This window comes from Cryptomeria japonica, chromosome 9 (assembly GCF_030272615.1).
Source record: "Cryptomeria japonica chromosome 9, Sugi_1.0, whole genome shotgun sequence".
Lineage (NCBI taxonomy): Eukaryota > Viridiplantae > Streptophyta > Pinopsida > Cupressales > Cupressaceae > Cryptomeria > Cryptomeria japonica.
This window is the reverse complement of record NC_081413.1, coordinates 281,392,495-281,536,673: the sequence shown is the minus strand read 5'-3', so window position 1 is coordinate 281,536,673 and position 144,179 is coordinate 281,392,495. Positions and strand designations below refer to the sequence as shown.

The window sequence follows — 144,179 nt, the reverse complement described above, 5'->3', positions numbered from 1 at the left end:
GAGGCACTCTTAGCACAACAAATTGCTGAGGGCAAAGAAAAAATAGTATACTATATCAGTCGCACATTGGTAGGATATGAGCTAAACTACACACCAATTGAGTGTGCATGTCTCGCCGTGGTCTTTGCTTCGTAGATTTTATGACATTACATGCTCACTCATAAGACTAAGTTGGTTGCAAAGATAGACCCATTGAAATACCTTCTCAATAAAGCAACACTTACTGGACGACTAGCCAAATGGGTAATGATCCTGAGTGAATTCGACACCGAATATGTGGACAGAAAAGCAATAAAAGGACAAGCCATCGCAGATCAATTAGCAGATGCCCCCATGATAGATGATGTTCCTCTAAGTTCAAAATTTTCAGATGAATCCATTTTAACAATGTCACATGCAAAGCCATGGCAACTGTACTTTGACGGCTCATACACACAGCATGGGGCAGGAGCTGGCATCCTCTTTATAACTCCTCAAGGGGATTCTATACCAAAATCATACCGCTTATCATTTCTTTGCACTAACAATATAGTGGAATATGAGGCATTAACAACAGGATTACAAATTGCAGTTCAGTGGAAGATCCAGGAACTTTGTGTTTTTGGGGACTCTCAACTTGTCATCCGTCAAACAACTAATGATTACTAAACAAAAGATGAAAAATTAATGCCTTATAAACAAATGGTGGATGACCTGAAAATACACTTCACAAACATAGACTTTGAGCAGATACCAAGAGAGCAGAATCGCGCCGCAGATGCCATGGCTACAATTGCTTCCCTGATCGATCTACCTCCAAACGAGGCCTGCTATGAGTTCTTGGTGGATAATCTTTTGGTTCCTTCATATGAGATCATGCCTATTGAGATGATATGTGTTGTCGGCCCCGAGTCCCAGTTATATGGTTCCATCTTCACATACCTTCGTGACAATACCCTTCCTCCTGATCTATCAAATAACCAATGTCGCACTTTCATTCGCCAATCCTCTCGATATGTCATTTTAGCTAATATCCTATACCAGCGAGGTCTAGATGACACTCTTCTTCGATGTTTAGAAAGCGACAAAGCTCAAATTGCGTTACGTGAAGTACATGAAGGGATATGTGGTCCACATGCTAGTGGTCCTACCTTAGCCAAGAAACTCATCAGGACTAGATATTATTGGCCCAATATGGAAAAAGACTCATATCAGTTTGTCAAAAAATGTAAGTAATGTCAAATTCATGGAGACCTCATACATGAGCCAGCACAAGAACTTCAACCAATTGCATCTCCTTGGCCCTTTTGTCAGTGGGGACTCGATCTCATAGGCAAGATTCACCCTCCTTCTTCCAATGGTCATAAATTCATTATTACTGCCACAGAGTATTTCACAAAATGGATTGAAGTTGTGCCTCTCACACAAGTCACAGAAAAACAGATTGCTACATTCATCCTCAACTATATCATTTGTCGGTACGGTATTCCTATTTCCATTATCACTGATAACAGGCGTCCCTTCAAAAATCAAGATGTTCATGAACTCTGTGACCGCTTCCATATTTCCCATCATTTCTTCACACCATATTACCCCTAAGGTAACGGTCAAGCTGAGGCGTTTAATAAAACAATCCTTAAAATCTTAAAGAAGACAGTTGACGATGCTGGCCGTAATTGGCATATACAACTTAATCCTGCACTTTGGGCCTACCGCACAAGTGTCCACACACCTACAGGAGCTACACCCTATTCACTTGTCTATGGTGCTGAAGCCATCTTGCCTATTGAGGTCGAGCTACCCTCTTTACAAGTCTCTTTACAAAACATCATCAGTGATGAAGATTATAGGGTCTCTCGCTTACAAGAACTGGAACTACTAGATGAACGAAGACAAACTACTTTTAATCATCTCAAATTTTACCAACAACGAATGAGTCGCAGCTACAATCACAAGGTCAAACCTCGCACATTTGAGGTAGGTGATTTGGTTCTCAGAGAAAACCCCAAAAATCAGCAAAACAAAGAGAAGAAGGGCAAGTTTGAACCAAATTGGCTTGGTCCTTACATCATTACAGCAGCATATGGATCTGGGGCATATCAACTCTCAACTACAGAAAGTGAACCTTTGGAGGATCCTATCAACAACATGCACCTTCGCAGGTTTTACACATAGCTCTTTAGAGTATCCTAATTCAAAAAATACAAAAAAATCGTTACTTAGTGAAAACCTAGCAAATAGGCACCTTGTGACACAAAAAAAATATATTTGAAAAATCGAAAAAGTAAAGAGAAATAATTTCGTCCAACAGTGAAAACCACTTCGGTGGCACCCTGGGCAAGTACCATGGTGAAAACTGGGTCACCAGCGCCATGTGTAGAGACGTTGCTCCTCCTTCCTTCAGGATTCTCTTTTCATCACTTCACTTTGCACACACTCACGACCAATTCATCCATAATAAACTTACCCATTCCCATCATGGCTTGTTATTGATCTACCCAAGATTGTTTAGCCATTCATAACCCCCTTTTCCTCCCTTTCCATCCATAATAAATCAGATCCTATCTGTGGCTAAGACAAATCCTACGTCTAGTGATGGGTGTGGAACCGAGAGCATCACACGTTCTAAGGAGTACAGTTTCTTCCAGCTTCCTTCAGTCTATCCGTGCACAATCCGCAATAAAGCAACATTTGCATCACGGATCCGCAATAAAGTTTCATCTTCTCCGCAATAAAGTATCAGTTTCATGAATTCAGTCAGTTTCAGATGAGACACAGTAGCAACAATGGGCTTCAAAAAATCAAATCTTTCAACAGACTCAGACGACATATGGTTCAGTGCTATCTATCATTTTTGTGAAAGTAAACATTGTGACCACAATCAAATAAGACTTATACAAGTGACAAGAGACACTAAACTTGAGGACTACAGTGGATGTTGGTGTCGAGTCTTAGTTTTCTTTTGATTTTATCTTTTGGTGACATATCTTTTAGCGTTTCCAGGATGTCTCTGACTAGAGATTTTATCTCTAGGATGTCTTTGACTAGAAGGGCGAGGATGGGGTATCGTCACCTATTTGTATTCATTGTCTGTGGATTGTCTCTTAGTAATGCTATGACCTGTCCAAGTATATGAGGACACTGTGAGTCTAGTATGAACTGGGGCATTCTTTGTTTGTGACTGTCTTATCTCCATGCAAATGGGTACAATGACTTTCTGGGTTGAACATATGCCTCGATTGTCATAACCTACATGCCATAATAAAGCTCAATGATGATAATGCACAAGAAGCTCTTTCACTTTCATATCTTCTGTCTTCCATCCCCCTTTCTTGATTGACTTCCATCATCCTTCTCAAGTCCACGTAGCCTGCTATCACATGACTGAGTATAATGACACACCAAAAATATTTGCATTTCATATAGTTGCACCTGCATTATCACATATAAGCATTTCATACATACATATAGATATCACAATTGCATCACATCTTGCACACAACATATGTTAGAACATTTTTCTCATCATGTAAATAGTTATTTGCATTGTCATATTCATCTGCACTTCATACATTCACATTTGCATCATGCATACACATAGAAAACATAAAAGAGCAAAAATATTACACTGCATCATATACATATTTGCATCCATATCATAAGCATCACATAAAAACATACATCACATAGGTGCACATGCATATAGCTATCGCAAAGATGAATCATCTCATATATATATATATATATAAAGTGTTATGATACAATGATGTCAAAATCATATGGTTACAATCACCCGCATGTGTCTACATCATCATACAAAAATGGTACAATACTAATACATAGGGAGCCCTCTACGGCTATGATGAACTCCCTCCCTCGGAGCCGCCTGGCCTCGATGGAATCTGAGCCCCTGAAGGACCCGCCCCAAGATCATCCCTCCTGTCCTCTCTATCTGGTGGTGGTGGAGGACCCATAACCCCACCACTCGATGTCTGTCTCCTCTGGCTCCCTCCCATAGCTGTCGCTATCCGCAATGGTCTATGGAAGCTCTTCGCCCGCTGATCCACTGGCACTACACCATAATAGAGATCCTGCCAATAGGAAATCTCCTCCCCTGCCCGCAGAACATAAGCATATCCGGCCCCTATGTCCTCTGCTGCCTGTCTCCCAACCCTCAGTGTTGTCTCAGCCTCTATGTAGTGCTGAATGGCCTAGTCTCGCTCAAGCTTAGTATCTCAGAGTTGCCTCTTGAGCCTATCCCTCTCCCTCTCCAACTCCTGGATCTCATATGCCTGTCCCTGACAGATCCCCCTCAGCTCCATCAGCTCATCCTCCTCTGCATCAGCCCCTTATGGCTCCCCCTGTATGGGTGCCTGCCCCTGTGCTTGTGCCTGTACTGGTGCCTATACTGGTACTTGTCCCTATATTTGTCCCTGTCCCTATACCTGCACCTGTCTCGGACCCTGTGTTGCTGGCACCTGTAGCGGCAATCCACCGCGACCCCTCACCACCCGAGTCTGCCTCTCCTCTCCACCCTCCCTCCGCGGTGCAACCCTCCTCTCTCCAACTGCTCCCCTCCTCCTTTGTCGGCCTCTGCCCCCATCACCTCCACCATCATCATCATCCCCACCACCATCTCCATCTAATGGCTCTCCCGGATTCGTCAAGCGTGGAATTGGATGCTCTGCCCAGTATGTTGTGTACTCAACATCCATGCCGAATTTTCAATCTCTGGCCACATGTCTCAGGGTAGGGACATCATCTCTACCAGCTGCATAATAGCCTGATCATATGATAACAAGGGTCCAAACTGAGCCTGATCTCTCACAGTCCGTGCATACATACCTGAACCCCGTGGCATCCGCTAAATCCTACCGAACTGCCTGCCAACCCTATCCACTAGCTGCCTCTCTAGCACATAGGGTGTCCGCCCAATCAGGTACCTACTCCGGAAGGTGTAGGGAAGCTTTACCACATCATCCTCCCACTGTTCGCATCCCAGGTATGGCCTCCATATGACCATATCGATGTCATCAATCACCCGCTGTTAGTGCTCTAGCCTGCCAATCCGTGGCTACGATGTGATCATGTCGTACAAATGCACAAAACTACGTCCATGACCTCTGCCCCTAAAGTGTATCAGCCTCGTCACTAGCAGATGCTCATAAGCTCACACCTGCAACAATGTCACCCCGCAGCCCGATCCCACTGATTCGTGGTATACAAACTGATGCAGCTCATAGTACAGGTGTGCCAGCACACACGGTCCCCAAGCATATCTGGTGTGCTGTGTCACCAATGTCTCCAATGCACCTCCCCAGCCCACAGCCAACCCTCGTGTCACCCTATCCAGACATAGGAACCCACTGATCGCTCCTCCTATCACTACTGACAGCGCTAGCCCTGTAGCTGTCATAGTATCCCAAGCCACATGTCCAGCCCTCATCTCCAGTCCTGGGTCCTGGAACACTCATCTCAAGGCCTCCCTGTCTCCATCTCGATCGTATGGGATCAACTCCCCATCAATCGGTATCCTCAAGATCCTATATACATCCTCGAGGGTGACTGTCATCTCCCCCATCGACAAATGAAATGTACAAGTCTCGGAGTGCCATCTCTCCGCCAACGCAATCAACAGTCTCATATTCGCCCGAAACTCAGGCACATACAACACATGTCTCAATCCCATAGCCTCGATCGCAGCTCGCTCCTCGGTTGTCAGCTCAGGTCGCAACCTCTGAGTCGAGGGGAATCTCTCCTGTGACTCCAACATAGGCAAATACTCCTGCAGTCAAGCAAATCAATCATGTCAGTCATAGTGGCATTCCCTGTTTATTACAAAATGCTACTTTTTATCTAAATGCATATGACATTCTATTCTAGTGACACTCACTGTTCATCACAAAGTGTTGCTTCTATCCTAATGGTACTCCCTGTTCATCACAAAGTACTACGTGTGTGGCACTCCCTGTTCATCACAAAGTGTTGCTCATATTTGCACTCACTGTTCATCACAAAGTGTTGCTCATATTTTATTACTCCCTGTTCATCACAAAGTACTATATCTTGGTACTCACTGTTCATCACAAAGTGCCTTGATCTATCATATCCTAGGGCCTCTGCTTGAGTGAATCCTCTTGAGAAGTTTCCTAATTGGCAACGTATGTTCTATCACAGAATTGTTAATCCTAGCCCTATTTGCTATTCTAGTCTTCCCTAGAGGACCTGTTTGAGTGTATCCTCTCAGCAGCTTATCCAATCGACAGCGTATGTTCATCACAGAACTGCCGATTTGACCTAAAAGATGCAAATTCACATTTTTTGGACACAAACGCGCTTACCTGACATAAACGCGCTTAAAGGCTGCACAGACGCCCCTGAAAAACATAGACGCACCTGATAAACACAGACATGCCTATGCTCTGCATAGACGCGCCTGGGCGACATAGACGTGCCTTCTTGGCACAGACGTGCCTAAACATCACAAACGCGGCCGCATTTGGCACAGACGCAGTTTCCATCACAGACGCGCCTAGCACAAACACAGAAGCACCTCGCGAGCATGGACGCGCCTGGCACCAACGTAGACGCTCCTGGATGTTTTTGGACATTTTTTGGACCCTATTCTAAGCGCATTTATTGCCCTATCTACCATGCATTAATGACAATAATAAATGCATCGAAGTACGAGGAGGTTTGGTGGTACTTACCGGCTCTCCAGCCTCTACTGGCCTCTGAAATCGGTGAACGCGGTCGAATCTGTGAATGAAGGCCATCGCTGCTGACTATTGTTGCTCTATTTTCGCTCTGCACTCTGCTCTCGTGGATGTGTAGATGACAATGAAGATGTATTTTCCCTCGTGGTCTATCTTATAGACTACCTTAGCCCGAGCCCTCGCTTCCCGTGTCAGTCTTCATTATCCCGTGACTCTGTCACTTTATCCGATTAGTCCATTCTAGCCTTTCTTTCTTATCGAGAGATTGTCTACGATCTTTCCAGACATTTTCATCCAATCTCTCGAGGGGACATATTATTCCCATTTTGGGGCAACTTTGTATCAATTCATATTATCTTCTTTGAAACAACGCGACAAGCCGCATTGTCTCAAAGAGGGGCAAAATGTAGATACCTGAAATTGACGTGTTTAATTAAATAAATATTTTATTTATTTAATTATTTAAGCTTAATTCTTCTATTAATTAAATAAATCTTTATTTATTTAAATAATTCATTTATCCTCTTCTAGCCTTATTTCTCATTTAAATAAATACATTTATTTATTTAAATTACCCTTTTCCTAAATTAAATAAATATCTTATTTATTTAATTGATCCCACTTCTTCTATTAATTATATAAATCTTTATTTATTTAATTAATTCATTAACCTTTTCTACCCATGACACATGTCATTCATCTCTTAATTCATACACTACCTACCCCTTTCATTATTTTATTATTTCTTTTACCTACTCTCTAATTATAACCGACCTCCTTTTACACCTCTCAATCTTATCCCTCCATTTCATATAGTGTCTTCTATATAAGGAGATGTTTTCTTCATTATCAAACCCTAATCATCTTTTATGCACTTCACTACATTACGATCCTACTTGCAACCACATTTTGTTCTTTGTTGAGCTCTTGTGCACATAAAATCTGAGAGCAAATATATCAAGTAAGATCAATGGAGATAGGAAGAATGGAGATCAAAACCCTATTGGACATGTGATGGTATAATCTTTGTGATTTCATTTAATTTGCATTGTCTTAGGTAATCTTCATATGTTATGGTGGATCTTTGTTGTTGTTAGGCTAGGGTTTTTGTGGTTGAATCTATTTAGTCTCTCAATATTATTGTATCCATTTTCACCATATACATCTGTCATTGGTACTCATTCCCCAGAAATCAATCATGATATTAACTTGATCCATTAAGGCGATCAAAGTATAATTGTTCTTTAATCTCCCACTTGATGTGATTTTCCCCTATATATTTGATGCCCTTCTCCAATTTAACCCCTTCATTGGCAAGGATATCTGCTACCTTGTTGTCCTCTCTAAATGTGTGGGTTATAATAATGTTAACATAGTTATTTAAGATAGGTTTAGCATTTTTAATAATATTGGCAATATTCCAGGAAACTGAACTGATACCTTTGAGGGCTTGTATAATATTTAAAGAGTCCCCTTCGAGCCATATTTTTTTAAATTTTAATTCCTAGGTTAACTGGAGGCTCTTTAGCATGACCATAGCTTCAGCCACATGGTTATTTTGGGTTCCAAAAGGGGAAGCAAAAGCAGCAATACAAATTCCTTGAGCATTTTTTATGACTCCACCTTCACCAGCCTTTTCAAGGTTCCCTTTAGCAACCCCATCAAAATTAACCTTTATTCAGTCATAATCAAGAAACCTCCAAACAATGTTATCTCTCTTCTTGTTGTCCGATCTGTAGACCTTATGAATTAGGTTCCGTTCAGTAAGAATGTCTTTTTCCATATCATTCATATCAATAATAGCCCATTGCTGATTATTCTTGTGAGGGATATTGATGTTCTCCTTTATAGCCCTGCATATTTTTTCAAAGACTACTTGAGTATTACACTTATCTTCCCTAAATATCTTGTTATTCCTTTCTTTCCAAATGCCCCAACATATCATGGGGAGGGTCAAAGACCACAGGTTCTTAATGATTTGACATTTGGTAGGATAATTCCATTGCCATATGATATCCTTAATGCTTTTATTCATGACCCAGTTAGTTTTCCATTTTTCCCACATTTTACACCAGATTTCCCTTGAAAAGGAACAATGAAAAAATAGGTGATCAACTGATTCCCCCTCCTTCTGACAGAGCTCACATCTATTAGGGAATTTGAAGCCCCTTCGGATTAAATTATCAATAGTAAGGGTACAATTATGAGAAGCAAGCCAAAAGAAAATGTTGACTTTAGGGATCAAGATGTTGTTCCAGACTTTACTCTAGATGGGATTGCTAATTTGAGAGAAAGTATTTTTATAGGCAGAAGCAACTGTGAATTCACCTTTAAGATCACTTATCCAGAGGAAAACATCATCATAGTTTTTATTAGGGGAAAAGGACATCAACTCTTTCTAGAGAGAGGAAAAACCAGGATGGATGTCCTCAAGTTTAACCCACTTATTCTCCTTCCAATAGTCACAAACCATCAGCCCAAACCTCCTTTTACATTCTTCAATAATTTGACTGTTGTTTTGATCAAATAAGGCTTCATTCTTCATCCAGGGGTCTTCCCAAAACCTTATTTTGTCACCTTTTCCAAAGACCCATCCAGCTCCAGCTTTTACAACTTTTATGGATTTGGTTACACTATTCCAGATGAAGGATCCAGCCGGGATATCTTCAGAATTAAGGATTCCTTTGATAGTCTGATTCTTAATGTATTTGTCAAACCAAATTTGGTTCCAGTCTTTCTTAGTGTCATAGGCTCTCCATAACTGCTTGGCAAGAAGAGCTTTGTTAAAAGTTTTTATAATTTTAATCCCCAACCCTCCTTTATTCTTTGGTCTACACACCTTGTCCCAGGCAATCAGAGGTATTCTCTTCTTTTCTTCCACTCCTGACCATAAGAATCTCTTCTGAATTCTTTCCATAGTTTTAACAATTTTAGCCGGAATCCCAAATAGACTAAGGGCATAAACAGGGAGATTTTGAAGGGTAACTTGGAGGAGCTGCATTTTCCCAGCCTGAGATAACATTGAGCCTTTCCATCCTGCAAGTCTCTTATTAATTTTATCAATGATCTATTTCCAGAAGGAATTTGGGGGTGCCAACCCTAAAGGAAGACCCGGGTAGGTGGAAGGCAGCGATTCCACTTTGCATCCAATAATATTGGCAATTTTCTATTGTCTTATGACTGGAGTATTGAGAAAGTACATAGCTGATTTGTCCCAATTAACTTACTGACCCGTTGCCAAAGCATAGGAGTTGAGAGTTGTTTTGAAGCATCAGCCTCCTTGACTGAAGAATATCCCATGATGATAGTGTCATCAACAAACTGTTGATGAGTGCAAAAAACATTGGCAGAGGAAGGTTGAAGACCTTTGATAGTTTTGCTTTGTTTCAACTTATGAATCATTCTACTCATACTTTCAGCTAGAATGGTAAAAAGGATAGGAGATATGGGGTCTCCTTGTCTTAGCCCTCTAGAAGTTTAAAAAAAATCTGTTGGAGATCCATTAACCAAAATAGAGAACATAGGAGTCGTAATTAGTTCTCTGATTATTTTGATAATCTTATCATCAAAACCAAAAGCCCCCATGATTTTAAATAGAACATCCCATTCAACTCTATCATAAGCCTTTGCCAAATCCAGCTTTATCAAGAAACCTTCTTTCTTTGCAGCACTGAGGGAATGAATGTTCTCATGAACAAGAATGATTGAGTCCAGAATCTGTCTACCAGGAACAAAGCCTTTTTGCTCTTCAAATATGATGAAGGGAAGCACCACCAAAATTCTAGTAGTCAAGACTTTGGATATTATTTTATAGGAGTTACATAAGCTAATTGGCCTAAATTTACCCATAGAATCCGCCCCAGCAACTTTGGGGATTAAGGCAATAAAAGTGGAATTCAATTCCTTAAGGATTCTTCTGGATCCAAAAAATTCTTTAACCGCATTAACCGTATCCTTCCCCACAATATTCCAGAATTCTTGAAAGAAGAACATAGGGAAGCCATCAGGGCCCGGAGCTTTATCCCCTTGAAAAGAGAAGACAACTTTTTTGATTTCTTTAGTAGACGGGATGGCAGCCAGGGTCTTATTCTGAATAGGGTTTATGATTTTAGGAATATTATTAACCAAATTGAGTTGATGGGTCTGATCAAGGTCCTCATTACTAGATAGAAGTTGCTTGAAGAATCTAACAGCTTCATCCTTGATGTCATCCTTATTAAGCAGAGTGTTGTTCTCAACAGTTAGTTTTGTGATTCTATTTGTTGCCTTATGTTTTAGGGAAGTCATGTGGAAAAACTTAGTGTTTCTGTCCCCTACCTTCAGCCATATAGCCATGGATCTCTGTCTCCAATATATTTCTTCCCTAGAAATGATGTTGTCGATGTTGTCAAGGACCTTATCTTCCATGGCTTTGGAATACTTTTTGTAGCCTTCTTTCTGGATGGAAATTTGTATCTGATCCAGTTCCTCCTTTAATTTTTTCTTTGAATCAAAAATATCACCAAAGACCTTCTTGTTCCAAGTCTTAATATTGGTTTTGACATATTTAAGTTTTTTGGCAACTTTATACATGGTTGTTCCATTAACATCAAGATTCCACCATTCAGCAATGGAATTTTCAAGATTAGGGTGGGATATCCACATCTTTTCAAAATGAAAAGGGAATCTCTGATTATTCTTAGAGTTCTCAGCAACAAAGGAATTGGGATAATGATCTGACCCAAATCTATTAATAACAGAAAGGGAACAACTATGAGAAAGAATCCAATCATTAGAGAGAAGGGCTCTATCAAGTCTTACCTGGATAAGATCATCACCATCTCTTCGGTTGGACCAAGTATAGGAGGCCCCGTTGAGATCCAAGTCAATGAGAGCATTGTCATTAATAAAGTCCATCAGGTCAAATCTGCTATCTGGTTGAGCTTGACTACCTCCAAATTTTTCTCTGTCTTGTAGAGGAGTATTGAAATCTCCCATAACAACCCAGCTATGCATAGAGAATTTTTTCCTTTTATGCTGAACTTTTTCTAGAATTTACTTCTAGCAGATTTGGAATCAGGGGCATAGATATTAGTGATAACAAATTCCTTTTCATCAAAAATATTTCTAGCTTTTAGGGATAAAATATTGCCATCCACATCTATCATATCTCCAGAGGTTGTGCTTTTATTCCAGAATATTGCAACCCCTCCAGAGGCTCCATTCGAGCTATTGCCACACACCCCTCCATTTTTAAAAAACTTTAGTTTCTCCACTTTCTCTTTACTCGTTTTAGTTTCCTAAACCAGGATAATATCCAGATTTTTGATCTCGAATAAGATTCCTTAATATATCTGTGTGGGGGAAAAAGCGAGACTAGGTTATCATGCCCTAATCCTACCTTTTGACACACATTATGGAATACGAAAGAGCCTAGAGGTATCACACAATTGGCTACTTCTTTTTGTGAAAGAGAGAGCCACAGGCTACCTATTAGGATTTCTATTCCTTTGTTGTAATTGAAAGGTAAGATTATGCAAGTTCAATTCCTAACCCTAAAATGCAAGTATGAACTAATAACAAGATTGCAGAATTGAACTTAAACAATAGAAAGCTGTAAACACAAGGATAAAACAAGAATGTAGATGCGAACCTGGAGTCAAAATTTGACTGAAAATGTTCGGGACGGGGGCACGGGCGCCACTGTCCTGATTCTGTCCTGGAACTGCACCTGAAACTACTGTTTTGCACTCTGGAAAACTGTCTGAAATGTTGTCTCTCAGGAGGAGCAGGGTGCCCAGCGCCTCTATCCCAGGGACCAGGGCACCCAACGCCCCTTTCCTGGCAAGACCAGGGCGCCCCACGCCCCTGTCCTGGTCTTTTGCTCTGCAATTTGGTGTGGGGTGTCGTCTCGACTTGCTTTTCTCGGATCTGCAACCTGTGGCGTCATCCGAGTCCCGAAACCTGCACTTGTATCTGAAAAAGGTGTTTGGGCGGCTATATAGGGATTTGCCTTAGTCAAACCCCCGCTTCGGTGATTTCCACCTCCACGAATAGCCAAGTTGTATTGTAAAAGTAATGTGTGTGCAGACCTTGTGTGTGTGCAAGATCTAAAATGCAAGTAAGCAAACTAGAGCAACCTAGAAAGTAAACCCTAATTGCTTGTAAATGATAATGTAAATGCTTTAAATCAAGATGCAAAGTGATCTAAAGCATGAATAAATGATATATTGAAGCTTATGCAAAGACATGAAAACAACATGAAATCATACCCAACCCCCAAGGGAGGTACAAGCCAATCTTCAGTCGGTAATCTCCTATTGTTCTTCAATGTCTTCCAAGCCCTAAATGGATGAATAGAATTGATAAATGCTTGATAGAGGGATGTTGAATGTTGTTGAAGTCTTCAAAGATCTGCTCTTTCGCTGCATATGAGGTTCCTGAAAACAAAATTCGGATCCTTTCAAATGAAGAAAGAGAGCTCTTATGTATGAACCCTAGGTCGTAATTTCGTCTTTTGGCCGACCTAGAGATTGAATCTCCTGCCAATTTCTTGGGGTTAAGCTTTATTTTATGATTGGATCGTGCTCCTAAAATTTCGGGAAAAATGTCTGGGACCGTGTGCACTCCGGGCGCCATGGTCCCGGCAACTTTTCACCAAATTTTTAGGGCCGTCAGATATGATGATTTTGGAGAGAATCCCGAAGTTACAGGTGATTTCGAGATGTTTTGACCCCCGAAATCAAGTCCCCAAGTTCAAAATAGGACTTAATTAGGGTTTTTGATTAGATGATGTATTGGAGGAATAACATGAAAAAGGGCACACTTTAATGAAAGGGCCCGACTTTATGATGTGAAGGATGATGAAATAGGACCTTAGACCTAATTAATTTGATTAATTAAGTGCTAAAGGAGAAATGCAATGCAAAATGTAAAATGCACCAAGGCGGGTGCTAAACTAGGTGTGAAATTGTACCACCCTAGCAAGTGTGTACAATTTACGACACTACATTTAGCCCCCACTTTAGCGGTCATATGAGTACTACGTGCATATGCAAGCTAAAGTACAGAAAGTAAACATCATTTGAAAAAGGATATATCCATAAGTTGTCAGACGAAGCCCCCAGCGGTATCTGCAGTACACAGTTAGGAACTGCACCCTACAAAACACACGTTAGATCACAAAATCACCTAATGCTCACTAAGGAAAGTGATGAAATTTGTGAGTAGCTATATGCCCCCCTGTTTCGACTTGCTTATTAGGGAGATGAAACAGGGTAGCATGTTTACTTACGACAAATTATGTAAGAGAGTATTGATGAGGGATGTTCACTGAAAAGACTTCATCAAAGCACTTTTTGGAACATCCCGAGAGTAGGGGAATGAAAATACGATTCCTATGCAACAAACGGTTCGAAAATCGCATCTCCCAAACTCAAGTTATGATGAAATGAGTGATAGAGGAAAATTAGGGTTTTGAAAGTAAAAGTAAAGGAATGAAAGTATATACCTTGAAAGTGACATTTGCATTTGTCACTTTGTTGATTTTTGAATATTGTCTATTGTAGCGGAGCCCACATAGCCATCATCATGCCTTCATGACGACCAGAGCATCCCACGAGGATTGAGATCCTGCGACAGGCCGTGATCGATGACGAGCCACTGGACAAGGTGAGTTGACTGAACGTTGACTTTTGATTTTCTGCATTTGACTTTTTGTGATCGTTTGTGGGCCCTGGAAACTGACCGTGGGTCCCTGTGGGGCGCCATGGTCCCTGACAGGGCGCCATGGTCCCAATCAGGACTTGGCGAGAGATACCAAGGTTAGCATACGATGTTCGACAGTTTGCATGAATGATTTTGATGATTGAGTATTGATTATAGTTATGTTTTTGTGTTGCAGGGTCTCCCATACATGAGAGAGCATACAACGGGGAAGATTCTTCGCAGTTTGCGAGATCAGATTCCCCGGCTGACTCAAGTAGAGAGAGACACATTGTCGATCGTGGGTTTATGGTCTATGATTCTTATGTCGACCATTCGATTTCATCCCGCGATGCTGATGGCACTCATGGAGCAATGGGATCCTGACACATGCACGTTCCAGCTTCCAGTAGGGGAGATGACGGTGACACTTGAGGATGTGTACCGCATTCTTCGCCTACCGATCAGAGGAGCTACCATGACATATGCGACCGATCAATTAGTAGAGGATCATTAGAGGGAGCAGGTATATTGCATAGGGAGAGTCATGCCGAGTGAGACGAGAGGTCGTATCATGGTCAGCTAGCTCTTACATCCTACAGGAGAGGTGCCCCTCATGAGACGTCTTATGATAGCCATTATTGCACTAGTTGTCTGCCCTAATGGGCGAGGTACACACATGCATGGGGGTCTCACATGGTGCATCAGGGCCATGGAGAGACATAAGAGAGTATACGCCTGGGGTCGGAGTATGCTTGCACATCTCTATCACGACCTCGAGGAGTATGTTTTCGGACAGGGTTGCAGCTTGATGACATGAACACTTCTGCAGGTGTGGATATTTGAGCACTTTACATGCACCAGGCCTATTGGTTATCCGATGAGTGCGGCTAGCGAGCGACCTAGGGTATTTGCTTATCCACTTACCAGTGAGTGGAGATTTGGAGATCTACTGTATTGGAGAGTGACATTTGACAGATTGACAGCTGAGGTGACTGTGTGGAGACCATATCTGTGGATGCACAGATGGGATGGGATGGAGAGATAGTTAGCATGTTTACAGAGGAACCGCCTACTGAGAGGGCGATATCCACACATCATAGTCCCATTCTACTTTGACCAAGTACGAAGGCAGTTTGGGCTAGAGCAGTGTGTTCCAGTCGATGTGCCCATCTACACTCGACACTCACGAGTCATTCCCAGAACCAGAGCAGTAGCGAGACCTATGATAGATGATATCGAGATCACAGATATAGAGGGGTCCGACCAGGATGTGGTCACTGATTATGCTGCAGATCCCGGGGCACAACGCAGGTATCTCTCATGGTTTATGAGATCATACTCAGGGCCTATCTTTCCACCAGATCACCCGACAGGCCATCTAGGCCCATGGAGATATGGAGACCGAGATGAGGATCAGGGATCCAGGTCGGAGGAGCCAGAGGAGGGAGAGGGTCATGAGGAAGCAGGAGATCCTGATCCACCCACAAGGGATCAGCCTAGTGCCAAGGAGGAGGAGGATGATGACACAGATAGAGATGAGGAGAACGAGGATGCAGGTGAGGATGCAGACGAGGATGAGGATAGAGATGAGGATAGAGATGATGAGGATGGGTCAGATGTCGCTCCCCACCATTCAGGAGATGATACCATAGCCCTGGATCCTCCTCTTATTCCCCAAAAGGGGGAACATAAGGCGATACGGAAACCTGTTTCTAGTACGGGCCAGCCTACACCCATTGTGCACAGATTATTTGAGCGTGGGGAGCCTAGTAGTTCCCAGTCACAGATGCTACCATATCACGATCCCTACTGGCGTGAGGGAGATCTAGGTATAGTAGGTTTAAATTGATTGATTGATGTTTTGATGATATAAAATGGTACTAATACATGATCTGTTCTACTGCTACAACTAATGTGCAGGAGTGGCGTTCTCTGATCCAGCAAGCAGTGACAGATATCTCCACAACGGCGCAGATCCCTAGTTCCTCATAGGTTGCTTATAGACCTCAAGGGAACGCGGGTCGGCACGATGATTTATTTTCTCCATTTTGAGTACAGGTAGAGATATGGAGGGAGAGAGAGCGAGCTCTATTAGAGGACCTTCAGCGGGCACAACGTGATCTAGCAGCAGCTCAGGCCGAGGCTACCTCGTATCGCGCGATCCTTATGGATAGGGATCGTAGGAGTTCCTCTCGGAGCCATTCACGATCTATATCACGATATACCCCTATGGGTCCACCTGCACGGCCAGATCAGGAGGGAGCTTCTAGTCGTCACTCTCCAGCCACCAGCCCTAGGGATAGGAGATGATCTTATGATGTAGGGTAGGTCACATTTTGGATGTGTAGTGACCTACCTTTGTATATTGATTCACACACACGCACACACACACACACACACACACACACACACACACACACACATATATATACATGCTTCTTTGTCTCAAACGTGTTATCTTTAATGTCTAAAAACAATGTGTATTTTGATTAAAGTTAATACATTTGGTAGATGTACATGTATGTTCTGAATTTAATTTCCATGTGATTGATTTCTCAATACTCCATGATTAAATTGATACATTTGTGACTTAATTAAAATATTTAATCAAGTACTACATTGATGATAGGGAAGAAAAATATGCGTTAAGCCTAAGAATCATATAACTAATGTCATTTAATTTGAATTTAAACACAACATGACACGATTCAACTTAACACATAAAGATATTGTATAATATGTCAACATAATGAAAAATGTAAATCTTTTGCAATTTACATAAAATGAATTCAAGACAAATCATAAAGTAAAGAAACACACTTGTCAGGAACGAAACGATATAGTTGAAACAAAACATCATTTAATTCCATTTGCTCTAACAAAGATATGCTAACATATCATCCAATTTTGAAGAAATGAGAAAGGAAATAGATGAATGATAAGGAATGAGGAATTAAGCATAGTATCTACGCAAGTGCATAGCGTTTATAGGGTCTTTAAGAGACGTACCGTCTACACCCGCTATTTTGTAAGCACCTGATCCATAATCTTCAATAACAATGTACGGTCCAAGCCAATTAGGACTAAATTTTCCCTTTTCTTCAGGTAAGGCATTCACATTGCGTTGATTCTCATAGAGCACTAAGTCACCCACTGAGAAGGAACGTTGAATAACTTTATCATTATAGCTTCGTTATAGAGTTTTGTGATACGCTTGAATATGCTCAAGAACATTTATACGCTGTTCATCAAGCATCTCAAGCTGTTGAAGTCTTTGTTCTCTATAAGCATCATCATCTACTATACATTTGAGAGAAACTCTAAGTGACAAAATCTCTAATTCTAAAGGCATAATAGCATTAGCACCATAAACAAGATTATAAGGTGTAGTTCCGGTAGCAATTCATACGCTCGTTCGGTAGGCCCAAAGAGCATAGATTAGTTGAGTACTCCAATCCTTACCATGCTTATTCACAGTTTTACGAAGAATTTGTTCAATTATCTTATTGGATGATTCGGCTTGACCATTTGATTGAGGATAGTATGGTGTAGAAAATCGATGTTTGATATGATACTTCTCGAGGAATTTCTTCACGTCCTTATTCTTAAATGATGTCCCATTATCAGAGATTATAGTGGAAGGTATCCCAAATCGAGAAATAATGTTTTCTAGAAGAAATCGACAAATCACTTCAGCAGTAGTAGAGCGAAGGGGAACGGCTTCTACCCACTTTGTAAAGTAATCTGTTGCGGTTATAATGAAAGTATGTCCTTGAGATGAAGGAGGGGAGATTTTACCAATAAGATCCAGCCCCCATGCAGAGAAAATCCAGGAAGCTACATGAGAACGAAGTTCTTGGGCAGGAGCATGAATCAAATTTTTGTGTTGTTGACATTGATGACATTTCTTAACAAATGAAAAAGAATCCTGCTGCATAGTTCGCCAATAATATCCCATGCGAAGCAATCTTTGAACCAAGGATTTGCCTCCAAAATGCCCCCCACAAGCACCTGAATGGGCCTCTTCAAGGGCAATAGGGATTTCCGATTTGTTAAGACAACGAAGGAGAAGACCGTTATAATCCCTTCGGTAAAGAACATTAGAAAGAATGATATATCTAGCGGACAGCTTGCGAACTCTAGCCCTAGTGTTCCTATTAGCGGAATCAGGAAAGGTACCATCAGTCAAGTATCTTACGATATGTGAATACCATTCATCCAAGTCTATAAAATCACAACATGTCACCAAGTTAGAATCATCTACAATAGCTGGAGAAATAAGGTTGTGAATAACAAATTTAAGATCAACCATAGGGTCCTCTAAAGATACCAAAGAAGCCACACATGCCATTGCGTCCGCATGTCGATTATCTTTTCGAGGAACAGGTTCCATGGTGTAAGAATCAAATTTTTGTAACAAAGAGATAGCAAGGTCTTTATATTGTGATAATTTGTCTTGTTTCACTTGATATAGTCCTGTTACTTTTCTTATAATCAATTGAGAATCTCCAAAAATATGTATGTGTTTTATATTCAAAGCTAAGGCTGCCTTTATTCTTGCTATAAGAGCCTCATACTCAGCGATGTTATTGGTACATAGGAAATTGAGACGATAAGATAAGGGAATGGACTTCTTTGTAGGAGAAATCAAAACAACCCCTACCCCTGATCCTGTACGACACTTAGAGCCATCAAAGTATAACTCCCAAGTTTCCTCTTTCTCTGTACAAAGAATGAAGTCATCAGGAAAAGACTCAGGGTTAGGGAAGGAGAAAGGTGAAGGGGCCTCAACTAGGTGATCGGTCAACGCTTTCCCTTTAATTGCTCTTTGTGAAACAAATTTAAGGTCAAATTCAGTTAACATCATAACCCACTCAGCTAGGCGTCCTGATAAATCAGTTTTAGAGAAAAGATGCTTCAAAGGATCAAACTTTACCATGACGTGGACTTCTGAATTTAAGAGATAATGTCTCAATTTTTGAGTCGCAAACACCAAGGCCAAGCATTGTCTTTCTATCGCAGAATATCGGGTCTCATAATCGAGTAAGGTACGACTTATATAATAAACCGGACACTCCTTACCGTCTTTATCATGTTGTGCCAATAGTGCTACAAGAGCATGAGAGGAAGCAACTGTATAAAGAAGGAAGGGTTGAGAAGGTTCGGCTGGTCGAAGGATAGGAGGATTAGCCAGATGCACTTTTAAATCTTCAAATGCTTGCTGACAATCTTCATTCCATTGAAAAGTGATATTCTTTTTGAGAAGCTGAGTAAAAGGAAAAGTGCGATCCGCAAGTTGAGATACAAACCTACGAATAGCTTGAATCTTTCCTTGTAAGCTTTTGAGTTGAGACACATTTCTAGGAGGCGGCATGTTGACAATAGCATCTATTTTCTTATTATCCACCTCAATCCCACGATGCGAAACTATGAATCCTAATAGTTTTCCACTATCCACACCAAAAACACATTTTCGGGGATTCAAGCGCATGTGATATTTACAAATTCTTTCAAAGATTTGACGAAGGATTTTAATATGATCTATGCGGAGAATGGATTTGGCCAAAATATCATCAACATAATCCTCTAAAATCTTATGCATATAATCATGAAAGATAAGGGTCATCGCTCGTTGATAAGTTGCACCGGCATTTTAAAGTCCAAAAGGCATCATTATCCAACAAAACGTACCCCAAGGAGTGGTGAAAGCAGTTTTGAATTGATCTTGAGGGTTAATGTAAATTTGATTGTATCCTGAAAAACCATCCACGAAGGATAACAAGGCATGTCCTGCCGTAGAATCAACTATCATGTCAATGTTTGGAAGAGGGAAATCATCTTTTAAAGAAGCCTTATTTAAATCTCGGAAATTGGTACACATTCTTATTTTATTATCTGGTTTAGCCACAACGACAATATTTGAAATCCACGAGGAATAATCAATAGGGCGGATAAATCCAGCCTCCAATAACTTTTCAATCTCAGCCTTAACAAGCAGAGCAACCTTAGGATTCATTTTTTGAATCTTTTGTTTCACGGGCTTAGCATCAGGAACTAAGACAATATTATGGGTAACAATCTTAGGATCTATACCAGGCATGTCAAAGTATGTCCAAGCAAAGATCTCGGGGAATTCATGCAATAAATCTTCATATTGTTTTTGTTCCTCTTCATCCAAACATTTTCCAATTTTAATAACTTTTTCTTCATTGCAAGGATCCATCTTAACATTAGTGGTGTCACTTATGAGAAGATTACTTTGTTGAGGAGTATCCTTTAACTGAGGGAATTCTTTCACAATCTCATCATTATCAATCTCTTTTCCAAAATAGGCTTCAGTGTTCAAACAATAAGGGAGTCCCCTATTGTGATGATAACGAGGAAGAGTATCATATGCTCCTAAAAACTCAGCTAAAGCATCATCGATAGGAAAAACATCCAAAGCACAGGCACACGAAGGATCCTCATCAATGTACTCAGGGTGTTCCATTGATAGAGTGTAATGTCCCCACTCTAGCAGATTGACCAAGTATATGTGCGTTAGCCTAGCTCTACATGGTTCCGAGGGCTAACGAAGGGTTTAAAGGGATCCTGGAGTGTTTTGGCCTAGTCATTTCTAGTTTGAGCCAAAACGAAATTGATTTACTTAGTTTCAAGCATACTTACTATTTTTAGTAAGTCAGCAGGACACAACGGGGGCCAGTTTTGGTGAGTGGATTTGATACTCCTTGGCGAGAGTTTTCCGACGAGCTATCACTCACGCTATTCGAAGTCCGATTGCTAATATATTTTAATGCCTAAAGTTTTATTAAAGTAACATTTAATTTAACTGTAAAATATTAAAGTGTTACTTTAATATTTATTTTATGGAGATATGTGTAAATCAAAGGGGCAACAAAGGGAGACATAAGTGAATATTTTAATATGTTTTATATTGAACATGTTTTATCCCACATTGCTTGAGTGAGTTGGGTCGCCCTTTGGAGAAAGAATAAAAGGGAGCTTTTGAGGCTTCATTGGGAAGGTGGAATATGAGAAGAATTTGGTGTGTGAGTTGCAGATCCGTTCTTGGCATTAGAGGACGTCTATCCTCTCTTGTGACATTCTAGACGTCGTTCCCTTGGGGTTTGGCCTTTGGAATCCTTTGCTATCAGCTTCATTTACAAGCAGATTGGGTGCTTTTCCAGCTACAAGCAGCAGCATTATTTGGTTGCATTTCCAGCTACAGGCCGCGACACTATTCACGCGGGTACTATTCACGCGACACTATTCACGTGGGTACTATTCACGCGGCACTATTCCCGTGGGTACTATTCACCTGGCACTATTCACCTGGCACTATTCATGCAACACTATTCATGTTACTGTAGCAGCAGAATTAGAAACTTTGGTTGGAACATTATGTCAAAATGCTGGAGTATTTAGTGAGTTGAAAATAACCTGCTATGTATTTGATTTTTGTTAATTCTGGAAATAATATTATAACAGCAGTAGTTCAATTTCCAACTTGCCTATTATTGTAAATTCTTTTTAGTTCATGTTATGTGGTTTCATACCTGTGCAAAGACTTAAAAACAAAAAAAAACTTTGAAACATTAAACGGAGGAATAAGGAGTTGGCTGCAAACTGTTTGATTAAATTCCTATCAGCAGTGGGGTTAGTTTTTGGGCATTCTAGGGTGCCCACTACAGTGGTATCAGAGCAGAAGATTCTGCCATCTTGTGGGAAACTTTCACCAAAACATATTGCAGAAATAAAACAGGTCCAGAATGTATGATTGAGCATGCGACAGGGGCATTATAATTTTCGCAATACCAGGGCCAGACAAAATAGAAATTCGGATAGTCAGAGTGAGCAGTCTAGTTCATCCGTGCAGGTGGACATAGAATCCAGTCATACAGATATAGAGGAAATATTCTTCGATCAGGACAGCAGTATGGGTGACCGAGATGAGAGGAATATCATTCCAAATTAGGGGGAGGTAATGTTCAAACAGTTGCTGGGTACGTTAGAGCAAGGGCAGCGTATGCAGTAGGAGCAGAATAGGCGAATGGACATGATGTTGCAGCTTATGGCTAAACAGATGGGCATTAATATTAATCCAGGTGAGGCCAACAATGGAAACAATAACAATGGGGGAAACGATAACAATAGGGGCAATGATAATAATGGAGGCTGAGGCAACAACAATGGCCCTGAAAATAACATTAATGGTAATAATGGACATGGCAACAATGGAATTGAAGTGGATAACTTTAGACACATTGCACACCCAGCTCGAACAACGAGCTCGAGACCTCTTCTACCCACCTTTCCACCTAGGGATCCGGTTCAACCAGTGAACGAACCGCAGATTACTGAGTTACAGGGTCAGTTCAGGAGGGACTGGGAGGCCAGTGGACCCGAGTTTCAGGCAGATATTTCCCTCAGAAATTATATGGACTTGAGGATGAGACATATGCCTAGAGCAGGAGGGAGGAATCAGAATTTTGAGTTGAGGAAGAAAGTTGGAAAACTTTCCTTGCCTTATTATGATGCTTCAGGGAAGATGACTGCACGAGCTTGGGTGTAGAAGGTAGATACATACTTGCAGCTAAATCCTATGCCTGAGGATGAGGCTATCAAGTATGCGGCTATGCATTTGGACGGCGTTGCGCATGAATGGTGGCATCATGGCATGGTGACTCTGGGGCATAATCAGATTACATCCTATGAGGAATTCACAGAAAGATTGATTGAGAGATTTGACACTAGGGATCCCGAGTTACATTTCAAGGAGCTAGCACAGTTAAAATAGTCAGGGTCAGTGGATGCTTACATCGTCGAGTTTCAGCGTTTGTCTGTACTTGTTACTGATATCTCTCCTAGGAAATTGGTGGTGTTATTTTGTGATGGGCTTGCTGATCCATTACGTGGTTGGGTGAAGGGACATGATCCACTCACCTTAGCAGAAGCAACTAAAAAGGCATGAGATTTAGCCCCTTCGGTATACAAAGGAAAATACCATTCAACAGATTCTTCCTACCGCAAAGACAAAGACAAAAAACCATTTCAGAAAGAGTATAACAAACCCAAAGAAGGATCAAAAGGACTAGACAGTGAAACCTTGAATGAACTTCGAAAGAAGAAACTGTGCTTCCAGTGTAGAGAGCCTTGGGACTTATCTCATAAATGCCCTCTCAGGGCTAAGGCAAATCAAATGGAGTATTTTTCAGCAGAGGAGTCAGAGTCAGAGGGGGAGGATCAGCACTCTGATTCAGATGAGGGTAACATGATAGAGGAGAGCAGCATTCCTAAGGATGATAGATCGTTGGCACGCTTGACAGGGGCCCAAAAGACAATCACATTTAAGGTCAGGGGTACTATCCAAGGGCAGAAAGTGATATCTCTCATTGACACTGGGGCTACACATAACTTTATAGATACATAGTTGGTAGTCAGGAGAGGTTTACAGATAGAGGAGCATGATGGTTTTAGGGTCATGGTGGCTAATGGCCAAAAGCTATTATGTACTCAGAAGGTTTCAAATCTTCACATTAGACTTGGAGATGGCTATGAGTTGGAGGATGATTTCTACGTTGTGGACATGGGAGATTATGACGTCATCCTCGGTATGACATGGATGGCATCGCTGGTTGAGTTCACTTTCAACCTAGCGAAGTTGGAAATGAGGTTTCAGCATGAGGGTAGGACTGTTGTTCTCAGGGGACTTTCAGATGGGAGTTTTAGGGTAGTCTCTTTGAAGAGAATGGAGAGATTTTTTCGACATAATGACATAGAGTGGGCAACAGAGTGCTTAGTTATGCCAACTTCACCTGAGCCTCGGGTGAAGAGTCATCCATCAGATATACAGAAGATTCTTGACAGGCATGCCAAGGTATTCAGTGATATTCCTCATGGGGTTCCTCCTGACAGGGGTGCAGAGCATGTTATTGAGCTCGAGGAGGGAGTCAAACCAGTGATGATCACTCCCTATCGTCATCCTAAGAAACATAAAGATGAGATAGAGAAGGCAATTAAGGAGTTGTTGGAAATGGGGCACATCAGGCCTAGCAAAAGCCCCTTTGCTTCAGCTGTAGTTTTGGTAAAGAAGAAGGATGGGACAATGCGCATGTGCATCGATTACAAGGCACTGAATAAGAAAACAATTAAAAACAGGTATCTCATTCCTAGGATTAATGAGTTGATTGATGAGTTGCATGGGGCATGCTTCTTCACCAAAATTGATTTGCGATCCGGATACCATCAGATCAGGATGAGAGCAGAGGACATTGAGAAAACAGCCTTCCGATGTCATTATGGCCACTTTGAGTTTATGGTTATGCCATTTGGGCTAACCAATGCACCCGCTACATTTCAGAGTTGTATGAACCAGGTATTCAGGGAGCAGTTGAGGAGATTTGTCTTGATCTTCTTTGATGACATCTTGGTCTTCAGTAAGACCTGGGAGGAACATTCACAACATTTGGAGGAGGTATTATCTATCCTAGAGAGAGAGTCTTTATATGCCAAGGAGTCTAAGTGTGAGTTTGGTATGACAGAATTACTATACCTTGGGCATATTATTAGTGCAGATGGAGTTCGAGTAGACCCTGAAAAGATTAGAGCTATAGTAGATTGGCCTACTCCCACGAACCTCACACAACTTAAGGGGTTCTTTGGTTTATGCGGGTTTTACAAGAGGTTTGTTAAGGGGTTTTCACAGACTGCAGCACCTTTGACAGACCTCACTAAAAAGGGAGCCTTCGTATGGACAGAAGCAGCGCAACGATGTTTTGACCACTTCAAAAAAGTGATGTCATCTTGTCCGGTTTTAGCTCTACCAGATTTCACGAAGCCATTTGAACTTTAGTGTGATGCTTCAGGTGATGGGATAGGGGCAGTATTGATGCAGGAGAAACATCCCATCCCATTCGAGAGTAGGAAGCTCCGAGGTGTTGAGAGGAGCTATTCTATCTATGACAGGGAGATGTTGGCCATAATGCATGCATTGGCCAAATTCCGATCAAACTCAGTAGGCAGACGATTTGTGATCAAAACTGATCACAATAGCATAAAATATTTCATGAGCCAACGTGATCTTAATGACCGGCAACAGAAATGGGTTACTAAATTGCAGGCTTATGACTTTGGCATAGAGTTTGTCAAAGGTAAGAAAAACGTGGTGGCTGATGCCTTATCTCGGAGACCTCACTTATGTGCTCTGGCAGAGATTTCAGGAGATTGGAGAGATCAGATTATAGCAGAGTATGTCAGAGATGCTTGGGCTTCTGGATTGATTTTAGGTACTATACAGGATGATCGCTATGAGGTGATAGATGGATTAATCAGAGTTCAGGACAGGGTTTATTTGATTCTGTCATCACATTTGAGAGAGGTGATACTAAAGGCATTTCATGATGCACCCACAGCTGGGCATCCGGGGATCTTCAAGACCTACAGGCAGATCCGAGAGTGGTTCTCATGGAGAGGGCTCAAGGATGATGTTCAGAGGTATGTCAGGGAGTGTGCGGTTTGTCAACAGAATAAGGGAGAGCACACATTTCCTGCAGGTTTATTACAGCCCTTGCCCATTCCTAATAGGAAATGGGAAAGTATTTCGATGGACTTCATCACTGGGTTACCACGAGTGCAGGGAAGGGATTGCATCTATGTGGTGGTGGACCGCTTGACGAAGTTCGCTCACTTCTTTGCTATTCCGTCCATTTACACAGCAGCACAGGTGGCAGATCTTTTCTTTAGAGAGATATTCAGGTTACATGGGTTGCCCAGATTCATTGTCAGTGATCGGGATAGTAAGTTTATGAGTGTTTTTTGGCGGGAGCTGTTTAGGTTGTGTGGTACAGATCTTACACCTAGCACTAGTTATCATCCGCAGACAGATGGACAAACAGAGATTGTGAATAAATGGGTGGAGGGATATTTGAGGAACTATGTAACTGCACAGCAAAAAGCTTGGGTCAAATGGTTGCATATGGGAGAGTATTGTTATAACACCACTTATCATATGTCCATCAGGATGACTCCTTTCATGGCACTCTATGGTTATGATGCACCTAGCTTCATGGATTTAGTTTTGGGGGACAACAGAGTGCCCAAAGCCAAAAACTTATTGCAGGATAGTCAGGGCATCCTGAAAGTGCTCAAGGAGAATATACAGCAGGCTTAGAATCAACAGAAATTGTACGCTAATCAGCACCAAATAGAGCGCAGTTTCGAGGTAGGGGATATGGTTTACTTGAGGCTACAACCATATAGATAGTCATCACTCAAGAAGAGCAGAGCTGAAAAGTTGAAGCCCAGATTTTATGGTCCCTACAGGGTGATTCGCAGAGTGGGCGAAGTCGCCTATGAGCTTGAGCTTCCAGAGGGCAGTCGGGTGCACAATGTATTTCATGTGTCTAGGCTTAAGAAAGCTATTGGTCAGAGTGTAGTACCTTCTGCAGATTTACCTCCTTTGGATGAGGAGGGGAAGCTCGTGTTAGTACCTGAGGCTATTCTGGACACCAGAGAGAGGAAACTCAGAAACAGGATAGTGAAGGAGTATTTGGTCAGATGGAGAGACCTGCCGGAGGAAGATGCTACATGGGAGAATGAGCAGGTGATACAGCAGGCTGGACTGAGATTGCTTGAGGACAAGCAATTTCAAAGGGAGGTGGACTGTAATGTCCCCACTCTAGCAGATTGACCAAGTATATGTGCGTTAGCCTAGCTCTACATGGTCCCGAGGGCTAACGAAGGGTTTAAAGGGATCCTGGAGTGTTTTGGCCTAGTCATTTCCAGTTTGGGCCAAAACGAAGTTGATTTACTTAGTTTCAGGCATACTTACTATTTTTAGTAAGTCAGCAGGACACAACGGGGGCCAGTTTTGGTGAGTGGATTTGATACTCCTTGGCGAGAGCTTTCCGACGAGCTATCACTCACGCTATTCGGAGTCCGATTGCTAATATATTTTAATGCCTGAAATTTATTAAAGTAACATTTAATTTAATTGTAAAATATTAAAGTGTTACTTTAATATTTATTTTATGGAGATATGTGTAAATCAAAGGGGCAACCAAGGGAGACATAAGTGAATATTTTAATATGTTTTATATTGAAACATGTTTTATCTCACATTGCTTGAGTGAGTTGGGTCGCCCCTTGGAGAAAGAATAAAAGGGAGCTTTTGTGGCTTCATTGGGAAGGTGGAATATGAGAAGAATTTGGTGTGTGAGTTGCAGATCCGTTCTTGGCATTAGAGGACGTCTATCCTCTCTTGTGACATTCTAGACGTCATTCCCTTGGGGTTTGGCCTTTGGAATCCTTTGCTATCAGCTTCATTTACAAGCAGATTGGGTGTTTTTCCAGCTACAAGCAGCAACATTATTTGGTTGCATTTCCAGCTACAGGCCGCGACACTATTCACGTGGGTACTATTCACGTGACACTATTCACGTGGGTACTATTCACGCGGCACTATTCCCGTGGGTACTATTCACCTGGCACTATTCACGTGGCACTATTCACCTGGCACTATTCATGCAGCACTATTCATGTTAGTGTAGCAGCAAAATTAGAAACTTTGGTTGGAACATTATGTCAAAATGCTGGAGTATTTAGTGAGTTGAAAATAACCTGCTATGTATTTGATTTTTGTTAATTCTGGAAATAATATTATAACAGCAGTAGTTCAATTTCCAACTTGCCTATTATTGTAAATTCTTTTTAGTTCATGTTATGTGGTTTCATACCTGTGCAAAGACTTAAAAACAAAAAAAAAACATTGAAACATTAAACGGAGGAATAAGGAGTTGGCTGCAAACTGTTTGACTAAATTCCTATCAGCAGTGGGGTTAGTTTTTGGGCATTCTAGGGTGCCCACTACATAGAGATGTAGAAATAGCATTAACACTAATACACGGTCTCTTAGAAGCTTTAGTGCACTTGCAGGGATTATAGCCAAGTCCAAAGGCATAATTGTGAAGATTATTCTCTAGAGGAACTTTTATCCCTTGTTCGTGAGTGCCACGACCATTTCCATGATACCCATGCTTAGCAAAAATGCGAAAACCACGACCATAACGATAAGCCATTTCAGAAAGAGAAGGCGGTTTTTCATAAGACAAAGAGTCAAACTCTTCAGAATTAGAAGTGTGAGGAGAAGAAGTTTGAGAAGCGACCACAAAATTATTGCTCATAGGCTCAGGTAATGTTGATTGATTTTTAGCTTCTTCCTTCTTTTCAACTTTGAGCTCTTTAGAAGGAACCTTATATTCACCTGCAAAGGTGGGATTAAAATCAAGGGATCCCCAATCGTCATCTGCGAGAACCTTCTCAGGATCAAAATCCTTCTTATGTGTAGTTTCAAGTCGAGAAGAGTCTTCTTCAGGAGCTCCAGACTCATCCAAAGAATTTTGATCATCAGAGAGCGAGGATTCATCGATAGGTATCTTGTTTAAAGAGTCATCACTAGACGAGGACGGCTTAGAAGAACCCCCTTTAGAAGTAGATGTTTGCAAACAAGCTTGAAAATTAGTATCACCTATCAAGGTATATGTCTTATTGTTATAGATAAATTTAACTTGTCTGTGCAATGTAGAGGGGACAGCTTGCATACTGTGAATCCAAGGTCTCCCTAATAACAAGTTGTATGTTAGATTTCCCGACATAACATGGATAGGAGTAGGCAAAGTAACAGGCCCCACTGTGATGGGTAAGGTGATAGTACCTAATGAAGTTTTAGCCACATTATCAAAGCCTCGAATAGGACGAGAGTCCGGCTCAATTAGGGATGTATCCACATTCATCTTATGCAAAAGATTAATGCTACACACATTAAGACCAGAGCCATTATCTACTAGTGTTCGTCTTATACCAGTGTCTTTCATGATAACCACAATCATCAAGGGATCATATTGATGTTGAATTTCACTAGTAGGCAACTCATCTTGGGTAAACACAATTTGAGCTTTAGGATTCATCACAGAGTTAACCAAAGATGCTATATTACTAGATGTATTCGGTGGAGGAACATTCAAATCTTTCAAGGCATCTTGTAACATTCCATGATGAGCAGAAGAAGTTTGAATCAAATCCCAAAGGGATATCTTAGCAGGAGTAACTTTAAGTTGTTCTATGAGATCATATTCCTTACTAAGAACTTGTGAAATACGTGGAGCTTGCGGAAGAATTGGTTGAGGATTCGGAAGAGAAATTGGAATAACAGGAGGAGGACTAGGCTGCCTATTATTTCTGGTATGATAAGTATGGGCAACCGCATGATAACTCTCTCTAGTTATTTGCTTGGCATAACTATAAGGACTTATAGGTTTTCTTCCTTGCACAGTGATGATTGGTTTATTCGGAGTACGAAAGGAATCATGATCATACCCTCCTTGGACAGTAAGGAGAGGTGATTTAGGAACTTGAAAGGTGGGAGAAGGATAAGCACCTTGGACTTCAAAGAGAGGCTTTTTATGCTCATTCAAGTTTATCATGCTAACCAATTTAGAAGTCTTGTTCTTGTTTAAAGATTTTGATAAAGCCACAAAGTCATCAAGAGCATCATCCAACAAAGTATGATCATAGCTATCAAAAGGTTTATCTTTTGGTTCAAAAGGAGATATCTCTTCATAGAGGGGATTGTTGAAAACAACCATGTTACTAGATTTAGTGGAAGAGTTGATAGGAATGTACCCTTGAGAGGAATCATTCAACTTATCTTTCTCATCACAACGAAATGGCATAGTAACAAGGTTTATGAGTTTTTGGTAAAATGAAGGTTTGGCATCTTTAGGGTTCAAAAACTCATCTAAAGCTTCATCTAATTCATCTTGGCTATACTCATAATAATCATCATAAGCATGAACATTTTGCAAATAAAAGTCTGACATTTTGAAATAAAAGTTGCATGAAATTTAAACACACAATGTAAAGAAACACACTTTTTTTTCTTTTTTTCTTTTTTCCTTTTAATGAAAATGAAATGAAAACACACTAAATCTAGATCTAGATTTAACAAATGCAATGCAAGAGGAAGCAATGATAGATTCACGTCGGGTTCACCAAAATGTGTGGGGGAAAAAGCGAGACTAGGTTATCATGCCCTAATCCTACCTTTTGACACACATTACGGAATACGAAAGAGCCTAGAGGTATCACACAATTGGCTACTTCTTTTTGTGAAAGAGAGAGCCACGGGCTACCTATTAGGATTTCTATTCCTTTGTTGTAATTGAAAGGTAAGATTATGCAAGTTCAATTCCTAACCCTAAAATGCAAGTATGAACTAATAACAAGATTGCAAAATTGAACTTAAACAATGGAAAGCTGTAAACACAAGGATAAAACAAGAATGCAGATGTGTACCCGGAGTCAAAATTTGACTGAAAATGTTTGGGACAGGGGCGCGGGCGCCACTGTCCTGGAACTGCACCTGAAACTGCTGTTTTGCACTCTGGAAAACTATCTGAAATGCTGTTTGTCAGGAGGACCAGGGCGCCCAGCGCCTCTGTCCCAGGGACCAGGGCGCTTAGCGCCCCTGTCTTGGCAGGACCAGGGCGCCCCATGCCCGTCCTGGTCTTTTGCTCTGCAATTTGGTGTGGGGTGCTGTCTCGACCTGCTTTTCCCGGATTTGCAACCTGCGGCGTCGTCCGAGTCCCGAAACCTGCACTTGTATATGAAAAAGGTGTTTGGGCGGCTATATAGGGTTTTGCCTTAGTCAAACCCCCGCTTCGGTGATTTCCACCTCCATGAATAGCCAAGTTGTATTGTAAAAGTAATGTGTGTGCAGACCTTGTGTGTGTGCAAGATCTAAAATGCAAGTAAGCAAACTAGAGCAACCTAGAAAGTAAACCCTAATTGCTTGTAAATGATAATGTAAATGCTCTAAATCAAGATGCAAAGTGATCTAAAGCATGAATAAATGATATATTGAAGCTTATGCAAAGACATGAAAACAACATGAAATCATACCCAACCCTCAAGGGAGAGGTACAAGCCAATCTTCAGTTGGTAATCTCCTATTGTTCTTCAATGTCTTCCAAGCCCTAAATGGATGAATGGAATTGATAAATGCTTGATAGAGGGATGTTTAATGTTGTTGAAGTCTTCAAAGATCTGCTCTTTCGCTGCATATGAGGTTCCTGAAAACAAAATTCGGATCCTTTCAAATGAAGAAAGAGAGCTCTTATGTATGAACCCTAGGTCGTAATTTCGTCTTTTGGCCGACCTAGAGATTGAATCTCCTGCCAATTTCTTGGGGTTAAGCTTTATTTTATGATTGGATCGTGCTCCTAAAATTTCGGGAAAAATGTCTGGGACCGTGTGCACTCCGGGCGCCATGGTCCCGACAACTTTTCACCAAATTTTCAGGGCCGTCCGATATGATGATTTTGGAGAGAATCCCGAAGTTACAGGTGATTTCGAGATGTTTTGACCCCCGAAATCAAGTCCCCAAGTTCAAAATAGGACTTAATTAGGGTTTTTGATTAGATGATGTATTGGAGGAATAACATGAAAAGGGGCACACTTTAATGAAAGGGCCCGACTTTATGATGTGAAGGATGATGAAATAGGACCTTAGACCTAATTAATTTGATTAATTAAGTGCTAAAGGAGAAATGCAATGCAAAATGTAAAATGCACCAAGGCAGGTGCTAAACTAGGTGTGAAATTGTACCACCCTAGCAAGTGCATACAATTTACGATGCTACAATATCCTATTTATTGAGACCATTTAAGCCTCTGATGTTCCATGATATTATTTTCATTTGGAAGCCTGGGGGCAGGACTCCTTGATAGTTCTCTGCCTTCCATCAGCTATGTTTTGTTTACTCTCTTGGTCCCTATGCCATTTCATAGTTTTGCGTCCCGATGGGGATCTTGAGGCCCCAAAATCTGCCTTAGATCTAGTTCTAGTTTTTACTCCATTAGGACCTCTTGTCTTCTTGGTCTTAATTTTCTTTCCATTTCCTGTTGTGTTTTCTTCTTGTTGTTCTACCCTAGATTCATCTTTTATGTTGCTCCATAGCTTTTCTCTTTTCTGGGATGAAGTGGTCATATTCACTTCTATGTTCTAGAATAAAGCATTTAAGTTTGCTTGTGGTGATCCAAACTTATTACTCCTTCCCATATCTATTTCCCGTTCTTGAAACTCTTTCCCTATACAGGGTTCTTCTTTCTCTGATATGGGTTCATATAGCTCCTCATGATGAAAGTCAGTGATATCCTCAATCTCACCATCCTCAAGTGTCTCTGTATTGATTTCATTCTCCTTCTCTTGCGATTGAAGGGCTTCAAAGGTATTGCCTATTTTGATCTCAAATTCCTTGGTTTCATTCTTCTTGTTCCCCTTCAGGGCAGGGTCTTTAATAAGGTCAATGGAGTCATTTTCCTAATTTTTTGGTTTATTTACTAGATTTCCACTTTTTTCTTCTAACTTGTTGCAGTCTTTGTTGTTATTTTTTTCTTTCCAAATCGGTTTATTAATATTTTTTTCTTTAATCATATGTCTTTTAGGGTTGCTGGGGCAAGCCTTAGCCCAGTGACCTGCTTTTTGCAAGAAAAACACACAAAAGGGAGAGATTCAAATTCAATGGCTTGTTCCCATAACCCAAGTTTGGAATTTATATCAATAGTACTTGGAGATCCATATTCTGTGATATGTTGACGCAGATGCGTGCATACACCAATCTCTTGCGAGTTGCAGTCATTGGGTCTATCGCAATAAGCTCCCCAAAGGAATTAGCAATTCCTGAGAAAACATCCTCCACCCAGTATTCCAATGGTAGCCCAGGCAACCTAACCCACACCGGAGCAGATTCAAAAAAGGAGTCATTTAGTTCCATGTTAGGGGTCCATTTTCTAATAGAAAGAGATGATTTACCAAACATCCAGGGGCCTCCACTTAGAACTGCATCTAGATCTTCCCCGCATGAAAAGGAGAACACGAAAAAACCCCGAGGCAGGGCAGAAACTTCAACCCGTCCTTTCATTCTCCATTTTCTTTTAACAAAGGATCTAACATCCTCAATATTAGGTCAGGGTCCAACAAATTTCCCCACCAGAGAAAGAGTCATTAAAGAGATGCTATGGTGAATAACCAAATCAAGAATCTCAATCGCAAGTTTACCTGTTCTATTGTCTGATATATCCTTCACAAAGGGGAGAGAAGATTTACCAATCGGTTTACCAGATGCATGTCTAGCAAAGAGACTATTCCATGGTTTAGGTATTCGCCCCTCCTTAGTATTTTCAGTATCGATCTGCACCGCCTCGGGGCATGAATCTTGCATATTTTTTAATTTTTTGGGATCGGGAGGAGGGTCCCATGTTCGTGGGTCCCCATCCTGTCTTCCATCCTCATCATCAGATGTTTGTCCTCGAGCTGCAGTGGATTCAGACCCAGAGGAACCAGCATTGTTGTTCCCTCCATTTCTCGAATTCAAATTTCCCCCTGCAAACGCTGTTCCCTCCGCTATTCCCTCCATTGTGCGGTTTCGTATCAATTTTATTATCTATATTTGAAAAAATTAAAATTTATATATATTTATAAGAAAATCATTTTATTTGAAAAAAGTTATTTATTTATTAAATAAAAGAAATCTATTTTTATTTTATAAAATCTATCATTTTTATAAATGTGTTTTTATAACATCAATTTTTTTTAAAAAAAATATATTGTAGATAAATAATTTATTGTTTAAAAATATAAATTTTAATTTTATAAAAATCAAATTTATTTAAAAAACAAAAATAATAATAATTTTCATGGTGAAATAATTGATAACAATAATATAACCTAATACTAATAATCATTTGCTGATAGGCAATTCCTTGTGGGGTTTGACCCCCACCGGAATTGTCTCACGCCGCGAAAATGAGGATTTCTCATTGCCGCCCTTCTTTTCCCGACAGGCTTTCTACGATAGCTCATGCAATGCGTGGTTGGGGTTTACATTCCACCTGTGGTGTAGATTAGTGTGACTGCCTGCATGCAGGTTGTGTGACTGGACTTTTTGAGCTTAAATTTGGATGAATCTTATTGTGCACTGAAGATATACTTGTTTTTTTTACAGTTAATTGCAATTGCAGGGCAAAAGAAGGTAGGAACTTGTAGAAGAGGATCAAGTAACTCAAATTTCTTGTGAATGCCCACGGAGACTGTGATTTGTTCGTTAAGAGACGGTAAATACTTGTAAACAAGGTCCTTAATTTTGAACAAGTCGACAATTTGGACAATTTTTCTCGTTTTTATTGTATTCGTTTTTCTATGCTTTTAGAACAAAATTTATAACTGTTCATTTCGTTTGTAAATCGCAGTGCTAAAATAAAGCTTTTAGTGTTAGGGTTCGTTGTTTAAGCTTGCTCTTGTTGGGTAAATACTCATAGACAAGCAACCTTTCATCTCCCTCAACGCAACATCCAAATAGATTCACAAGGTTTCGGTGCTGAAATTCTTCTTTCCCTTGCCTAGACTTTGCAAACAGTTTTTCACTGCTATTTGCTTACCGTCCTTGGTTGTTCCCTGAAAGATTAAAACAAAATTAGATCCCTACATGTCTATTTTAACAGACTTCCTGGTCTACTTGAGCAATATTTCTTCAGGTGAAGGTTAGAGTACAGTCCCACCTTGTATACCAAACCGAAACCCCCCTCTCCAAGTTTATTATTATCATGAAATTTCGGTGGCTTCTACAAGTTCTTCCAAGTTGAAGATAAAACGTTTTTCCTGTTGAAGAAACCTAGATTGAGGAGAAAATGCATGCCTGTTTGTAGGTAGCCTAATAGGGGGTGAGTAAGTTCTACCGGTTCATTACATCAAAGTTTGTTTACCCCGATGGGATTACCTGAACTGAACTTCATCCTCATAATTGATGGGGTGGGGGTTCTAAGAAGGAAATTATGAGCTGAGCGGAGGGAATGCCCTATCTGAACTATGGGGCGGCTATGGCTATCTATACATAGTTTAGTCGACGGGCTCCCATGGCTCCCTACTATATGGATGAGATGGGATGAGATGCTGCTCCGGTGGTCGAGAGCTATATACCTCTACAGGGCACGTCACCATATACATAGTTCACCAGAACCATGCCTATCACAAGCCCCAGTACTATAGGTAATGTCTTTGAGGATTTCTTTGCGGGACAAAATCTTTCTTGTTATTTACTAAAAGTGAAGAGATCAGATACCCAAGGCAAACCCATCTAACAAGCATATTCAAGAGAATAATTGAAGAAAAGAGAGAACTGGTGTGGGATGTTGTCCTTAGGTCTGGCTCAGAAATTCGCCTTGCAATCTAATGTATTGTGATGAAAATCACTTCAACTTGGTGTAGTTCTCCTTATAGGGGCAAGCTTCATAATCAAGAAAAAGGGACTGGAACGTGCTGGGGCATTAGGACCTCGAGCAGGTACAGATTGCTTGGCTATTGATGAGGATAAAAATGCATCTAGACATTTGTATTTTTTTGTATGAATCCCAATGCTCGACTCTCCAATCTTGCTCCACTCTAAAAATGTTTTCTTTCTTCTTTTCAGGTTTAGGTGGCTATACATATTTGCTAGAGCCTCTGTGTTGGATAGGAATGATTACTAGTAAGTTTTGTATATATTTATGTCCTGTGTTGTCATGTAATAATTACTTCTAATTTGAAACTTGCCTCTCACTTAATGTTCCATTCGACATGCATGCTCACTGTAGGCCCAACTATAAAATGTGGATGAAACTCAACGTAGTTCACTTAATAAATGTTCTTATCTATCACGATGTGTTACACTTGCCATCATTTTATTTATTTTAAGGTGTTGCATTGATAACCTGATAACAATGATTATGGGAGAGTGTGCGAACTTTGTAGCTTATGTATTTGCCCCAGCTGTTCTTGTCACTCCTTTAGGTGCCTTGAGTATCATTGTCAGGTAAATAATAACATGCACCTTTGTGAATTTAATGACATTATATTGTAAATTCTGATCCTGATAAATGCTAATGATGGCAATGCTTTACACAGTGTTGTATTGGCACACTTTATGTTGAAAGAGACACTGCATAAGATGAGAATGCTTGGCTATCTTATGTGCATAGTTGGTTCTACAATAATTGTAATTCACGCACCCCAAGAGCTTTCTGTTGATTCAGTCACAAAAATTTGGTATCTTGCAACTCGACTTGGTACTTGCCTGCTCCCAGATTCTTATTTGGAGATATCCTCCTTATATGTTTGCTCCTTTTGTATTATATTTATGCTTATATTACTTGGATATGAGGATAAATGTGCCACTTCAATTTGCATTATCTTATTTGATCTTATCCTTTCTTTTATCTCCCAACATTTTTGTGCTACACGGTAGCCATGATAGCTATAGTTCTGGTTTTAACATTGCACTTTGTTCCACGATGCAGACACACAAATGTACTGGTGTATACAGGCATTTGTTCCTTAATGGGCTCTATAACGGTACAAAGATGCTTTCTGCTCTATTTTTCAAATTTAGCGGTCTTTTCAAGAATTGTGGTGTTGAGAAAGGAAAGGCAAATGCCAACAAACTAAAAGAGTTAATTGATTATTTTTAATCTTGTTTTTGCGGCCTAAATGCTCTTTGATGCCCTTCTGCAGGTCATGAGTATAAAGGCCATGGGAATCACCATAAAACTCACTATAGAGGGAACAAGCCAGCTAGCTTACCCTGCAACATGGTTCTTTACAATGGTGGCAATTACATGTGTGATAATGCAACTCAATTATTTAAACAAGGTTAGTTACAATCATTCTTTTATCATTTGTCATGGCTAAGAACTGAACTTATTCTTCCCATATTTAACACGTCCAATAGTAAGACATGCCTTCTAGGATATCCGTCTCCTAAAATAACTATTTTTATTAATCTTTTGAGTGCTGGAAAATATATGGAAGAATGCTTTTTAATATAAATTTTCTAATCAATAGATATTTATCTCTTAATTGAGAAATACTCATGGTGGAGTTAAATATTATAAACATTTTTTCTATTTAGAATATCAAAATTTTGGCAGAGAAAAAGGGGCAGGAAATAAGAAGTCTGATTTTGCATTTTCTCTCATTGGTTTACGGAATTTATTCTTTTTATAGGATTTTCCACAAAATGATTGGTAATATATATTCAATGGATCCCATTGTACATCACATGGGAGCTTCTCAAAAGTTTGCTGCACTGTAGGGATTTTGCATAAGGGACACTTTCAAGAATTTAAAGGGTTTCCCTTCAGTTTGGAAGATTGGGAACACCGAATTCCATGGAAAATTGTTGGATTTGTGTATCAGACAGTTCAAAGAAGAGTATTCCTCAAGGCCTTAGTATATTATCTCTCTTCTGCTGTCAATATTTGTTTTGGGTATGACTGCTATGCAAACTTATTTTGGATCAAAAGCTAACTGAAGTTATGTCATCTTAGATATAAATCACAGAATTTGTTTTTCAGAATATTACAAGATGCTTAGCATAAAAATTTGTATTGTCTTGTGATCTATGTCCTTGTATAAATATCAAATTATGATGTTTATAAATTGCTCTTGAATCTTTATATATTTCAACTACACATATTTGTAATAGATAAGATTCTTAGCCAACTTAATTTTATTTGTGTTATAACAAAATAATAGTGTAGGTTAAATTTGTTTCTTTTTTAGAATATTACAAGATGCTTAGCATAAATTTGTTTTGTATTATCTTGTGATCTATGTCCTTGTATAATTATCAAATGATGATGTTTATAAATTGTTCTTGAATCTTTATATATTTCAATTACACATATTTGTAATAGATAAGATTCTTAGCCAACTTAATTTTATTTGTGTTATAACAAAATAATAGTGTAGATTAAATTTGTTTCTTCCTGATATCTTTTAGCGAATTTCAAAGTCCTAATGTTTATGTAAGTTTGAAGTGACTGCAATATACTTTTGTAGATAACAGATAATCAAATTTTTCTTCTTTAAACTTCATTTAAATAAATATCTTAGGAATGGAGAGCCACATGATTGTACTGTTTGGATCATCAACATCAGTTTAAGGGTTGATTCTGGGCATTTGCCCTCAGAATAAAATTATAGTTCATTTGCATGATGTCATAGCTACAAATTTAATCATCAGGTGATCTTCGAAGGGGAAAGAACCAAGAGATAACAACAACAGTTCTAATTGCTATCGGCAGTACAAATTGGACCTTTTTCAGGTCCAACCACTAGTAATAAAAATCTTTCTAAGTGAGTTTTTTTTTATTAGTCCCTCTCTTAAGCATGGAACTAATGTTTCATGTCATTCATTTTGTTAGCCAAATCAAATAAAAAAAAATCTAATGCTAAAGTTTTAAGCATGATTTATTTGATTTAATCATTTTTCAAATTATTTTTATTTTTTTCTAAAAATATCATTCGCTCAAACAATTCAGTTGGGTTTAAATTAATTTTCAATAATAAGAAAATATAGAAAAATTTAAGTTTGCATGCTGACGGCAAGTGATGGGTACAATTTCATTAATATTATTTACTTATTCATTAAATGTTGTGCACAGATCTCATTAATTTTTTAGGGTTAAAAAAACATTACCGTGCATTTTAGTATTTGCTGCTAGAAAGAAGGTTTGGTTGAAAGCATTTCCGTAATCAGGCACTCTGGAGACAACATTGTAGAGAGGGAAACGGATTGATTTATCCAGGTGAGTTTCTAGAAAATTTCATGCTTTAAGATGAAATGTTATCTGCAATTTTTCTCTCTATTTTCTGATGACCCAAATTCGTAGTGTTGCTTAAGTTTTTTTGTTTTGACCACAATTTTGTCCATTGTACCTTGCATCCATTTGCTGACAAACAAACCTCTGAGGGCAGACTAATCCGAGTCTGCAATAGTTCCATGGCGGCGTGGATAAGCGGGAAACTCAAAATTATAGAGGGGTCACAGCCAAAATATCTGACAAAAAGCGCTACTGTCGTATCTTCTGCAACTATTCTGCCAAGAATAAACTTTAAGGGCTAACTATATAATAGCATTGCAAAACCCTGTATGTATGCAGGGTCTTAAAAAACCATGTAATAACAAAGCAAAAAGGTGTAGGAACGTAGAAACTGTGAAATAGAAAGCCGTTGTTGAACATCCAGAATGGACCGGGCGGACTTCATGAGACTAAGGTTCTCCTCCTCTGTCAAGTGGATATTAACAACACCGAGCACACGTCCTCTTGCCAGTTGCGTAGGTAGGATAAGAAAGATCTCTTCTTCAATACTATGAAAACCCTTGGCCAGAACAGAAATCGTGTGGCTCTTTATCTGGTTACGCAGCAAACTCCTGGCCAAATTAGTCATCGAGTACATTTCAGTATCTGGATTTTTAGGGTGAAGGTGTATTAAATTCAATATGCAATGGTGGTTTATTTTCATTAGCTGGCTATGTTTTTCAATTTATAAAATGCCCAAGGAGAATGCCTGTAAGGAATTTAGGATTTTGATTACTCTTTATTGTATTCTATACATTGGCTAAGCAGATTACTATAAGAAAATCAGACTCTTTTATTGAAAGGAACTTCACAGGTCCAGATGTTCATTTTTATCCTTTTACAGAGTCTTTGAGTTTACATGATTCATTTATCATTTTCTGAATGCCTTTCCAGATTTTTTAAAATAAATCTATTTTGTGCATATACTACAATCATCGCAGTTTACAAGTAACATTTCTTAGCGGCATTCTATCAAACAGTTCACTGTGCCCTGAGGCAGGGAGGATGTTGGCAAAGGTTGTGCAATTTGGCTTTACACCTGCCGATTGCATTTTCTTGAAATTTTCTAAAGTGTTTTCAAGGTATGCATTATGTGCATATCGTGCTATCATGGCATTCCATAAGACCACATTTCTTTTAGGCATTTTGTCAAACAATTAGCATTCAGAAGGCTACACTCAATTTCTCTCCAGAATCTCTTCTGGTGCTTGATTGGCCTTGTCGCGGTTTGCTCACAATGTCAGAAGCTGCGAATATTATTTCCAATATCTTGCTTCTGCACTCACGCATCCTTTACAGTTCAATTAGGGGTCCATATTGATGGATATGGCATCTCTGAATGGCACATTTACTGAAGTTTATAGAATGGTTAGGGGAGTCTGTTTTCATTTTAAAGATAGTTTTTTTGTCTTCTTAGCAAAACATTTCTTCTGACGGATGAGTTCAGAATAATTTATCACTATTTTCCTTTTCTGATAATTTCATATTCCAGAAAAAGTATTACATTGTAAAACTTTAAATATTTTTTATAAATATCACTTATGTTATTTTTCATTGAAAATTTTGGGAGTAACACTTATTAATTATTTTAGACAAGCCTATATCGGGTAAGAATCTGATAAAGAAAGTGGTATGAATACAATTGTTTTGATGTTTTCAATTATATATTTATCAAAATTACAAACTTCTGAAAATAACTCAAAAAAATCTTAGCACTTATTTTTTTGGAAAAGTTATCATGATTAGATTTTTGTATTGTATTGAAATTCCAGTATTGTGCTTGTAATGATTGTTTTTCTTTTGTCGAGATCCTATCTTGCATTTGAGGTTATAAGTATTTTAACAATAACTGAGACAACAGAGAGAAAAGGATGACTCAATAGTCAAATGTTTCATTACAATTTCCATAGACGCAAAACTTAAGTCTCTTAATCCATGATCATAGATTACCCATTTGTCCATGCTGATTACTACATCAATTAATTTATCACTCCTATTTAACACTTTCTTCATGTACATTGGTATCAATTTACAGGGCCTTCATCTTAGTAGTTGCGCACGTGACAGAGATGGATTTCTATGCATTCAAAGCTTTGGTGGAAATTTGACTGCAACGTTTTTTTTTGTTTTTGAGTCAAATTATATGTGTGATATGAATACTAGATCAATATTTGACAATTAGGAAATATTCATTCATCATGGAAACAAGTTTTTGAAATCATTTGAGATAAATGTTGGATAAATTTGGATGATTCAGGTCTAATATAACAGTAATTCATTATATTTTTGCATAATTTAATGGTGACCTAACTTCATAGAAGCAACAATCATTCAAACCATCATCAAGTTCAGAATTTCGCTCATTATGGACTATATTTTTAGAAAGGAGTGAATGCTCTAATACTGAGCTTAAATAGTACCATTATGAAAAAAAACTTCCAAAAGAAGGATTACAGAAGCAAACATTTGGGTTTATGAAATGCACTAACCATGCATTTGTTTGCTTGTAGAACAGAAGATTTATGCTTCAAAAACATTCTTAATCCCTAATCAAACTCAAACAGGCAATATTGAGAAGAACCACTTTTCCCTAGCTGCCAAATTGGTGGGGTATCCTCTCGTACTCTTCATCCATCTTTTGCTGCTATATATGGATCATTTTGAATAATATGATGTTTTATATATGCTTGCATGTCTGCAATCTCCCTAGGTTATCATATCCTAGTTCCTCTGTATTCTTGTTAGCTGCATTTCTTATAAAAAAAGAACATTTAAGTTATAACTTTTTGGATTTCCTTTCAAATAAGATCTCAATACCATAAGTGTCTTCCTTTCTTCCCAGCTTGATTCTTTGGTTGGTAGAATAAAATTCTAACCTTGCATCTAAATCATTTGACAAAGGAAAAAAAGGACATGCTAGATAATTTTATAAATTTCAAGTAACAGAATACTTAAATAATTTTAACAAACACATTTGGGATGATAAATAAGTCACATTATTTTGATTTAACTTTAAATAGTTTTACTTCAATGTTATTGAATTATGGTTGTGTTTTTAAGCATTTATTTAGTTAAAAAAATTATAATGTTGATTTGAGTTGTAATTGTATAATAGAAATATAAGATAATTAATAAAAAATAAAAATATCAAATATGAGAGCTAGTTCTTTAATTTAATCTTTTATATTTTATATCTTGAAAGGATGTTTTAAATAGCTAAATTTATCCATATACTTCTATCTATTTAGTGTTTACTGTTTTATAAGTTTTATTAGCATTTCATGTTCAGATGAAAATGAATAAAAAAACATCCTGTATAGAATTTAAGTTGTTTTGAATTTTATAGGTTTGTTTTTTATTTTACTTAATTTTTGAGGGCGCTGTTGAAAAGAATTTTAGAAATTTGTTGTGTTAACTGGGAAGATTTGAAATTCTGATTTTTAAGCAAAAACAAATATTTTAAGATGAATTGACAGTGTAATTGTGCTTCTGTTTTGCAGGCTATCTTTTGCACAGGGCAATGTTCTAGTTTCCACACACTTATTGCTCAAGGTGAGTAATGAATTCTTAAAGTTGTTCCTTGTTTAGTTCTTCAAACATAATTGCTTTGTTCTTTGTGCATCCATCTGTGGGCTTTCTTGCTCATTTTCATTTCTTTCGATTGCGATTGTCACATTCAACCTATTCAAAAGAGCTATATTTCTGCTACTATATATGGATCATTTTGTGGAAGATTTAAAATTCTGATTTTTAAGTAAAAACAAATATTTCCAGATGGATTGACAATATAATTGTGTTTTTGTTTTGCAGGCTATCTTTTGCGCAGGGCAACGTTCTAGTTTCCACACACTTACTGCTCAAGGTGAGTAATGAATTCTTAGAGTTGGTCCTTGTTTATTTCTTCAAACATAATTGCTTTCCTCTTTGTCTACATTCCATATTTCTAAGTTGGCACTACTACAAATACAAAGTTTCTTAGATTGGTTAACTAGTTTAGTAAAATGCTTGCAAACACTAGTCCAAACAAACAAAATGCGTCAGATAACCCAATTATAGTAGAAACATACAAATCACATGACCAACAAAATATGATATCAATTGATGAGGCTTTAGACAAGGTACATTGTTTTTGAATTGATTCATTCAACTACAAAGTTGGTGATTGCTTATTTGACGCAATACATGTCTTGCTTCATTGTAGATATACACCTAATGAACTACATAATGGTCTTGTGGACCATTTCTTACATTGTCTTCACGAAGGTTGTCCTGTAGCTTTGAAGTCTTTTAAACATGAATTGCATTCAACAATACGACATGATTTGCATGATATACATGACAAAAATACATATCTATGTAGAATGAGACTTTCGGCAACAGAAATCAATGCCAATGGTGAAATTGGACTTTGGGGTGACACATTTTGTGTCCACTGGTTAGCACGTTGGTTAAATATACCCATATGCATTTGGTCCTTGAAATGCAAAAAAAGATATTTGCATTTCAATAAAGATGCATGTCATGCTCCAATATCAATTCTTTTCCATGACACAAATCCAGCTGCTGGACATTATGAGCCTATCTTTTCAAGGATAAGCACATACAATTGCAAATTGCAGAGTGTATAAAATAAGTTTGCCATTTCCAACAAGATCTTCATTCACTACGCACTACTCCTCAAGGTAATGCTAACTTTCCCAAACAAATCCATATATCTTGTACTCCTATCATCCTAATTTCTTTATATACCAAACTGAATTATTTTATCAGTTTCTAATGAATTGCTCAATTGAATCGATTGTTTTTTACTCATCTTGTTACAATGTTATTACTATATTACATATTTCTCATTGCCATGTCTCAAAGAATTTAGTTCTACCATGGGTATAGCAATACAGAAACTACTGCTTGATACTTTTTACACCGCCATGATGTCTGCAAATGTGCATATATTTCTGCAAGCTATTGTTTTATGTGCCTTAAAATGTGATTTTCTGGAATTCTCTCTTGTACTACAGCTCATAGCATATACAACATGATTGTCCACGATGATTCCAATCAAAGAGATAGGTGCATAACGAGACTCAAAATTTTTACTTTACGGACTTATAAAACAGTTTATTAACTTTCTTTTTGATGCTTCAACTATTAATACGATGCTGATTTTCAATTTTCAAAGTTGGTACATGGTTCCATAATCAGAAGAGCTAAATTTTCCTATATGACTTGTGTTGACATGGCAGAAAATACTTACATAGATTAATACTGTTATTTTGTTCATCTTGCTAACCATAAAATAGACATTTCATGCTGAAGAACAGAACTGCAACGTCATTTTTGTTCCTTCAATTTAGTTTGAACAGCTCCATCCAACTCCTCATTGTCATGATAATTAGAAGGGAAAGCGAGAGGATTAATCTTCAATATGCTTCCTCAATCCCTTTTCGACAATGTACACATCAGATTGAAGTCCTGTTGGAAGGAATAATATAAATTTTATATTTTTAAAGGATTATTTCTGTATATGCTTAATGATTCTTATTGTTTTGCTTTATGGTATTTTCAATCGGAAGGGTTTGATAAAATAATGTAATGTAACTTGACATAGGAATAATGTCTACAATGCATATTAAAAAAAAATAAAAAAATATCTACAATGCATATGTGATATCAACATTGTTCATGTACATTTGCACATTTCACTTGCTCTCCAACTTTAATAATTAATATCTTTATTTTGTTAATTTTACAAGTTCCCAAATGATTACTACAAACATTTGACGCCATGCTTGCTTTTCGTAAATATAAATCTTGTCCAATCTTTACCTGTATCTAGAACAGACACAACATTGCCTATGATACTTTTCAAATTGCCATTTAATAGTACTTTTCAAGACTCGTTCATAGCAAACTACAACTAGCTATCATTTTTGTACCCAGTATCAACTTTCAACTATTTTCCAAATTATAATATATAAATACAAAAACATTTACGATGTCAAATCCATAGCATGTTTTAATAGTATATAATTTATGTTACAGATTATGCATGTATACTCGTCTTTTAATATTTCAAATGTTTAGTGTGCAATTTATTGTTTCACTTTTCTCCACTGTATAATGTTCACTTAATGAGTTAAGATTTGATGAAATGTTCACTATATTTGAATTTGATACACGCAATTCTTAGTTTTGACCATCTCTAGCACATCTGGGTACTGTCAGCTATAAAATTCTAATAAATAATAAACTGAACACATTCAGAACATGCACAAAAAACCTGTACTCTACCCCTAAGTAATTAATATTACATTTTATAAATCAGTGATTGTGTATTGGAAGTTTCATTTAACTCCAATATCCCTATATCAAAGACTTAATTGAACCACAAAATGCACATTATTGCCTTTATTTTCCACTCTCTCCTCAAATTCTTTACTCTCCATTCTCTATCTTCCATTCTCAAATCCAATACTTCATTCCCCCAGCACTTGCAAAAGGCAGGGACTATAGCTCCATCATAGCTCTTGTTAATCTTGGCTCCATAATAGCCAAGATGAGAACCAACATCCATGAGATAAAAACTAATTCTTTTAATATTTTTGGATGATATCGTGAAATTAATCCAATATTGAATTGATTAGGCGATAGGCTATATTTTGCTCATGCCGGGAAAAACAATTTACAAGCCGTTAAAATCTTCCTCGCCTCCGCCTGAAAATTGTAACCAACATTCAATATTTTCGTAAATCTATTAGCTCTAAAACCCTGATATTTTAGTTCTACTTTTCGTTTGGATTGAAGCAGCAGCTGCAGGGAGATTGGTGTCGGTACGTCTCATTAAAAAAGTTCTGCTTTTGTAGGGTTTCGTTGTATTTTTACCACAAGCTCTGTCCATTGTTTCTCATTGGCATCGTTGACAGCACGGCCCAATCTATGCAGAATCTTGAGGTAAGTTACTTGCCATGGTTTAAGTGAGTGTTTTTTGGCATTGTAAGCGGCAGGATCATTTTCTGTTGTGTTTTATTTCATTCTAAAATAATTCTGACGTAATCTGTTAATGAAGATTTTGTTTGTGTTTTTTTCTATCTGTTTTCATCTATATGATATTACTGTAATACCAAGTTTTAGCACCCTATTTGTTTTTTCATGTTGAGATATTTTGAACTGCTAAATGAATTTTATGTTTATTTGGTGGTTTTAAATTTTTGTTTATTTTGTGCTCATTGTTCGTGAGGTTATTTTTGTGGCATTTTTCCTGACAGATTTACTTATTATTGTATCGATATCAGCTACTGCTGATATTGTATTTGCAATGGTTGCCACAACTATGTCCAAATAGAGTGATTAGTAGAGATCGGACCATCTTCATATGTTAAAACTTATTACATCATTTTGCACAAACCTTGTACATTGTACAACATATTTCTTCATAGTTTCATGCCATTATACCTGCCTTGTACTTTAAAAACCAAATGTCACAAGACAAGGGACTGAAGTGACACAAAATGACTAAAATTTTAAAAGATTGTGTTGATAAGTGACAAACAGCTTGGTTTCTCAGATGGTGACATCCTCTAACATAGTTGGTTACTTGGTTAGGACTCAGTGATACTATTCGGTGCCAGGATGCTTTTCATATTATTACATTCTTTTCTGAAATCATGTGTCTGTGTTATCTTAACAAAAACAGGGGTGTTACATTTGAGAGATTATCAAACAACATGCAAATAGAGATTCAAAATCCTTTAGAAGCAATTCTAGACATGATTGTGTCCGACAGGTCTATCCTTTTAGGTTTCTGTAGCTGCAAAGAGAAAATCTCTCTCTTAAAATCTGATTCAACTGTTTTGTATGTGAAAAAATTGCACAGTTTGTCATTTGTCTCTTGTGATCTCCAATCAGCCAGATATCTTGTCCTAGTGTTGTTTTCCATTGCAAGGCACAAAGAGTCTCCTATAATCTGCATTTTATGCACCCTTAAAAGGTTTTAGTTGCTTTTCACTACAGAAAGGTCAACAACGTTGTTTCTTCTTGGTGTCATTTAACACAGATAATGTCTGTTATTTTTAAATTTTCTAGTCTTATCTTGAATGATGAGCTCTAATGGAGAAGTAATCAACTCAATAATTTTCCATTTTTATGCTTCTTGTCTTCTATAATTTGGCACCTATGCAACCATTAATTGTCAGGTCCTGGGCCTCTGGTCATTATTCAGTTGTTAAAAATTATGAAACTTATGTCCACACTTGTACACAACATTAGTTGAATTAAAGAAGAAATATTCCTATTAGTCGCATTAAAGATAAAAACAATAGGTTCTAAAACTTTATTTGCATTTTATAAGTACACATTGGAGGAGCAACCTTGCAAGCACTAGGTAAATTAGCTTATCCACCCTTGCATATGTTTGGATATGATGGACTATTCTCAAATTTGAAAACATTTTTACTTTTATCTCAACAACTTGGAAAAGAACCATACTCTTAACAAGTACTTCCATTCTAGTTTGGTGTGCTTGCCTAATTGTCCTCTAGGTGTGGAAATTTGCCAAGTCTTGAGAGCTATTAATCATTGCACTTGAATAACTTAGGAAGGCAATATAATACCTTAAGTAGAAGTTTTGTTTTCAATAGCTGAGAAAATACCATTGGTAGCTAGCATAGATTGCAAACCATAGGGCCTAGGTGGTGGGCAAGAGGTTTTATTGGCCAACCTTTGGTATCCATCACATGGTGTAAGTTAGAGAATATTGGTTGTGTGATGGCTCCTAGATTTACATTTTAGAAATTATGATAAACCACAATAGAATGATCAAGTAGGTTGTGTTTGTATAATACAACGAGTTTACCATTTTTGCTTGTATATGAAACGGAATCACCCTTGAGTGCAAACTTTGTCAAGCATTATAACTTTGCCATAGCTTGTCACTCTTTTATCAAATCCCTTTTTACTTCGTAAAGTCCATGGTCATCAATCATGTAGCTGTAATGTCCCCAAATTAGGGGTGCCCAATTTCTGCCTTAATTTAAGGGGAAATAAGCGCTAGAGATACCTGTTGCCTTGACTGAAACCCTTCAAATAAGATAGGAAACATATAATAACCATATTTTATTAAATAGGTCCATTGATTAGGAAACACCAATCATACACATGTAAGATATAGCTCTAATTATAGTATTAAATTATGCTGAGAGATCAGTCATAGAGAGCATAGAAGAGGGTGGCTAGATAGGGTGCCCTAGAGACCCTCTACCCTAGGCCTAGGAGTAGATCTCATTCTCCCTTGGCCTCATGTGGCCAATACCATATGAGGTGGAGTACTGTTGTGACGTATTCACACATCGCCCCATTGTAAATGGGGACCCCTACTTTTTGCTTTCTAGGGTTAGTTTAGTTTGCTTAGCTGCATTGTCTTGGCTATTAGTCTTTGCATTGAAGGGTCGCTAGGGGGCTCATTAGGATAGCAGGCTCTGCTTGAGTTGAGGTGGGTCAGTAGGTGGTCCAGGTCAGGGTCTCTTCAAGGCCTTCTCTAGGTCAGGCCTTGCTCTCGTTTGGGGGTTATGTCTTGATTGGGTTTAAGGAAGTCCTTATATCCTGCTAGGGTGGCCTTGCCTTTAAGACCTAGGGCATTTAGTCAAGGAAGAGATGAAGAATTTGAGCACAATTGCCAAATTCGCTCCTAACCCTTCCAAAGGGACAGGAGCGAATTTCCTTAGAAACCTCTTTTGCTCCCAGTCTAGACTTCAAAGCTTGCTCCTACATCTTGAGTGAGTGAGGAATGACATATATTTGCCTTGTGAACAGGTTGGAACGAGATGGGATGAGGAAATTGAACCTAAAACATGAATTTCGCTCCTGACCCTTCCAAAGGGTCCAAAGAGAATTTCTCTAAACACCTATCCTGCTTCTAACATGGGTTAAAATCCTTGATTCCACGCCTTGAGTGAATGAAAAATGGACTTATACATGCCTTTGGAAATGAGCTAAACCAAGTGAAATGATGAAAAGTAAGGAATTTGAGCACAATTGCAAATTTCGCTCCTGACCCTTCCAAAGGGTCCAAAGCGAAATTCCCCAAAAGACTTATTTCTTCACTAAGGATATCAAATAGTGGACATACATGGCAAGGAAAGGATTCAAAAAAGACAAGTGTAAAGCAAGCTAAGTGAAAAAGGATGAGAATTGAGCCCAAAAGAGAATTTCGCCCCTGACCCTTCCAAAGGGTCCAAAGCGAATTTCTCCATAAAGCATTATACATTTCTCAAACCTATAAACTAACTCATTCCCAAGCATTTTTTGAAGGCAAAAGACTTGTTTTTAATGATTAAAGGATGAGAAATGGAGTTTTGTGAAGGAAAATCAAGTAAAACATGAATTTCGCTCCCGACCCTTCCAAAGGGTCCAGAGCGAAGTCCTTAGGATTGCTTATTTCCTCACCAAAAGCATTGAGTAGACACCACTTTGAGAGCAAGTTGACTTGATGATGATAGAGGGAGGTTTGACAAGTTAAATTCAAGGCAAAGAAAGGAGAAAAGAAGTGTGAATTGAGCCAAAAGAGAAATTCACTCCTGACCCTTCCAAAGGGTCCAGAGCGAATTTCTCCATGAAGCATTATATCTTGCTCCAACTTATGAACTAACTCATTCCCAAGCATTTTTTGAAGGCAAAAGACTTGTTGATGAGAAAAGGATGAAAAATGAAGATTCATGAGGGAAAATCAAGCAAAATGTAAATTTCGCTCCCGACCCTTCCAAAGGGTCCAGAGTGAAATCCTTAGGACTCCTCCTTATTTCATCTAATGCACCCAAGAGATCTTGTTTTAGGCTAAATTGAGGGCGAATTCACTTGATGATGATGCAAGAAGATTTGAAAAGAAGAAGAATGGTGTCAAAATGCAAAGTTCACTCCTGACCCTTCCGAAGGGGGTACAGAGCGAAATTTCCTACCCTTCCAAAGGGGGTCCAGAGCGAAATTTCCTAAAAACTATATTTTGCTCCTTGTTGAGATCAAGATCTTGATTCCTAAGGCATTGTTGGGAGAGAATTGTTAACTCTTGCCTTGAGAAGTGATTTGGAGCAGAGGAAATGGTAGAATTGAGGCCAAATCACAAATTTCACTCCTGACCCTTCTTGATGGTCCATAGTGAAATTCCTTATAGGTCTTGTCCTTGGCCAAGGTCCAAAGTGAAATCCTTCTTTTAGGCCTTTTTGGGGGTCAAATCAATAATGTCTTCAGGAGACAGGGATTGAAAGGTCAAGTCTAAGACAAGACTAAGTGAAAAGGAGTATGAATTGAGCTTAGAGGATCAAATTTGCTCCTGACCCTTCCAAAGGTACAGGAGCGAATTCTTTCAGAATCTACATCTCACCTCCAATTTGGGTAGAATCCTTGGTTCAAGAGCTTTGCATAAGGAAGAATGACCTCATCCAAGCCTTAAGGACCTATAATCATGATTTGAGCTATAGTAGAAATGAGTAAACTTGATGAATTTGAACACAAATGTCAAATTCGCTCCTGACCCTCTCTAGGGTATAGAAGCGAATTTCTTCTAAAAGTGTGTCTTTTCCTCCTAGCTTCAAGGGAAATTGATTCAAATGTCTTCTTATTGATGATTTAAGGTAAGAAATGCCATGTTAGAATGAATATATATCATGTATTCTTAATCATCTTTTGTTTGTTTTGCAGATCAACAAGAAGGCCAGGCTAGAAGGAAGATTAGGCCAAGACAAGGGTGACCTCGTTGAGTTTCATCATTATTAAGGACACTTCAAATGCATGGAGGAGGACTCAAGGTGCTTCTAAAGTGCTGGAAGACTTCAAGTGTTCAAGGAGTTGCAAGCTATCCTCAAGATTTTCATCCTACCACATGGAGAAACCACAAGATATCAGAAGAAAGATCTTATAAAACTTCAAAGCGATATGAGCTACCAGAGAAGGAGTGACTCGACCGTGAAAAGGCTTCATCAAGCATAAAAGAGTCAAGAAGAGGTACATCATTCATCAAGCGCATCAAAGACAGAGGAGGATCAACCAGGGTCAGTGCAAGGGTACGTTGAAGAAGCAGATAGTTTCAGAAGAGTTAATCAAAGTTAGCTTCTCAGCATCACCAAATTGAGTATCAAAAGAGATATGAGCAAGTACCAGACAAGGTGGCATCCCAGTCACCGTTCTTCCAGTCAGAAGGGTCCACATCAACGTGTCCAGATTTGATGAATCCCACCTGTGTACGGAGACACAAACTTCGAGGCACCTACCCCTGACATCTATTCGTCCATTCTTATGAAATGTAATTTTCTCATTGGTTAGAGGAGTTTGTTGTAACAAACCCTAATTAGGGTTTTCATCTTGTAATCCTAGCCTTTGATTGTAAATCAATCTGAGCCATTGAGATGTAAAGAGCTCTCTATATAAAGCTCTAGCTCTTCATTTATAAGGGTGAATAGTTAATAGTTAGCTAATAGAGAATAGTGAATAGTCAGTAAAAATAGAATAGCAACTAGAATAGAATAGGAAGAGAAGGCAAGAAATGGTTGCCTTGATTGTAAATGAACTCCATTTTCATTGAAGTTATGGTGAAGGGTGTTGTTTCTTTGCAATATGCATGGTCTCTTGTTGAATCTTCATTTTAGATGGTAAATAATTAGATTGAATGAAGGAAGTTATTGAATGCACTTGCGTGGAATCCACCTGGTCCCAAACCACTAGCCTCTTGCTGATTGTAAGTGCGCTCTGCGTGGTCAACTGGCATAGAATGAGCTTAATCTCGAGCCATTACACGTCTATTGTTCATGCATTATCTTGAATGGTGATCAGTGTCTGATGGTGTACGATTTGAACATATTCGAAGCATCCCTTAGAAGATCGCACTGAGTTGGTGTTGAATTGTTCAGTCTGATGGTGAGACCCAGCCCAGTAGGACTCTAACTAGTCATTCATCCATCTTCTCGCATTCTAGGTCTTAGAGTAGACTTTCTGAGCCTTGTATCTTTTGATATTTATTTATCTTCTAGCCAGTAGATAGGATTCAAGTTCCAGCAGATTAAACGCTCAGGCAGTTGAATGTAAGTCCCCTTGTGATTCCAGCATAATCACATCAAACCAAATTGAGCTTATCCACATGTAGAGACCCTATGTATAAGAACCTTGGAGTTGCCTCGATTGATCCTTGGGCGAAATCTTCAGCATTCGGGGAAACTTTGTTCAAGAGAGGATAAGATACCTTGGTATTTTATTCTGTGTTCACATGTGCATAAAAGACATGTCAACAAGTACCTAGTGAAATATCCTATCACCATTTTCCCTAATAATGTCATGCTTGTCCTATGCCTCATGATTTACACATCAATTCATTATGATAGAGAGCAGTGATGAAAAAATCGTCAAAAAATCGTTTGACTCACGATTTATTGCGAATCAAACATGCCCCCGATTAAATCGGTGGTGATTTTTTGAAAAAAATCGGCATGATTTACTAGAAAAATCTGCGAGTAAATCGTGCAAAAATCGGCAGTAATCAACTCGACTTCATTTTTTAACCAAAAACCCCAAGTTTTTAGTCGCATATACATTGTTTTGACCTACGGCTTGCAATATTAACCTAGTTGTTTCCACACGGGAGAAAAGGCATGCAGACGGAAGTAAAAAACGACTGGTGTCTACAGCTAGCTCACCATCTTTTACAATTGCTTTAAACTTTAAGTGCTACCTATTTTTTATGATTGATTCTTAATTTTTTATGATTGGTATGCATATGTGCTTCCTTGGGTAGCGTTTTAATAATCCACAAAGAATTGCTTCAATGCTTCATTTAATATGCCTTTAAACAATTACCTCCATTATACCTATTCGACTCCCTACAAGGTAAGGTTGTGAAAAGTTTAAAATTTTATCCTTTTTATTGTATATGTGTTTTTTTAAGAATATATATATTTTCAAATGTTCAATAAATTTGCTGATTTATTGCCGATTTTTTCCAATTTTTTGCCCAGTCTCGATTTTAAATATTTTTAGGCCAAAATGTTTATTGCCGATTAAGAGTTTTTCATCTTTGATAGAGAGCATGAGGGCTGTCATAGTAGGGTGCCCTGGAAGTCTATCCTTCATATATTGCTGATTTTATATCCTTTTTATTGTATATGTGTTTTTTTAAGAATATTTTAAGAAAGTATATATTTTCGAATATTCGATAAATTTGCCAATTTTTTTCCAATTTTTTGCCCAGTCCCGATTTAAATTTTTTTTGGGCCAAAAGATTTATTGCCGATTAAGAGTTTTTCATCTTTGATAGAGAGCATGAGGGCTGTCATAGTAGGGTGCCCTGGAAGTCTATCCTTCATAGACCCAAAGGTAGAAAGGATGTCGATAAACTACCCAACCCAACTAAGCCCAAGAGCACGCAATATCTAAGTCATGGCCATTTACATCACATCCCACAAGAGGTAGGCATGTGCAACCAGAACCAGATCCATCCCTTGGGGTAATCGGTTCTGCATATTCCATGGCAAGTTTCCTCATAGGTGGGTTATTGATCTCTCTATTTTCCCTTGATGATACCTCCTCATCTAAGGAGTGGGGTCTAATTGTGCTTTGGTTTGACCCTATTGTAGTTTCATGGTTGTTCTCGGATTGGGTGGGGGTATCTTCCCTTTCATGCCTTTGGTTTGGTTTAAGAGTATTGTTTATGTTTTGAAGAGCTTGAAGTAATGCTTGGGTTGTTTCTTTGTTTCTTTCCATGAAACCCCTCAATTCATTGTGTTTCAATAGCTGGAAAGGTGTACTTAGGAAGTTAAAAATATGTAAGGTGATTGGATACTTTCTGTGAATATTATCCTTTAAACAACCATTGCATACGTCACATTTTAACCTAGTACAAGTAAGCAAGAGTACATCTTTTGACATGGTGTGATACAGGAACCGTTTTGTTGAGAGGTATGACAGTTGCATTAACTGCTTTCCCTCAGTGTGGCAGGAACATGTTCCGATACCACTTGTAAGATTTCCTTTATTTTCACAATCTAATGGGATGATTATACTTAAGATTCTTAGGGTCTGGATTAGAAATGTCTATTGGAATTATTGTAATGTAATATTCAAATCAAGAAGGGCTTAATTCGTGAGATTTATATGAAGATGGAATGAAATAAGAGAACCTTCTTAACTGATATAAAACTCAATATGCAATGGATCTGCAAAATGTGCTATGATTATTGGAATTCTGATGGTGTTATTGTCTACAAGAATATTGGTTCAGAGCTTTAGTTGGTAAGATCTTTGTCCCTGACTTATTTCCTTATGATCATGCGATTTGAACTGGTTATGAATCTGATCGGAATTACAATTTCTGTAGCTCTTCCTGTTATGGCTTTGTGTTTGTACAACCTTTGACGCCGTCTCTGCTATGATTCCTCTTTGTGCATGCATCCTCCTCCTTGAAATCAGATGGGTTCTCACCCTCCTCTCACTTGGTTGACTATTGGTTCGTGTGAGCACTGCAGTTATGAAGAAATATATATAACAAACATTCGATGGTTTGGAAGGAACTTTTGATCATCCTTAAGTATTTCTAGTGTATTTTTTTTTTTTCTGGATTCGATTGTGGAAATCTCATAGCTTTAATCGATACCCTTCATGGGAGGGAACTATCTAAGATGGAAAAATATACACACAATCGAATCCAGAAAAAAAATACACTAGAAATGCAAAATGGATTGTGGAAATCTCATAGCTTTAATCCTTAAGTATGCCATGATGAGACATGATTGGAGAAATTGTGTCTCAACATCCACAACCCTTTGCAGCAAGTGCCTAATTCGTATCTCTTCCTTATAATTTAATTGTCATTAGTTAACTAATTGCAGATCGTGATACTCATTCCTTGGTCAGCATTGATGTATGAGACAACTACTTGCCTTTGATTAATCTATTGCGATGCCTTGGAGCTGTGATATCTCCCTTGATCGAACTTAAGCCTTCTTGGTTAATCTGGATGTGCACTCAATTCTGAAGTGATTGGAAACTCCTTTGGTATTATGGGATCAATTCGTGGATAAAGGTATTCGATATGTTTGCTGTTTTAGTCATTACATCGATCACAATATCGTGTTGATTGTTACTTTCAGATTCTGCCAGATTACATGACTGGTAATAATGCCAGCGTTCATTACACTTGATGATTGATATGCAATATTTAATAGTTGCTTCCCATTCTTGCTTTATGAAGATGTCTAATGCCTTAAACATTAGCTCCTACAGAAAATCGTGAGGTCTTGTAATAAGACGATTATCTGAGTATTGATTCTTCTTTCAAGGCGGGGACATGACAGCGCCCCCTGTACTCCTTTGGCCTCATGGGACTCCCTGTTCTTATACCATGAGGTGGTGTGCCTAGAAGGTGACCCTATCACTGTTTTCCTCTAACTGTAACTTCTCTTCCTCTATCATAACTAGTAACACTCAGAATAAATCAACAGTAATATCTCATAATTCAGATTTATTATAGCAGGTATGAACATAATATATTGTCTAACAAGGACATCCGATTAAAATATGCAGAATATCAATATGATGAATATGCAGATACCCTTATGCAGAAATGGTCATCAATTATATGTATGTGCACATGAAACAATACCACTGGAGTGTTAACCTGATTTATGCTTAAATGTACTTAACCAGATTATTGCAAGATGAACTACACACAAGGTTGTCGCTAGAGGCCAGGGTGCTAATACAGAAGTTTGGAGCCTGGTATATTCAGTTTTTAAAGTTTACCTACATTCGGGTCCAAGGGTTTGCCTTTCAGTCGTACAAACTGCCAAGGTATCCAAGACAAAATGGTGTTGCTAGAACTCACCAGACAATTGACCACTTATGACACGATTCAGAAGAAGAAAATGAAGCTGTCCATTGAATTACCTATTGTCATAGGCAACTATGTTGAAATGTGTCCGTCATTGGCGACGGCTGAAAAGTCTATTGAAGAATTGGCATTTTATCACTTGGCATTCCATACGACCAAATCCTACTTTGATTCATATAATAAAATTAGGATGGTTGCCGAAACGAAGTTCAGGCACAAATTTCACATGGAGGACTATTGGGCTAATGTCAAGGATGATCTTGAAATTAGGAAAAGAATGTTTTCCAGATTGGCCCTTGACATGATCAAAATTGGTGAATTTATTCAAGTGCCAGATCAAGTCAAAGAAGATTAGGATGTGGTTCAGCCAGAATTTGAAAAGTTGAAGGATAGACCTATCCAAGCTCCGGATTGGATGGAACCAGAAATTGATGATTTGGATGTTTTGGCTAGACCAGTTTTGAAATTCACAAGGCATTGGATTGATCGACACATTAGGATGCTAAAGGGAGGAAATGTTCGCTTGAGCTACCAACTGATGGGAAACTTGGATTCACATAGTGAGGCCACAAAAAGATCATCGCTGGCCCAAGCAGAAGAAGGAGAAACCTAGCAAGAAGGAGTTGAGCATAGTAATGAAAAGAATATTCCAAAAAAGCCACGAACTAGGAAGAGGAAGGATGCTCAACCAAAAGTCTAGCCAGAAGAGCCTTGGTAGAAAAGGCCAAGGGTGGAAGAGGCATAATCACCGACCAATTCCTCTAGTGTGCAAGAAGTGGAAATGTTTGCACAAGAAGCTCCAAGAAATCAGCCTCAGGATAATATTCTTGCCACTTGGTAATGTTCTAGCATAGGATTTGATTAGTGTCAGCACTTCTCACAGACCTCTTCGACCGAAAATTCAATGGCAAGAACTCCCTCACGGCCCAAAACAACAAGACCAGGATGTTTTCATCGAAACAATTCTTCGAGACATGGAGGAAGTATCACAGGAGCAACTGCACATGGAAGTTCAGGATTAACCGATAGCTACTCTTGATTGGCTTAGGGAAAGGATGAGAAATGATCCAGAAGAAGTGGATCTAGCACATGAATTGGAAAGACTTCTAAGAGAATGGATAAATCGGTAGAAAAGAAGGTAGCCAAGAAATTTTCAAAGATTAGAAGGGATGAGTCTGGATCTAGAACATTGCACTTGGCCGAGCCTATAGTAGACAAAGAGAGAAGTGAGATCACGCTCGAGGAATATGTGATCAGGGAAGTCAATTTGGGACGTGCATCCACAACACAAATAGTGGGAGATTTTGAAGAATCTTCCTTGGCCATGAAAGAGAAAATGAATAAGATGAAATAGAAGTGCAAGAGGTTGAAGAGTGAAAATTAAGCCTTGTGTGAATATGAGTGAAGTTTTTAAACATCCCCTTAGAGAGGAAGATCCAACTTTTGTCCTTGCTTCCTCTCTTCCTAAGGAATCTGTTGATGGCGTTGAAGAAGGAAAAGAGCTCAATGCTCTAAGGAGCGGGTCGAAGGTGTTTTCACTTTAACAGGTGGATTCATTGAGATTTTGGCTTGCCTTCACTCTAGAATTCCTGCAATCTTGAATAGGCTGGAAGTCGCGGATAGTTCATGGGAGGATGTGCATATTTACCAAGACTTGACTATTCTGCGACTCAAAGAGTTAATGGAAGTTCCTAGGTAGACGTTGATTGACAGAAAAGTTGTCCAGGAAAATGATGTTTATGATTTCCCGCAGTGGTTTTATGAGGTCTGCACTGGAAAAGAATCTTTTGAAAGATTCAGCAAAGAGTTTGCTTCTTTGAAGAGCTTAGTTAGGGAAGTACAAGGGGAAATCCTCAACGCAGTTGAGGCGCTATTTTCCAGAAGATTTACTGAAGAAGAGTTGACGATGGACTTCCTTAGGGACAAATTGTATCAGTATTTCTTTGTGGAATCATTTCCCAGCAAACATTTGGAAAATGTCTCTTTATTCTCCAACACAATGCGAAAGACTTAGGAATTGGCGACGGATTGGGAGAAGCTTTTCTCCAAGTGCAATGAAGAAATTGCCTTTCTGGAATTCAGGTTGGAAAGCGTGCCAAGTGTCTCTATAGGAGAATTGGAGGCCATTGTCACCGGGTTCATTGCATATGCCATTAATGAATGGGATAATGGTTGTCCATTTTTGGACAGGAATCTTTTGACCAAGTGGCGGCTGGGTCAATGCATGTTGAAGTAGTGGAGCATCTTTTTGCATGTAGCCGTCGCATTTAGGAGATGATGGATCATTTATGGCATTATGGCTGTTTTTTTGCATGGAGAAATATTTATGACATATTGGGCGAACTTGGTAGAGAGTGGTGCATTTAATGCACAGTGAACTCCATTTTGGGTAGGAAAGAATTTATTGTAAGTGGGCATGATGAGCATTTAATGTTTATTCCCACCTTGTTGCATCGTGTGTGTGGAATCTTTTAGGTCAAACCCTAATTAGGGTTTGCATGTAATCAAGGCTAGAGGCCTATATAAAGGGGTGATCCCCTCATTTGTAAAGGGAGGGGAGATTGTTTTGAGATTGTTGCGAAAAGTTATTGGGGTAGTAAACTTTAATACATTATTCTTTGATGGTGTATACTTGTCCTATTTCTTAACTTGCATGGTCTTGCTTTCCTGACTTAGAGTAGATTTGTTTTAAGCATTTAGATGAATGGGATTAATGATATTGTTTGTAGTGGAATCTTTGCTCATACTTTTTGCAAATAGATGATTTTTATTTGTAGTGTAAGGTTAGTCCTGTTATTTTAAACACTAGGTATATTAACCAGATCTATTTAATTGATTATGCCCTAGGTTGTATTCAGATTTAGTGAACCAACATAGATTAAATTGTGCTCTAGATTGTAATCAGATTTGTAGTGTTTTAGGAAACCAATATATATTAGATTGTGCCCTAGATTGTAATCAGATTTGCAGTATTTAGTAAGTCAACATAAATCAGAAATAGAGCAAAAGACAAACAAGCATACCCTGGGAAAACCTCCAAGGAGGAAAAACCCAGCATGAAAGACCCACAGGTCAGATTATATATTCTCCTCTAAATATAAGTACAATACTTAGCTCGAATCTGATCTTCACATATCAGATCTGTCCTTGTATGCTTCAATGACTTGCATCAAATCTACTATGTCCCTTTGGACAATTTCACACCAAGCAGAATAAATTTGCCCTCCTCCTTAAGTTCGCACAGTAGAGCTAAATCACCTTTGATATGATTTTTGCTTGATTGAAATGACATACAAATTGTCATTTATTTAATATGCATATTTATTCTTTTGTAGGTCGGCTTCCTTGTAAGTCGGCCTCCTTATTGATTTTGGCGCCAATGTTATTTTGGGAGAATTTAGTGTGGCGTGATGCATAAGGATGGGGTCACGTTATTTAGGGTAGGACCCAGTCCTAAAGGGTGGTTCGGATGTTGCCTTAAGGCAATCCGAACCCCTATATCCCTAGTTACAAACAACGCTCCCTCTTAACTAGGGAGGAGGAGAATACATAATCTGAACCTTTTAAGTTACATCTAGCACACAAGCATAGAATGGATCTAGCACCCAAGTGTAGAATTACATCTTCCACCTAGCACACAAGCATAGGATGGTTCTAGCACACAAGCATAGAAAGTGTAATACACCAGTGGGTCTTTACATTATTACAACTATCCATCTAGCACACAAGCATAGATTGGATGAAATTCATTCTTGCACAGAAGCAAAAAATGATTCAAAGTGCTACCAGTAGTCACTGAGATTGAAGCTCCCTCTCAATCAGGGTTCCGTTTTCCATGACACCAAGTCTATCTCTGAAGTACTCGAACTTCACTCTGGATAAGGGCTTGGTGAGGATGTCAGCAATCTGTTCATCTGTGCTAATGTACTTTAGATGAATGGCGCCTCTCTGCACCATATCCCGAATGTAATGATAGTGTGTTTCCACATGTTTGGACCGCTCATGAACTACAGGATTTACTGACATCTTTATACAGCTTTGATTATCACAATGAATGGTGGTAGGATCATTGACTTGACCAAATAATCCAACAAGGAGCTTACGAAGCCACACTGCTTCTCTGGATGCAACAAATGCGGCAATGTACTCAGCTTCTGCAGTGCTTAATGCTACTGAAGATTGCTTTTTGCATGCCCAAGAGATCATTGTGGAGCCCAAGTTGAAGCAGATGCCTGAAGTGCTTTTCCTGTCCTTGACTCTTCCTACCCAATCTGAATCTGAGTAGCCTTTCAGGAGGATTGGGGTATTAAGTGAATACTTCAGCCCATAACCAATCGTGCCACGTAGGTATCTTAGAATGTGCTTGGCAGCAACCAGGTGAACATGTTTAGGTGAACTCATGAACTGACTGAGAGCGTTCACTGCATAACAAATATCTGGTCTAGTATTGACTAGGTACATTAGAGAGCCAATCAATTGCCTGTACTCAGAAGGATTTGCAAAATCCGAGTTAGCAGCAGAAACACTTAACTTCTTTAAGTTAGATTCCATAGGAGTATGCATAGGTTTACAATTTATCATTCTAAATCTTTTCAAAATGTCAATAGTGTATTTTCCCTGACTTAGAAAGATTTCATTAGCTCTTTGCCATATTTCTAACCCTAGGAAATAGTGCATTAGACCTAAATCTTTCATTTCAAATTCTGAGGCTAATTCCTTTTTACATCTTATGATTAATTTATTTTCACCCGTGAGAAATAAATCATCTACATACAAAACTAAAATAAGCATCTCATCATTATAAATTTTCAAGTAAATGTTAGCATCAACATCATTCTTGGAAAACCCTAAACTTAGTAAGTACTTACCAATTCTTTCATACCAAGTGCGAGGAGCCTGTTTGAGCCCATATAAGGCTTTCTTCAACCTGCAAACATGAGAATCTCTTTTATGGATTACATAACCTTCTGGTTGCTCAATATAGACTTCCTCCTCAATGACACCATTAAGGAAGGCTGTCTTAACGTCCATTTGATGCAGCTCCCAACCTTTGGCTGCAACAATAGCTATTATAGACCTAATAGAGGTATATCTAGCAACAGGAGCAAAGGTTTCTTCACAATCTATTCCTTCCTTTTGAGAAAAACCACGAGCTCCAAACCTAGCTTTATATTTTTCAATACTACCATCAACATTATGTTTAATTTTAAAAAACCATTTAGAGGAAACGACAGACTTACCTTTGGGTCTGGGTACGATGTCCCAGACATCATTCTTGATGATAGACCCATACTCTTCATCCATGGCTAATTTCCAAGCATGATGTGACATAGCTTCTCCGATATTGTGGGGTTCAGACTCAATTATATTGCACATCACAAAAATGTAGTTGGCGTGATTTTGGACACTCTAGCTATTTCTGAAGGTTCCTCTGGGAGCAGCAAACCCTTCAACATCTTGAATTGTATTTCTAACCCAAAGTGGTCTCTTCTTGTAGACCACAATATCCTGAGGTATATCGGTAGACTGCATGGGTTTTGATGAGTCATTCTGAACTTCCTAATTTGTAAGATCAGTAGACTCTTCCTGTAACTCAGGGTTAGCATCAACAATTGAATCTTGTTTTTCCATCACCATATCATCATTGTTGATTAATGAACCTTTAGATCTTTTGAAAGCAATATCTTCTTCAAAAGTTACATCTCTACTTACCTCAACATACCTTTGACCTGAAATGTAGATCCTGAAGGCTTTGGAAGATTCGTTGTATCCTACTAGGATGCCTTTCTTTCCAGATGGATCTAGCTTGGTTCGTTTTTCTTTAGGTACATGAACATACACAGGGCTTCCAAATATCCTTAGGTGACTGATGTCTGGTTTGATTCCTGAAAAAGCTTCTTCAGGTGTCACATTCTTTAGAACTTGATGAGGACATCTATTCTGAATATAAACTGCAGTCTTGGATGCTTCTGCCCATAAGAAAGGTTGCAAGTCCTGATCATGTATCATGGCTCTTGCAGCTTCAACAATGGTCCTGTTCTTTCTTTCAGCAATTCCATTTTGCTGAGGGTTGTAGGGAACACAAAACTCCCTTTTAATTCCTGCTTTAATACAAAAGTCATAGAAACTACCTGAGGTGTATTCACCTCCATTGTCAGACCTCAAACATTTAATTCGATTTCCTGTAGTATTTTCAAGTAAGGCTTTGAATTCTTTAAATCTGTTTAGAACTTATTCAGACTCTTTAGTTTTAAGAAAATAGATCCATGTTTTCCTAGAAAAATCATCTATGAAGATAACATAGTATAGGAAACCGCTAGGAGATGCTACTGACATAGGACCACATAAATCTGAATGAATAAGCTCTAACCTTTCTTTAGCCCTACTATCGCTTTTATGAAAGGGATTCTTTACATTCTTACCCATTGCACAACCTTTACAAGCATCATCATGAGATAAACTGAGATTAGGCATACCTTTGACCATTTTACTGAGAGTGGGAAGAGCTTGAAAGTGAAGATGACCCAATCTTCTATGCCATAGCTCGCATGATTCAGGGGTCTCATGAATGAGAGCTTGAATTGGATTAGCTGCAAGCTTATATAAACTATCACATCTATTTCCAATAATGCGAGCAGATTTGAAGTTAGATTTCTTAGACCAAGCGAGTACTTTCCCTTTAGAAAATGCTATTTGCAAACCCTTATCTTCTAAGGCAGAAATGGAAATAAGATTTCTTTTAATACCAGGTACAAATAGAATATCACAGAGTTGTAGGGAAATACTAGAATCTAGTTTTAAAGAGGTAGTGCCAGAGCCTTTTACCGAGTATCGAGCATCATCACCGATTACTACATGAAGATTGGTGTCTTTTTCAATCAGATCTGAGAGATGCTCACGAAATCCTGAGATGTGTCTGGAGGCACCACTGTCAAGTATCCACATATTGCTGTCCGTAGGAACATTGCTGGAAAGAGCAGAGATAAGAAGGTAGTCTTCACTTTGTTCGACAACTTCATTTAAGTTAGCTTCCCTTTCCTTTGGGTCATTTTGACAATCTCTGGCATAGTGACCATACTTATCACATCTGAAGCAACGAATGTGAGAGGAATCTCTTGACTTTTTCCTTGGATCATAGGAGGAGGATCTAAAATCTTTGTTTCTCTTTTCTTTCTTCCAATGACCACCTTTCCTAGATTTAGATAAGAGAACATGATTATCTTTGAGAGAGTTCTTGAATTTTCCTCTTACCTCAATTCGAGATTCCTCTTCGATGCAATCAGATTGAAGACGCTCAAAGTTGGGATGATCGGCTCTTCCACCAATGCTATGAATGAATGGTTCCCATTCATCTGGTAGACCATTTAATTCAATCATAACAAGGTCTTTATTTGAGATTTGGCAATCAAGAGTGCTTAGCTTGTCCTTTAGTTCATTGATCTTCATGAAGTAGGCTATGATTGAGTCTTCTTCTTTCATTTTTATGTGAAGAAGTTGCTGTCTTAGGGCAAGAGCCCTGCTGAGATTGTTGACTTCATAGATCCCTTTCAAGTGTTTGATCATTTCTCTGGCAGATGTAAACTTTGATATGACAGTGACAAGATGGTTCTTGACTGACTCAATTATGATCCTTCGAGCCTTGAGGGAATCTTTCTTGAACAGTTTCAGTTCTTCAGCATCTTCTGGAGGAGACAGCCTTTCTTCTTCTACAAATTTCAGTAGGTCATTTTCTTCAAGGATCAACAGAATACGAACTTTCCAAGCAGCAAAATCAATGGCTCCCTCAAGCCTATCTTCAGCCTTCAAACCTGACATCTTTAATCTGAACACACACAACAGCTATATGCAACAATCGATCTGCTAAATCAGAAGTTAGTGACACCTAGAGCTCTGATACCATGTTATTTTAAACACTAGGTATATTAACCAGATCTATTTAATTGATTATGCCCTAGGTTGTATTCAGATTTAGTGAACCAACATAGATTAAATTGTGCTCTAGGTTGTAATCAGATTTGTAGTGTTTTAGGAAACCAATATATATTAGATTGTGCCCTAGATTGTAATCAGATTTGCAGTATTTAGTAAGTCAACATAAATCAGAAATAGAGCAGAAGACAAACAAGCATACCTTGGGAAAACCTCCAAGGAGGAAAAACCCAGCATGAAAGACCCACAGGTCAGATTATGTATTCTCCTCTAAAATATAAGTACAATACTTAGCTCAAATCTGATCTTCACATATCAGATCTGTCCTTGTATGCTTCAATGACTTGCATCAAATCTATTATGTCCCTTTGGACAATTTCACACCAAGCAGAATAAATTTGCCCTCTTCCTTAAGTTCGCACAGCAGAGCTAAATCACCTTTGATATGATTTTTGCTTGATTGAAATGACTTACAAATTGTCATTTATTTATATGCATATTTATTCTTTTGTAGGTCGGCTTCCTTGTAAGTCGGCCTCCTTATTGATTTTGGCGCCAATGTTATTTTGGGAGAATTTAGTGTGGCGTGATGCATAAGGATGGGGTCACTTTATTTAGGGTAGGACCCGGTCCTAAAAGGTGGTTCTGATGTTGCCTTAAGGCAATCCGAACCCCTATATCCCTAGTTACAAACAACAAGTCTGAGCCATTTTATGTGGAAATTTAACTTCAATCATTGGATGAAAATTGTTCTTTGATGGTGTTCATTGGTGTTTATGAAAATCTCTTGCACAACCTTTGACGATTGCACCCCCTTTGCGTAGTTGTACGAAGTTGGTGAAACAAAGTGTGGTTGATTTCACTTAAGCAATCATTATCTCCTATGTTCTTAGTTTTAGAGTAGTTTTCCTAAACCCTTCCTTTGCTTTCAGCATTTTCAAATCGAAAAGTTCCCAAAAATTGAACCATTCATAGCCAAATCATTTGCAATAAATTTCCTTGGAAGTTATAAACCTATTTAAATCTTCTTTAAGTGCACGTAAGCCCCCTTGGATTACTGGCATATCACATCAAGCCAATTGAGTCACATCCATTGCAAAATCGGAACCTTGGAGTCAATTGTTTGAACTCATTGCAGTCTTAGCATACAATTGAACTTTGATCAAGAGAGGGTATAGTGACCATTGGAAATCTTTATTCTGTGTTGGAGGTGGTTACAAAATGCACGTCAACAGGGCCCACTAAGAAAGAATATTAAAATGCATTTTAACATTCTTTTTGAGTGTTTTTTGATTTAAAAAATGTGACATTTTGAAGGAGACGGCTGGCCGTCCTTGGGTGGGCTGGGGACTGTGATGTCCTTTAACTGTCTTGGGGACGATCAGCCATCCCCTCCAATCTCTTGCTGCGTCCCCTCGTTTCAGGAACAATTCCTGTCAGTTTTGTATTTTTGGGGATGGCTAGGCATCCCTTCCTCGTGCATGAAATGTCTTGGAAATGGGGATGCGCCTAAAAAGGCCGGGGACACGTCCCTGAGTTTCCTTGAGAAAAACAAACGTTCTGCTTGACTCAGTTTTTTGGATGAAAGAACTAAATAACACTTTTGTACATAAGAAGCAAAATAAATTCCAAATTCTACTGCTCGTTGTTGAGGATATTTGTTTGCAAGGATCAAATCTTACTATGTATATTAACGCTGATGGTAGTCTTACAATATTTGTGAACAACAAAATTGTCTGTTTGTTGTCTGAGAATTGTGCATCGAGTGACTACCTACACATTGTTACTGCCAAACATTCAAGCAATATGCAACCTAGCAGAAACAACAATAGTGCCCACATGAACCACCGAGTCCTTGAGGCACTCGCTACAAATCCACACTGTGAATCCAGCATTAAACACACACATAAACCCCAATACAAAAGCCACGGCTTGCACATTCTTCAACTTAGAGATCACCATTTCAATGTGAACCATTTGCAAAGAATTCTTACTCCATAATAGTAAGTAATTAGATGTTGACAATGTTGTGAGAAAACTGGGCCAAATGAGCAGTAATTTTCTAGTTTCCTCTAGCTGTTAGCAATGAACTGCTTCTTGGAGAGAATGAAAAAATTAGAGAAGGAAAGGGAATAGATTTGTTGATGATTCCAAACTTGTTGCCTAACATTACATTTGAAAGACGTGATTCTTTCATGTTTTTTTGAAGAAAGCTTTAAAAAAAATATAATTATTATTTTTTATTTTTTACTATTTTTGGGTTCTTATGTACATGGCTCTTTCACACCCATATATAATTGTAGAATACCTCTCAATAATAAATAAATAGATAATAAGAAGTAATTGATAATGGTAAACAATGCAATAAATGCTTATAATTGATTAATGATAAATCAATGATAAATTATGATTGATTAATATGATAAACGATTAAGTGATTAAAGATAAATAATTAATGAATGAGTTATTAAATATTCAATGAATAATAATAGACGTTTAGAAGAATAATTTTTAGTGTCTACAGTAATTTATTGCACGCTTTGTAATGGTATTTTCCTTATTGAATATGGATTTCTTCAATTTGGGGATGGAATAAGTATGTTTAGTTTTTTTTTTTGATTGGTAAATGTTATATTTAGTATTAATTTAAAAAAAATTACAGTACAGAGTTTTCGAAAATGTGGTCTGCTACCACAGATATGATTAAAGTACTACCCCTTGTAACCAGTATATACAAAAAACAGAATTCTTTCTGCCTATCATGCTCCCCCGCTATCCATAGATGACAAAAATTTACAGGTAATTTGATAAAGTTCAGGAAACATCATAACAAAATATACATTTTAATGAAAAAAACACCATATGGTTCTTCATTCTTTCTCCATTTCTGCCTCTAGCCGTCTCTCCCAATAATCTTCTTTGCTATTTCAGCCGCTTCTTTGTACGTTTCTCCTTCATCGGGTCACTATCTCTCTGTTCTTTTCTCTATCTTTGAGGTACTCCTTGATGAATTGCCAACCCAACTAGGCTTCAGCTCACCTGCCCTCCTTGTTGCATGAGGCGCTCCATAACAAGAATGGGTGTGGTGGGGGTGTGAACTCGGCCACATGGAGCCAATCACCACTCCATGCTTTGAAACCCTACCCTGGTATCACCATTGCAATGAATACACTCAACGCATAGGACCATTCTCTCCTCACACATTCCCTACCCTGGTATCACCATTGCAATGAATACACTCAACGCGTAGGACCATTCTCTCCTCACACATTCATTCATAATCTAGTATGTATCCTCATTGTTGCCTAGCCCCAGACACTAAGCCAAGAACAATGAAGCAACGTCAATGTTGGTTTTATACTTGTACTTTGATTCCATGTATTTCTCCCTAAGCATCATCCTAACAACTTGAAAAAACATGGGATCATCTATTTTGAAAACCTTCCTGGGTCTTTTCTCAGAGATTTTACCTAGAAACACAAGTTGTTGCTTTTTGGCAGTGTTCCACGGGGACGCGTTTCTCCCCCCCCCCCCCCAAAAAGGCCCACGCCCCCCGTCCCCGAAACCTGTCCCCCAAACTTAGGCCCTTTGTCCCCTTGTCCCCAAAGCCCGTCCCCCTGTCCCCCCGTCCCCAACGGCTGTGGAACATTGCTTTTTGGTGCACAAGGTAAAATTTGCCTCCATCTTCTTTTGATCTACACTGCACCTTCTCAACCATCGCCACCCAAAATGATGGCAATTCTATTTGCTCCACCTCCATAAAAAGCCATCCGCATGTATTGAGCTTTTTGAAAAGGCCATCATCTTCAATGCATTCATTCTCTCGGTACTTCCCCTGCAGCCTGTGCTTTAAATTTGAAATCCACCTCCCTAAAATCTTCCCAAATCTCTCCTTCGCTGCCTGTATTTAATGTGGACATCCACTTGGATAAAGTGTTTGCCACATCATGCCACCCCTCAATGTGTGGGTGACTTTAAATTCATTAAATTGAATTAATTTGGCTCTAATATTTTTAATCAATTTATTTAATTTCCATACTTGAGCCTTGCCTTTTGTTATTGTGTTTACTATTATTTGTAAATCTTCCTTCAGGTGCACTTTCACGATCAGCAATTTGCTTGCCAAGTTTACAGTGAGCAAAGCTGCTTGTGCCTCGGCTTCATTGTTGGTTCTGTCCACAAGCTTCTTTGCACCAAAAGCCAAAATACTTCCCATCCAATCCTGCGATACACACCCAGCTCCTAATGGTCCAGGGTTTCCTTTGGAAGCTTTGTCGATGTTTATTTAAATCCACCCTTGCTTTGTTTTGGTCCACTCCACTGCTTTTGTATTTATGCTAGGTGGATGAACCCACGAAGGCCCATTAACAGGCCAGTATGTTTAGTTATTTGATATCATATTTGTGGTGTCGATATATGTACAACTCATATTCCTTATGGTTTCAAATGTTATTTTTTTCAGTTTTTTTGAATCAGTAACTTAATGGATTAGGTCCTAGTCTTGAAAGTAATGATTTGGAGTCTGGACCATATATTCAAAATAAAAATATCTTCACCAATAGCTTAGGAGTAGGGTATTAGTTTGTATACACCATTCAACAATAAAACCAAGGAAGTATTTTTCAATGATCTATAATTCTTATCATCCTAGCAAATCATGTTTTTGCATACCCACATCTTGTAGTTGTGTAATGATACACTTATCAACTTAATAAGAGGTCTTATGTGTCTGTCTTTGATCTAGCTATGGTCTTTGGGACCAAGCTTATATTGGCTACATTGTAGTACTTTCAACTTGTTCATCTTGAGTCGTAATTAATTTTATTAAGTATATTTTTGGAGAAGCCCTCCTTAGGTCTATCCGAGCTCAAAGTGAAGGATAGATTTCCCACTCTTAATAGTTGGTCTATTATTCTTCTATCTAATCATATATTAAAGGTCCATTGCTTTGATTTTAACACCCCTAATGCTTAGAAAATGATATAGCTTTAGGGATTTGTGAACCTGCAACTTTGAACACCAACATAATCAACGATGTATTTGAAATGGAAATATATTGAATGAAATATTGTCATGTCCCCTCCATAATCGTTATATATAACCTAAACAAAGCAATTATTATTATTATTTAATATATTATTTATTAATGCATAAGTATTTGAAGCTATTAAATACTTATTTATTTATTAAATATTATTATTAATTAGTATTTTCTTGAAATATTCAAATAGAATAAACTAATATTATTGTATAATCAATGATATTACATAGTTTTGTAAGGTAGCGGTAGAATACTATTTATTAATTATAAGTTACAGGCAGCACATCTGTGTATTCGATGGGATGCAACAGCAACTTGTATACATCAATTCGATAATAATCAAGCATTTAACCTGAGCACTTTTATTCAATATCAATTGGATAGTCAACTACAAACTAATGGATATCTTAATTAAGAGGTAGGTGTTAACTAATTATCAGTAATTATAATGATCAAGACACTGATCATGTGAAGTAAGAAAAATGTATGTTAAGAAACGTAATTAGTTCATAATGGGAAAAACATGACCCATTAATGAAGGGTTACAACTCTCAACGAAAAAGCAGAATGCAAGTATAAAATAAAGTGAGAATTCATTTCATCGAAGGGGAATGGAATATATATATTATTGGCAACCATCAGATGGAATACAGATATTGGCAACCTGGGATTGTAAATATATCCAATTTGGATCATTTGAGCATTTGGCCGCAAAGGCCCAATCAGGCAGTAAACATCCTTGTTCTTGGTGGTATGTGCGGTGATGTGCTTAATATGCATGCTTAATTTATGAAGCCCGTTAATGTTTGTATGCAGAATTTAATAAAAATATTAACATAGACTACAATATGTATTATAATAATGCATAGTTTCATAACAGTGGCAGACCAGATCTGACATGCGTCAGATCTGTCTGCCTTTACCAGTTACTAAATACATTAACAACTAATGTGTTAAGCAGTGGCAGTATTAATAATTGGTATAATAGGTAATTAGCAAATATACAAATAATTGGTAATGTTATTTAATTCATTTATTTATATATATTCAAATCACAATAAGGATTATATATATAGTAATGATTTAATATCCATAAGATTATATACTTATACATATACATACATATATATATATATATATATATATATATATATACATAATGTCTTAATCAGACAAATAACAATATTAGATTGTAAATCAGAAAGAGCTCGTAAGATAATAAACAGTAAGGGGATAATGTTTATATGTATAATTCTTGTTACCACTGTCAGTGTTTAAGAGGTTAGGAAATTGATAGAGGGGCAGTCTAAATCCAAGCAATAAGTTAAGTTCCAAGATAGGGTGGGGATCAGTGACCCATAAACCTTGAGGGTATAGACCCAAGATAGGTAAGGGCTTGGATCTGTAAACCTTGAGGGAACCTATTGTATTGTGGTATCATAGATTGTCATTCTTAGTGCTAAGTTAAGTCTTTGAGGAAAGAAGTCTCTTGCCGTTGATTTTGCAAGTTAATTGTTCCTATTTCCTAAGTGTTAAATTAAGGGGACATTAAAAATATTTAGAATAGAATAGATGACTAGAATTTTTTTAACATACTTGAAGCTAAATATAATCTATGCAAAAATAAACTCAGCTTTTTTTCCTTTGTGAAGTGTTCGTCTTCTGCTATTCTATTTGATAATGAAACTCCAACATTATTATATTGATCAAAACTAGTTGCAAATAGTAGAAAGATTAAACTAATAAAAACCCCTATAGACTTTATGGGATGACCAATAGACACATAAATATTTCTGTCCACCAAACACTACATATTTATGTTCCTATGAAACCATCCAGTAGAGCCTAATTAGGTACTTTTATTAGTTTAATATAACATAGTAAAAAAATTGACATTCAGTCTCAAGTTTGTTTTAATTCAACCATTAATATATTTTTTATTTTTATTTAAAAAAAAACATTTGTTCTCCAATCACAGAACCAAAATAAGGCAGTTGCTCTGCCCAAATTAAAATACTATCCGAAGACAATCTCAATAAATCCTGACGCCAAAACAGCATCCCCATTCTGAACAGCATTTGTCTCCATTGGAGCGTCTGCAATTCTGCTGCGAATCAGACCAAAAGCAAAAACAGTGGGAACCAAACGAGAGGTACACATCACCCTTTCTTCAGTCACAGCTACTTATGAAGCAAAGCAATATAAATCTCATCTCATCCTTCAGACATTCACACTGATCTTAAACAAAAACGTTTATTTCACCCAGTCTTATTCATCCTCAATATGGAGTTTTTGAAAATCCTCACAAATCCTCAGACCCTCCGCTTCGGCTAAGGAAACAGCCCAATTTGCTAGTGTATCCACCACTCCATTGCCACTCTGATAGGTGTGAGAAATTTTAAAATCCACGAATGCATTCAATTTTTGTTTTTGTTCATTCTCCATACTTGGGAACTTCCATTTGTGATAGCATTGATGATAATCTGCGAATACCCCTCCAAATGCAGCTTTGAGATTGACAATTTGCTCGCCAAGTCTACTGCAAGCAAGGTGGCTTGGGCTTCAGCCTCATTATTTGTGCCATCCAGAAGTTTTTGAGCACCGATAGCTAAAATGTTGCCCTGATCATCTCTAAACACACATTCAGCACCAAAAGGACTGGGGTTCCCTTTAGTTGCACCATCAAAGTTGGCTTTCACCCAACCATTATCAGGCTCTACCTTTTCCACATTTCTGATTCCTGTGGATCCTGGAATCACGCTATAGGTACCAAGGGCTGGAGGAAGCTTAAGCCCTGGCCAAACCCTCTGTAAATTACTATCATGCTTTCAGAATGGAAATTTTACTAGATTTTGTCTTTCTGCTACCAAGTTGACCACTTTCAAAACTGCCATATCTAACTTTGCTAGCAAGGATTCTAAACTTAGTTCTTTGACGTCGAACTTCCTGCAATACTGGAGAAAGAAGACTTCTTGATGTTTATTCTCCAACCTTGAAACATAGCCTTCAAAGAAGCTGGACAGGGGATCAATTAATTCTATCTATTTAGCAAATGTATCCAACATCTATTTGTAAAGTTGTAATGTAGCAGCAAATGATCTATTGTTTCTTCACTTTTCTTACACAGAATGCATTGGTTAGGGCCTTGGAAGCCAATATTTTAACTTTCACCTGTCAAAATGCGTCTTCTCAAAGCCAACCAAGCAAAGGAACCCGCTTTGGGGAGGCAATTTTTATTCCAGTAAAGTTGTTTTGGCAAACCTTCTTCACCCCAAGCATTTTCCAATAGCTTGTATCCTATTTTAACACTATACACTCCCTTTTTTGAACCACACCATAGCAATTCATCTTTGTCACTTGTCATAAGGATTTTTCACTCTTTCAAATTATTCATTGTAGCGTCCTAAAATTGCGACACTTGCAATTTCGACTGCATTTGGGTCTTCATGATGGCGGTGCAACATTGAACTTGAATGGAGACCCCGAAACCTGTTTACAACATCAAAAACTGCATTTTTCTACACCCTGCCTGATCCCTCCTTGCACCCTGCTGTCCCGGGAGGTGGGACCAGGGCGCCGCCCTAGTCCTTCAGGACTAGGGCGCCTAGCGCCCTGGTCCCCCAGGACCATGGCGCCCAGCGCCCTGGTCCCTGGCCCTATTTTGGGCCCGGTCTCTTGTGGGCATCGGGTCTTTAAGTTTGCAATTCGGGAAATAATGTTTCCTGGTCGGCCTAAGGTCGGGAAAATCAGTTTATCAGCCCTAATTGACAAGTATATAAACTACTTTTCCTCTCCTGGAAAGGGAGGAAGGAAAGAGCAAGAGCAAGAGGCGAAAGCGATATTCAAACATTCAAACATTCAAGCATTCAAGCATTCCTTCAAGCAATTGAGTATTCTAAGTCTCCATTCAAGGCTAGGTGTTGCATTCAAGACAAGGATTCAACCATTGAAGAGGAGATCACATACAACATACAACATGCTACATACATTACACCTTTGCATGTAAGAATACAAACTTCTTACAACAAGGTATCAGTACTTGTTTACATTACAAACATTTACATTTACAGCATTCTCATTTCTTGGTTAATTCCAAAATCGGGGTTTGACCTAAAGGCAAACCCCTCATCCCTAACCCCCCAATCGTCCTCTCTTTTCTGTGTGTAGGTTGCAGGTACGCGGCTGTAATTGAAGATCTAGAATCCTTGTGCAGAGACGAACAGATCCACCTTCGTTTCGCGGATTTTTCGGAGGACCGTGTGCACACCGGGCGCCATCGTCCCGTCAACTTTCGCTCAAATTTGCAGAACAACACCGTCTCGACATTTTACTGCTAATTCCAGGTCCGCAGCTTCATCCCATATCCCTATCTCTGTTTATAAGCGAATCTTTCCTACTTTACATGCATTCCTAGTTCAATCTTTCTATCTACATTTTTTACAAAAGAGGGTATCCTGGATGTCTTAACCCTTGAAACTCATATAGAATCCAATCTTGCATTGTGTGGGATTGGATCTTGTGGGTTTCAACCCCTCTTTTGAATGTAAAGTCTCTCCTAAGTGAAAACCATCAACCCTAGTGACTCTCCCTTCTCTCTCCTTGGAGTTGGGGAGGGGAGAACAACTAGGGTTCGATTTTTCTGCTTTACATTCATCATCAAAGCTTGCTTATCTGCATTCAAGTTGATTTCGTCCAAAGGCTTCCAAGCCCCCTCTTCAAACCCATCAACAACCCTTTTTACCAAATAATCTTTAACCTGGATTCCCCACTTTTCCTTCAAAATTCTCTGAATGTCTGCAAATTTAGCATCATCTTTCAAAGCTGGAAGCCCCTCCCAAGAATCCTCCAGAAAATTAGCAAGCTCTTCCGAACCTAATTGCCAAGTAAGATGATCTGTGATAACACTCCTGCAAGAGAGCATAAAGTTCCATATTGCCGAACCTTTTGGGGGGTTTCTTATTGTACGAATCCTTTACTTTTCTGGGGTATCTAAGTATTTCCTTTGTAGAATCCGTACCCACTTTTGATCTGGTTTAGTAAACATGCTCCAAATTATTTTGCACCCATTGCTTCATTCATGATATTCCACTTTCGTAGTCCTGTACCACCAGCAGTTTTAGGTTGACATACTCTATCCCAGGCAACCAATGAGATCTTATCCTGATCCTTACATCCATTCCAGAAGAACTTCTTCATTTTCTGTTCTATGGTGGATAATATTGTGGATGACAGTTTAAAACACATCATTGAGTAAATCGAAAGGGCTGGAATAACAAATTTAAGCATTAAAATTTGTCCTGCAGAGAACAGCCACCTCCCTTTCCATCCCTCCATTCTCCCCAAGCAGCTATCCATTAAATGTTTCCACAGGTTGGATCTACAAGCTCCAACAAAGAGAGGGGTACCCAAGAACTTACCAGGCAATTGGCCAATCTTCATACCAAGAATTCAAGCAATTTCTTTCTGTTTGTCTAATTTGTGTTAAAGAAAAATATCCCAGACTTATGCCTTTTTTGGTTTGTTTTAAAGCCAAACAATACTTATCAAGAAAGGATTTCATAATTCAAGCTTTCTTCAAAGAAGATTCTCTCATCAACATGTCATTGGCAAATTGCTGATGTGTAATGGCCTCCACACCTTGAGCAATCTTACCCCCTTCCATTTGCCTTCCAATCCGACCTTGCTGATGTATCTGCCTAACACTTAAGCCATAATTTAAAAAGAAAGGGAGACATAGGATCCCCTTGCCGAAGGCCTCTCTTTGAGGCAAAGAAGCCTTGAGGACTTCCATTTACTAAAACTGAGAAGTGTGGACTCTCAATACAACTCTTAACCCAAGAGATCCATGGAGAACAAAACCAAATTTATCTAATACTTTTAGCAAGAAAGGTCTATCGACTAGATCATATGCCTTTCTAATATCCAGTTTGACAAAGAATCTAATCTGTTTTAGCCTTTCTAATTGAATGAATTGCTTCATGCGCAATAATAATACCATTACAATAGATGAAATCATCAAAGGATTGAAATTCCTTCTTCTTAGGGGCTGGAAAAGAAATCTACGTTTTTTTCTTACTTGACAATAAATATTAGGATACAAAATCTCAAACAGTAGAAGCAAGTTGTGTGTATGTTTTATAAAACCTTCATTTCATTTCCACAGAAAGGAACTACTTCACTCATCCCTTTCACAGTTTGGCATCCAGACCAGTCTGCTCTAAAGACAAATCTCTTTTCCTATGATTTAGAAATTCAGAAACATTTAATAAAAGAAAATTTACACAGGTTTACTGTGATTTGAAAAAATAGGGTTTTCCAGTACATGAATGTTTAATTTTTTATTTTGGATTTGTATTTTCATTTTTATCTGTCTGTGTTTTCTATACAGTAATGACCCAGGTATGCCTGCAGCTTATGCAGGCCATGCCTGGAATGGACACCCAAGTCCGGGGGCCAAAGTGGGTAAACCCTGCAACATAAGTCTTGTTTATGCAATTTATCAGTTAAAGGTTATCTAGCAATATATTGGCAATTGATCTTAGGTGAGGCCATTGACTTGTTGAATTTCTACTTGTTTGTGGATGCAATTTACTTTCTTGTAGTTAATTTCTGTTGAGAAAGACAATGGTTTTCTTTAACAGTGGATAACATTTACAAATGTAGCTCATGCAAGTGACTGAGTGCAAATAGGACAAAAAATAGTTCCTAAAGAGCACTTAATCAAGTACATATATGACTAAATCCTGCCCAAAAACAAACTGTTTTAATATCAACGAGAAATATCTAGAAGTCAAAATACAGGACAGTTCAGATCAGCCATATATCAACAGTTAACAATCCAATCAAGTTTTCATTTCTTGCACTGGTTATTGGACTCCTTTTTATCCAGGTAATTGATAAAGTTATTAATTCAATTCTTAAGCGCGTTGACGCTAAATTCAACAAATTCCTTAAGCCACCAATGAGTATATGCACCTATTGGGATGGCAGGATACGAGGTAGAGTTGTCATCCTTCTTCACTATCAGATGAACTATCATACCCAGCCAAACCATGATTAGGAGCGACTTCATATTCAATAGCAATTACTTTCCCAGTTGCTTTAGATCCACCAACAGAATCAGCAGGGTTGACTTTCGTGAGACAACTGGATAAATATAATAGTTTTGTTAAAGATTGTTCTATCTGTAAGAGTTGCTTATACATATTAATATATCATTAGAAAGTGAAGTAATTCATGATAATGTACATTTATTTTGCTTTTTTATTCTGATGTTTTGAGAGATGTTAAATGGAATGTTGTTGTTAAGCGGTCTTAGGAGTTTAAGTCTAATTAATCCTTTATTGATTATGATTAATCTTTGGTTTTAATGCCAGAAGGAATGGAGCTGAAGTCAGATCCTCAAGTTTTTTATGATAGCTCAGTGGTTACTAGAAAACCATCTTCTGGGGCAACTGCAAGTGAATGGCGAAACTTCATGGTATGTACATTATCCTGCAAGTTCATATAATTTATAAATAATTATAAAGCAGATTAGTTTTTAATCATTCAAGGATATTTGTTAATTGAAAGATTTTACTTTTCTTGTTGGTGCCACATTTAAGAGAAGCCCAATCACAGCATTTCCTTTATGTTCTGATTTGTATCAAATTACACATGTGATTCGTATCAAATTACACATGTGATTTGTATCAATTTCATTGGTGTCACTTGTTTTCAAATTACACATGTGATTTGTATCAATTTCATGAGAAGCAACCTTTAATGTTCATAGCATGTTTTTTCTGACAACTTCTTGATTTATTTGACTAACAAGAGCAAATTTAATATTTTTGACAAGCTTAAGCATGATCTACAGTTAGCCGATTCATGATGGTTGACCAGCACCAATAACAGCTAGAAGATGGATCATGATGTTTAACCGTATCCAAGAGCTGATGGGAAAAATTCATACGTTATATAATCCAATATAGGTGAAAAGAACTCAATGCTGTTGCTGCTTTGTTATGCAAGGTTGTGCCTTAAAACATCAAACAACGCCAGCTGATTCTGTATAATGATGCTAGATCCTTCCCACAGCAAATCCAATTAGAGAATTAGCTTTTTGTTCACAATAATGTTAGCACCTACCAACAAGTGTCTTTCTATACTCCTCACCTCCATGTCAATCCATGCGTATTGTTCACAGTCAAAAATATCGTATCAAAGCTCAGGGTCATATTGGGAATGCCTTTGCTTGTTTGAGTAAGCTGTGGGGTTCCACAATTCTCAGCCATAAGAAACATAATACTTTTACAGTCCATGTCATTGATTAAAAGTGCTTATGGATGCAAATTTTTAGCATCAATATTTAAGATCACACTCCATGATACATCATCAAAATAAGGAAAATATAAGATAGGTTGTAGACTTTACCTACTAAATAGATGGAGGAGTAGAAGACGGAGAGTGGCAAGTGAGAAAAATAATTAATTTTTAAATAATAAAGAAGATTAGAATATAGGAGGTGTGCCTGTAGCAATAAAATGAGAGAAGAAAATATAAATAGAAATCATATTAATGTCCATGAACAACCAAATCTAGGTCAATGGGGCTCAAGAAAACAGCAGTATACAATTTAAATCCTAAAAAGAAGAGACATATTATCGTAATGCTAGCTCATCATAGTATTGAAGAGCAAATAGTTTTCATAAATAAGATGAAGAAGAAAATGGTTCCAAGAATCAAACAAGGGTATGGAATAGTTATCTAGATTTCTGTTTGTGTTATCTGGTTCTTGTTTAATTCCTGGAACCATTTATGTTTGCTGTCTCATTTTGAATACTTTTAGCTTTTTCATTACTATGATACTAATATGATGATATGGTTCGTCTTCTTTTTAGGCTTCAATATTAATAAAAATATTAAGGGTTTTTTTGTTTCTATCTGTGCTAAAAGGATATCTTTATTTTTCATTTTTTTGATAGAAAGAAGAATCAACGGTGATTGATACTCCCCACTTAATTCAAGGGCTTGTTAGAAGTGGGTGAGCTATTATAGCTCCTCAACTGTGAATTGAGCTGTACCATACTCAACAAAGCTTGTAAAATGAGTTCTGAACCTGCAACCATTGTACATGTTTTAAGGGGCTTAACTGTCTCGTATCAAGTGTGTGGGCCTAAAATTTTGAGGTAAATTGTGGGGCATCTCATGGTAGACATGGGGGTGGGCTTGGTCTCTCTATATGGTTACGCTGTCCACTCCACTTCTCTCCTTTTTCCACAGGTCAATACTATAATGGGATCTACGTTAGCCCTAGGAAAGAAGTCCATGACCTCAGATCTGTTAACTCAACTGTAGTAACCAGTTTTTCCTACTATGCCAACAAACCCCCTTTACATCCTAGAAATCTTCATGTCAAAGTCGGTTCTTTAAGGAAATTGGGAGTTCCAATAATTAGAGTTACCGACAATCTTCCTATTCAAGTAAACAACCGCTTTGAAATTGCAATGGAGTTTGTTTTCCTGTCTTCTGGACTTCAGAACACCTGCCCCATCCCAGTCCCCAAAATCAGCACACCCATTTTCTTGTCAGTGATAGCCAATTTGAGAAATCATAAAGTGACAGATCTGCTAAAGAAAGTGCCACTGTAACTTGTGCTACACACCCTTGGCAACTGAAATTTCTGAATAACAATATCAGGGGCCATGATTATGCTGTTTGTTCAATGGAAAGATGAATAGCTTTCGTCAGTTATGTTTACCACCAAAAGCAGGAGAATTGAGATGTTGGAATGCACTATTTATGGTGATAGAGAGGTCAATTTTCACTTTCAGGCTGTTGCAAAATTCCAACCTGTCTGTGAGGTAGTCTGTGGAATTGGAAGTGGCCATGCCCAATGTTCATTAATTGTGAGCCTTCAGAGTCATTCAATAATGCAGCACAAATTAGATGCTAATCAAATAGAGCTAAAACAGTATAACAGAACAATCAAGCACATCAACAACACAAGGATATACATTGTAAAACCCTAGCAGTCTGCTAGAGAAACATCCATGGGGCAAAGTATTGGTAATTGTATTGTTCAAGAAAACAAATAGTACAATCCTCATGCGGCTGGCACATAAACAATATTTATAATATTTAACCCACTGTCAAATCTAGGGCTTTTTGATGAACCACACAGATTTTTGTTTAGGAAAGTAGGTTTTTAATGTTATGTCACCACTTTGAAATATAATCTAATAATAAATAAAAATAATAAAGTTAAAATACAAAAGAACAAAAATAAAAATTAAATTAAAATATAAAAGAATATAATTAAAATTTGATTAAAGTTTATGATTGGTCAAAAGGCATGAAATGATAAGTTGTGACTCCCCCAAATATGAGATATAAAAGGGAGAAGAGAACTCGTTTGAAGGGGGGATAATTTGGGAATCAGAAGTGCAGATCTGATTGTGAAAGGGTCCCTTTCAAAGGGTAGAAATAATGAAGAGGTGCACTGTTTCAAAGGGTGCTAATAGTGAAAGGGTATATCTCTTGCCAAAGGGCATACATGATGAAGAGGTGTGACCTCTCCCTCACATTGAGAGATATAAGGGAAAGGAATCAAAAGCATCCAGTTATATCACCATGGATCAGATCAGATCAGAACTGTTGTTTACAGGCAGTAACATCCTTGTTCTTGGTGGTATGCATGGGGATGTGCTTAATATATGAAGTTTGATAATGTTCTTATGTACAATTTAATAGTAATATTAATATATACATTCATAGTACATGAAAGACTACAATATTAATGGCCTAGACTTTAATTCATTTGCTAATGCCTATGAGAGGATAGGTTGGTGTGTGTAGGGAAAGGCGAGTAAACCCATCACAAGTGATGGTGAGCCCAAGATGGGTAGGGATGTAGTCCTGGGCCTTGAGGGAGCCTCTTTGTAGTTGGTGTCGACACTAAACCCCCATCCCTCATTAGGATTAGGAAAGAAGCTAGTATAGGACTTAATATAATGAATTTTGGATATGTTATGAATACTAACTCGTGTAATAGTTCAAGAAATATGAATTGAAGCATAATAATGTACAGTAATGCGTGTTAATTCATTGGGAAACAGGCAGCCTCCTAGTAGGGGACATTACATTTAATCACGAGGTACGTTGGTCTCCAAACTGAGCTGCAAACAGGTCCAAAATTTTAACACCTCTTTTTATTGTTGTTACAATTCAATCAACCAATTTCATAATCCATCCCAGCCACATAAAATTCCTCCAGTTGGCCTGCTTCAAATATCCTTTCCAAGGATGACAAGGGATCACCTTTTTTGATCCAAGGGGAGATGACCTATAGTGGGTTCTTATCATCCAGACTAGGAAGGAGCAATGCAACACTATGGAAACCCTCAAATCTACCCTTTCCAAATTTTGTCTATACTTTTTCTTTTTCTTTCAACTTTAAAATTGATGATCTATTAAGGGTCCTTGTCTCACTCAATATGCAAAATATATCAAACACATCAAGAATAAACACAAAATCTGGTTTAAAACCATGCAAGGGTGACAGGTTCAAGCCAAAGATAAAAACCAGTATAGAACTGTCCAACATGCATCACCCAAGGATTTCCAACAAAGTACCTATCCTATGAACTAAGACCAGCCAGATGGCTAATATTATGACAATAAACAGCAGCCTAAAAGCCATAAGAAACTTAAAGAATTAGAAGTTCTACAGATATAAAACCATTAGAAATCATAATTTGATCACAGTAGAAGCTGCTACATATTAAAATTTCCCATCAAGAAATATTTGCGCTGCTGGGAATTGAACGTCGGTGCTTGCAAGTCCTGCTAGCCACTCCATCACCCAAGACAGGAGCCACCTCAATTCTAATAGGAATAGAGGGAGACTCTAAACTAGATAACTAAATGCCATCAATGAGTTGTGACTGATGGACTATCCTTGTCAATTTTATTATTTGCAAATGCAGGGAGAGAGAAACCACTAGTAGCTTCAAATAACCCATTGTGGTGAGAATTCACCATATGCTTTATCACCTGCTGTATATCCTTATAAATCCATTAGAATTTCGACACCCTTGTTAAGGGTGTCGAATTCTGCAACTGAAGCTTTACATAGAAATGAACACACTAGAAGAGGGCATCATCATTATCATTTCTAACAACTTCATTCAACATGTAATGCAAATCTGCTAATACTGTCGTTGACACTAAATGATACTTGTATCCTCCACCTTTTCTGAGCCCAACATTGCCTTAACCAGGTTGAGAGCATGCACATTTGGATAGTAAAATATATTCTTCAACCTAAAATCAGAATTGTGACCTTTCCTCAAAGGGTCCTTGGGGTTTTATTATTGTGACCAGGTATCAAGAAAAAGACAAAGCATGGCTAGAGATATCCCATCGCATCCATCTCCACAACTAGCCACACACGAAATCACCTTTTCACTGAAGACTACCATTGAAATATTTTCATACAACAGCCAATAATGCCTTTCCTTGTTATGGCATACATCTTGAAAGAACCTCCTACACGAGCAATGATGTGCTAAACAAGATACCTAATGAGAATGACTCTATTGTAAGCCTACTTGGAATAAAACATTTGAATACGGACATAGGGTGAAATATTAAAACTTCACCATTCTTTCCATCTCTATAATCAATGTTAAACCTTACCATTCTATTCCATCAATACTTTCTTTTGTAGTTAATATTGAGAAATCTATCCTTATATTGACTAAAAGATCAGTTGCTTATTTTTAATCCCGAAAACAATTACTTATCCTCGCTGCACCAAATTTCCTTGGCCCAGAAAGCACTTCTTCTAAACATGTCCTCGTTTGGGTGTTTTTTTTTTCCAGCATATTTACTGAGAATCACTTCCGATCTCAATCTCATGATAGCCTACTATATATACCATATCCAAACCTATAGTTAAAGTTCCCCATTCAACTATGCTATTGCTAAGTTATTGATCTTGCAAAGGTTGTGGTTTGGGTTCGTTGGTTCAGTTTGTGTGAAATAATAATTGATTGTTGTATAAACAAAGGAGAGGAATACTCATTATATAAGCAATTACAGAATATCTTTCCATAATGGGTGAATGATTGGAACTAGAGATAGAATAGAAAGATTCTAAATACTAACTGACTGATTTACATAGAAAGTTACTAAAAGCTAACCAAACGACTTAAATGACCATTATAAGATAAATATCATAATATTACTTTAATACCCTTACTCTATCGTCATTCTACTAACTACCATGCAGAAGACTTGTCACGATCTGCTGGTTTTTTGGCCATGAATGCTTAGAAGGCTGAACCCTTCTTTGAATGCTCTATGACAGAAGCTGGCTGTTGAGACCCTCCTTGGTTAGATTTTTGATTAGCCAACCGCTTTCTGCAGAACTTCTTCATATGACCAAGTTTACCACAATAGTGACACCCTACCGCTATCTAGAGATACGAAAAACGAGATAGAAAAATTGCTTCTCAAATACCTTCGATTTTTGTTGATAAAAAATCAGAAGAAAACTGAAATCCACAGTTTGTTTTTAAAAAATCGTGCAAAATTTCTGAATACCTATGATTTTCTGAAAAATCGCTCTAAACCTCCATAGTTCTGAAAATCCACGATTTTGCCAAGAAATTGTAAAAAAAACTAGGTTAAAAATCCTCCACTGCTTTGGAAAAAAACATTAACACCTAGATGTTGTAAAAAAATTGTGCAGTTTTTGCACAAATGCCATTCGTCCGAGAAACCCTAGGCACAACCCCAAAACACAGCAAAAAAATTATCAAGAACAACTATCAGCATGAAAAGAACAACTATAAAACATGAAAAGAACAACTATCAAGATGCAAACACCGAGTTTCATGTGGAAAACCCTTTCGGGTAAAAATCACGGTACACAATAGCTTCCATTGACAAAATGGGCACCAACCCAGATTACACAAGTGAGCATTAACTTCATTCAGCTAAAGCACCAACTTCAGTTTTCCACTTGCTTAAAAGCACCATAGATTGACTTCATTATTCACACATTTTAACGCATACTCCACTTTGCTTCTAAATAATACCAAAATACCATTAAACAGAATTGAATTTCTCGTAGCCAATGCTTGATACCTCCATTTTTCATACTGATACCATTGCTTCCCTTTTTCTTTTTAGCAACTCCACCTATATAATATATCACCCACTTGCATAGCACTCAAAGATATATTAAAAACGTTTGGCTTCAATTTCATGTGACTGTTTTCCTCTACAATAATTTAATGCTATGCACACACCCTTCAGTTATATGCTGCACACTTTTTGTAAATTGTATATTCTCCTCACATGGTTACTAAAAAGTTAATATTCGATCCTCATATGAATATCACATGACAGGTATCCTTTAAAAACAATTGACCAATTTAGATAGCGGACACTTCATCACGTTTATTGGAGGCACAAAATGCTAGATACCATAATGATAATTTCCGACTACATAGCACTCCCACTTTTTGAAGGCATTCAACTTCATTTAATAATATTGCTTGCATGCTCCTTACATGGCTTGATTCCATCATTTATTGCACTTGACTGCATAAAAAACTCCTATTTTGAATAGAGTTTTTACTTATTAATATCCATTGTCTAAGGCATGTGATTCCAATATTAATATCACATCAACATTAGTATCACACCATTATTTAATAATGGACCAAAATCTGAAACCATGAAAAGAATATTAAATTCAGAACACCATGTTATTGACATTCCATTGGTGATGTGTCAATTTGACTTGCCACAAGCATAGACAAGCATCCAACTCAAACTAACAACCAAGTAGCTCAAACACAGCCAAGTAGCTCAACTAGACAACCAAGTAGCTCAACCAAGTGAGCAACCAGCTCAAGCAAATAACTAGGTAGATGAAGAAAATAACCTTTTGTGCCATAGTTCCTTGTTGGTTCAAGTAATCCTCCAAACTGTGTACAACTTTATTATCAACTTTTGACATCAACAACAAAATATCTAACCATCTCTCTCTTTGTCATTGATGGCAACGCAACTTGAAACTAAACCAACTTTGAAACAATGTTGCTTCCTTTGACTTACTACACGCCCTTTGACATCAATGATTGAAACCAACCTGCATTTCTGAAATGGGGTTAAATGAATGTGACAATGAAAACTCCCTGAGTCAAACCGACAATTTAATGATGGAGTGAAATCACTCCCAACTTCTTCCTCAAGCATTCAAAAGTTTCCTTTGGTAGAGGCTTAGCAAACAAATCTGCAATCTGCTCTTTAGTTGAAACATATTCCGGCTTAACTTGCTGATACTTGATAGGAATATGTTTAGTCTTAGAGTGCATAACTGGATTTTTAGAAATATTAATGGCACTCATGTTGTCACAAAAGATAGTGTAGACGTATAAAAACTATGTTACTCCATAGCTTGCATCAAGAAGTCCTGTGTGTGTGTGTGGACTAGTATTCTAACATATTTTCACATATTTAGTTTTATTCGCCCACTTTTCCCGCATACAGATAGATATAGGATGATTATACTCTACCTTAATATCTTTCAGTGTTTGCTTCATCCATAGAACTTGTGTTCAACAAGACATTGCTGCAATGTATTATGCTTTTTTTGTAGACAATGAAGTAGAAGCTTGCTTTTTACTCAATCATGAAACAAGACAGACACCTAGAAAAAATGCACATCCACTTGTGCTCTTTCTATCATCAACAAAACCACCCCAATCTGCATTTGTATAAGCTATGAGTGTAAAATTATTACCTTTAGGATACCATAACCCATAGGACCCTTAAGATACTTGAAGATCCTCTTAATTGCATGAACACTAGTATCCTTAGGAGTAGCTTGAAATCTAGCAACATTATCGACAACTTGAATAATGTCAGGTCTAGTAGCTGTAACATATAATAAACTTGCTATCATAGACCTACACAAAGTTTGATTAGCATTAGGAGACTCATCATCTTTTACTTAACTTACATCTTGTTACCATTGGAGTGCTTACTAGATTGCAATCCTCCATTCTAAACCTTTTCAACATCTCTCTTATATACTTAGTTTGAGAAATGAAGATGCTTTTAATTGATTGATGAATTTGCACACCAAGGAAGAAAGACAACTCATCCAATATGGACATTTCAAACTGATTCATATTAGTGGCAAAAGCTTTACACATTTCTTCACAATCACTACCAAAAATCAGGTCATCAACATAAACCACAACAATCAACATATGATTACCTTATTTAACATACAGATTTCTGTTCTCTATCCCTCTTCTAAATTCTTGCTGCTGCAAATAACTGTCAAGTTTAGCATACTAAGCACGTGGGGCTTGTTTAAGACCATAGAGAGCTTTTTTTAACTTGCATACATAGTTTTGATTTTTTGACAAGACAAACCCATTTGGCTGCTCTATATAAACTTCTTCATTCAAATTGCCATTTAGAAAAGCAGATTTAACATCTATTTGAAAAACTTTAGAACCTTTGAAAAAAGCAAAGGCTAAGAGCATTCTAATAGTTTCTAAATGTGCAACAAGAGAAAAAGTTCTTCTAAGCCAATACCTTCAACATGTGCATAGCCTTTGCACACAAGACTTGCCTTGTTCCTCACCACTTTACCACCTTCATTCAACTTATTTCTATAAACCCACTTTGTACCAATCATGTTCTTGACTTTGGGCTTTGGGACAAGTTTTCATGTCTCACTTTTCTGACTCTGATCAAGTTCTTATTTCATGGCTGCCACCAATGTTTATCTTCTGCTGCCTTCTCAAAACTTTTTGGCTCAATCATGGACAACAAGGAGATATTTTCATCTTTAGAGTAGTTGACATTTCTTCTTGTGGCTCTTGGTCTATCCTCTTGCAAAATCTAATCAACAGGGTGATTTCTTTGAACAAACTTTGATGAAGTCTTCAAGGAGGTTCTGAATGTGCTCTTACTTTTATAATTTGTAGGTTTATTTTCAGTAGTTACTTCTGCTGTCCCATGTTGAACACTTGAAGATGCATTTTCAGAATTTTCATTTGTGTCTCAGAATTTGCATCTGCTGTTTCATGTTGAACATTTGAGGTCATTTGTTGAACATCACTTTCTTCTTCATCTTCTTGTCGGTTTCCATCATCATCTTGTATCTTATCATAAATGTTAGCATCTTCATGAACCTTCCCTTTAGCACTTTCAACAATCTTGCATAATCTTCTGTTAAAACATCTATAAGCCTTACTCTTAGAAGAGAATCCTAAAAATCCCTTCATCAGCCCTAGAATCAAATTTCACAAGATTGTCTTCATCCCTTTTAATATAACAAGGACTACCAAAAATTCTAAAATACTTCACAAAAGCAACCTTACCTTTGCACAATTCATATGGAGTTTTGCTGTGCTTTGCTCTAATCAGCCTTCTATTCTGAATGTAAACAGCAGTATGGGCTACCTCTCTCCAAAAAAGAATCATTCACCTTAGACTCATTCATCATACTATGAGCCATTTCTTGGATTGATCTGTTCTTTCTCTCAACTACACCATTTTTTTGTGGTGTCCTAGCAGTTGAGTACCGTCTTTTTATACCATTTTTTTTGCAGAAATTTACAACTTCATTTGATGTGAACTCTCCTATATTGTTTGAACATAAGCATTTAATTTTCAGACCCTTCTTATTCTCCACAAAGGCTTTGAAGTCCTTGAACTTCTCAAGTGCTTCTGATTTTTTTAAAAAAATGCAACACAAGTCATTGTTGAAAAATCATCAATTAAAAGCATAAAATACTTCTCACCTTGCATACTCATAGTTCTTATAGGCCCACACAAATCAGTATGAATCAACTCGAGACGTTGTGCTAGAGATTATTTTGATTTGAAACTCTTCCTTGTTTGCTTTCCAAATTGACATTCTTTGCAAACACTGTTTGAAGGTTTAGTGAGTTTTGGTACATCTCTAACAACTTCCTTTATGTTGATCTAAAGAAGACTGTCAAAGGTTGTGTCCCAGCCTCATGTGCCATACCCATCATTCATCCACTTGACTCAAACAACACTTTTCACATTTGATATCATCAAGAATGTATAGATTGTTAGCAGCCCTACTTGCATCAGCAATGTGTTTACCATTTTTACTAATTTCACAACAATTTGAATTGAAAACCAAACTATGTCTTTGACCTTACAATTGATTCACACTCAATAAATTATGTTTCATACCTTCTACATGTAACACATTCTTAACTTTGGTTTCACCATCATTCAAAATAAATGTACTTTGACTTGCAACTTTGGCGGATGAATTACCATCAAATCTCACCTTGCCTCCATTTGTCCTTTTGAGAGTCAAAAACTTACTTTTATCTCGAGTCATATGCCTAGAACAACCATTGTCAACATATTATACGTCCTTTTCATTTTGTGAAGAAAGGCTGTTTGCACAATTCTGGATTTTTCTAAAACTTCTTTCCTCTTCTTTCTCCAAACTTTAGTAACCTCCTTTGCTTTGTCCTTTTTCTCAACCTTATGGTTTTTCTTAGAGAAATCTGCCATACCACTTTTACAACCTTTTGCAGTGTGACCAAAGTTATTACATGTATAACATATAACATTGTAATTCCTTGGAGAAGCAAAAGAGTTCCTACTCATAAATTTGAAATCATTTCTTGCAAACATTCTATAGTTGATTGCCTTGTGTCCAAAATAATTGTAAGAGAAACAATAACTATAAAAGAAAGAATTGTTAAACTTGGTCAAATGTGCTTGCCTTGAGATAAGAGGCCTTTTGAAAGCAATATTTCTGATTTTTGAAGGTGAATCCTTTGTCTCATTGATCTTTTATTGTTTATTTTTTGTAGACTTGGAACTTTGACCTTCTTCAAGGCCAACTTCATCTTTATTAGTAGATGATTTTTGTGAGTCAATCACCTTGTTTAAAGACATTGAACTTTTGTGATCAATCTTCTCATGATTCAGCTGTGTCAAAGATTTATCCAATTTTCTAAGTGAAACAATTTCAGCTTCAAGTCTCTCACAGTTTTCTTCTTTGAGCTCAAGTTGACTTCTAATCTCTTCTTCTATCTTCTTTGCTTCTTCAACTTGAATCTTCAAATCAATTATCAGCTTCTTTGCATCTCCAAGGGCTTGAGATGTTTTGATTCTTTCCTTATTCCCTTCTTGTAGCAGAAACTTCAAGTTATTTTTCTTTCTAAGTTTCTTGATTTCACTTAGAGTGCTTATTAGGTCTTGTTCAAGATCCACTTCTCCTTCTTCATTAATATGATCTTCATCTTCTTGGTTTTCAGCACGTGTTTCTTCTATGGCCATGAACAATATTTCATCACTTAAAGACTCTTCATCACTAACATCCAATGAACCACCTTCCTGCTTTGAATAGAGACTCTTCGAATTTCTGAGCTTTCTCTTATTTTCTCTTGTACTTCTTATTGTTGAACTTAAAGACTTCTTTTCATAGTTGCTGTCCTTACTTTTTGCATGTGGACATTTAGCTGCAACAAGAAACCACATAAAACATGAAAATGACAAATATAAAGAAGTGTTAACATCAAGGAGCTATGATATTGCTATGAGTATTCAACTGTGTAGTTTTTGAGTCAAACTCATTGACCCTTGTTTCATGAGTAGTGGTTTACAAGAACCCATCACTCACGAGAATGAATGGTACACTTAACATTCATTGCATCTAGGTGATGCTCACAGAGGTGAAGCATTGAACCTTTTCTAAAGGTTACTCATCCTAGTACTACGCCAACTGAAGTGTCTTAAAAGCTTAACCATGAAGTTTCCCCCAAGGTTAAGCTCACTTAGCTTGCTACCGCATTTGCAAAACCTTTAGCAAGTGTTGGAGTATTACTGGGATGGGTGCCTTAGATGCAATGAGTGCTAAGTGTACCATTCATTCTCATGAGAGATGGGTTCTTATGAACCACTACTCATGAAATATGGGTCAATGAGTTTGGCTTAAAAACTACATAGTTGAATCCTGATAGCAATATCATAATTTGACTTGTTTTAGAAAATATCTCTTGCTTATCAATTGAGGAGCTAAGGGGCTATATTATGTGAATGGTTCATAAGGCACAACACTTGCTTAAGGTTTTGCAAATGGGGTAGTGTTGTGACCATTTCACACATCGCCCCATTTAAAATGGGGACCCCCTCTTTTTGCTCGTTTTTCGCTCGCTTTTCGTTTTGCTTTTAGGGTTTTGTTAGCTAGTCAGTTGTCTGGATTTAGGGTCAAGCCCTAGGGTTCCCTTTTTGATCTTTTAGGTCAGAATCCAGTCAGTTTTGAGAGCTTTTTGAGCTTCCTTTCGTAGGATGCAATTTTGAATAAAATGAATTTGCCAGAGTGGTCTATTTTCAATTGGAATTTTGAGTGCAGAGCTTAAATTTGTCTAAGTGTTGATGATGAAATTGTGAATTTTGTCCAATTGAGCAATTTTGACCAAATTTTGACTTTTTTGATTTTTGATCCCGGGCATTGGGAATGATTTGTTTTTGCCTTGTGAAGTGATTAAATATGTGAAATCATGATATTTTGGCCTGTAGGAGCAAAATCGCTCCTGTCCCTCAGTGAAGGACCGGAGCTCGTTTTCAAAAAATCTTACTATTCCTGCAGAGTCAAGATGAATTTCAAATTGAAAGTGATGAAGGAAGGCGAGATCTTTCCGTTGAATATAAATTGAAGAATTTCACGAACACGGAGATGCCCCAGGGAGCAAAATCGCTCCTGTCCCTTAGTGAAGGACCAGAGCTAAAAATCAAATTTTGCCTTGTACTTGCAGGATTTTAATGACTTGACGATTTGAAGAGGTCCAAGGAGATGTGTTTTACCAAATGAATATAACTTGAAGTGCCGTCATGAAGGAGAATGAACTGAAATGCAAAAATCGCTCCTGTCCCTCAGTCAGGGACCAGGGCAAAATCCATTATAGCTTCCGTCCCTCTCCAAGGGACCAGAGCGAAGTTCTTCATAAGGCATGTTTCTGGCAAAAATCAAGCAAGTTTCAGGTTTGAGGCAAGTAAAGACGATGAATTGAACACGTTGAAGATAAATTGAAGATTATGAAACGTCAACAAGGGACCTAAATGCCTAAGTTCGCTCCTGTCCCTCAGGCAGGGACCAGAGCGATTTTTGTCTTAGACAAATTTCTTGCCAAGTTACAATGAATTCCAAGGCATGGATGAGCGAAAAGGTACATTACGAATCCGTTGAAGATAAATTTCGAAGGTGATAAAATGAGATGAGGCCTACAAGAGCAATATCGCTCCTGTCCCTCTCCAAGGGACCAGGGCGACATAATGATTATGATGCCTTTTCCTCCAAGTTCAAGGCATTCCAAGACAAAGTACAAGGTGGTGAAGATGTTTTAAAGCGTCTCAATCAAGCACGAAGCATCAAAGGTCGTCAACATTGAAGAATTTACATCAAGACACCTAACTCGCTCCTGTCCCTCTCCAAGGGACCAGAGCGAAATTCCTACAAATGCCTAGATTTCAAAAGTTTGCCAAGTACCAAGCGGCTAAGAGGGATCGAGGGACTTTATTTTACACGATGAAAGCGATTGCAAGTTGGTCAAAACAAGGACAAGCTCAAAACGTTGAAGTTCGCTCCTATCCCTCTCCAAGGGACCAGAGCGATATTGATTATATTGGTCAAATCTTTCCAAAACCACGTTAAGTCAGGGTTATGCAAGATCATACAAGGTCAAAGGTGTCTTTCGATGATGATATACAAAGGTTTTAACGTCAAAATGCTATCAATTGAGCCAAAGAGCCTATATCGCTCCTGTCCTTTGGACAAGGACCAAAGCGATTTTCATTAAAACACTCATGCTCCTTCAAAATCAAGACAATGCAAGGATAGGCAAGGACAAGAACACCATTTGGAAGATAATGAACGAAGAACAAAGATCAAAAGTTTGCAAATTTGAGCCAGGACACAAGGATCGCTCCTGTCCCTCTCCAAGGGACCAGGGCGATGTTGGTTAGAGCACTCTTTATCCTTTGAAAATCACGTCAAAGCAAAGTTGCACAAAGTTTAAAACATCATTTGGAATGCGATATAAAGGAGGTGAACGTTAAGATGTTACCAATTCAAGCTTGAAATGGAGAAAACACATGGATCGCTCCTGTCCCTCTTCAAGGGACCAGGGCGATGATCCTCCAAACATCAAAACGCCTTGTAGAAGTTAAGTGAAACAAGCATGGAATAGAGAAACAAGGTTATTGTTCGCTTTATGATGAAAATTGGAGATTGAAGATGCAAGATCTAAGTGAAAACATCTAGATCGCTCCTGTCCCTCTCCTAGGGACCAGGGCGATAATGGTCATGAGATGCATTTATTCACACATGCAAGACACTCAAGCTCAAAGGACCCAACAAAAATACCGATTTGAACGTCAAAAATCGCAAGAATCGAGACAAAGTTGATGGATCGCTCCTGTCCCTCAGTCAGGGACCAGGGCGATAAGGTTTGCATTTTTAAAAAATTTTGGCGCTCAAGCAAATGTTTTTGAATTTATTTAAATGCTAAAATTCGATAAGTTTGAAAATCTAATTAAAATGGCATTTAATATTTGCGTTTGGTATTAATTAATTGTTTTGCCTTGTAAAAAATCGAAATTGTTAAATTAAAAAACGTTGGCAAATAATTAATTAATTATTTTAATAAGAAATTAAATGAAGCGCTTGGTATTTATTTGTTTATTTTACCAAAAGTCGGCTTTGTTATTTGTTTAAAAATCGTTTTAAATTGCCTTATTAATTACCAAGTCGGCCTAAAAGGATGGGTGGTATAAGCGCTTATAAAAGGGAGGTGAAAGATTTCATTTTCACATTATCATTTTCATCTCTTACATGCGATTTGAGGAAGACAAAGGAGAAATGCGATTTGGAGTATACAAAGCAAAGTGGTGCGAATTTATATCCAAGGGGGTGCGAACCTTATTTTTATGGTGCGAACTTGTCAAGCATTGGAAGACTACATCAAGGACATATCAAAGGTGGCGATATTGATAAGAAGGACATTTATTTGAAGATCACGTTGAAATATCAATTTTGCCTAGGCGATTTTATTCATTTGCATTCTAGAGTTAGCTCTCCCGTGAGGTATGGCGATTTGGTTTTATTGTTTTAAGTTTTAGATCGTCATAGCTTAAATTTTGAAATTTTGAATTTTGAATTCCTAGCTCGATCTTTTTTAGGAAATGATAACTCAAAGACTTATCATGAAGTTTCCTAAAATTTTCTCTAATCTATGATTACATATTGCAAGATCTAGTTTTTCATTATGAAATGTTGTGTAGGTATGGCGACCCCGAAGGCGGGAGCATCCACCAGTCGTTCAGCTCTCATGAAAGAAGATCAAAAGACCGAAGAAGTGGAGACTAAGATCGTGTCGAAGTGGAGCAACATTGGAGATACTAACTTAGGCAACTTCAACACGAAGAAGTTTCGAGAGGTCCCTTACATTGGCAAGCCATCACCTGTCGCCCGGAGAATAATCGAGAGTGGCATCATTAAGGCGGCCGGCTTTCCTCCAGCTGTTCAGTGCCATGAGTTGATGATCGAGTGTGCTCGTCATTATGATCCACAGTCCAGAACGATCGTGTCCAATGAGGGAAACACTTTGGCGTACCTTTCAGAGGAAGCCATAAGTGAAGCTTTCCATCTTCCAGAGCACAGGGACATGATATATAAGAGCATTGAAGGAGCCAGGTCAATGTACGAAGATGATCCAGATGCTTGTCTAAGCATTATCAATAAGAGCTGGTTACTCAAGAGCCGTCCCCGTCTGAGCAAGATCCCGAACACACCGCACAGGATTGATTTCCAGGAGGAGTACAGAGATTTGATTACGATGCTCAACCGAGTTACAGGAGCCCCTCACGCCTTCTATTTTGAGAAGTGGATGTTTTACTTCATCCAGGTGATCGTTCAAGGGAAAGGTACGATACATTTGGCTAGGATGATTAGCCATTGCTTGGACGTACAGTTGAGGAGACTCAAGGCTACTAAGTCCTTCCACATGAGTTCATACGTCATCTATGCCTTGATTAGGAGTTTTGAGTACGCAGGACTACCTCATAGAGGAATGATTGGAAGAGGACCCGGCGAGGTCAGAGCTTGTGATTCCTATGCCTACTTGCATCATCCGCCAGGGAGTAACTACAAGTTAGTTAATGATACCTTCACGATGAACATCACAAGGACGTTGCAAGGTGGGATTCACAACAGACTATCTCAGGATGCACAGGAACTAGTGAAGAGGTATGGTGCTTGGTTTATTCAGTTTCCGAAGTTCACTTATATTAGATTACATGGATGTCCTTTACCTCCATACATGTTGCCAAGATATCCGACAGACAGAATTGTGTTACTTGAAGTAACAAGACAGTTGGCAGCATATGCGAAGGCATTCAGACACAGACATGGGAATGGAGTTCCAGTACCTATCATTTTGGGCAATTCAGTTGAGGTATGTCCTAATGCTTTAGCCATGGATGACGCAGAGAAGGAGTTAGCCTTGTATTCTTTTTCATCTTTTGCTTTGAGAGAAAGCTTTGATCCACATGGACATTTAGAGGAGACAGTCGGCAGGAAGTTTAGGCATGAGTACCAAATTGAAGATTTTATGATGAATCTCTTAGATGATCTTGAAGTAAAATGAAAAATGCATTCTAGATTGCCTTTGGATTTCATCAGGAAATGCAGGATTTACAGAGTGGCCGACCAAGCTCAGGACACTGGCAGATATATCCAGTCATCCTATGATCGAGAAAGTAAAACAATAAGGTTGGATTGGAATGAGCCCGAGGTTGTGGATTTAGATACTTTGATGGCACCAGTCTTGTCTTGTACTCGCAGATGGGTTGACGTACAACATCAAAAGTTGAGAGAGCAAGGCATAGCTATGACTTTCACTTTGGAAGAGAAACCAGCCGAAGGTGGAGCTAGTGTGAGTGAAGGCAATCCTAATCCTAGAAATTTAGGTGAAGGTAACCTTCGATGTGCCAGTGAGGGCAATCTCCATCCAAGAGGTTCGAAGAGGAAAGAAAGATCAGAAAAGAAGGAGTCTTCCAAGAGAAAGCAAGGGGCCAACTGAGATCGTTCATCCGGTACTTCTTCTAGACCTGAGAAGAGGACACTTCAAGTGGAAGAATCCATGGAGTCGATGGTACAGAACGATGGGCAGGAAGAAGGACAGGCGCAGCAAGGGTCTCCAGATGGATCTCTCCAAGATTATGAGTTAGATGAAGATAAAGAAGACAATGAAATGACATCTCCTCCCAGAGAAGAAGAAGTAGTGCATAAAGAAATACAAGTTCAAGAAACAAGATCAGCTATCCCAGATTGGTTGAAGGAAAGATTAACTAAGGTGATCGTAGTAGAGGACGAAGACAATGCAATTGATTTAGAGAGCCTTGTTGGACGCTCACACGAAGTAACAGAAAAGAGGAAGGCTACCAAGATGTCCAAGATGATTCGAGATGAGACTGGATCCAGAAAACTGCAGATAGCTACACCGGCAGTAGACAAATATGAAGGTGAGATCCTAGCAGAGGAATATGATATACAAACATTTGAGCTAGGACCATCCACAGCCGAGCAGACATTAGATGATGCCACTGATTCATTTGAGGCATTGAAGGACAAGCTTAGAGAAGAAATGGAGAAGAATAGAAAGCTTGAGAGAGAGGTCGGTGCATGGAGAACATATTTCAGTCACATCAATGAACCTTTGGGACGTGAGGATCCAGCTAGATCACCAGTGCAAGCACTTCCACTTCAATCAATCAATGAGGCAGAAAGATTCAGGAATATGATCCAGCGTACAAGTACTTGGATGGATAAATCTCATACAGTGGCCATAGAATTTGTAACAAGGATGATGAAGATTATTCATCAAGCTATCCAGGTTCTTGAGATAATCCACAATTTGATGATAACAGTAGCCGCATTTGCCCATACCAAAGATGTTATCATTCCTGTCTTGAAAGTAATAAGACACACATCAAGGAAGGTCTTAGTGCAAGAAAAGATCATGGATGGAGGACCTCACAGTTTGCTTCAGTGGTCAACCTTACTCCATATGAAGAGTGTTTTCTTTGAGGACATAAGTACTAGATGTAGCCAAGTTGAGGAGGTGATCAATCCGATCCAGGACAGAGTATTTGAGGTACTTCGTACCATTCTTGGCAGAAGGATCGAGGTCGAGACAGATGTGGATATGCAGGAATTAGAGGATAGAATTAAGGTCATCTTTTGCAAGGACGCAAATGTTACAGACGAGCAATATGATCAGATGTTTGCCACCATGCTCCTGATTGAAAGAACAAAGGAACTTGAACCTACTTGGGACGCAGCTCTTCTAGATGCATTCGATCAAGTCATCCACTTGGAAGAGAGTATGAAGAATCTTCTCGAGATTCCAATTGCAGAAATCGAAGGAATCGTATCTAGATTCATTGCATATGCTAAAAAAGAACATTGGAAAGGGAATAAGATTCTAGATGAAAGGTTGTTATAGATGACATGGCATCTTATTTGTCATTGGTTTATGTCTCCTAGGTTTTTGTGCCAAATTTAATATTTGGCTATGCATTTAATATTGTTCAGTAAAAAGGAGGCCATTTGTAACAAACCCTAATTAGGGTTTAGGTGTCATGATCTTGACCATTGATCTACTTTCAATCTGGACCTTTCATTGTAATTGAGGATGCTATTTATACCTTCATTTTTCATTTCATTTATAATGTTTTTGTAATAGAGAAGAGAGATAGCTAAGAGATTAGAAGTTAGAAGCAATTTTATTTTGTAGCAAGATTGAGTTGTGAGGAAAGGAATTCAAGCAATTGTTGTATATGATGACTTGGAAATCAATGAAATATTGAAGTTATGGTGTTTTGTTGCAACTTTCTTGGTTATCTTCATGGTTGTTCAATTTACTTGAATCATGCTCAATCAAAGTAGTGTGTTAGTTTGAAGGACATAGTGTGAAACTTGATCTTTGGTAGGATTCGTAATCCAAACCACTAGCTTCTTGCTGATTGTAGGAACGCCTTGCGTGGTCGACTGGAGAATACCTTGAATCACTTTACCTTCAATCATTATTGAATCTTGGATATGTACCTTCGTGGTAGTATCTTTGATCTTTGATGCATTGAAAATCATTTTGTTACCTTAGAAGATCGCACCAATTTCAATTGAGTTGTTATCTTATGGCAAAATTGAAGTTGGTTGAATCTTGCCAAGTCTTGTCTACACGAAGTCATTCTTAGGGTTAGACTAGATTAGACCTCTTGAAAACCCTACTCTTTTGTTATTTTTTGAAAGTTTCTTTAGTTTAGTAAAATCTTGAACTTTCGGAAGCGTAAGACCCCTTGAGGATACAGCAAATCACATCATACCGCTGGAAGCTTGCCCACACGTAGAGACCCTACTAACCAGAACCTTGGAGTCATCCTAACTGATCCTTTATGCGAATCTTCAGCAGTTAGAGGCTTTTTTTTCAAGAGAGGATTAGATGCCTTTGGGTATTTTATTCTGTGTATGATGGTGTACAAAATACACGTCAACAGGTAGTAAGCTAAGTGGGCTTAACCTTGGTGGAATATCCATGGTTAAGTGCACTTTAGTTGGAGTAGTACTGAGATGGGTGACCTCCTAGGAAGGCCCATTGCTTCACCTTTGTTAGCATCACCTAGATGTGATGAGTGCTAAGTATACCATTCATTTTCATGAGAGATGGGTTCTTGTGAACCACTACTCATGAAACATGGGTCAATGAGTCTAACTCAAAAACTACACAGTTGAATCCTGATAGCAATATCATAATGTGACTTGCTGTGGAAAATCTCTCTTATTTATCAAATTGATGAGCTAAAGGGATTCTATTATACGAATGATCCATAAGGTACAACAGTTGCTGAAGGTTTCACAAATGGGCTAGCAAGCTAAGTGGGCTTAACCTTGGGGGAAACTCCATGGTTAAGAGCACTTAGAGTTGGAGTAATATTGGGATGGGTGATCTCCTGGGAAGGCCCAATGCTTCACTTCTGTGAGCATCACCTAGATGCACTGGGTACTAAGTTTACTGTTCATTCTTGTGAACCACTACTCATGAAACATGGGTCAATGAATTTGACTCAAAAACTACACAGCTGAATGCTAATAGTAATATCATAATTTGACGACTTGTGGAAAATATCTCCTACTGATCAATTAAGGAGGAGTGTTAGCACATAATATTATTAGGGGTCTTGCCCCTTATAACATCCATATATTGTTCTAATGTAAGGTTATCAAACCTTCGATGTTATATACTTTATTGACACATCCCCACCATAAACACTCACTTCAATAAACCAGAAGAAATAACACAATAAATAAATCCATAAATTGATTTCTAGTGGTCAGAAAAATTGTCTTACTGGTAAGACTTCACTTATAGTGAATCCCGAAGTAAGAAGCACTACTCTAACCCGCATACCATATACAAGCAAGAAGAAATAGAAATGGATAAATAAAAGACACATGATCAGCAATTTGTCAGGAAACAAACAATAAACCTTAATATACTAATGAACATTAACTGAGTCAGTGATTTCATAATGCTGCGATTAAGGAAGGAATAATACAAAATAATAAAGAATCAATTATCATTAAGTTAAAGCAGTGGAAACCACAATGACAATAACTATTGAATAGTCATGAATGAAGAGGCATCTGGTTCCAGGAAGGGGAGCGGACCAATCAAGAGAAATGACATTTCAAAGGGACGGGTCCCAAAGTAAATAAGATGACTCTCTTGTCCCTCCTCAAAGACATAATAGGGCAATCATTTATTTATTGGAATCTCCTATATGCTATCATGAAAGGATTAGGGAGGAACCTCAATAAGGTCAGCAGGTGCGTCTTCCCCTTCTAAGTAGCCCACCTCATGCTGGATGGACAAGAGTTCCTGCCACTTCGGGTCAATAGGTCGAGTATGGATACTCAGTGCTCTAAGACTTGGTCGTGGTGAAGTTAGGGTGTCTTATTGAGGAGTAATGATTGGTGGAGCAGGTCTGTCTTCCCCTTCTAAGTAGCCTACCTCATGCTAGATGGACAAGATTTCATGCCACTTGGGGCAAAGAGGTCGAGTATGGATGTTCCATGCTCTTGGGATTAGATGTGGTGAAGTTAGGGCACACTAACATGCTTCCTCTCCAACCCCTATTATGGTGGATTATGGGAATGAAACTACTGATTCTTGTCTTCTTAAACGATCATTCAAATAGATTGAAGTAATTAATAATATATATGCATTTAACCCTTATTGAAATATTAAAAGAATTATAAGTTACCTATTATGATTGCAGGACCTATTCAAGGGTTTTATCTTGCTAAAGTCATGTTTATTGGTAAAGTTAAAATCCTAACTATATTACACCTCTTGTTTAATTGAACTTGTGATTTAGGACAAAATCTAGGGTAAACCTAAAGGGGGATATTACATTTATTAAGCATATCACATCTTAATAATTATATTTTAATAAACTATTGATTTTTGATTATTTATAAATGATGGTTTTGAACAGGTGTAGCTGATACCCTTCAGGTATTTGGTCACCTTTTTTCCTATATTAAAGGAGCTTCCATCCTATTAAGAGGGTGTGAATTTGGAGATGAATAGTGAATTCTATCACTATACACAAAGGTATTATTGGCCATGTGGAAGTAGAGAGAGGTGTTCCCCAGGTTTGGTCTATGTTCTAATAAACCATTATTGTAAATGTTTTATGATGAAATGATGATATAGGGTTTTTTACTTGGAAGTGTTTTCCCATGTATAGTTTGTGTAATGTGTCAAATTTATGCATGTATAATTCTCGATTTATTTAATTTTGATTTTATTTGTAATGCTTAATAACCTAAGATCCTAATTTCTAACATTACTTTTCTCAAGGATGTAATCTGTTAACTTGAACGTTCTCACTGCACCCACACAGCTTCATGCTGTGAATTTGATATGATGTAATATTCTTATCAACATGAATACAAATAGTTTTCAACTTTTGTCACAGAAAGAAATATGCATTAATTTTTGTCTTGTTATTGATTTCAATATCAAGCAACAAATTTAATATTTGTTCAATGTTCATTGTTTGCGTTTAGAGAGAGGCATCTTCAAACTTTACACCCTGGAATTTTTTGATTCTGTTCTAGTTGTACACCTCTTTCTTATATTTCTCATCTTATATGATTGCCATTCTATTTTTTGTTTATTTGGTGCATAGTTCGCAAAGTTAGGTCATCGTGGCATTTTTAAATAGGGTAAGATGTTTAAATTTATTTTGATATTTTTCTGATTGTTTCTGATATAGTGCAGTCATCGAGGCCATCTGATATGTTTAAGGAAAGAGAAACGAGGCAATTATGTAAGCAGATGCATGAAGAAGAGGACATATTCAAGAAAATTTTCAAGGAAGTTGAAGAGTTAGGTGCGTTTTTCCTGATCTTTCTCAACTTACACGGTTTAGTAGAAAACCATAGATATTAAATTTAACGTGCTTGAAAGGTCATTTGAATTATTACCAGTTTTGCATGTTTATTTCAAATATGCTAGTAAATACTAAATAATGGAAACAAAGTGCAATTTGAATTATATGGAGGTGCAATGCAACATTGCGAGTATAAATATGGTATATCTGAAAGATTAACACCTGGGTATCTTGTTCTAGAAAACTAATTTGGACTGAAATTTAGAATTTATGGAATATGTTGGCAACCCTTTCTTCCTTGTATGTTGTTTTCAAACATTTACAATCAGATTCACCAAATTACAACCTCAGAGGAAAAAAGCCATGCATTTTGAATCAAATGGCAATTAAATATCAGAGGTACATATCATGAAATTCATATTACAACTGTTCTTCCATTTGTGAAAAATACATACAAGGTCATTTGTATTTTTGGTTTAACTTTTTTGTTTGCTTTCTTGTGATTTTAAATTGACACAACTATTCAGTTTTAAATCTATTTTATTCGAGTGAACTTGAACTCTGTTTCTTTTTGGCTCCATATATAGTTTAAGCAAAATGAACACCAACTCCAGTCTTACCCTTTTGTGGATATTTTATTTCCATTCACATACAAAATATCTCTGAAATTTGAAGTTTTTCTTTTTCAAAGCCTTTGTAAAACTATCTGCAAGCTTCGCTTAAGCTCTACAATAAGGTAGAACTCCTTATTTCGCTCAAGTCCTCTAGTGCAATGATACTTCACTTCAATGTGTCTATCTTTGCTTGACAAATTGGATTCTTAGAAAGGCTAAATTATTGTTCCTTTTAAGTATTCAACTATATTGCCTTTTAAGCTGCTAAAAGTGGTGCCTTGCTTTTTGCCTCAGTCGAAGACAATTAGCTGGTAGGTTTCTTGAATCTAAATTAACATTATATATTGCGTTCATATTGAAAATATTACATATTTTTTTCTTACATGCTCAGCAATTTTCCAAATATATTGATTCAGTGGAAGACAATTAACTGGTAGGTTTTTAAAATCTAAATTAACATTATATGTTGTGTTCTATTGAAAATATTACATTTTTTTCTAAGGTTTAGCAATATTCCAAAGATATTGCTAGGAGACATGGTGAATGGCAACTATTTCTAGCATGTATGACCACGCTTAATGGCACCAAAACTTAACAGTTTCCACATAAGCAACTGACAAAAAACCAACCGTCCCAGTCTCTTGTCAGCGATAAAGACCACCAAAAGAGATGCATATTACTTGAGTCTGGACATATTCCCTATGGATTTTTCTATTCATACATTTAGTGCAAGTAGATTTATAAAGCACCATGTTTGGTAAACCTTATACCGTACTAAGCTTATGCATCAAAGAAATATTTTCATAGTAAATATTTCAAAACCTCCATGCCATTTCTCAAGTCAAATAGTTAAAGTTCAAAACCTTGTAGTACATTACAAAATGGAATGTGTAAGGTGAAACCTTTCCTCAAATTTTTACTTAATATCAAGGTCCAAACTTTAAAGGCAATTGTGACCAAGATATTGGTAGAAGTAGCTAAAATAAAATTGATATAAGCATACTCGAGAGTACTTCATTTACAAATTCACAGAAATCACATGGCACAAAATTGAACTATCGAATTACTCTTTTACATCTCAAAGAAACAATACTATCACATCCCAGTATATAATATTAAAAGATATTATTCACACCTTCAACAGATTCTTTGATGAATATTCAGATGAAAACAATGAAATTTGTTTTTGATTAAGGTTAACAGGGGTTTTGAAAGGTCCTAGACTGTTGTACAGTGAGGAGGATAAAGAAATAAAGCTTGTCAAAACTACAAAGGGCAACTATGAAAATCAACAGCAGAACAGCTACACCACAACTAAAAGCAGATTCTCCATGGAACAATACAAATAACAGACAAATGATCAACACAAAGTCAAGGTAGTTTGAAGCCAAATTGATCCCAAGATCTTTGCAAGAACTGGGAAGATCAAAAGGGCCATAAGCAGTGCCATCCCCTGACTCCTAAGTCCCACTTTGAAAAGGGGTCTTCGGAAGCATTTCCCCTACTTCCTTCTGTGCATCCTCAGTAATATGTTAATTTGTCTGTTGATGCTCAATTGTATTTCCAATCCAGTTCTAATATTATGTAATATGCTTATGTAATGAATATTGCAACGCAATTTTTATGTTTTGAATTCCTAAAAGAATTTGACATGATTTTGATACCAGGTGTTGCACAGATGCCTTGGAAGATGCGAAAGGCAGTTGAAAATCAGAAAGTGGTAGCATTGGGTGGAAAGGTAGTTCCCACAAGTAGGCTTCTAGATATTAGTTGTAATATTTCATTTAAATGATTTTTGTTTCTAATAGTTGATGTGTTTTACAATGCATCTAACTCTTAATCTTACTGTCAGCCTGCAAAGAATTGCAAAACATCTATTTATCATGGTCAGTGTATTAAGAAGAAGCGAGAACGTACGGAGCAGAAGGCAATTGAGAATGAGGTTGGATCTCAAAAAGGATTTGCAATGATGCTTTAATGTTTTAAAAACTAGAACTGTAATTTCCTAGTTTAAATTTTCTTTTGCCTGATAATTGAAATTTATCATGAATGCTTCCTCCCAAGCATTTGTGCAAGCCATATATGTCTTCACCACGTCTTATTTTCTGAGGTTTTTTGAGCTCATGATATGCTTATACAGGAAACTCATCTTGGCCGACCTGCAAAACGTGCAAAAAAAGATGATAGACAACGTAAGCCAGAGGACCGAGGGCTGATGGCATCTGAAGGATTTTTCAAGCAAGGAATTTTGCATGTCAAGCCTTTGAAGAACAATATTGAAAGGAGCGATGAAGGCCTATACAGAATGGGAACTGGAAAAGGGAAAAAGAAAAAGAAATCCAAGAAAAATAAACACAAGGGAAAAAAGAAACGATGAACATTTTGACATTTATTTTGATATCTCAGCTTCGTTGTTATTGAAACATCTTAGCATCTGGCCTTTCTTTAAGCTTATTAGTTTCTGCAGGTAGGAAGGTTTGTTATGCATTCATTCAATCTAGTAGTTTCTATCCCGTGGCCTAATCATAACACAGAATTAATTCTATTCAATCGGACTTTCTATGCTAGATTGTCTAGTTTTATCTTCTACACAAATATTTGACTCATGGCAATTTAATTTAATACAAATTCATTGGCTGGAGAAATTTTTGAACTTCACAAGAGTCTTATTGTGAAAAGTAGAATTGAAAAGGTATACAATAATATAGGAGACAACAATCATTTAATACTTTTCTTGTTAGAAATACATTTTGTGATGGTCCATTTATATTTTAATTATTAAGCACATTACTTAAATAGAAAGACATATGCTTTGGTGTTGATTCAAGGTCTAGATCATTTAATATAATACATACGTTTACCAAATCCAAATCACATCTAGCCTGCCTGCACAGCTTACTGCATTCTAATTAATACTTTAAAAAATAAATGAAAGCACACTGTTTGTAGAAACCATGATGGAATTTGGTATGGGTCAAATGCACATGTTGCCACTTGACTGCAAGAATTACACCTAAAATGCTACTAGAAGCTTAATCTGATGTAGAGCCCACAAGATAATAAAATAAGCTTCTCAAGTTTATATGCAAAGCTGCCTCCTTTTCATTAGACTTAACACATTTTTCAAATATCATGAAAAGAAATACAAGAGCAAGGAAGGAAAACAAAATCCAAGTAAGTTTATTGATGAAGTAAATGTTACCAAGAGAAATGCAAAAGCCTTGGAGCAAATCTGAAGGAGGCACAAAAACTTTTTAAAAGGGGAAAAACAAAAAAAAACCTTTTGTGATATTATGAATGAGGCAATGCCTAAAATGAGAGAGAGAGAGAGAGAGAAGCTCTTTACAATAATTTCATTAAGAAGAAATGAGAGAGGAGACATCTCTTAAATAGAGATGAGGAGAGGAGTTACAAAGTAATTCCCAAATCTATGAATGCCACCATTCATAAAATGTGTGTGCCATGTGTCCACTTTTTTTTATGGAGGAAATTTAATATTTTTTAATAAAGGAAAATAAAAGAAATTACTTGTCCTCACATGTATTAGAGGACAAATTACATGTAGGAATTATAAAGGAATATCTTAAACTAAATACAAATAAACCTAAGTCAAGTAAAGATTAAATATTTTAACACCCCCTTTTAAGTTTTACTTGGAGAGTTTACATCAAACCCTTCAATGGTTTGCAATCCAAGATTTTTACAATGAAATTGGAACTTTTCCTTACAAAGTGGCTTGGTCAAAATATCTGCAACTTGGTTTTCCCCCTTGCAATAGAGGAGTGAAACTTGTTTGTCTTCAATTTGTTCTCTAATAAAATGGTGTTGGAGAGAAATGTGTTTTGTCCTTGCATGGAAAACTGGATTTTTAGCTAAGGCAGTGGCACTTTGGTTGTCACAATACAATTGAGTTGGTTTGTGTTGAGGTAGACCCAAATCTTCTAGTAGTTTTCTAAGCCACAAGACTTCTTTGGAAGTATTAGTGCATCTTTTGTACTCAACTTCAGTGGATCCAAGAGAGGTAGATTGTTGCTTTTTACTATTCCAAGAAATTGCTTCTGAACTACAAAAAAACAATAACCACAAGTAGATTTCCCATCATTGGAATTTCCACCTAGATCGGAGTCACTAAAAGCTTTTAAAGTAAAATAAGAATTTGCATCATAAAACAAACTTACATTAATAGTTCTTTTAATATATCTTAAAATTTTCTTAGCAACTTTAAAGTGTGTTTGTTGAGGTTTAGACATGAATCTTGAAACCAAACCAACACTAGAAGCAATATCTGACCTAGTAAGAGTTAAATAATTCAAACTTCCAATTAATTGTCTATACAAAGTACGATCAATAAGAGGAGTTTGCATATCAAGCATTAACTTAGTGCCTAATTCAATAGGAATTGAAACATGGTGAGCATCATTCATTTTAAACTTATCTATGAGATCTTGAGCATATTTAATTTGAGATAAGAAAATTCTCTTAGAGGTTTGCCAAATTTGCATTCCTAAGAAATAATATAAAAGACCTAAATCAGTCATTTGAAATTTTTGATTAAGTTGAAACTTAATATCAGAAATCAAAGTGAACTTGAAGTAAGAATCAAATCATCTACATACAAGATAATAATGATAATATCATCTTCACTATGTTTAATATACAAGTTAGGATCTTTTTTACTTCTAATAAAGCCTTGAGAAAGAAGGAATGCATTAATATTTGAATACCACTCTCTAGGAGATTGCTTTAATCCATAAATTGATTTCTTCAATTTACAAACTAAGCATGCATTACTTTCTTTAATAAAACCAGGGGGTTGAGACATATAAATTTCTTCATGTAAATCACCATTAAGAAACTTTTAACATCCATTTGGTGAATAGGCCAATTCATTCTAGAAGCTAAAGAAAGCACAAGTTTAATTGTAGACATTTTAGCAACAGGAGCAAAAGTTTCAGTATAATCTAAGCCTTCAATTTGAGAAAAACCTCTAGCAACTAATCTAGCTTTAAATTTACTAACTTGATTATTAGCATTCAATTTAGTTTTATAAAGCCACTTGCAAGAAACAAGATTTTTACCATGAGGCAAGGGAACTAAATCCCAAGTTTGGTTAGAAGTTAAAGTATCATATTCTTTTCATTGTTTTTTGTTAATGTGGTTGATTTTTAGCTTGATCAAATGTTTTAGGATCATTAGAATTCATAATAGTAGTTATTAAAGCAGAATTACACTAATGAACTCTTCTAGCTTGAATTCTATCCATTCTAGCTAAGTAGTCATCACTATCTTGAACTATTTAAACCATTGAGATCTTCTTTTAGAAGTAATGGATTCATCACTAGAAGAAGAGTCATGAGGAGTCGAGTTATTATTATCATCATCACTATCATTAGAAGGAATAAAAAGAGATGCATTAGGAGTAGGGTTAAGAGAAGGAGGTTGGTCCTCCACAAGCACAACTTTGCATTGAGAAAGTTCATCATCCTTCACTTTAGAACAATCGTGAATGCCTTTTTCTGCAATACAAACATCTCTTGCATCTTTTACCTTGTTAGTAATAGGATTGTAAACTCTATAACCTTTTGTATTTTCATCATAACCAACAAAAATAAAAGAAAAAGATTTAGCATCTAATTTTTTTCTTTTCTCCTTAGGTTTATGAACACAAGTTATGGAACCAAAAATTATGAAATTCTACAAATTGGGTTTTCTACCAGACCAAACTTCTTCAGGAGTTTTATCCTTTAAGGCTTTGGTAGGTGTTCTATTAATTAAATAAGTCGCACAAGCCATAGCTTCGACTCAAAACTTGTAATCCATATTTTTTGCATGCAATAAACATCTAGCCATTTCAACAATTGTCCTATGCTTCTGTTCTTCCACACCATTTTGTTGTGGTGTATAAGGAACGATAAGCTCATGTTTAATTCTAAACGATTTCAAATAAGCATTAAATGCATTATTGACATATTCTCTTCCATTGTCAGTAAGAAGAATCTTAATTTTAGAACCAGATTGCCTTTCTATAAACATATGAAATTCAATAAACACATCAAGCACTTGATCTTTACTATGAAGGAAGTATATCCATGTTCTCCTTGAAAAATCATCAACAAATGTAAGAGCATACCTTGAACCTTGGATGGAGGGATTTTCCATGGGACCCAAGAGATCACTATGAACTAGATGCAATTTAGTATATGCCCTCCAAGATTGACCATGAGGAAAGGGTTCCCTATGCATCTTACCACTCATGCAACCATTGCAAACAATTTGAGAAGGAACAATACTAGGCAATCCATCAACCATATTTGCCAAGTCTTTCATGCCATATAGTAAAATCAATAGTAGTAAGCAAAGAATACTTTGGAGGAGCAAATTCATAGAACTTGAATAAGTTATCACTATCTATTTTAGCAGTAGCAATAACATGATTAGTTTTTGGATCAATCATATAACATATGCCCCTATAAAAGTTAATCTTATAATTTTGACAAAGTTTAGGAACTGAAATCAAATTTGATTTTAATTCAGGAACATAAAGAACATCATGTAATTTCCCATTAGGAACATTCACATCACCAATAGTTTCAACTTTGCAACTATGATTATTAGCTAATTGAACAAGAATATTAGAAGTATCAGGATGCAAAGATTCAAAACATTCTTTATGAGAAGTAACATGCTGAGATGCACTAGAATCAATAATCCACTCAAGTGGTTGAGAAACATTATAAGTACATGTAAATGCATGACGAGATGAATTACCATTATTATTACCTTTCTTATAATGAGGTTTATGTTGTTGATTATTTTGGTTATTTTGGTTCATGGGTTTTTAACCATTTTGCTTCTTAAAACAATTATTAGTAATATGTCCATCTTCCCCACAATATGTGCAATGGGGTCTTGTTTGAGAATTATTCCTTTGATTATTGTATGTATTATTATGATTATTATTATGAGAATTGTTATGATATGATTTAGAATGAGATTGATAATTAGAAGATTTGTGATTATGATTATGATTATGATTATTATTATTGGATATAAAATTATTGTTATGATTTTGGTTTTTAGACATAAAAGCATGTTCATTACTTTTAAGAGTACCAAATTGAATTAATTTAGCTTCCTCTTGACGTAATAAATTACGAAAAATATCATAAGTTAATTGAGTAGATAAACTAGGAATAGCAAGTTGAGCATGAATATTGGTAATAAATTGCTGAAATTGACGAGGACGACATTTTTTAAGAATAAGATGAATTAAACATAAATTAGCTAGAGTAACTCCTAAACCAGTTAATTGACTATTAACATAATCAAATTTTAATAAGAACTCATCCATGGTTTTAAAATCCGTATACATGAGATCTTCAAGTTGATCTTGAAGCTGAATTTTTCGGGATTCATTTGAGCTATCATAAGTTGTTTTTAAAATTTCCCAAGCTTCATACGCTTTTGTACAATTTCCAATTAGAACATACGAATCAGGAACCATTGAAATACCAATTAAACCAAGTGCTTCCTCATTTTGAGCCTTCCATCTATCTTGGTCGGCTTGAGGAGCAGTTGAAGCGGACTCTGAGGTTTTATCAGTAGCAACATCCAAAAGGTGTTTGAAACGAAAAATAAACGAGATATGTGTTTTCCATGAATGATAATTAGTACTATTTAACTTAATTTCAGGAATTAAAGTAGACATGATAGTAAACTAATGATTTGAAATAAAAATGCCCCTTTTATTAAAAAAATAACTACTTGAGTAAAAAACGAAAAATTAACCTCTATTAAAATAACCAAATTTGATTTAAAAATATTATAGATCAAAAAATATATATTTTTAATCCTTAATAATAATAAATTTTAATTATTTTAAAAAACAACTTTAACTTTGTTTAAACAAACTTATATTAAAAAATTTAAATATTTAATAAAAACTATTTATAAAAAAATTAATTAAAAACCTTTATTAGAAACTGTTTTTTAAAAATAAACTAAACTTTAACTTAAAAATAAAGTTTACCTTATGTGAAAGAGACTTTACTTTATGCTAAAGAAAGTAAGAAATTATACGTGAAAGATAACTTTATAAAGTTTTAAATAAAGTAATACGTAAAAGAAAAGTTTAAACCGAGATGCATGAGATGAAATAAGATTCAAACAAAAAAAAAAGAAACCATAAAGTTAAAATGGAATTCAACGCATGCAGGGAAGAGTTAATTTACCATCATTAAAGTGATCCAACGAAAAAAATTACAGAGACGTTAACACAGAAGATTGGTAGAACAATAAAAAACAAAGGTGTTATTTTGATTACTATGCTGAAATATTAAAATCTATTACTGCAAATGGAATGATTAGCTCAGAAACGTAAGCAAGAATAAACCAGAAACTATTGAGTGCAAAATAAAAAAAACTGTCGAATATTGAAAGCCTTTGAAAGCACTTTTATTTCTTAAACAAAGAATCATGCAACAGATAAAGATACAAAAACCGAGAATGCAGGAACACAAACAACATATAAGGAAAATAAATTTACAAGTTAAGGGAGATAGCTCTAGTGAACAACTGAAATAATATATATCTTCCTTAACAAAAAGAATAAACAACAACAGATACTAAAGAAACAATCAGAATAACACAAAATACAACCTTTCAACTTGTTTTGAACTATTAAGAAATTTAAGAAATAAGTGAAGAAAGTATTGGTAATAAACCCTGCAAAAAATGTTAGAAAAAAAACAAACTAAAATATATCTCTGAATCAAACATAAATAGTTAGAAAAGAAAAATAAACTAGTAATAATCTGCAAGTGAAATAAAATGTTAGAATCTCCAAATAAATAGAGAAAGCAATTTATTAATAAATCAGTTTTGGCGGCAAGCCGACCAAACAGATTAAGGAGGCTGAGTTTGGCAGTAAACCTTCCAAACTATTCACAATAAAAAACACAGAAACTTTGGCGACAAGCCTTCCAAAGCCACAACTTTAAACTAGAAAGAAGAAACTTTGGCGGCAAGCCTTCCAGAGCTTTTTTTTAATAAAAAAAACTAGAATAGAAGATTAAACCTGCAAGCAAACTTGTTAGCAAGTTTGAAAAAAAATTAAAATCTGAAATAAAAAACTTGCACAGTAGAAAATATTAGAGAAAAAACTTCTTCTTCTTTCAAGAAGGTGAACTCTACAGAATGGTAACCTTCATCAATGTCAACTTAAAACAAGGATTAGAAACCTGCTCTGATACCATGAAAGGAAATACAAGAGCAAAGAAGGAAAACAAAATCCAAGTAAGTTTATTGATGAAGTAAATGTTACCAAGAGAAATGCAAAAACCTTGGAGCAATCACCCAAATGTGAAGGAGGCACAAGAACTTTTGAAAGGGGAAAAGCAAAGAAAAACCCCTTGTGATATTATGAATGAGGCAATGCCTAAAATGTGTGTGTGTGTGTGTGTGTGTGTGAGAGAGAGAGAGAGAGAGAGAGAGAGAGAGAGAGAGAGAGAGAGAGAGAGAGAACTCTTTACAATAATTTCATTAAGAAGAAATGAGAGGAGACATCTCTTAAATAGAGATGAGGAGAGGAGTTACAAAGTAACTCCCAAATCTATGAATGCCACCATTCATAAAATGTGTGTGCCATGTGTCCACATCCTCTTATGGAGGAAATCTAATATTCCTTAATAAAGGAAAATAAAAGAAATTACTTGTCCTCACACATGTACTAGAGGACAAATTACATGTAGGAATTCCAAAGGAATATCCTAAACTAAATACAAATAAACCTAAGCCAAGTAAAGATTAAATATTCTAACATATCACTATCACAAGTATGAAGAAACACCCATGAAATTGATAGCTCAATTTCTCTACGAGATTTAGTAGGCGAGAAATTCAATTTGAAAAAATCATTAACATAATACAATCAAATCAAAGTATATGCCTCACAACACATCTCTGTTTGTTTCTTTGGTTCAATTAAACTCCAAGATCCATATTGGTTAATAGGCATATGCTTTTTTTTTCTTTTTCTTTTTATGCTTATCTACTCGGCTGTTTTTAGAACATTTTTGTTTAACAAATTCCATTTTATAGATGAGACGACGAACGTATAAAGATAACATCTTCATGAATGTATTTTGTAAGGAAAGTCCATGCAGATGCCATTATTGGTAAGCTTTCAACACTCGATTCTTTTCAGGATATGAACATGAAGGTGAAAGTACAATTTCCACCATTTTATAGTAGCAAAAGGACTTCTAATACTTTTGCCCTTTTATGAAGGAAAATGACAACCATTTCTATATTTTTAGCTTGAAGCATTGAAAGCTGATATACATTTCAAAATTCCAAATGATGTCCTGATTATTGTAGAAATTTATGTTATCTTTTCCTTGTAAACTCTATTGATCCAATGTAATCTTCACAACATTGGTCATTTTTTACATTTTGTTTGTTTTTAATCTAAATTCTAGGGCGGGTCTATTTTCAATCAGGAAGAGAATTGCTTGATATTGCCTATAAGTTATGAGTCAACTTTAGCATAAGCCACACATTGTCAACTTCATTAGGTGAAAGAAGAAGAAATTTTAATGTCTATGAGGTTAAAAATAACCTATGGTTGTGAACTCAAAAGCAATGTGTACGCTCATTCTAGACACAGAAAAAATCATTCATTCTAGAAATATGTCTTATCAAAACTACAAAGTACAAACATAGAGTTGAGTGAAATATGTCATGTTTTGAACTCAAAAACAATGTGTACACTCATTCTAGACATAGAAAAAATCATTCATTCTAGTAGGTGCTCTTAATATCCTCTTATCAGCTTTTGTGTACAAAATAGTTGATCCGTTGTAGTCAACTTTCCCTAGCTAAGTAGTACATAAAGCATAAGTTAGGGTAAATGTTTGGTTTCTTTATTGTTGGGCCGTTTTGATCATTTAGTGTTGGTTCTTTGAGGATTATTTCCTTGTTATTGATTTTAGTGTAGCTTGGAAGTCAAGAAATGAAAATAAAAGGTGGTCAAGTGAGTAGGCGTTTTCTTTTATTGATTGATTATTGCGGGTTGGGCAGCATTCAAGTTTGCTTGGACACAAAACATGAATGAAAATGTGATGCACCCATTTTTATCATGTGATATCTACCATATGTTATTGTTTCAAATTCAAATATAGGGTAGGGTTTACTTTTCCTTGTGATTTGTCTGTACTAATTCAAGGTACAAAGGCCTTTTTATTCTTAATCTCATCTTTACAAAGAGTAATCCTAGTTTATAATAGATCATCAATACATCTTTATATCTATTGTATCATAGAGTTATTGCTTACTATTTTCATCTTTTTGATGATGGATCATTGAGTGTGATTATAAATGACGAATATGAAGAACATACACAACAAATTGAAAAGCAATTCTATCATGTTAGCACTAACATACAACCATCAATCACCAATAATTTTTTTTATGCATGCACTTTTTGTTATGAACCCTGTATAAAATAATAGAGACAAATCAACAATAGAAGAGAGACCTCATTACTCAATAATAGAAATACATAAATGTGTTTGGAAAAGAGGCCAAACCCTTGAGATATGACAACACCATGCAATTCATAGAATAGGAAGGTCATAGTATCGATGCACCTAGGATATGTCAGGGTTCACTAGGTTACCGTTGTCAACAAATCATTTATATATAGTGATACTCATTCATGCATAGTCATCAGTTGGCAATCATAAGTGGACATTACTCTATTGCATGTATCTTCTCATTACCTAGTTCACTAACACTAGCCTGTTAAATACATCCTAGTTTGAAAGAGATTATGTTGCATCTCATACTACACTATTGTTTATTTTTGTCATGGTGAACAAACATCCCATACTACTTGAATCACTGACTAGCATATATGATAAGATCTACATTAATAATAAAAATTATATTATGCAAAAGATACATCTCACACAACACGAGATTTTTGTGGGCCAAGATGTCCTGATATTTCAAATATACATAAATAGAATTAACTTTTGAGGTAAGGTAATAATATACAATACACTTAAAGGAAGAAGGCACTCCACGCTATATCTAGAAGGGATCCTGTTGTGACCAAATCACACATCGTCCCATCACAAATTGGGAACCCTCTACGCTTTTGTGGTAGTCTTAGAATAAAGTGTTGAGCGTCTTCCTTTAGATAGGTCAGCGAAAGTGAGTTTATAATTGCAATGGTTAAGCTTGAGCGATTCACCTTTAAATTTTGGTTAAGGCATGGAAATCAACCAGTTCTAGGTTAGAACCATCTCGTCCTTTGACCAAAGCAACTTGTTTTAGGCTAGAACCATTTCGTCCTTTGACCAAGACAACCTCTTCAATGCTAAAACCATCTCGTCCTTTGACCAAAGCTACCCGTTCTAGACTAGGACCATTTCATCCTTTGACCAAAACAACCCGTTCTAGACTAGAACCATTTCATCCTTTGACCAAAACTACCCGTTTTGGGCTAGAACCATTTCGTCCTTTGACTATGATTCTCTATGATTGGAACGATCTCTCTGGCAATGCAAGTTCACCTTGGGCAAATTATGCTTTAAGAGGTGTCATTTAATGAATGTCGATTTTGAAAGATGATGTTGCTTTGAAACAAGGCGATATCGCCATATGATGAATGGCAATGAACAAGAAAATGGTGATGTGCTTGATACGTCCAAGTTGTACATGCGAATTGGTAAGTTTATTTGTGCGATGCAAGTATGGATGGCGCCACTTCAAGCTAAACCCACCACTATGCTGTCCGTACAAGCACATTTAATGCGAATTCCAAAACAAACAATGATTGCAATGCATCGAATGGAAGTTGTTGAACAAGAGAAAGCATTTAAGGATGATAACCGCGACTTGATTTGATCAATGCAAATCATTAAATTTAATATAGTCGGTTGTTTCTATTTTGAATTTCAAAGTTCTAAGCTTGGCTATAGATGATGGTTATAATGCATTTAATATATGGCATTTGCATTTTGAAGTGCAAAGTTCGAAGTCTTTTGTTAATAATGTTTGCAATACATTTAATGAAATGACGTTTTGCCTTTATGAATCGATTGTGAGGTATTCAACATAGATGAGTGATTTATATCCAATTGGTATCCCCAAGGTACTACGATTTTGAACAACAAGCTTTCATTTAAAATTTGAAATAGCTGACTATGAAATGGTAAATGAATGCAACCAAGATACCTATTACTTTAATCATAACACAGTAAATGAATTCTGCCAGGCAATTTGTGATGAGGTACCGAATTTTGACAGATCGCTATAACTTGTGTTGATCATTTCATTTGATCAACACTATTGCCATTGCCTTTACAGCGATTCAACTTGCAGTAGCGAATTGACCTAGCGATATCTATTCTGATCCACTATTGTCAAGGACAGTGATTCATCTTCAATCGAATGATCATTAAGGAGAGGCCTTTGAACTACAATCAATAGCGATTTTGACTAGAGCCTGCGAATTTGTTATCAAGGATGGCGACTTTCTGATTGAATGAATCATACCGGCAACAATACCAGTTCAAGATCAGATTACAAGTAGCTTCAGCAAACCCACCTTTGAGGGGCGATTTTGATTCAAGTTACACCAAATTCACAACCACAGCAAATCTATCTGTCAGTGCGATTTTGATTTGGAATTGAGCGAATTTGTTTAAAGTGTAAGATTAGATCACCACTTACAGCGAATTGATACTCGCAGTTCGGGAATTTGTCATTGGGCATAGCAACATTACAACCGTCAAACACCAATGAATTCAAACAACATCAGCGAGAGTTTGCTTTTTGAAAGGATATCGAGTGCATTCATCGTTAGCAATCAAGGCGATGTCATCAAAGCAAAATCATCAAGGCGTCAAAATCAGTCATCAATAGCAGCCAATTAACTCCATTTGATCAGCGAGTTTGCCATAGGAAGACAACGACATTGTGGATATCAGTGAATTCATCATTAACCAGTAACAAAATTTGATAAGAGAAGTCGCCAGTTCTGCATCAACATTCCAGCGGTCCCCACTTTACATTAGTGAAATCAAGAGAAAGGACAATTTTTTCCAACATCGATTACCAGTTCATTCTTAATTAGTTTACAGATCTGAGACAGATTAGTCTTGTCATATCAGACCCTATTTTTGTGCTGGTATACCCTGTCATTCATCAATTTTCACCTTAGAAGAGTTTATTTAGTATTTTTTGATCATCTTTTGAACATTGACAAGAATTCATTATTGGTAAAGGCGATCGTTGTTCATGTTAAGGGTTAGAATTGTCACTCTAGGGTTGAGAACCTTAGCTTCGGCAATTAAGAGATTTTATTTACAAACCAATTATCATTTCATAAAACTAACTTAGACATCTCTTACAGTAAGATCATGGCTAGAGCACGACAGGCCCTCATCAAAGAAGATTCGAGGAATGTTATAGAGGAGTCCAAAATCACATCATTTTGGGGCAACGTGGGAGATCTCAACCTAAGTTAGATCGATATGAAGAAGTTTCAAGACTCATTATACACCACCAAACCGTCAGGATACTCCAAGGTGATGATGGATAGTGGCATTGTGAAGGCGGTAGGCTTCCCCTTGGCAGTGCAGTGTAATGAACTCATTGTTGAGTGTTCTAGGCACTATGACCCAAGCAAAAGGATGATTGTGGCACCCGATGGCAGAGAACTCACCTAACTTTCCGAGGATGCAATCAACGAGGCCTTCCACATACCAGAATTCAACAACATGATATATAAAAGCAAGGATGCCACAAAGGTGGTTTATGATGACGATCCCGAAAAATGCCAAGAGATAATCAACAAGTATTGGGTACTAAAGAGTAGATCCCGTCTATCCAAGCTCCACAAAATTGACTTCAAGGAGGAATTTGGAGATTTTTTTCACGCTCCTTAGCCGAGTCTTCAGGATTCACAGGCCTTCCAGTTTGAGACTTGGATGCTTTACTTCATGGAAATCATTTCAATGGGAAAATAAATAATTAATTGGGCAAGGATCATTAGCAACAAAGAGGCTCGAGTAGACAAAGACATTTTACATGGGTTCATATGTCATATATTCACTCGCCACGGTTTGTGAGTATGTGGGATTGATATATAGAGGCCTGGTTGGTACAAGATTAGGACAAGAGAGAGCATGTGAGTCATATGTACAATTGTATTATCATAACAAGATTCATTAATGCATTCACTATGCATATCACAAGAACTCTACAAGGAGGCATTCACCAAAGGTTATCACCAGAGGTAAAGAGTTAGTTAAAAAGTTCAGTGCATGGTTCATTTAGTTTCCTAAGTTTATTGAGTTAGTTGAAAAGTTTGGTGTATGGTTCATTTAGTTTCCTAAGTTCACTTATATAAGGGTCCAGGGATGCTCTTGCCCGCCTTATATGTTACCGAGATATCCTACCAACAAACTGATACTTCTTGAACTAGTGAGGTAATTGATGGCATACAACAAAGTGCAGAAGAACAAGTTGAAGGCGAAGATTTCATTTCCTATTTCACTAGGACGATCCTTGGAAGTGTGTCCATCCTTGCAAGCGGCTGAGAAGATATATGAAGAATGAAAGACTTTTCTCCTAATGCCATACTATCCAAGAGACAACTTTGATCCCTACGACAACATCCAGAAGTCTAGTAGAAGGAAGAACATGCATAAGGTCTAATTAGAAGATCATTTTATGAATGCACCTGATGATTTGGAGATCAGGAATAAAATGTATTCAAGGTTACCTGTTGAGATTATTAGAGCAACCAAGATTTTCAACATTCTTGATCAAACAAAGGACAATGGAAAGCATCTCTTACCGGTATATGATAAAGAAAAGAACAAATAAGTGAAGGTCAATTGGATTGAGGTAGTGAGCACAAATTTGAGGGACTTGATTAAGCCGGACATATCAAACACAAATCGATGGGGGGAAGCGTAAATCCATATGTTGGGTGACTAAGGTGTTCAAGTGACATTCTAGATGATGGGAGAAGTAGAGTCTTCTGATGACGTGATGGAAAGTGAAAGTTAGAATTAAAGTGCCCCTCAATCAGCTCATTGCAAGGGATCTAAGCAAAACGATGACAATGTAGAAGAGCATTCAAAGAAGAAATATAAGTCAAGCCCAACACATTACCCTTCTACCAATACCTCATCTGTATACCAAGTAGAAGTGAATCAGGTAGTTGGAACCAATATTGTTCATAGAATGAATGATAAGAGAAAACAACATGTGCTCTAGGACAAGATAGCTTCACTCAAGCCAACTAATGACAAAGAAGGCAGTGACACATATGTGAACATTGAAAAAGATGAACAAGAAGTCACATCTCCTCCACGACAAGAATAACAGTTGAATGAGATATAGGTTGGAGAAGAGAGACCGACTATACCTGCATGGCTAAGAGAAAGGTTATAAAAGAATGTGATTATAGAAGAAGAATTGGATCATTTCGACCTAAGTAGCTACCTGGATAAAAATCAAGAACATGAAAAGAAGACAACAACCAGGATGTTGAAAATGACAAGAGATGAAGAAGGATCCAGGATCATACAGATTGCTGTTCCAAGAGTAGACAAACCAAAGTATGAAATTACAACTGAAGAATTTGATTTGGAGACCATCAACATAGGTCCTTCCACCACTAATTAAGCATTGGAAGATATGAATGACACAGTGAACACAATTTATGACATGCTCAAGCTGGAAGTGGAAAAGAATAATAGGTTAGAGAAGGAGAATAGCATATTATGAGGCCACCTCCAACAACTCAAAGTCCTACTAAGGCAATGTGATCCATCAAACTCACTATCACCGTTACCTCCAGATTTAGTTGATGATTTTGAAAATATAAAGACATCAACACAATTGATGGATGCTTGGATCACTAAGACATATAGAAGAGTAAGGGCATTCATCAGGAAGTTAGTGAAGATATTTGACAAATTTACGGAGAACCTTGAAAAGACTCAAGCACTCAAGGTAGCATATGACACTTTGGTCTACACTAGAGACTTTGAACTATACCTATATTGCAAGTAATGAAGACTACACCAAGATAAAAATTGATGAGTGAAGGAGTGCTAAAAGATGGGCAATCACCTGACTTCCAGCTATGGTGTAACTTGCTTCACATGAGGAGGCTCATTTTTTATGACATCAATAATGGATGCACTCAAGCAGATCAAGCAATCAATCCAATACATGACAAGATCCTAGAAGTGGTTGAGATTATTCTTGAAGAGAAGAAGAATGAAGGAATTGATATTATTGCCGAGGAATTGATGGAAAAAGTAAAGATTATTTTCTCTAAGCCATATGGGACACCTTCCTGAGAGACAGTTAGATGATATCCATTCATTCACCATACTTGCCAACAAGACGAGGGACTTTGAACCAAAATGGGAGACAACCTTTGCCTCAAGCTTCAATGAACTCAGCTACTTGGAATAACAATTGAAGAACCTGCTTGCAACTCCAATAACCGAAATTGAATCAATGACATCTAGATTCATTGAATTTGCAAAAAGAGAAAAGGATAAGGGCAACAAGATTCTAGAAGATAGTTTGTTATGATCCTAAGTGGTGTCATTTTTCTTATTGGAGGATTTTTCATCGTATTTTGTGCCAAATGGATGTCACATTCCCATTGGTTGACATTTAATGCTTTGAAATAATTAGGCATTTTGTTGTAGAAAACCCTAATTAGGGTTTTGGTGGTAAAATCTGGGCCCTCGATTTTAGTTGAATCTTGGCCATCCATTGTAATTGAGAGCTCTATATAAGCTCAACTCATTTCATTTGTATCTCATTAGAAATTAGATTTGAGATTAGAAGGAGAAGATCAATCAAAAGACTTTGAAGAATTGTTGCTTGATGTATCAGAAATTAATAAAATCATTGAAGTGTTGGTGACTTATTGAGTTTTGGAGCATTTGCTTGTTTCTTCATACCTTTTGTGAGAGCTTATAATTAAAAAAAAGAGAAGTTAGAATAGGATTTGCTTTGAGTATTTTAGATGAGTGAAAGATGCATGCGCATGATTGATAGTGAAGCTCCATTATCCATACCACTAGCAGCTTGTTGATTGCACACTCGCTTTGTGTGGTCAATTGGAATCATTCAACCAAATTTTAACTTCAATTACTATTCATCATTGATATGCTTCATTTTGAAGGTGTCTATGCTTGAGTTAGTGATTTGAAAATCATCGACCTACCCTTAGAAGATTGCACTAGCGTTGTGGAGATGTTCAAAAGATGTCAAAGAAAAGCTTAGTTGAGCTCACTTGAGATTTTCCTTTATCTTGCTTTCCTAGTTTTAGAATAGCATTACTAAATCCTACTCCCTTTTTCATTCTTTTTATTAACGATCAGTAGAATATAAGAGAGTGATATTGCAACTACATTTGAAGAATGTCATACCATTGAGATTGAATCAAGATACTATGCAAGTGCCCCTCATAGGTACAACAAATCACATCATACCATTGAAGCTATCCAACACATTAAGACCTAGCATCGAGAACCTTGGAGTCATCTCAAGTGATCCTTTTATTTGCAGATCTTCAACATTTGGGAGTCTTTATTCAAGAAGATAGAATGCCTTTGGTATTTTATTTTGCGTTGCATATTGTGTAAAAACACTTATCAACAGATCCCAAACACAATATCATACTCTAACACACCCTCCTTCCATTTGCTATTAACAATCTGTTTGGTGGATGCTGGTAAATTTAAACTTGTAAATTGCTTCTCCCATCCACCTGCACATGGCTTAAATTTAGTGTGTTGCAAAGTTAACTTCTATAGCATAAGAAGTCATGGTATTGTCACGAAGTCGTCACATAGTAAACAGGTGTCTAACCAGTGTAGTCCCAACCTGTGAAATGTAAAAGCATGAAGGATATATAAATTTTGTCAATGTTACAGTTGGAAATGCTTTGATAGACATGTATGCAAACTATAGAAGTAGAGACAAGGAAAGTGAACTGTTTGACTAAATGCCTCAAGACGTGGTTTCATGGAATGCTACAGGTTGTAGGATGTGCACAAAATGGGTTTTTTGAAAAGGCTTTAAAAATTTCAAGCAAATGTAGTTTGTAGGTGTAATGCTAGACTTATCAACCTTTCTTAGCATCCTCCCTGCCTGTGCCAAAATGAGAGTTGTTTGCTGGAAATGTGGGATCAACCTGCACTGCAAGGAAAACAACTCAAACACACACATGGAATGTTGTATTAGAGGTTAGAAATCAACAAAACAAGTTAGTGAATCTAAACTCTTTAAAATCATTCCATCCTCCTCTATCTCTAAAGATCCTCAAGATTCAAGGTGGCCCTCACTTGGAAGAGCACTTGATCTCTTGGATGACAACCTAGAGAACGAGATTTAAATGATTTTAGGATCAAAATGGATGCAACTAAGATCCTAATGAATACTAAGATGATGGATGAGAGCTAGGATGATAGATGCAAGACTAAATGCTCAAGATGATGAAGATAATGAAACTAGATTGATTCCAAAATAAAGATTAAATGATACTAGATGAGTTAATTAAGCTATGAAAAGATATGCATTTAAACTAGATGATGTCCTAAAACATGATGCAAATGCTAAATGCTATAATTCTAATGCTTGAAGATGACTTGAATGAGCTCCTTAACCTACAAAATGACTATAATTTAGATGTACAAAGAGATTGGATTTCTTGAAGAAGGAATGGGCTCTATTTATAGGAAAAATAGAGAAATGGATGTTTGAGATTGAGCAATCTCAACAAGGGCTAGGATTGAAAGTTGTCAATCCATGTGAGGGATTCAATCCAATCCCAAGTGGACAAATGTCACCTTGAGAGGGCTTGAGAGGGCTTGAGAGGAGATGTAAGAGGCATTAAATGCCCAAGGAGACATGGTGGTTACCTTAGGAGGTAAGGTTATGGTTGGGTTAGTAGATAACCAATGGATAAAGCCTTTACCCAAGGGGTAAATTCTTGTGCAAGGGTTAATAGGATAACTAGGGTTAAAGCCATGATTGCTTGATGAGACCCTTGGGTTAGATGAGGGTTAAGTTAGAGAGAAAATCTCTAACCATGAGGGGAGGTTGAATTAACCATTAATGGTTAATAGGACTTTGGGGGACAAATTTGAGGAACTCAACAAGTTAACTTGTTGAAGAAATGAAGCCTTTAATGCATTTAGAAGACTTTCTTCCAAATTTGAGAAGCGACCTCCTCAAATTTAGGGAAAGGACATGATTAGGAGATTAGACATGATTAGGAAGGGATTATGAGGTTTCTAGAAGGATAAATAGGAGACAAGTGGGGGATGTAGGATTTTGCAAGTGGGTGAGGGAAAATAGGATTTAATAAAAATAAAATTGATTTATTTCAATTGTTGGTTGCAACTTGCATTTGATAAATTTAAATAAATATTGATTTATTTAAATGTGAATTTTGAATTTTTGTAAGTGGGGGGATTTATAAATAAATTTTGATTTAATTAATTTGCAAAGGGGGTTTTAATTAAACGTGGATTTAATTAATAGGGGAAAGAGGATAAATAAAGATTTTTAATTAAATGTGAATTTAATTAAAATGGCTAGAGAGGTGGGTATTTAATTAAATGTGAATTTAATTAAATGGGTTAGATAAAAGAAGGGAAATATTAAGCAAATCTTTAATTTGATTAATAGGCCAATTAAAAGAATAAGGATATTAATTAAATCTTAATTTAATTAATTGGAAGAATTAGGGATAATTAAATGAATAAAATTCACTTAATTTGTTGTGCAACTTTAGGTGTCTACATTTTGCCCTTCTTTGAGTCGACATGTGACCACATGTTGATTCAAAGAAAAATGCTCAATTTATCATCATTTTTTTTGATATGTTGCTGTTGCCAAAGTCTTTGATTTGATTCCTTGGATATGACAATTGATTTTGATATGAAACGCTGATATGAAACTGATTGATTGATATGAGATTGATGATGATGTTGATTCGATATGAAGCCAATATGAAAATATGGATATGATAATGATGATATGCCCCCTCGGGCAATAAATTGATAATTCAAGGGAGCAACGCGAAGTACGAGGATTTTAGATTTTTGCGATTTTTGATTTTTGAATTTTTTTGAGTTTTTTGATTTTTCAAAAATTTATTGCTCGATAGATTTTATTAAAAAGGTTATGTAAAAATGGGGTTAGGAATATGTGGGGATAATGCGTACATGCCCCACACGTCCACCGAGGCATCACAACCACCTGCATCAACATGTGCTATATTAGCCTCCAAGGGCCCATTTCCAGCACATTTGCACAATTGTCTTTGGAGAATTGGAGCTTGGAGGAGAGAGGAGAGATGGCACCCCCCTACCATCGTCATCGATTTGAGCGATTTCAGCAAAATTTAGAGGCCACCAGAGTATGGTCCACCTATGAATTGATCTTCTAACCCTCTTTGTGAATTTTTAGCTTAGTTTTAGGCGATTTTGCAAGATTTTTGAATTTTTCGCGCTAGGGTTAGGGCTTTTTCCACATTTTCAATTTTTGGTTACTTTTTTTTTGCTTGATCCTTACATTGGATAACTCAAGTGTAGAACTTCTTCAGATGTATGTTGTAGGTTGGTTCGTCGAGCACGTCCCCTTTTGAAGTTGATAACTGATATGCTCCTGATCCATAAGCTGATATGATGACAAAGGGTCATAACCAATTAGGTTCAAATTTTCCTTTTTTTTCTCAATCTTGCTAATTTTGGGGATTTTCCTTTAGAACTAGGTCATTGATTTTGAAGGCCCTTGGGATGACCTTTTAGTTGTAGCTTCTGCACATTCTTTGCTGATATGCCTTGAGATGATCAAAGGCATGTTGTTGACGTTCATCTAGCAATTCTAGCTCTTGCAGCATGTTGACTCGATACTCCTCATCTGGAATGAGGCCTTTCAAGGATACCCAAAGTGACAGAATCTCTACCTCAATAGGTAGGATAACTTATGATCCATACACTAATGAGTATGATGCAGCTCTTGTAGGTGTACAAATACTTGTTCTATAGGCCCAAAGTGCGTGATTAAGCTAGACATGCCAATCTTTACCAGCATCATTCATTGTCTTTTTGAGGATTTTAAAGATTGTCTTGTTTGAGGCCTCTGCTTGGCCATTCCCTTGTGGATAATAAGGTGTCAAAAAGTGATGCTGGATATGGAATCTCTCACAAAGCTCTTGGACATCTTGATTTTTGAAAGGTCTTCCATTATCTATGATAATGGAGCTAGGGATGCTGTACCGACAGATGAGGTCACTGTAGTCAATGTTTGTTGGTCACTGTAGTCAATGGAACTGCCTCAATCTATTTGGTGAAGTACTCAGTGGTTGTGATGATGAACTTGTGTCCATTCGACAAGGAAGGATGAATCTTTCCCACTAAGCCAAGTCCCCATTGACAGAAAGGTCAAGATGCGGTGAATGGTTTCAACTCCTGCACTGGTGCATGCATGAGGTTACCATGAATTTGGCACTTAAGATATTTCTGAGCAAGATGATAGGAATCTTTCTTCATTTTTATCCAATTATATCCCATCCTTAGTAGTTTCTTAGCAAGAGTAGGACCACTTGAATGCATACCACAAATACCTTCGTGAAGCTCATGTAAGGCAGAGTTAGATTCGTTACGATTGAGGCATCGAAGTAGAGTACCATCAAGAACTCGACGATGAAGTGTGTCAATGGTTAAGGTGTAGTGGGCTTCTTGTCGGATAAAGCTTCATTTTTGGTTACGAGATAGGTCTGGTGGGAGGGTATTGTCTTTGAGATAGTCATAGATCTTCTTGTATACCTGTATAGAGGGGAATCAAAACCGGTCAGGGCACATATGACTTGGGATGTTGAATTGTCATAGGCCAGGGAAAACAACTGCTCCACTAGGAATTCATAACGATTCTGTTTATCTGGAATTTGTAGAAGTGAGGCGATAGTGGCCATTGCATCAACAACTCTGTTGTCTGGTCTTGGAATCTGCTCAAAGGTGACGTGTACAAAGTACTTTTTGAAATCATCCACCATGCATTTGTAGGGCATGAGATTATCATCTTTCATCTAATAGTCATCATTGATCTGAGTGATAACTAATTGAGAGTCTCCATAGACTTTCAATTCTGTGATTCTCCATTCCACGACTACTTTGTTACCTATCACTAGAGCTTCGTACTCAACAATGTTATTGGTGCATGGGAACATCAACTTGTATGATCTTAGAATTATGTGTCCTTCTGGAGTGACGAATAGGATGTCGACACCTGATCCATGTTGTGTATAGGATCCATCAAAGTATAGGGTCCATTGCTTGGGTGTGATAGTGAGCACATCCATATCTGGAAATTCCACCTGTAGTGGGTGTTGGTCTGGTAGAGGTGCTTCTACCAATTGATCTGCTATTGCTTGTCCTTTGATAGTCCGCTGTTCTGTGTACTGAATGTTGAACTCACTTAGGATCATGACACATTTAGCTAACCTCCCTGTGAGAGCGACTTTGCTAAGTAGATATTTTAGTGGGTCGGTCTTTGCCAATAGCTTGATTGTGTGGGCTAGCATGTAGTGGAAAACCTTTTGAGAGGTGAACACCACTTCTAAACAAGCCTTTTCAATGAATGTATAGTTGAGTTCATATCCATTCAAAGTCTTGCTGATGTAGTAGATAGCCCTTTCTTTTCCTGCTGGATCTTCTTGTGCTAGTAATGCCCCCAGTGACACTTTCGTTGTTGATATGTAGAGGATGAGTGGCTTTCCCGCTATTGGTGGTAATAAAATAGGGGGATTCACAAGATATTGCTTCAACTGATGGAATGATTTTGCACACTTGTCCTCCCACCTGAAAGGTACATTTTTATGAAGTAGATGGTTGAATGGGAGACATTTGTTCGCTAATTGAGCGATGAACCTTCTGATAGATTGTAGTCTGCCTTGAAGAGATCATAGCTGACTAATGTTTTTAGGAGGTGGCATCTCCATAATAGCTTGAACATTTGCTTGATCCACCTTGATGCCCTTTTCCAATACAACGTATCCCAAAATTTTTTCGGATGTGACTCCGAAAACACACTTTTTAGGATTCAATCTGACATTGAATTGTTCCAGTCTTTGAAAGATTTTATCTAGGATGTCTAGGTGTTATACTCTTGTGAATAATTTAGCTAGAAAATCGTCCACAGAATCCTCCATAAAAGTATGCATCATGTCATTGAAGATTGTTGTTATTGCTCTCTGATAGGTTGCACCAACATTTTTCAAGCCAAAAGGCATGACATTCCAACAGTATGTACCCTATGGACATGTGAATGCTGTTTTATCTCGATCTTCTGGAGCTATCTTGATTTGGTTGTAGCCAGAAAAGCCATCCATGAGGGATAACATAGCATATCTTGCCGTTATATCAACAATGGTGTCGATGCTTGGCAAAGGAAAGTCATCCTTCGGACAAGACTTGTTGAGATCTCTGAAGCCTGTACAAATCCTAATGCTTTTATCTGGTTTAGAGACTGGCACAATGTTAGAAATCCATTCCGCATAGTCAATGGGTTGGATGAATCCTACATCAAGTAACTTCTTTAGCTCTGCTTTGACCAATATGTTGACATGTGGGTTCATGTTCCTTAATTTCTGTTTGACAGGTTTAGCTCCATGGGTGATTGACAAGTGATGCATGATGAGATTTGGATCTATCCATGGCATGTCTGCACAAGACCAAGCAAAATTGATTTGCTTCTCTTTGAAGAATTTGACAAAGTCCGGTTTTTTTTTTTTCTGTGAGTGATTCCGCTAGATGTACGGTTCCTGTTGCTGCTTCAATGCCGATATTTATTGATTGAGTTGGCTCAATCAAGATTGGTGATGTCTCCTAGTAATGTTTAGGAAGAGTCTCAAGTCTCCCATCTTCAGGTGCCTCAAAGAGGTTTTCACCATTAGATGCGTCCTTTGTTTTTACTTTTTTGCGATCTAATACTGCCATTAGATTGTTTTCACCATTAGATCGAGTGTTCATTTTATTTATTTTGCAACTGAGAGACTTGACACTCCCGTGATTGCATATATCGTTATGTGATTAGCTGGTGGAGCATGTTTCTGGGTTAACAGAGAAAAGGTATTGAACAATGACCTCATCCTTTTGGAATATTGGTATATTGTGCTCAAGTTCTTCCCAGTCTATAAGGTCAGGATATATGAGAGGTAGGGAGTCATTTGGTGGGTCAAGACCAACTGCTGTGAGGTTCATGATAGAGATTTTGTCATAGTTGTCCATAGCATGGGTGAGGTCTATAATAGTATCATGTTTTTGATGGTACTCTCGTCGATATTGTCTCTTTCATATTGAAGTTGTTCATTCTCACTAGCCTCATAGATATGTTGTGGGCTGAATTCAAATGATCTAGATCTTGAGCCTTGTCCCTCATAAGGTATGGGTGTATAGGTTTGGATTGTATCCACATCAATTCCTCAGTGATATCAGAATAAGTATCCCACTCATACTCATTGGAATCTGTTTCAGAATCGCTGTCCCAGGTCACTCCACTGAATCTTATAGGTATGTTATAAGGCGAGAAAAGGTCACTGACGATTGATACAAGTTTGGTAGCTTGTTCCGATTCAGGGTCTGTACTTGTTTGTACTCTTTGGATTTTCTCATACACAATTTCTCTTCTTTGAGTAGCAATTTCTTCAGGTTGTGGCCCAGACTTGGTTTGATAAGGTTCTTGTACATGATGTACTTTCTTATAAGAGGCCTCCTCTCTTTGGATAGTGAGCTCTTGTCATTTCTCATTTTCTTCATGCTCTTGTTATTTTCTTATTTTTGCAGCTGTTTGATGTAGTACTTCTTGCCACGAGTCTTCGTTATGTGTTATCTTTTCTCTCCATTGAGGTTTTTGATGGTGATCTCGCTTTTGCATAGGTGGAACATGGTGGCCATACCCAAGTCCTGTTTTGTCTTTTGCCAGTTGTGAATGGGGTTGTATGGGTTTTAGGATGCCCTCTTGACGCTTTCCAATAGGTCCTTTTCCTTTGTATCCCATTCATGGCATGATTCTGAACCCATTTCCATACTGTTACGTGGGAACGACTACTTCTCGGGCAACAACTCTTACTTCTTCCTCATCCTTGTATAGCCAGCTAAGGATGTCCTTGTCTTCTGATTCTTCTGCTAGTGTGTCGATTTGGATACATTTACCATCAAACTTCTTGATGGGTTGTGCTTCCTGATGTCTTGATGTGGAAGGTTGTCTGTGATATTTTGGCGAAGTTGGTAACTTAGATAGGCATAGGGGTTCAAAAGAGTATTCTTCCATACCTTGGTCTTTTAACTTCATTTTTTGCTCATAATCTATGGATAATGACTTGAGTTTTTCTTGATTGGTGCATGATGAGGAAGCTTGGGCCTCCCTGTTGTGTGGAACTAAGATATCTTGAGTTTCCCCCATATCATTGCAATATTGAAAGGGGTTACTATATGCTGATATTGAAATCTCTTGTCTGTTGTAGGGGAACTTGAGACATTGATGGTATGTGGAAGGTACCGATTGCATTTCATGGATCTAAGGATGACCCAAGAGTATGTTGTATATCAAGTCTATGTCTAAGACTTGGCACATTGTGTCTCATTGTACAAGTCCTACTTGAATGGGTAGTACCACTGTGCCTTCAGATGACCTTTCATCATCATCATAGGCTTTGATAATGATCTTCTTTTTAGGATCAATAACTTGCTAAGAGAAGCCCAATGCACGGATAAGCTTTAAGATACATATATTGAGACTAGCTCCTCCATCTATTAGCACTCTTTTCACCCTGTGTTTGTAGACTAGGACTTCAATATGGAGTGGGGTTTTGTGTAGATGACTCAAAGAGACATCATCATGTTCTGAGAAGGATAAGTTATGTGGCACTGTCATATGGGCCACCATCACTTGGAACTAATTGATATCTAGATCATTTGGAATAGTTGTTTCTATAAGAGATTTCTCCAAGATATCCTTATGTTTTGGTGAAAGTTTGAGCAATTCTAGTATTGATATCTGAGCGGGTGTCCTTTGCAGTTGATCGACCAAGTTATAATGAGTCTTGGAGATAGTTGTTGCTTTAGATGAGCTCCCCTTCAAGATATATTTTTGAGGCCTTGTTGTCACATTTACCGACATATGTTCTTATTTATCTTTGATCTTTATGACATTTACTTGATTGTCATATGCTGATATGTGATTTATGGTGTTTTTTGCATATGTGATTGATGCGGGCTCCTTTGTTGTTATTTGATACTGATGCTCCTCCGTTGTCGTAATTAGGAAGGAGATTTTTGAAAGACTCATGATCACTATTGGTTTTATGTCCATCGACCGTTATGTCTCCCTTGTCTATCATATCTTGAACTAGGTTTTTCAACCTCATGTAATCATTTGTTCTATGCCCCTTGTTTCGACGATAATCACAATAATATGAGTCATTCCACCATGGTGGTTTGACTTGGGGTTCAAAGTTGCTTATGACTGGCAATGTGATGATCTTGTTTTCCAATAGTTCTCAAAATGTAGATTCTAGGGTTTGTTGCAATGGTGTGTATGTTCTTCGATGTGGGGGAGGTGGAGTGTTAGCATTGCCCCCTTGGTTATTGTTGTTCCCTTGATTGTTGTTATTGTTGGCTCGGTAGTTGTTGTTTCCTTGGTTGTTGTTGTTGTTGTTATTGTTTGACGTTGATGCTCCTTGGTTGGTAGTGGGTTGATAATTGTTAGTGCCTTGATTGACACTTCTTTGATCATTGTTGGATGGTGTGTTACCTGATAAAGTCAACACTGGTTGTTTAGACTTTACATTGCTGGCATCAACTACCCCATCATTAACAACATTTTTGTTTCTAGTCCAAAACTTGGACTTGTCTAAGTTGTTATTATATTGATTTCTATATGTGTTATTGCTTGATGAGATAACACCTTCCTTGGAGAACTTCAAGGTCCCTTTCTTGATGGAGGCTTCCTCTACTTGGATGCCATTTTTGTTCAACTTTGTAAAAGTAGGTAGACATTGTAGTTTGAGTTGATAACTCATTTCACTATTTAAATTATCTATGAAGATCTCCATGTTTTCCTTTTTCAGGTACATCGCGTGGGTACCTTGAGACCATACATCTCCATCATTGTAAGAACACCATGAATGTTTCATTGTTCTTTTGCTTTATGTTGCATATGTCAAGCATAGTGATCTCATGTTGGATATTGTAGGAGTATTGTGTAATGAATTTATTCACCAACTCATCAAATGATCTGATGGGAGGTGTGAGTTTGTACAACCACTCAATTGTTTTCCCTCCCAAACTTATTGGGAATAGCCTCATCATGTATGTATAATCATGAGCAAACTCCAGGCTCATAGTACAAAATTCTCTGACGTGATCATCGGGATCACTCTTACCATCATATTTATCATACTTTGGTATATTCGAATTTGGTGGGAAAGGTATCATGTTTAGCCTCCTATCAAAAGGGTAAGGACAAATGTCCTCCAAAGAATACCTCGTCGTAGACCCTTGTTGCAGATTTTGCATTTGTTGTTGGAGTCCTTGAAGTTGTTGCATAATGTTAGCTAAGGGAACATTTTTTTCATTGGACCTTCGATGACAGGCATCTCCTTTTTCACTAACATTGTCATAATTACGGGTATCATCTTGGTTGTAGGTGTTGTCTTGATCATGTGTATGATTTTTTGGTGTCATCTCCTCTTAGGTGCTCTTGATTTTGGGTTTTGTATGTATAGGTCCTTGCCCTTGTTCATGAGATTATTTCATCAGTATTCCTTAAATTTCCTATGTCAAAATCTTCAGGGATCTTGACTCCTTTACTAGTTAGTACGAGGAGATATTTTTGTTTATCTGCATCTATAAGCCTTTCCATGAGTTTTTTGAAATCGACATTCTTTTGACATTGTTGGACAAGCTCCTCAATGATCTCTTCTTCTTCCATGTTCATATTAAAAGGATTGGACTCCATTTGACTTGTACTCGATTCTGGTTGTGGATCCTTTCCTTTGTTTTTTGAGATCGAGTGACAACGGGCATCAATAGATTTCTATAGTAATGAATTCCTCCTCTTCTATTGGGGTTCTTGGTGGAGTTGGTGGCTCAGGTTGAGCTTTGTTATAATTGATGCAAAACTTTGGAAATAAGGCGGGATTAATCCTTCCTCCAATGTTAAGGTGTTGATTGAATGTTGCTTTTTGAATGTAAGCCCTACTTCTCAAAGGTTCCTTGTCAAATTTGTTGGTTTTTACTTGGATATACAACCACATATGACGCAAGAAAACACGATGTGATTTAAAGAGTTGACGGTTGATGTAGATAAATTTACTCCTTTTGGTAAGGGCCCTAGGACTAGGTTGTCTCTTCTTCAACTTAGTCTTTTGATGAAGACTTCTTCTCCTCAAAATATGGGGAATGATCATACAAAATGATCAATGTTGATGTTGATGGTTGATATGAATATTTTGTTTCGGATACTCAAGCTTACTTATCAAGTAGAGGTTTAGTTTGATTCACCCCCACGACAAAGTGTGCCAAATGATATGAGTTAAGTTTCACGATGTAGAAACTTAATTTTGCAACTTGAGAACCTAACTTGGTATTGTTTTGATAAGATTTGCTAGATGATGGAACCTTTGATCACTCTAATTGATACTCCTTAATCTCGTTGGATGAAATCTTATCTTTTAAGATAGTTGAAGATTCGATACCCCTTCCAAAGGTGCTAGTTGAATTTGGAAATTCTCTTCTCTCTAAGGTTGCTCTTTTCTCTTTCTTTTTGAAACTGATTGTTGTATTGGTTGATTTGTAACTTGCAAGATGTTTCAATTCTCATGACAAGAAGACATAGCACACACAAAAACAATGATCATCCCTATGGTAAACATTGAGTGTATGTTCTTGTGCGGATGTTTTCAAATCCCCGATGTTATTACTGTTTTGATTTACAATAAAAGACACATCAGATAGATACTTTATTCAAGGGCCATCAACAATATCATAGCCCACTAGTCTTGACACTCCGTCAACTCAAACAACCTTGTCACCCCCTAGAGGGTGCCCGTTATTTTTGCTTTTTTTTTTTCCAGAAATTAACCCAAAGTGAATTGCTTCACAATTGGGTAGTTATCTTGGGAGATATATGGTGAGTAATCTTGGGGGCGGATTCTTCCCCACCCTTGCACTATGATATTGCCAATGTTTCACAACTAACTCGATTCCATGTTTCTACTTCTATGGTTTGTATTAAGGATTTCATTCAAAGATATCCTTTGAAGTCATGCAAGCGCGATTGAGGCCTATAGCCCAACAAAGTATCAAACAAGATGTAGTCATGCAAACATGATTGAGACCTCAAGGCCCTACAAAGTGCTCAATATGAGATAACTCAAATATGCTCCATCCCTCGAGATTTTCATCTCAAAAGACAATTTGATTATAGTGAGTTGGATTACTTGGCTTTAGCCGTACTCACTTGGGTCGTACCCTTCTCACTAGCCCCCTCAAGGATTCGGGAAGGAAGACCATCTAAAGGATGTAAAATGCTTGAAGTAAAAGAAAGCATAAAAGAACGAGTTTGGCTTTTTGATCACCCAATTAAGGGGAGAGCATATGCCTACCAATTTTGAGACATGAAATCCAAGCGTTATTTTTATCCTTCCAAAGTAATGAATTTCCATCCTCTATTCAACAAGCATGGTGTTCTTTTTAATCCTTCATAGCAATTGATTTTTTAACTAGGAAATGAAAATTCTGGTCAACGAAATAAAAACACGTTTTGCTTGAAAGTAACTTGCTTTGTAAGAATGGACAAGTTGATTGTTCTTTTTAACTTGCAAAAATAAGATTGATTGTGCTTTTTACCTTTGCAAGAAAATGAAAAATTGTTGTTCTTTTTAGAGCCCAGAATTTGAGGTGTGAATCCCAACTTTGCAAGAAAGTAAATGTTTGATTTGTTCTTCTTTTTACCTTGCAAATGTGATTCTTTTTAGAGCCCAAAAACAAGTGAGGTACTTTTTAGAACGCCAAATTGAAAAATGAAGTTCTTTTTATGCAAAAGGAAATATGAGTTCTTTTTAACCAACTTTGAGAAAACTAGAAAATAAATCACTAAATCCTAACTTAACTCCTCCAAATCTGCAAGAAACTGTTAGAAACCTGCAAAGAAAGAAGTTAGTGAAAATCCAAAACCTTAGGTGGGCTTCCACAAGCCTATTTTCAAATCTTGGTTACAAATTTATATCTCTGCCTTATATGCGCAAAAACAAATATCATATGCACTAAAAGAACAATCGTATGCGCAAAAATATCAGTCAAATGCGCTATAAGAAAAAGTTAAATGCACAAGAAGATATGTTATATGTGCTATAAGAAAAGTTAAATGCACTATAAGATCTATCAAATGCACGATAATATCCATGAAATGCGCTATAAGATCTGTCAAATGCACAATAACAAAGGTTGTATGTGCTAATCTGCATTTGAAAACTGTAGGCGTGAATCCTGCTAAAAAAAAATTAGAAATTTTGAAATTTTAGGGGTCCAGCCCCATGGTGGGTGGCAAAAATGTGTGTTGGGAATGTGGGATCAACCTGCACTACAAGGAAAACAACTCAAACACACACATGAAACATTGCATTAGAGATTAGAAATCAACAAAAAAACTTAGTGAATCTAAACTCTTTAAAATCATTCCATGATCCACTATCTCTAAAGATCCTCAAGATTCAAGGTGACCCTCACTTGGAAAAGCACTTGATCTCTTGGATGACAACCTAGAGAATGTGATTTAAATGATTTTAGGATCAAAATGGATGCAACTAAGATCCTAATGAATGCTAAGATGATGGATGAGAGTTAGGCTGAAAGATGCAAGACTAAATGCTCAAGATGATGAAGATAATGAAACTAGATTGATTCCAAATTAAAGATTAAATAATACTAGATGAGTTAATTAAGCTATGAAAAGATATGCATTTAAACTAGATGATATCCTAAAACATGATGCAAATGCTAAATGCTATAATGCTAATGCTAATGCTTGAAGATGACTTGAATGAGCTCCTTAACCTGCAAAATTACTATAATTTAGATGCACAAAGAGATTGGATTTCTTGAAGAAGGAATGGGCTCTATTTATAGGGAAAATAGAGAAATGGATGTTTGAGATTGAGCAATCTCAAAAAGGGCTAGGATTGAAAGTTGTCAATCCATGTGAGGGATTCAATCCAATCCCGAGTTGACAAATGCCACCTTGAGAGGGCTTGAGAGGAGATGTAAGAGGCATTACATGCCTGAGGAGACATGGTGGTTACCTTAGGAGGTAAGGTTATGGTTGGGTTAGTGGATAACCAATGGATAAAGCCTTTACCCAAGGGGTAAACTCTTGTGCAAGGGTTAATAGGTTAACTAGGGTCAAAGCCATGAGTGCTTGATGAGACCCTTGGGTTAGATCAGGGTTAAGTTAGAGAGAAAGTCTCTAACCATGAGGGGAGGTTGAATTAACCATTAATGGTTAATAGGACTTTGGGGGACAAATTTGTAAGAGTCCTTCCAAATTTGAGGAACTCAACAAGTTAACTTGTTGAAGAAATGGAGCCTTTAATGCATTTAGAAGACTTTTCTTCCAAACTTGAGAAGTGACCTCCTCAAATTTAGGGAAAGGACATGATTAGGATGGGATTAGGAGGTTTCTAGAAGGATAATTAGGAGGCAAGTGGGAGATGTAGGATTTTGCAAGTGGGTGAGGGAAAATAGGATTTAATTAAAATAAAATTGATTTATTTCAATTGTTGGTTGCAACTTGCATTTGATAGATTTAAATAAATATTGATTTATTTAAATGTGAATTTTGAATTTTTGCAAGTGGAGGGATTCATAAATAAATTTTGATTTATTTATTTGCAAGGGGGGTTTTAATTAAATGTGAATTTAATTAAAAGGGGAAAGGGGATAAATGGAGATTTTTAATTAAATGTGAATATAATTAAAATGGCTAGAGAAGGGGGGTATTTAATTAAATGCGAATTTAATTAAATGACTTAGATAGAAGAAGGGAAATATTAATCAAATCTTTAATTTGATTAATAGGCTAATTAAAAGAATAGGGATATTAATTAAATCTTAATTTAATTAATTGGAAGAATTTGGGATAATTAAATGAATAAAATTCACTTAATTTGTTGTACAACTTTTAGGTGTCTACAAGAGCTTTGGAACAGACTATGCACACCCATTGTCAGATGTTGTAGTTGCAACTGCCCTGTTAGACATGCATGTAAAATGTGGAAGCATAGACACGACATGCAAACTGTTTGACATAATGCTTCCAAGAAATGCGTTCGCATGGATGAGCCACTTCAACCAATTCATCCCTATGTGATCTAACTCTCATTTAGACATTGGATGAGCCATTTTCCTATACTAATACTAAACTCACAATGCTCTTTATAAGAGTTTTTTTGACTTATTTTTGAAAGTAATGGAAACCAACTTGCCAACAAGTTGTAGAAATCAACAAAATGTGCTTAAGGCTTCCGTGACAACTGCCCATGTTCTTATCAGTGGGCTTATTAATTTGTAAATAATTTCATGGAATTCTGTATTTGTAATGGCAATAGTTAATGGGTCATTTTGAAATTAAACAATAATTGTTCACAACATAGAATTTGTTATTATCAAGTTTGATAGAATTAAATAGCAACCACTGATCGTTCCTTCAGAGGATTGGTTTAGTATGGATTAGCATATCTGTTGTTATTAGGCAAGCAATTTGGAATCCATTATCGAGATGAACAAATTATTATTTTGTAAGAAATTTAAAATCTTTTTAAGTCTATAAACAATTATGTCATTATCAGTCAAGAAATTTAGAATCTATTATCAAAGTCACACGAATGTACATAAATTAAATTTTTTAATTAAGAATTTAAATTACATATATTTCTAAAATATAAATATGTAAAGTAAAATTTATAATTTTTAAAGTATTATAAAAATTTATTGTATTATACTACATTTATATTAAAAAAATAAATTAATATACATGAAATAATATTTCATAGTGAAATATGTTAATGAGTTGATATATATATATATATATATATATATATATATATATATATATATATATATATATATATATATATATATATATATATATATATATATATATATATATATATATATTAAAGATGATGATTGATTGGTAGATAAATAATTGAGAGCAATTGTTTTTTCATAAAATCATTAAGGCTATTAATAATAAAATAGTAAGGTCAAGTGGGATGTGGTGAAGTGGTTATGTCATTGGGATCTTATGTTGGAAACCATAGATCAAACTCATAAGCAATTGATGACTTAGTAAGTTCATCTCAATTTGTTGTACTTGTGTTTGGAGTAAGGTAGTGTTTATAGGCGTTATTTGGGTACTTGTTAATTGAGAGTTGCATTATACATAGTCAAACCCATAAATGGATTAATCAAACAATAATAAAACAAGATTAAAGATAATAATAAAGCTTGCAATATTACTAGGGTTATGTATGTTTTGATATTGTAATTATAATACTTAATGATGCTATTATGATGATGCACAAGTGGATAATGACACATGACATGATTTCAAATGTAATTTAATGAATACCATTAAATGCAATGAAGAAAACATAGTAATGTAATAGTTCATTTGGTTGGCTAACATTAACCAACAAAACTCTTAATTTAAATCTTAGAATTTAAAAGTTTGAGTTTCCTCTACTAGTTTTCCACTTGAGAGTATTGCTTTCCTCGATTCTTATTTACCACTCTACCCCACCCTCTTCAATGGCACCACCCTTTCACCACCCAAGTGCTACCACCTAGTTGTTAGGGCCCCTGCCCTCTCTCCATTATATTTTTGTAACTACAATAGTTAGTTAATAAAGTCATAATCGAACCATACATGCATTGTTTCAAGATTTGGTTTGATATAGGATAGAATTTTGCTCTTCATTATTATATAATTGATATTTGTTTAGATTTAGTTTTTAAATCACATTTTTCTTTTCTGAGTTTTTTTCGTGTAGTTGTAGATATTGGAGCTTCAAGGCCTTGTGAATTTCACAAATGGACTAGGACTTGAGTTCTATTTTTTTTGAAATTTTGCATTTCTTATTACTACACATTGTTGTAGTTTATTTGTTCTTTTCTTGACATTTATTTTTGGGTCATTAGAATATCTTGTCTAACATTGCAATTTTTTTTTTCTTTTTAAAGTGTAAGCATCATCAAGTAATAAATCTAATTAATTTTTAAAATAAACACTTAGTGTATAAAATCACTTGTCCAAGATTTGATTTGATACTAAACTTCATTATTGCATTTTAAGGAATGATTCAATATTATTTGTTGTTATTATTGTGATTTGGCAATGAATTCTCTTCTTGGGCCTTAGCATGAAATTGAAAGTCAAAAGGTGACATGTTCAATTGTGTGTCATAAAAGGACTCTCATGCATACCTTGTTATCACGCCTTAGGGTGATTTTAGAGATCAAAAGAAAGCACCACTTTCTTTATTTTCTTTTATAGGTGGTCCTAATTTAGATTTCATTGCCATCTTTTGGCTCAAACCCATGTTTTTTGATGGAGTATATTAATTAGCTAGAGAATAAAAAGATTCCCTCTCTAAGGTGCATCTCTCATTCTACCGAGTTAGCAATAAATATTATAGTTTGTTGATTGATGTTCAAGAGTGGGTTATACTCTCAAACCAAGATATTATATATATGAACTACTTATGTGGATATAGGCCATATGTACTTGTAATGTTGGAAATAGGAGTCGTAGCCTAGGAATGAAAACTAAGATTTTATTCATTCACTATTTCCACATTCATGGATTCCTTCATTGTGGACAACCAACAAGGTCCAGCTTTATCCCAAAGGGGAGCTGAACACTTTGATAAATTGTTCCACTTTTCAAGGGTTGTGTTCTATGATATGATTTGATATTAATATACAATGTTTAGCTAAAATGATAGGAAAATGATAATGTTCAACATAAACAAAAAGATACAGAACCGGAAGCCAACATATAAGTACATATTTAGAACTAGGAGATAAAGAAGAGCTTGTAGCTGAAATTTGGAGTTAAATATATTTGACTATGGAGATAGGCACCCTAGTGTGAAGTTTTCTTCATCAACAAAAAGCTTCAGGTTTAAGATTAGGAGACTTTGTAGATCTTTCCATCCAAAATTCAATCTAAAAGTGTTGGAGAAGTAAGATAATTGGTATTGTCCAGGGGTTTTCGTCTATTCATAAACAAAAAGATATAGAACTGGAGACCAGCACAAAATTTCAAATCAAGAATTAGGAGATAAAGAAGAACCCATATTTGAAATGTGGAGTTGAATATGATGGATGAAATTTGGAGATAAGCATCCTAATGTGAAGGTGTCTTTGCTAATAGAAAGCTTTGGATTTAACATTATGAGCATTTGTAGATCCGTGTCTAGAATTTAGCTTAAAAGTATCGGGCTGTTAAGATAACTGGTGAACAACTGAGGAGGGGGGGGGGGGTTGAATCAGTTGTTAACAGATTATAACGTTTAATCCACTTAATAACCTTTAACCAGATTAAGTACCGGTAAACAATGCAACTTAACAATTAAATAGATAATCAATGCAGAGCAACCATACCACATAACACCATGATTTGTATGTGGAAAACCCGGAAAGGGAAAAACCAAGGTGGGAAGCCCACCCACAGTCATATGATACTTCTGCAGAAAGTATGTGATACAATGAGGGGCCTGCACATGCAGGAAGGCACATTGCCTAGAGCGTACTGCTCATTACAAAAGAGTCTCATTGACTACAGAGAGGCAACAACCATCTCAAGGTAAATGGACAACAATCCAGAATAATGAACTGCCAAAGATAGCATCTACCATGCTTGATTACAATCCTAGTTAAGCTCAATACCGAAGGCCTTTGACCTCTTCCTTAATCCCAATTCGATCACCTATGATCGACCAAATCTCCTTCGCATATGATATTACATTTTACGACCACGAACACTTATTACAATGAGATCTTACATCATTTTATACCAACCCTAAGGCCTAAACCAATTAGGTTGGCCACCTAAAAGATATTACAATAAGATCATTACATAAATTCATATTACAATGATATGCCATGTCGGCTTAAGACCAAAACAACAATAACAAATCCATAAATCATCCCGGAACATCCTGGTAACATGTAGAGAACACATTATCATGATACTGGTCCATAACCTAGATAGGTACTGGACCTATCTTGGGTCCACCACGCCAAAGAAATTTCTTCAAGTAGTTGAAGCACAATCAAAGAACATCTTCAACATCCTAAAATCCATCTAGAAGCTGCACCAACACCAATTATGCATCTTGTCAAGATTCCTCATTAAAAGCTCTGCCGGTTAAACCTTAAACCAGTACCGGTAAGGGTTTATAAGAGTGTATGATAGCATCCAATTACCAAGTCAATACCAACTGACCAAAACATGCTCAAGGAACATGTAACACATGAAATCAAACATACTCCATTGATCCAAACATGCCAGAAGTGTCCAACAGATAGTCTCTTTTGCCGGTAACACTAGATCTTCTATCGGTAACCAAAACCCGTCTGTCGGTAACCAATCATAACAACTAGTGTTGACATCAATGGAAAAACATCAATCCAACACATAATCAATTCATCCATAATGCCAACACAGACAAGTGATAAATGACATAGTTTAGGGGTTTTTGCTCATTCAAAGTTTGGGATTGTCTGTTTTAGTTTACTTTACATAATTTTGCAAATTTTGACTATCATAGTTATACTTGCACACACAAGAAGAGGGAAAAATGTTATGTTTTATAGGGTCTTGCCTAATTCAAACCTTGTGTTGGTATTCCCACCTCCACAACAATAATGATGATGCAAAAAGAGATCTTACCCTTGGTAGGGTAGAGGCTAAATCATAATTGAAATGCTAAATTGACAAGATTATAACTTAGGATTGATAATGGTAGTGATTCAATGCTCTTTAGACAAGTCCTCCAAGTGTTGATTCAATAACATGACAAGACATAACATCATCCATCATGAAATCTTACTTGGAGATACATAAGTTGTTCAACTTGTTGCTCCTACTCTGATCAATATTCAAATGAATTGAATAGGAATTTTTGATCATTAGAACTTGTAACTTGTGAATTGTTGTTTATGAATGAAAAATGATTGCCTTATATAGGATTCATGATTTTCGGCTTCTTTTAGAGGTCTACTCAAAATGGGACTAGAGAAAGGTAGTTGAAGAGTATTAAGTCCCAGGACATAGGATCTTGTCACTAGACTGACATATGACAACAATACGATATGATAAGGCCCAAATAGGTTCAAAATGACCCAAAATAGAGTGTGAAATTGTAAGAGGAGAAGACATAAATTCCACTAGCCAAGAAGTTGTGTTATGTTGGGTGATTCATGTAGTGCAACAAAATGATCACCGTGCTGTACTAGGTAATCAATGCCCGAGAAAGCGTAAATGATAACAATGTCGATCATGCTAACAAGTTGTGTTATGTTAGATGGCCTATGCTCAAGGAGTGAAAAATGATAAAAATGATTAGACTAGTAAGCCTCACGATATTATTTGATCAACATGTTTGCTAAAGGATCAAGCTAGCAAGTTGTGTTATGCTAGAAGATCATGATGAGACATATGGATGCTATTGGATAACAAGTTGCATTATCATAGGTGATCCATAGATCACCAATGCTTTAAGAGATCAAAATAGTAAGCCACACTACGCTAGATGATCAAAATAAAGGGTATATGCCATGCAAGTTGCTAGAGATAGATTGATAACCATGCTTTAGGGGGTGTTATGGAATACAACCACTACTTCTTTGGGGGTACACCAATGAATGACTTCAAGCAACAAGGAGGTCTCATATGCCTCCCCCAAAACATGTTTCTATATTGATATCTTAAGGAAGATGTGATCCATATCAAGGATAAAACAACTTCAACACTAGTAGACATCCTTTTAAAAATGCATGTATTCCAAGCTAGGAAGAAAATCCTTATAAAGGATGCATATCTTTAAGCATGAAAAAGATCATTGTAAAGGAAACATCTTGCAACAAGTGGAAAGGGATCTTTCTCAAGGATATATAGCTATCAAAGATGCAAATAGAAGGGAGGATCCTTGTCTAAGGATAGCTATTTTTGCAAAGGGAAGGTGATCTTCAAACAAGGATGCAAACAGGAGATGGAGAAGAGATCCTCAAGAAAGGATGCATGCCTCAAAACAAGTTATCCATGCCCCCCACTATATAGACAAGGGAAACCACACTAGAAACTATGATGTTGCTTACCCTAAAAAGGAATGGCCACACTTGAGATTGTACCATCATAAATATCAATGAGCTCCTATATAGAGTTAGTAATGTCACATAGTGAGGAGCAACATAAAAGAAAATAGGTGTTATTTAGATAGGACACAACAAATTTTAACTCATTTTCACATGTCTTTTGAATGATACCGAACATGATAAGTTGTTGAATTTTATATTCCAAGGTTTGACACTCATTGATGGGATGTCCATGTATTTGATGATACATACAAAAATTAAGATTTTATTGATTAGGTTTATGATTTTTATTTTGTTTTGGCCAAGAAAAATAAGCAAGTTGCCTTTAAGAGATTCTAACAAGATACTCTCTTGTTTAGATGAAATTTTACAAGTAGGAGTCAATCATTTCTATTCATAAGAAGAAGACATGGATGCATTAATGAATGAAGGAGGGGATGCAGACAAAGGAAGAGGTTGAAAGTTTGAACCTTCTTTAGAAAAGTATGATGTATATTTCTAATGAGACTCAATACTTTGTTCCATACATCATAAATCATTTCCATTCTATCGACAAGTGTTTTAAAACACTCACCAAAGGGCATGTAGAACATGAAGTATATGCAACCTCTTTTGAAAAGTAACCGATCTCAAAATATTGATAATTGCAAGGTCTTTGTAGTCAAGTCACAATAGAATCGGGTAACTTGGTGGTTGATGTAACTGTACTTATATAAGGGGATTGGTGGTTTAATCTTCTGATTTATCTGCAAAGTTGAGCTAACCAAAGGGAAGGAAAGAATGAAAGTGAAAGGGAATGCAAGAGAATGATGAACATTCAACATCCATTTAACCATCAATATTAACTAAATTCAGAGAGCATTAGAGTATTCAATACATTAACATGGAAATCAACACTTCAACATATTAATGAAGCTAAACTCAGAGTTAGAGATTATAAACCACATTTGACATCAATGTTAATCACCATTTACATGCATAGATTAATGAGAAGAAAACGCAATTCTTTTGGATTTAGGAAGTTAAATTGAACAAAATGAGTATCAAACATTGCATCATATGAAGAGAATAACTAAAAGAGACACGAAATCACATTAAAATACATAAATTTGGCTTCAAATGAGGCACTTGTTTGACATATTTGTCACACCAAACTTTTGATCTCTATTCAAATCCAGGTTATTCTAGCTACTTTAACATGAGAGTACAAATGAAGACTAAAATGAAATGACCATCAATTAAGTTTATTTTTCAAACTTCTAACTTCTAAATCAAAATTCTAATTTTCTAACCCAAGTATCTAACTTTTGGGATTTAACCCTTTACAATGAGCATTAATCTCCAATTTATAGCCTTTCTTGAGAACAACAATTCCCTCCAAAAGAGAAAATCCCTCTTTAGAAACATTAGCAAAATTCTCATCCCAAAATGCATGCAAGCACTTAGCTCCAGTTAACTTTAATAAAAAGATACTTCAGACAAAGCTTACTATTTTTTTATTTGTGGCTTTCTCTAGTTTGACTTTAGTTCCACTTTCGATTCCCATTTCCAGTCTTGTCTTCAATTAAAAAATTTCCAATTTCAATCTTCATTCTTTTTCAACTCTTGTTTCAAGTTTGGTTAACCTAGTATACAAAACCCTAAGGCGAGAGGGAATTAAATGAAAACCACGCATTTTAAATTTTACCATTAGTTTTGAGGCAATTTGGATTTGATATGAGCTCTGAATTTCAGGTGTTACTATAGTGCTTTGATTATGCCGGGCTCTTTAAATTTTGGTGGGATTTCAGGTTATGTGGACTTTATGAATTCACATTGTTTAGTTTTTGCTTTGTGTGATTTCAGATTTTAAGATCCTTTGAGGATCAAAGGCCTGATATTTCAATGACTTTTGTCCCAGAGAACAATCTTGCTTTCATGTCCTTTGGGTTTTTGGAGTTGGGTCTCTTCAGGGTCCAGGGAATTGGATGCCCTGAGTTTGAACTTCAAGCCTCTTGGTTTCATGCTCCTCCCACACCTCAAGGTTTTGGACTTTCATTTCTTTTGCATTTAGGGTTTTTAGTGTCACGGGTTTTCAGGGCTCACGACGAATTTAAAACTTGCTTTGCCTGCTTTTGGGACTACACATATTGATTCTCCCATGTCTCTAAGGTTTTTTTTATTAAATTTTAACAAAAAGTTTAATTTTATTTATTTAAATTAAAGATTAATATTAATTTTTGTAGACACTTAAATTTGATTAATTCAATTAATTGAATTTAGCTTTTTTGAGTGTCTTTAATTAAATAATTACACATTATTTAAATAATTAGTGTTTCTTCCTTCTAGCTAATTAATTTTGTTTTTGATTAAGTAAAAATAGGTTTTAAGGGACCCGAAACCCGATTACATTCGATAGATATCCAAGAAGGAAACAAAACAAGACAACTGCAAAGGACTAGCAAAAAAACCAACAACAGAGAAAGGGACAACAAGAGGCCAACAAGAAATTGGCCCCAAGCCCAGCATTACAAGTTAATTAAAACTCTTAATAGATTCCTCAACATTCTGAACCAAGAGCATCATCGCCTTGGCCGCTTCCCTCAGATCGTTGTTTTCCTGTCCCAGCTGGCTCTCTTTCATTTTGGTGTCCTTCCCAGTAGTGGTCTGCCTAGTTCTGCATCTAGGATTCTGGTGGGTGGGGCTGGAGGTGGGAGTGTCTTCTATAATTACTAGGTTCTTATCCTGATTTTTCCTTTCCAAATGATCCACCAAAGCATTGATATTCTGGGAAGAAACTTTAAGGACCCGGAGGTTGTGGTTCATGAGGCTTTTCAGAGCCTTCTCATTATGGGCAATCCGGGTGTTGATGTTGTCTTTGTCCTCCTTCACCTGCTCTTTCAGAGTTCTGATAACATCCTCCAAGTGTTTTAGGTCCCCTTTGATCAGATCTTTCTCCAGCCAATCCTCCATCTCCATTTCCTCCTCAGCTTCACTATTTTCCGTATCCTCATTCTATTTCCTAGAGTCAAAATCCTTAATCAACTTATTAATCTTATCTTCTAGCTCCCTTTGCTTACCTTGCATGTTGGTGATGTTTTCGACAACCCATTTCTGGAATTTGAAGGATTCCAGAGTGCAATTACAAGTAGTGTTCAAGATGGTGTTCGCAGAGTCCTTGCCCTGTTCAGTCTCCTCAGAGTTAGGGTTGTCATAATCCTTAGGATTCAGAGTAGCATTCTCATTTTTTGATCCCTTAGGGTTAGAGTGAGGGTTTTCGGAGTTACCCCCTTCCTCCCCTTCACCATAGTTCTCATCCTTATTTTTCTCCATTTCAGTATCAGTGTCCTTATCCTTTTCCTCTTCCTCATCACAATGCACCTCCTTTTCCTCATGCTCTGTTTCAACTTTCCTTTTTTTGTGGGTAGGGGTGTTGGGCTGATCCCCATCCGAGTCAGAGTTTTTGCAACTCTTAGAGATATGAGCGTTAGTGATCAAGGGGTCATCTTTGGTTGCCTTGGTCTTGTCCTTTAGATATTCATATATTAGCAGTATAAGCCCCTGGTGGGCTAAAGGGTAAGAGTTAGGCTTTTTAGCATGGTCTGCAAGGCTCTCATTTAGAGAGGATGCTAAATAGAAAGGCGGGGAAATTTTAGCCCCATGACAGAAATGGTTCAAAATAGTGAAATGATAGTTATAAATTTTTGTAAATCTGCCATCCACAGTGAGATACTCCATTAAAACCCTTAGAACTTTTTGCCAGAAGGGCTTTACCTGCTGGGGAGTGTAGTAGGAGATGTTGTCCTTCTTCACAAGCTTTCCCTTCTCATCCTCTGACTTCAGGAAGTTTTTGAAAGCTTCAGCTACATACTTCTGATCCCTGTAGAATTTAGTCCCCTCCATCTGAAGACTCGTGACCTCTGCAACCAGGTTTTCATCAATTTTCCAAATCTTCCCGAACAGGGTGACTCTGTTGTTACTCTAGCTTTTAGCAAAACCATAATACACAGAATTTCTGCTTCCGTGAAGCTTTTCCATATAGTCAGTAAAGCCATATCTATGGAGCCTTCAGACCTTTCGTTCACTCTTCCAATTTTCACATCCTGGAGGCTCGTTCCTGTTTAGGTTACCACCCATTCTGAGCTCCAAGTAGAGATACCCACTGCTACAATTCACAGTCCGCAGATGAAACCCTGAAAACTTGTTATTTCTGGAATTCCAATGTAGAGACTCTTTCGTTGTTTTGAAATTGTTGCTTATGGCTGCACAAACCCAACAATTATTACTATAATCTTTCTCACACATATGATCTCAGAAATAATGTCGAAAAACACTCATAAGCTAATAGTTAATCCGCCCCCAAAATCTATCTTTGGAATTCTTTCCCCAAAAGGTAATCATGAGATTAACTTGACCCATTGTTGCAATCAAAGTATAATTGCTCTTTAACCTCCCTTTTGATGTGAGTTTCTCCAATGTATTTGACATCCTTCTCCAAATTGACCCCTTCATTGGCTAGGATATCCACAACCTTATTGCCTTCTCTAAAGGTATGAGTTATACTAATACTAACATAGTTATTTAATAGATACTTAGCACTTTTAA

General features: G+C 37.0%; 1 protein-coding gene across 1 annotated transcript; it reads left to right on the top strand.

Moving 5' to 3' along the window:
• Positions 1–39,473: 39,473 nt before the first annotated feature.
• Positions 39,474–102,753, top strand: LOC131048611 (uncharacterized). Its single transcript, XM_057982635.1, has 8 exons — positions 39,474–39,593; positions 42,614–42,665; positions 42,924–42,975; positions 76,321–76,424; positions 99,367–99,478; positions 101,760–101,830; positions 101,945–102,034; positions 102,233–102,753. Exons 4-8 carry the CDS (start codon positions 76,326–76,328, stop codon positions 102,467–102,469), a joined length of 609 nt encoding a protein of 202 aa, XP_057838618.1. The 5' UTR covers positions 39,474–39,593; positions 42,614–42,665; positions 42,924–42,975; positions 76,321–76,325; the 3' UTR covers positions 102,470–102,753.
• Positions 102,754–144,179: the final 41,426 nt, after the last annotated feature.

What these genes read in the sequence shown, in the direction of transcription:
- LOC131048611 (XM_057982635.1), top strand. Translation starts at nt 76,326, where the DNA reads ATGGAGCTGAAGTCAGATCCTCAAGTTTTTTATGATAGCTCAGTGGTT. An exon ending in GTGAATGGCGAAACTTCATG is followed by an intron (nt 76,425 to 99,366) that starts GTATGTACATTA and finishes GATATAGTGCAG; the next exon opens with TCATCGAGGCCATCTGATAT. An exon ending in AGAAGGCAATTGAGAATGAG is followed by an intron (nt 102,035 to 102,232) that starts GTTGGATCTCAA and finishes ATGCTTATACAG; the next exon opens with GAAACTCATCTTGGCCGACC.